At 39.2% G+C, this 144,179-nt stretch overlaps 1 protein-coding gene and 1 pseudogene across 1 annotated transcript; one reads left to right on the top strand and one right to left on the bottom strand.

The window, feature by feature from the left end:
• Positions 1-23,327: 23,327 nt before the first annotated feature.
• ABCC2 (ATP binding cassette subfamily C member 2) lies at positions 23,328-134,881 on the bottom strand. Its single transcript, XM_077125723.1, has 33 exons — positions 134,713-134,881; positions 128,342-128,515; positions 96,160-96,285; positions 94,476-94,610; positions 94,152-94,259; positions 93,680-93,735; positions 92,238-92,472; positions 90,295-90,458; positions 89,345-89,522; positions 82,044-82,298; positions 80,899-80,964; positions 75,469-75,606; positions 74,287-74,433; positions 72,598-72,682; positions 71,849-71,915; positions 70,311-70,437; positions 68,695-68,871; positions 67,492-67,659; positions 65,436-65,616; positions 59,645-59,765; positions 59,243-59,375; positions 58,384-58,603; positions 58,078-58,232; positions 37,966-38,121; positions 36,261-36,460; positions 35,407-35,533; positions 33,684-33,785; positions 33,116-33,259; positions 32,130-32,288; positions 30,917-31,083; positions 28,109-28,303; positions 25,694-27,611; positions 23,328-24,197 (listed from the first exon to the last, which is right to left on the bottom strand). Exons 1-32 carry the CDS (start codon positions 134,743-134,745, stop codon positions 27,482-27,484), a joined length of 4,629 nt encoding a protein of 1,542 aa, XP_076981838.1. The 5' UTR covers positions 134,746-134,881; the 3' UTR covers positions 23,328-24,197; positions 25,694-27,481.
• LOC143654139 (GTP-binding nuclear protein Ran-like) lies at positions 78,556-79,210 on the top strand (annotated as a pseudogene).
• Positions 134,882-144,179: the final 9,298 nt, after the last annotated feature.

Genomic DNA, 144,179 nt, shown 5'->3' with positions numbered 1-144,179 from the left:
GAAACCATCTAATCAAAAGTTACCACCCACAATTGAGTGGGTCACATCTCCATGGAAGTAATAAAAAAGATCCCACCTAGTGATACTGAATAAGGATTAAAGGACATGCTTTTCTGGGGTACACAATAGCTTCAAACTGACACAACATCTTAACATGAAAAAATCAGAACAGGCACTGCCTTAAGATCCCTATAGCTTGAGAGAAGAATCACAGGAGAAGGAGTAGTTATAACAGAGAAAGTAGGATTTAGCAAACGAATATGACTACTTAATCACTATCTTGATATTTCCTCTAGCCTCCAGTGTTTTGGAGAAGCTAAAAGAAAAAATCTGAAATGTGGAATGGTAATCCACAACAAACTCTGAAACTGAACTATTTGTTGATGGGTACTTACAAATTATTGCTTTTTCTTTCTTTTCCTTGTATGTATGTTATATTTCACAATAAAAATGATTTTAAAAAGCCACAGGTAACACAGAACATGAACATAGCTGTTTTCCAATAAAATTCTTATTTACCAAAACAAGTAACAGCTCAAAAACCCAATTAAGAAAAGGGTAGGGGGGTAGAAATAAGTGTTGGAGAGGATGTGGAGAAACAGGACTCCCCAAACATTGTCAGTAAGTGTGTAAAATTCTGCAGCTACTAGGGGAAACAGTTGGCAGTTTCTCAAAAAGTTACACATACAATTACCATATAACCTAGCAATTTTACTTGTAGGTATATACCCCAAAGAATTGAAAACAGGAACTTGAAGAGATTGTTGCTTGTAACAATGTTCATAGCAACATTATTCATAACCAAAAGGTAGAAGTAATCTTAATAAATAAATGTATAAAGAAAATGTGTTATATACATACAATGAAATATTCAGCTGTAAAAAAGAATGAAGTGCTATTACATGCATCAACATGGATGAATCTTGAAATTGTTACATTGAATGAAGTAAGCCAACCCTGGACAAATGTTGTATGATTCTTCTTATATGAAGTATCTAAAATAAGCAAATTCAGGGACAGAATTTATAGCTTTCCCAGGCCAGGGATAAGGAGAAATGGGGAGTGGGAGTTTTTGCTTAATGAGTACAGAGTTGCCGTTTGGGGGATGGAAACGTCTTGTTAATGGTTGGTGGTGAGAGTAGCACAACATTAAGAATATAATTAATACCACTCAAAATGGTTAAAATGGGAACTTTTGTGTTAGATATATGTGTTAGTTTGCAAGCTGCTGGAATGCAACATACCAGAACTAGAAGAGCTTTTAAAAAGGGGAATTTAATAAGTTACAAATTTACAGTTCTAAGGAAGTGAAAGTATCTAAATTAAGTCACCAAAATAGGTTAATGTCATGGTCAGGTTCGTGTGTCAACTTGGCCAGGTGGTGATACCTGTTTGGTTGGGCAAGTGCTGGCCTGTCTGTTGCAATGAGGACATTTCATAGAATTAAATCATGAGCACGTCAGCTGCATCCACAGCTGATTCCATTTGTAATCAGTCAAGGGGAGTGTTCTCTGCAATGGGTGATGCTCAATCTAATCACTGGGGGCCTTTTAAGGAGGATTCAGAAGAAACAGGCTCTCTTCCTGCTTCAGCTGGTGAGCCTCTCCTGTGGAGTTGGTCCAGACCCTCCATCAAAATCGTCGGCTTCACAGCCTGCCCTGCAGATTTTGGACTCTGTGCTCCTACATTCACATGAGACACTTTAATAAATTTTATTAAATTTATTAAATTAATCAACAGTGTTCCCTGTTGATTCTGTTTCTCTAGAGAACCCTAACTAACACATCTTGGTACCAGGAGTGGTTCTTAAGAAACAGAATCTTAAAAATGCATTTTTATGAATGGTTTTCTGCTCTGACTGGACTCAAAAGCACTAAGGACTCTGATTCCCATAATCAGAATGACACTTCCAATCCATGAAGTCAGTTGGCAAAAGAGATAGTCAAAATATCACCATTTGATTCTCCTAATGCTTCACTTGTACAAAGTCATGCTCTGGGGGATAATATTTTTGACACCTTTACAGAGTTTTGTGGAAATAAGAGGTATAGAGATGTTGGCTGGTTGTTGTTAGATACACTGGCTACATTAAAGACTGAAAGGGAAGGGCTTAAGGCTTCAAATGAGGAGCTTAAGCACTGTCTGACAGATATAGAAATTTCTGTGAGTATCCTGAAGGAAAATCTTATCTCCTGTAGCCGTAGACTTGAGATCTCTGAAAATCAGACTCAGAAACTTATTGTTAGAGTAGCAACTTTACAAAGTAAACTGAAATCTCAACATTGCATTGTGTCTGCCATTAAAGTGAGGGCATTGATTGGAAAGGAGTGGGACCCTGAAAAATGGGATGGTGAAATGTAGATTGATAATGATGTCAGAGTTGAGGTCGAAACCCTAGGTCATGCTGTCTTCTCTATATAACACTGTAATAGTCTGCCCTAAGGACATAACCACCCTACCTCCAGCCTGCCTTGAGGAGTTGGCCACCCAACCTCCTCTGAAGTAATTAGCCCTAGAGTGATTAATCCTGTTTCACGAGATGAAACTGCAAATGAGGGCCCTGAAGCAAATGGCTTGGAAGATATTTCTAATTCTTATCATGACCCACCCCCACCACCCCTCATTTCTTCCAAACCTATAACTAGACTAAAGTCCCAATAGGCCCCTAAAGGTGAGGTACAAAGTATCATACATGAGGAGGTATGTTATAATCCCAAAGAACTGTGTGAGTTTTCCAATTTATATAGACAGAAATCAGGGGAATATGTGTGGCAATGGATTTTAAGAGTGTGGGATAATGGTGGGAGGAATATAAGGCTGGATCAGGCTGAATTTATTGATATGTGCCCACTAAACATAGATTCTGCATTCAAAGTTATAGCTCAAACAGTTAGAAAAGGTATTAACAGTTTGCTTGGATGGTTGGTTGAAACATGGATCAAAAGGTGGCTGACACTGAGGTTGAAATGCCAGAACTGCCCTAGTATAATGTAGATGAGGGGATCTTGAGGCTTAGAGAGATTGGCATGTTAGAGAGGATTTATCATGGAAAGCCTGCTCTTACACCCCAGGAATGTCCGGAGGATGCACCTTTTACCAGAACAGTGAGAAATAAGTTTGTGAGACTAGCACCATCATCCCTGAATAGCTCTGTAGTTGCACTTCTGTAGAAGTCAGATATTACTGTAGGAACTGCTGTCACTGAGCTGGAATCCTTAAACACAATGGGGATGATGGGATCTCCGAGTTGGCAGAAGTCAGGTGACACACTTAATCGTCAAAGACAAGGTAGACGTGGCTATTATAATAGACAGCAAACTCAAAGCAGGAATCAAAATGATATAACTTGCAGAGATTTGTAGCATTGGCTAGTAAATCATGGGGTACCTAGAAATACAATAGAAGGGCAGTCTACTAAATTCTTGTTCGAGCTGTATAAACAAAAGAGTTCTAGGTCAAGTGAACAGAAGTCTAACCTGAATTACAAAAACACAGAGTCACGGCCCCTTAATCAGTTTCCAGACTTAAAACAATTTACAGACCCACAGTCTCTTGAATAAAGGGGAAGTCAGGTCCCTTTGGGGGAGAACCCTGTTACACTGCCACAAATCTATTACTGTTAATCTTCCTCCAAGCCTTCCCCAAGGAGACTGATGGTCTTTTACCAGGGTAACTGTGCATTGGGGAAAAAGAAATGATCAGATATTTCAGGGATTATTAGGCACTGGTTCAGAAGTGACATTAATTCCAGGGGACCCAAAACGTCACTCTGATCCACCAGTCAGAGTGGGGGCTTATGGAGGCCAGGTGATCAATGGAGTTTTAGCTCAGGTCCATCTCACAGTGGGTCCACTGGGCCCCCAGACCCATCCTATAGTTATTTCCCCAGTTCCAGAATGTATAATTGGTATAGACATACTGAGCAAATGGCAGAACCCCCACGTTGGCTCTCTGACTCATGCAGTGAGGACTGTCATGGTGGGAAAGGTGAAGTGGAAGCCACTAGAGCTGCTCCTATGGGGTAAAATAGTAAATCAGAAGTAATACCAGAATCCTGGAGGGATTGCAGAGATTACTGCCACTCTTAAAGACTTGAAAGATGCAGGGGTGGTGATTCCCACCACATCCCCATTCAACTCTCCTATTTGGCCTGTGCAGAAAACAGATGGGTCTTGGAGGATGACAGTGGATTATTGTAAGCTCAACCAGGTGGTAACTCCAATTGCAGCTGCTGTTCCAGATGTGGTATCATTGCTTGAGAAAATCAATGCATCCCCTGGTACCTGGTATGCAGCTATTGATCTGGCAAATGCTTTTTTCTCAATAGCTATTAGTAAGGACCACCAGAAACAGTTTGCTTTCAGCTGGTAAGGTCAGCAGTATACTTTCACTGTCCTACCTCAGGGGTATATCAATTCTCCAACCCTATGTCATAATCTTGTCCATAGGCACCTTGATCATTTCTCCCTCCCACAAGACATCACGCTGGTCCATTATATTGATGATGTCATGTTGATTGGACCTAGTGAGCAAGAAGTAGCAGCTACTTTAGACTTACTGGTAAGGCATTTGCATGTCAGAGGATGGGCAATAAACCCAACAAAAATACAGAGGCCTTCCACCTCAGTGAAATTTCTAGGTGTCCAGTGTGGTGGGGCATGTCAAAATATCTATTCTAAGGTGAAGGATAAGTTGCTTCATCTGGCCCCTCCTATGACCAAAAAAAGAGGCACAACACCTAGTTAGTCTGTTTGGATTTTGGCAACAACATATTCCTCATTTGGGTGTGCTACTCCAGCCCATTTATCGAGTGAACAGAAAAGCTGCTAATTTTGAGTGGGGACCTGAACAAGAGGAGGCTCTGAAACAGGTCTGGGCTGCTGTACAAGCTGCTCTGCCACTTGAGCCATATGATACAGCAGATCCAATGGTGCTGGAAGTGTCAGTGGCAAATAGAGATGCTGGCTGGAGCCTTTGGCCTTCCCCTGTAGGAGAATCACAATGCAGGCCCTTCGAATTTTGGAGCAAAGCCTTACCATCTGCTGCAGATAACTACTCTCCTTTTGAGAAACAGCTTTTGGCCTGCTACTGGGCCTTAGTAGAGGCTGAACGCTTAACCATGGGCCACCAAGTTACCATAAGACCTGAGTTGCCTATCATGAGTTGAGTGTTGTCTGACCCACCAAGCCATAAAGTTGGGCATGTGCAGCAGCATTCTATTGTAAAATGGAAATGGTATATACGAGATAGGGCCAGAGCAGGTCCTGAAGGCACAAGTGAGTTACATGAGTGTGGCATAATTTTATTCTTGGCCTGGTAGCTTAGTCTCTTTCTCTCCCTCCCTCACCATTTTGGCACGTCCGGTTCTTCTAAGCCTCTGAATTACAAGCCTCACCAGCGACTAGTGATGATGCAGTCTTGTCTCTTTAACCCTATTGGTCTTCTCCTTAGTCCTCCACCTGCCCAACATCCACTGCTACAAGTACACTCAGGAACAGCATCTCTATGGTCACAGTCACTCATCCGTCCTCCCTGTGTGATTGGCTACCCTCCCCTGGAGGCCACGCCCTAACTCCGCCTCTCCTCAAACTGTATATAATCCAGGGCTCGCCGAGCCTCGTGGTCTTTAGCTACTGGCGGCCCTGGCATAAGCGTCTACCAACAATAAAGCTACCTCGCTTTATGCCTTAATTGGCTCGGCCTCCAGTCCTTTAGACCCGCAGTGAGGTCTCCTGCACGCGCCCCTTGGACCCAGACCCCCAGCTCAAGCCCCTTTTCTGTGTGCGGCAGTGTCGTCTAGCAAGCAGTGAGAAGCTGAGGAGTAGAGGTTCCCCGATAGCTTAGCGGTTGGGCAAACCGCAAGTGGCGCCCAATGTGGGGCTCCTCTCTCCTCACCCGGCGAACTCCCACGGCACCCTAGGACCTCGTCCAAGGTAAGCGCCCTCGGCACTAGCCACCCAAATAAACTCCAAAGGAAGTCCTAGGCCCTAACCGGAGTAGCTAGTTGTCTCCATAAATTTTGGTTAACATGGGTAGCAGAATTACTCGGCAGCAGGCACCACAGGTCCGTGCCCTAGCGGCACTTTTAGACACTTATAAGTGTAAAGTCTCTGTTAAGCAGCTGCAGGTTTATTGGGATCTCCTGCTTCCTTTTAACCCGTGGCTAGTTACTTGCCACCTGTGGAGTACAGATACTTATGATCGGCTAATTGCTGGAGTAATGGACAAAATGGAGCACGAGGGTAAGCGTTTCCCTCCGGGGTTGCTCCCCACTCTCATTGCCATTCGCTACTGCCTTCAGGGCTCCTCGCCGCCGACAGACGGCCACCCAGCCCGAGCGATGGCTGCGGAGACTGACGGCTCCGATTCTGAGTCAGACTCGGTCGCCGAGTCGCTGCTCGCTCAGCTTAATAATCGGCTAGAGGTAGATCCTCCGAGGGATACAAATGGCGGCCTTCCGGCTTCTTCCTCGAGTAAAGAACAAAGCAACAGGAAGAACCTCTACCCCGCCCTCCCGAAAGGGAGTGGCCAGGAGCCATCTTGTAACTCACTCCCTCCCAACCCACTTCCGCCTCCTCCGGAGTTAAAAAAGCGGAACGACACTTCCTCGGCCCCTCCTCTCACAGGGGAGGAGACTGGTCCGCCATCTTATGCCCCTCCTCTGCCATTTTCTAAGGGGGAGGAGCCTAATCCACCATTTTGTGAGACCCGTCCATCATTTTGTGACTCCGGGGCCACAACCGCCGGCCCAGTCTGGCCTGGTAGCCCACCTGTTCGGTCTGCTCCAGCGGCATGGCCTACTGAGCCCCAGCGGCCCCTCCCGCCACCCGTGGTTGGATGCTTCCCTATGAATCTCCAGCCGACGCAGCAGCGCCCACTTGCTTGGTATCCTCACAGTGCAGAGGCAATCAAGCAACTGCGCAAAGCGGTCAAGGAAGACGGGTTTGCGAGTCCATACGCGACCCACCTGCTAGAGGAAATGTCCACGCAGCTTAACACACCTCATGACTGGACAACTCTAGCCAGAGCTATTCTCACCTCAGCCCAGTATGTTGATTGGAAGGCGCACTTCAACTCAGAGGCCGGGCTGCTCGACAAATAAATTACCCAGGAGGGCCCCCGGGCCTCGGCATCCCTCTCGAGTCTTTCCTCAGGAGCGGTCGGTACTTGACCCAGCGGTCTATGCCGATGCCCCGTATGGGTTTTGGGTTCAGTTACGAGAAGTAGCCATGCGGGCCTTCCGTAATTGTTCAGCCTCCAGACCAGAACAAATTACCAAGTTAATTCAGAAAACAGACGAGGATTTCGCCTCCTTTGTCTCTAGGGTACAAGCGGCTTGCAAAAACAAAATACACGATTATCAGGGGCAAAATGCGCTGGCTAAGGAACTCATATTTGAGGGAGCCCGTCCCATCTTCAGACAAGTGCTGGCAGGCGTTAGAGAGAAGTCCATCTCTGATTGGGTACTTGCTTGTTCCAACATTAACCATTCCGCAAGAGATCTTGCTGACTCCCTAGCACTCGCACTTAGAGCTACTAATGAATGTTATCGGTGCAGTGAGTCTGGACATTTTGCCTGGGAGTGTCCTAAGCAACCTGACCCGAGAGACACGGGGGCCAAGCCACCGGAAGGAAAATGCTGGCAAGAGAGAAAGCCCAAAACCCCTTGCCCAAAGTGTAACAATGGCTATCACTGGGCACGCAATTGCCACGCACCTAACCCACCTTTAAACTTCCAAAGGGGCAGGTCTCAGCCCCATCCCCAAGAGACCCGGGGTGTCAGCAGGAACACCCCCAAACCATAATGTGGACCATTCCTATAACCCCGAACAAACCCACCCGTAAACTAAAAATCGGAGCCGATTGGCTTCTAGGTATGGTGGACTCGGGAGCAGAAATTTCATGCCTTCCTGAAAAAGGGAAGAATCTGTGCCCAACTACCTCAGGGCCCACAGTAATTGGTGCCACGGGCTCTGCCCCCTCAGCGAGAGCCGCCATTCCCCTTACATGGGAGGATGAAGAAGGCCACCAAGGTGATGTTAGCAAGTCCTCAAATTCTTGTGATTGGCATAGTGGCCTAGGACTTACCCTCCCTGAAGTATCGGGTAGGGGCACTTGCATTGGCATGCCACCGGCAGGCTTCCAGGGACTTTGTAGTAGAAATGCATCCAATGAGTTCAATTCCTCAGGAAACACTTACCTAATTCCTTCGCCAGGACTTAAATGGGCATGTAGCACGGGTCTAACACCCTGTGTCAGTACTAGTGTTTTCAACAACTCACAGTTTTGCATCCTAGTACAGGTTTTGCCGAGAGTTATCTACCAGTCAGCCGATGATTTTGAGGAAGTCATGGAAATGAAGCACCGACACAAAAGAGAAGTAGTCTCTGTAACCTTAGCAGTACTGTTAGCTGCCGGAGTGATGGCTGGGGTGGGCACAGGCACTGCAGCCATAGTCCAGGGGAATCAACAGATGGCTCTTTTAGAGTCTGCTGTTAATGAGGACCTAGCGTCTATAAAGCAAGCCAGGGAGGCTCTGGAGAAATCTTTAACATCCTTGTCAGAAGTTGTGCTTCAAAATAGAAGGGGCCTTGACTTGTTGTTTTTAAAGGAAGGAGGGCTGTGTGCAGCCTTAAAGGAAGAGTGCTGTTTTTATGCAGATCACACAGGGGTAGTCAGAGATTCCATGAGGAAATTGGGAGAGAGATTAGAAGCTAGGGAAAAAAGATTAAGAGAACACCAAAGCTGGTTTGAAAATTTGTTTGCCCAGTCGCCATGGCTAACCACCTTAATCTCTACTATAGCAGGGCCTTTGCTGGTGCTTTTGTTGGTATTAACCTTTGGGCCATGCATTTTATCCAGAGTAATAGAATTTATGAAGCAGCAGATACGCAGAGTGGATAGGGAGATTGCTCACATTCATTACATGCGTTTAAAAAGGGAACTCGTTTGAACCCCCCGTGATTGCATAAAATAAGTTCTCCTTTTAAGTCTTGTTTCTAGGAATCCTGTAACAACTTGCCCAGTGCGACACGTAGCCCATCGCCACCGGCAGCTGGTACTGTTGCCGCCGTGACCTTCACTCAAGCCTCTGTCACTGCGGAGACTCTCCTCAACGTGACCCAAACGACCTCTCAAGCTTTGGAGACGCAAAAAAATATCAACCATCTGATGCATAGCGCTGTGTTCAATTTACAACAGCAAAGAGACTTAATTGTTCTAAATGTAAAAGCTGCTTGTAAACTTGCCTCCTCTGTTTGCAATGGACGGTACCCCTTCACTAAAATCTGTGTTACTCCTATCCCGGCTAACCATTCGATACCCCGTCTCACCTTGCGAGACTAAATCTTCACCGCATACCTAAAAACTTCTTGCTCTAGTAACTCTAAACCCTTTCTCTTATGCAGACAACCGGCAGCAAGTGCAGGTATAGTTAGCTAGTGTTACTCGCCCTCGCAACTTATAGCACTACCTTTCCTATAAAATTCTCATTATTGCTCCTCAACATTTCTCGTTTCTAGGCTGCTCATTCTCTGTCGCCGGTCTCGAGCTGAGGCCCAGTTTTGGCTGCTGTTATGCTCAGCCTACTCGCCCGGACTGTTCTATGGAGGAACGCAGACAAGCCCAGGTTTGACTCGCAGGCCTAGCCTGGCCTGAGGACTGATCACCCTCGGGTCAGGGACAGTGGAGGACTAGTCTCTCCTGCTTCCCCTAGGCTATAACAGTCATCGCCTGCCCACATTCCTCACACTCCCCCACGGGGGCTGCATGTTGCCAGAGTACGTGCATCTGGGTCCACCAGATGGACACCGCTGGGTGCGACGCAAGAATCACAGAAGAGGGTCACTCTAACAGACCTCCTCTGGCTCTTCTGGGGCACATGAGATTTGCATAAGGGTCGGCTCAGCACATACCCTTCCCCTGAAACCCTGAGCCTTGCACACAAGGGGAATCTTATCACTGCCCCTCCCAGCAAAGGTTCATGCCCGCCACTTGTCACACAAGTGTGTTCTTTAAAAAAAGAAAAACAGAGGAATTGTGGCATAATTTTATTCTTGGCCTGGTAGCTTAGTCTCTTTCTCTCCCTCCCTCGCCATTTTGGCACGTCCGGTTCTTCTAAGCCTCTGAATTACAAGCCTCACCAGCGACTAGTGATGATGCAGTCTTGTCTCTTTAACTCTATTGGTCTTCTCCTTAGTCCTCCACCTGCCCAACATCCACTGCTACAAGTACACTCAGGAACAGCATCTCTATGGTCACAGTCACTCATCCGTCCTCCCTGTGTGATTGGCTACCCTCCCCTGGAGGCCACGCCCTAACTCCGCCTCTCCTCAAACTGTATATAATCCAGGGCTCACCGAGCCTCGTGGTCTTTAGCTACTGGCGGTCCTGGCATAAGCGTCTACCAACAATAAAGCTACCTCACTTTATGCCTTAATTGGCTCGGCCTCCAGTCCTTTAGACCCGCAGCGAGGTCTCCTGCACGCGCCCCTTGGACCCAGACCCCTGGCTCAAGCCCCTTTTCTGTGTGCGGCAGTGTCGTCTAGCAAGCAGTGAGAAGCTGAGGAGTAGAGGTTCCCCGATAGCTTAGCGGTTGGGCAAACCGCACATGAGAAAGTGGCCCAAATGCCCATGGTCTCCACTCCTGCTACATTACCTTCTCTTTCCCAGACCAGAGCTATGGCCTCTTGGGGAGTTCCTTACAGTGAATTGATGGAGGAAGAGAAAACTCAGGCTTGGTGTGGTAGTTAGATTCAGTTGTCAGCTTGGCCAGGTGAAGGTGGCTAGTTCTGTTGCTGTGGCCATGAGCCAATGGTACTTGAACCTCATCTGTTGCTAATTTACATCTGCAATCAGTTAGGAGGCGTGCCTGCTACAATGAAGGATGTTTGACTTAATTGGCTGGTGTGGCATATTTCTCAGGGATTGGAGCCTAGTCATACTTAAAAAATTTTTTAATCATTTCTACCTTCTCTCCCTGCCTCTCAAGTCTGTAGCCTAACTCACTGCTCTCCCTTCCCCCTCTCGTCGTGAGCCGCCCATCTCAGTAGCTTATCTCAAAACCTCAGGCCTTCCTGTTATTCTGTTCTTGCCTCTAGCCCTCTTCTGCCGCCCTTGCCTAGCAACTACCTTTTAGCTTGTGTAATTGGGTCTCTGAACCCCCTACCCTCTCCCCTACTCCTCCCCCTGTGTGACTGTATATAACCTGAGCTCCCTGGAGCCTCGTGATCTTTTGTGCACTTGAGCTCCCTCAGTACTTATAGCTTATACCATGTAACAATAAAGAAGCTTTGTGCTGATTAATTGGCCTCTGGCTCAAGTCCTTCAGTCCCCTAGCTGAGACGGCTAGGCTCTGCTTACCCAGGTTTATTTCCTGCGAGCTCGCCCCCTAACTCACCCAGTGGGCAGGCCGCGAAGCAGCCCGGCTGAAGCTATCCCGGCAGGCTGGTGCTTAAATGAGAGACCGCAATGTCACACAGCCCAAGCAGCTTAGCATTCTTCATCTCAGCCCTCGCAGCTCAGCCCAGGCCTTTGGAGGTGCAGAAAGAAATCACCCCGGGGAAAGTTGTCAGAACCCAGAGGCCTGGAGAGAAGGCCAACAGAGACCATCCTGTGCCTTCCCATGTAAGAAAGAACCTCAGTGGAAAGTTAGCTGCCTTTCCTCTGAAGAACTAACAAAATACCCCCTCTTTTATTAAAAGCCAATCCATCTCTTGTGTGTTGCATTCTGGCAGCTAGCAAACTAGAACACTTGGTTTACAAATGGTTCAGCACGATATGCAGGTACCACCCAGAAATGAACAGCTGCAGCACTACAACCCCGTTCTGGGGTGTCCTTGAAGGACAGTGGTGAAGGGAAATCCTCCCAGTGAACAGAACTTTGAGCAGTGCGCCTGGCTGTTCATTTTGCTTGGAAGGAAAACTGGTCAGAGGCGCGTTTGTATACTGACTCATTTGGCTAGATGGTCAGGGACTTGGAAAGACCATCATTGGAAAATTGGTGACAAAAGAGGTCTGGGGAAGAAGTATGTGGATAGACCTTTCTGAGTGGGCTAAAAACATGAACATATTTGTGTCCTATGTGAATGCGCACCAGAGGGTGACTTCAGCAGAGGAAGGTTTTAATAATCAAGTGGATAAGATGACCTGTTCTGTGGATACCAGTCAGCTTTTTTCTCCAGAAACTCCTGTCATTGCCCAATGGGCTCATGAACAAAGTGGTCATGGTGGTAGGGATGGAGGTTATGCATGGGCTCAGCAAATCAGTGGATTTCCACTCAGCAAGGCTGAGTTGGCTACAGCCACTGCTGAGTGCCCAATCTGCCAGCATCAGAGACCCACACTCAGCCCCTGATATGTCACCATTCCCCGAGGTGACTAGCCAGCTACATGGTGGCAGGTTGATTACATTGGACCACTCACTTCATGGAAGGGGCAGTGATTTGTTCTAACTGGAATGGACGCATACTCTGGATATGGGTTTGCTTTCCCTGCATGCAATGCTTCTGCCAAAATTATCATCTGTGGACTTACAGAATGCCTTATCCATCATCATGGTGTTCCACATAGCATTGCTTCTGATCAAGGAACCCACTTCACAGCAAATGAAGTACAGGAATTGGCACAGGCTCATGGAATTCTCTGGTCTTACCATATTCCCCATCATTCAGAAGCAGCTGGATTGATAGAACGGTGGAATGGCCTTTTGAAAACTCAATTACAGTGCCAACTAGGTGTCAATACCTTGAAAGGTTGGGGTAATGTTCTCTAGGACGCTGTATATGCTCTGAATCAGTGTCCAATGTATGGTGCTATTTATCCCATAGCCAGGATCCATGAGTCCAGGAACCAAGGGGTGGAAATGGGAGTGGAACCACTCACTATTACCCCTAGTGATCCACTAGGAAAATTTTTGCTCCCTGTCCCTGTGACCCTGAGCTCTGCTGGTCTCCAGGTTTTAGTTCCAAAATGGGGAGTGCTTCCACCAGGAGAAACAACAATGATTCCATTGAACTGGAATCTAAGACTGCCACCTGCTCACTTTGGGCTACTCATGCCCCTGGATCAACAAGCCAAGAAGGGGATTGCATTATTGTCTAGGGTGATTGACCCTGACTATCAGGGGGAAATAGGACTGCAACTACATAATGGAGGTAAAGAAGAGTTTTCTTGGAATATAGGAAATTCCCTAGGGCATCTCTTAGTACTACCATGCCCTGTGATTAAAATCAATGGCCCAATCCAGGCAGGACTACCAATGGATCTGAAACTTCAGGAATGAAGGTTTGAGTCACCACACCAGGCAAAGAACCACAGCCAGCTGAAGTGCTTGCTGAGAGTAAAGGGAACATGGAATGAGTAGTGAAAGAAGGTAGTGATAAATATGAAGTTTGACCATGTGATCAGTTACAGAAACGAGGACTGTAATGCTGTTTTGTTCCTGTTATACTATTTAAGTTGTAAGATATCAACTTTAAGAATGAATATTACCCAAGGACTTGCACCCTATTCTGGAGAGAGTTAATGTGTTTCCAGTTTATGCAGAACAGTTGAGTATTGTTAGGTGAAAGAAAAAAATGTGTGTTTCATTGTTTTTTATTTAGAAATTAGGTATGGTGCCCAAAAGGTGATATATATATAGCTGCCAAGTGGACAAGGGGTAGACTGTCATGGTCAGGTTCATATATCAACTTGGCCACGTGGTGGTACCTGTTTTTCTGGTTGGGCAAGTGCTGGCCTGTCTGTTGCAATGAGGACATTTCATAGAATTAGATCATGATCACATCAGCTGTATCCAGAGCTGATTCCATTTGTAATCAGCCAAGGGGAGTGTCTTCTGCAATGAGTGATGCTCAGTCTAATCATTGGAAGCCTTTTAAGGAGGATTCAGAAGAGACAGGCTCTCCTCCTGCTTTGGCTGGCGAGCCTCTCCTGTGGAATTTGTCCAGACCCTCCATTGGAATTGTTGGCTTCACAGCCTGCCCTGCGGATTTTGGACTCTGCGTTCCCACGTTCACGTGAGACACTTTTATAAATTTTATACTTGTGAGTGTTCCCTGTTGATTCGGTTTCTCTAGAGAACCCTAACTAATACAGTTACCTTTACTCAAGAAGGGCTGATAGGTCAGGAACACCTCTGTCAGCTGGGTAGTCATGTGGCTGGCATCTGCTGGTCCCTCGGTCTTGGGCTCTGTTGCTTTTAGCTTCTGTTCCTGTAGGGGTTCCTCACTTTACGTTTTCAGGGCTGGCTTTCATCTCTTGGCTTCCCTTGGCTCTCTCCAGGTTCTGGCTTGCTTAACATCTCATGGCAATGTCTGCTGGATTCCAAGCATCTCCAAACATTTGTATCTCTGTTCTCCATGTGTGTCCCTCTGCTGTGAAGTTTCTGTCAGCTCTGAGGCTTCTGTTTGTTTTCTCAAAATGTTTCCTCTTTTAAAGTCTCTAATAATCAAGACCCACCTGGAATGGATGTAGTCAGATCTCCATCTAATCAAAAGTCATGCCCAAAATTCGGCATGTCGCATCTCCACAGAGAAAATCTAACCAAAAGTTTCCCATCTATAGTACTGAACCAGGATTAAAAGAAATGGCTGCCTCTGCAAGATTGAATCAGGATTAAGACATGGCTTTACTAGGGTACATAATACTTTCAAACCAGCACAATATATGTTAGACCTTCCTCCCATTCTCCTCCCCACCCGACCCCTGCCAAAAGCAGGTAGCAAGCCATAATTGACTTTTTAAAAAAAATATATAGTTATATTGATAAACCTTAACATACAAACATTCCATACACAGTGTACAGTCAATGGCTCATGATAGCATCACATAGCTGTTTATTCATCACCATGATAATTTTTTAGAATATTTGTATCACTCCAAGAAAAAAAAAACAAAAAGAGAAACTCATACATACATACCTCTTATCCTCCCTCTCATTGACCATTATAGTACTTCCATCTACAGAATTTATTTTAACCTTTGTCCCCTCATTATTTGTCTATTTTTTAATCCATATTTTTTACTTATCTGTCCATACCCCAGATAAAAGGAGTATCAATGTCACAATTACATTGTCACATTGTAAAAGCTTATATTGTTATACAATTATCTTCAAGAATCAAGGTTACTAGAACACAGCTCAACAGTTTCAGGTACTTCCCTCTAGCCACTCCAATAACCATAAACTAAAAAGGGATATAATGCATAAGAATAACCTCCAGGATAACGTCTCAATTCTGTTTGAAATCTCTCAGCCACTGAAACTTTATTTTGTCTCATTTCTCTCTTCCCCCATTTGGTCAAGAAGTTTTTCTTGATCCCTTGATGCTGGGTCCCAGCTCATGCTGGGATTTCTCTCCCATATAGTCAGGGAGATTTACACCCCTGGGAGTCATGTCCCATGTAGTCAGGGAGAGCAGTGGGTTCCCTTGCTGTGTCAGCTTAGAGAGAGAGACCACATCTGAGCAACAAAAGAAGTTCTCTGGGGGTGACTCTTGGGCCTAATTTTAAGTTGGCTTAGCCTTATCCTTTGAAGGAATAAGTTTCATAGGGGCAAACCCCAAAATCAGGGGCTCAGCCTATTGATATGGTTGTCCCCACAGCTTGCAAGAGTATCAGAAATTCTCCAAATGGGGAAGTTGAATCTTTCCCCCTTTTCCCCCATTCCCCTAAGGGGACTTCACAAATACTTCTTTATTCACTGTCCAAAGCACTCTGGAATTTATTGGAACATCACACTAACCTGGACAAATCAACAAAATTTCATGCCCTATTCAAGATTCCCTGTACTTATGGTGTTCAACTAAACTGACTATACAAATTTAATTAGGAAATGCACTACCAAAAATATAAATTTTTCACCAAATAAACATCTCTCCCTTTGTTCAAACACAGAAGTTGAAGTTTTAAGATATGGGTGATATCATCCTTTACCCGGTCTTCTGATTTACTTTAGTCCTTTCCAGATCAGTTTCATTCATATGTCTACTCGATGTCTGATTACTTTTTCAACTTTTTAAACAGTTCCTGTACAGAGTACTGCTGACTTTCATAGCTTCAGAGCTCCAACTCTGAGTCTCAGGTGTCACATAAATACCTGAAGTTTCTGGAAAAAACCATGTTATGACATTTAATTCAACATACGGCTCTTAAGGTTCATTCATATAGTTGCATGCCTCACAACTTCATTCCTTCTTGTAGCACAGTAGCCTACTGTATATAAACAACACTGTTCCCCTTTCCATTCCTCGGTCATTGTACCCTTTGGCCACCTCCTTTCATTGTGGATCACAAACATTACCCCCAGAAACACCAGTGTGCAAATGTCCATTCATGTCCCCATGCTCAGTTCCTCCAGGTATATACTGAGTATGGAATTTCAGGATCATATGGCAAATCCACCCCACACTGCTCTCCAATGGCCTCTGGTGTTATTGATTTCCAACTTCATTCCATTATGATCCAAGAAAGTGTTTTGTATGGTTTCTATCCTTTTAAATTTATTGAGACTTGCTTTGTGACCCACCATATGGACTATCCCTAAGAGTGATCCATGAGCACTTGAGAAAAATATGTATCCTACTGTTATGGGATGTAGTGTTCTGTAAATGTCTGTTAAGTCTTGCTCATCTATTGTATTATTAAAATTATATGTTTCTTTTCTGATCCTCTGTCTCAATATTCTATCCACTGATGAGAGTGTGGCCCCCAGCTATTATGGTAGAGGTGTCTATTTCTCCCTTCAGTTTTGTCAGTGATTGCCTCATGTATTTTGGAGCACTCTGGCTCAGTACATAAATATTTATGATTGCTATATCTTTTTGTTGAGTGGTTCCTTTTATTAATATATAGTGTCCTTCTCTGTCTCTTTTAATTGTATTACATTTGAAGCCTAATTTGTTGGATATTTGTATAGCTACTCCTGCTCTTTTCTGATAGTTGTTTGCATGAAATATCTTTCCCCAACCTTTAACTTTCAACCAACTTTTGTCTTTGGGTCCAAGATGAGTCTCCTGTAGATGGCATATTGATGTGTCCTGTTTTTTAAATCCAATCTGTCAGTTTATGTCTTTTGATTGGGGAGTTTAATCCATTAACATTTAGTGTTATCACTGTAAAAGCAGTAGTTTCTTCTACCATTTTGCCTTTTGGATTTTATATATTGTGCTGATTTGAATTTGTGGACCCCAGAAAACTCATTTTGGCTGGCATCTAGGCATTTGATTTCCTTAATGTTTTTTAATCCTCATTCAGTATTGTTGGGTGGGAGTTTTTAAATTATCCATGGAGATGTGACCTATCCAATTGTGGGTGGTAACTTTTGATTAGATGATTTCCATGTAGGTGTGTCTCCACCCATTCAAGATGGGGTTGCTTACTGGAGCCCTTTAAAAGGAAACCATTTTGGAAAAAGCTACAGAGCTCATGCATCCAGAAAGCTTGGAAGATGAAGGAAAATGCCCCCAGCAGAGGGTCATGGAACAAGAAGCCTGGAGTGAAAGCTAGCATATGTCACCATGTTTGCCATGTGCTTTTCCAGTTGAGAGAGAAACCCTGAACATCATCAGCCTTCTTGAACCAAGGTATCTTTTCCTGGATGCCCTAGATTGGACATTTCTATAGCCTTGCTTTAATTGGGACATTTTAACAGCCTTAGAACTGTGGACTTGCAAAATTCCCCCTTTTATAAGCTGTTCTGTTTCTGGTATATTGCATTCCAGTAACTAGCAAACTAAAACATATGTCATATCTAGGTTTTTTTTCTCTTTTTACCTTTATTGGTAGTCTTCATTTCTACACTGTTCTTCAGACCTCTCTAATCTGCCTTTTCCTATCTGCCTGTAAATTAGTATTTCTTGCAGAGCCGGTCTCTTTCACAAATGCTGTCAGTGATTGTCTGAAAATATTTTAATCTCCCCCATCATTTTTGAAGGACAATTTTGCTGGATACAGAATACTATGTTGGCAACTTTTCTCTTTTAGTATCTGAAATATATCATACCACTGCCTTCTCACCTCCATGGTTTCTGCTGAGAAATCCATACATAGTCTTATTGAGCTTCTCTTGTATGTGATAGATTGCTTTTCTCTTGCTGCTTTCAAAATTCTCTCTTTCTCTTTTACATCTGACAATCTAATTAGTAAGTGTCTTGGAGTATGCCATTTTGAATCTACTCTATTTGGGGTATGCTGTACTTCTTGGATCTGTATGTTTATGTTTTTCATAAGAGATGGGAAATTTTCTGTGATAATTTCCTCCATTAGTCTTTCTCTTCCTTTTCCCTTCTCTTCTCCTTCTGGGACACCCACAACATGTATATTTGTGTGCTTTGGGTTGTGATTCAGTTCCCTGAGACCCTGCTCATATTTTCCCATTCTTTTCCTTATATTTTCTTTTGTGTGTCGGATTTCAGATGTCCAGTCCTCTAGTTCACTAACCCTTTCTTTGCCACTTCAAACCTATTTTTGTAGGTTTCCATTGTTTTTCATCTCTTCTATTGTGCCTTTCATTTCCATAAGTTCTGTGGTTTTTTTTAAACTTTTGATTTCTTCTTTTTGTTTACTCAGTGTCTTCTTTATATCCTCCCTCAACTCATTGATTTGATTTTTGATGACATTTTCCCTGTCTGTTCGAGCATCCTGAATTAGTGTTTCAACTCATTTGCATTGTTGGTTTGTTCCTTTGACAGGGCTGTATCTTTGATTTTCCTAGTCTGACTAATTTTGGCTGGTATCTAGACATTTGATTTCCTTAATTAATTTGTTCTGGAGATTGTTTTCACTCTTTTACCTAGGATTTTCTTGCTGGATGGCTTTGTTCTCTATCTGTTCTTTACCATTCAGTTTGACTGTTCTAGACTTCTGGTATAGGTTCTGTTCAACTGATCAGAATTTTTCAGTACTTATTTTTCTTTTAGTTGTCCTGCCTATATGGAGCTTTTTTTTTTTTTGGTTTTTTATTTGAGGAGTGTCTCCAGATATCAGAGACCTCTGTCATATTTTTCCAGACTGGACTAGCCCATGTCTCAGGAGGAAAGAGTCACCAGCATTAATTTTCTCTGAAGGTGAGACCCATCAGGTTGTCAGACTTTCCTAAGAAGCTTCTAGACTCTGTGCTTTTCCTATCCTGCTTAGCATATGATGCTTGTCTGCCTGTGGCTTCCCACCAGCCTAAAATGATGCGATGCCTTTAATTTCAGCAGTCTCTCCCTGCTGGGCATGGTTGAGACAGGTGAGGTTGTAGGATGATATTAATTGCTTCAGTTTTACAGTCCCTGGGGTCTGAATTCCTTGAAGGAGGAATTCCATTTGTACGGGGCCCCACCTTTCTCTTGGGGCAGATATAACCTTTAGGAAATTAACTCCTTCCACCTGACTAGTTACTTCATCTCTCAGACAAGCTTAATTTTGCCCTTGCCTGGGGCACTGGTGGAGCCTGAAAAGGCTTCCAGTTCTATCTAATGAGCTGTGAAGGAGTAGAAAAGAAAAAAAAGAGCCTTTTCAGAGCAGGACCAGTGCTCCTCAATTTGTCAATCAAAAGCTTAAGTTGGTACATGGCTCTATGTATCTCCAGGCTCGATGTCCTCTTTTCTTGGGATCCAGCCCTTTGGCAGTATTTTATGCTGTCCAACTCAAGAAGTTTCACTTTTTCTTCTTTTTTTTTTAACCTTCAGGCCCCCCGCCCCCACCCCAATCTCTGCCAGGGCAAAAACTCCTAATAACCTAGTACTAATTCCAGGTTTATCTGGGCTGAGGCCTGTTTTCAGTGGTCAGAATTTGTTAATTAATTCCACAAGTGGAGCTTGGTTGAGATAAGCCCTTGCTGCTAGTAAAGTATGTTTCCTTTCCCCTCAGGGAATCAGTTTGCCATACCCATTGGGAGAGGTGCCAGCCTCTGTGGCTTGGGGAATTTACAGTTCTGTGTGAGATCTTAGCCCGTTCACCTGGTCCAGACAGGTGTACTCTGTGTGTCTGGTCACTGATGTAGCCCCAGGAGTTGTTCTGTACTGTTCCTGGCTATTTACTAGCTGCTCTGGAGGACGAACTAAATCCCACGCCTCACTAAGCTGCCATCTTGCCCCTCTCTTCCATAATTGACTCTTGAGCCATAGTTTGCCAATCTCTAGTTGAGGTCTGGTGAAAATAAAAGGATTCCACACAGCCATTAATATTGGAATCAAGTATGAGAAAAACTAGACATTTTTGTGGAGAAAAAAAAAGCTAGCAAAAGTGTAATTGGTTTACATATTAGAGCCATTAAATGTGCCATCTCAGCAGGTATTTATTTGTCTAGGAGCATCATTATGATGCCAGAATGCAAATCTGGATAAACTGGACCACAATTTATCTGCAGATGGGCACTAAAAGGAGCCACCCGGTCTTAAGAAAGACATTTGTGATTAGAATTAGTAGCACCACCAGTGGACAACTTAACAACTTCTCTACAGCTGGAACTGACAAAATTGCTTTCTAGAAAAGAATTTGTGTGTTTCCTTATGCAACAATTAAATGTTTCAAAGACTGTGCTGTGACCCATTCACAAGATAAGAAATGGAACAAATGGATCTGAAACAGTGATAGCAATTATCAGGCAAAATATCCAGATGGATATCATGGTGAGGACTCAGATGACTTTTCAAGAGATTACCAAGATGAATCCACAGCCCCCTCCAACATGAAAAAGCTAGAACTGGTATAGTCCAAACACCCCTACAGAGTGGGAGAAAGATGGTGATGATGGAGTTATACAGAGTAGGTAGAGTTTAACGAATGAGTATGATTTCTAAATCACTGTATTGATATTTCTTATAATCCCCAGTGTCTGGGAGCCACTAGTACTGAAAACTAAAATTGTGGAATTGTAACCCATACCAAACTCTGAAATCGGTTCTACAGCTAATTGTTGTGATGTGCTTTGAAATTTATTGCTTTTTTTGTACATATGTTTGTGCCGATTTGAAAGAATTATGTACCCTAGCAAAGCCATGTTTTAATACTGATCCATCTTGTGGATGCAGCCGTTTCTTTTAATCCCTATTCAGTATTGTAGTATTGTTATCGCCATGGAAATGTGACTCACCCAATTGTAGATATTAACCTTTGATTAGAAGGAGATGTGCCTCTACCCATTCTAGGTAGTTCTTGATTAGTTTACCAGAATCCTTTAGAAGAGGAAACTTTTTGGAGAAAGGAGGACAGCCATGAGAACCACCAGAGCTCTCCAGAGACCTTTGGAGATGAAGAAAGAATATGACCCCAGGAGAGATTCATGAACTAAGAAGCCAGGAGAGAAAGCTAGCAGATGTCACCATGTTCGCCATGTGCCTTTCCAGTTGAGAGAGAAACTCTGAACTACAACAACCTTTCTTGAATCAAAGTAACCTCTTGTTGGTGCCTTAATTTGGACATTTTTATAGACTTGCTTTAATTGGGACATTTTCATGGCCTTAGAGCTGTAAATTTGCAACTTAATAAATTCTCCCTTTTAAAAGTTAAAAAAAGAAAGAAAAAAAGAGATTACCAAGATAGCAATTGAAGCCTTGATTATTAGATTTGAAGAAGGGGGCGCAATTCTTTTTTTAATTCAGTGACAACCATACTAACCTTAAGTATTTTTTTAATCTTTTCTTCTTAAAGCTATTTTATGCTTTTTTTTAAACCTAAGAGTAATATTTCCTCATATTCCTTTTTCCTTGCTTTTTAAATAGTTGCTAAATAGTTGTAAGTTAAATTCCACACCATAACCAAAAATTCGCATGTGAAATAAAAAGGAATATTATGAAAATGGAGTGCTGTTACAGCCATCTTTTATGCTCTTTACAGTCCTCAATTCATATTATTTGCAAACAACATGAGGCCTTTTAAAAACAGTTTAATGTGTATCTATAGGAAGACTAAACTCATGCTTATAGCTGTAACTTTGCTAAAATTAAATTAAAAACACATCAGTATAGAGACTTAACTATCAATGTACAACATCGTTTGCTAATTTATAAATAAAGTCATGATCAGTGTGCATTTGTGATTAAATGTATTCTCATTTATTACCTAAACAGAGCAGATTTCTCCAGAGGGTGTTTTGAAAGGCGCTTATACAAAATTAACCTGAGGAGGGGGTGTCAGCCGGCTGGTGATACCATCTCTGAGGGTGCATGATGAAACTGGTTCTGTGAACTGCAAAATGCAATTAATGCTGCTCCTCATCTAAACTGCTGCTGCAGAGGTGAGAAATGTTACTAGAGTGATCCTTACAAGAGCAGAAGCAAATAGAAAGGAACTTTGTCCCTGCCTTATCCAGCCTTGTGGGCTCCCTCTAGTACCCTGTATTGGAGAAACCTTATAGAAAGCAGCTGGCAAAGCAGAAATGTTGCTTGTAAAAGTTGCAGCCCCAGGCATCACAAAGCAGAATGGAGATGGGTGAACTTGAAACTGAGAGACAATCACTTAATAATGGGCACCGTCTCCTTCCCTTCTAAAGCACTATGCTTCCATGAACCCAGAGGAATCATGAAGAAAGTAGTGATGATACAGTAGAAATTTTCTTGGACTGTATAATTCTGGATAGTTATCTAAAATTGTTCCTGAAGTTTATTAAGTGAAATAAGCTTTATGAAAGGAATTTTAACTTAGGCCAGAATAAAATGTGATATTTGTTTAGTCAATTTTAAATTGTCTTTAACAGAAAATTAGCACAGCATCAAACAACAAATGCTAAATGAATGGTGATGGTTGTTAGTCTGCTGACAAAGATACAGAGATCAGCATGGACCATTGTGTTTGGGAAACAAATTGAAAAATGAAGTATCAGGCGTCTTCTCCATGAGTTTCACTTTTATCCCTGGGGCTTTATCTGTTTTTTGTTTTTTTTTTACAGTTAGCTCTCAGCAGATAAACTGTCCCTCTGTTTTCCAGAGGTCCCCGTGGACTGTCCAAATACTACATGTCTAGAAACATGTTTTAAGGAGCAAATTGGAAAGTTTATGTTTATGGGATGGGCTTGCGAAAGAATCACTGAACCAAAAAAAAGGAGGAAGCACTGTTATTTGAAATTCTAATGTGTAGAATTGTGAAATAGTTGTAAATAAATATATAATGATAGATTGTGAAAATAGTACTTACTTGGCAATGAAAAAGAAAATAGAGTTGATAAAAGGAGAAGAGGATGACAATGACAGTGCTGCTGATGATATCAGATTAAAAAGAGCATTGGTTTGGGGTAATGGAAAAGTTTTGGTAAATGGATGACGGTGATGGTAGCATGGCATTGTGAGTGTAATCAACACCACTGAACTGTGTACTTGAAGGTGGTTAAAATAGGAAAATTTAATTTACACAATAAAATATTTTTAAAAAAGAACAATAGAGAGAGGCTGGGAAAATCAGGAAAAAAAGAAGCAACAACCAATAGCAGAAATAAAAGGTATGACAGTTCTTACAGTGCTTTACAGTTACTATATCATATTAATCCTAAAGCGTCCATTTGTTGGGTTGGTTTGTTGTTGTTGTTTCACAAATGGGCTGCATCTTACAACCACGGCATGTCAGAGTTTAATTGACAGTATTCTTTCTTGGTGATACATAACATAATGAGCATTTTACAATTGATGGCACCTTAGATTTGATGAAATATGGGATACAGTAATAAGCAGTTTAAAAGAGCTAAGTTCTATGTAGCTAAGTAGGTATGAATTTCAAAAGGTAACTTCGAAAAAAAATTTTTCATCCAGCAAAACAGCCAATATTTATAGAATACTCACAGCATACCAGATCTAGTTTACATGAATTAGGAAGGGGATTCTCCATGAATAGCCACTAGTCAACACTTGAATATTTATACAACTTTGTTGATCATCATTCATGCTGGTCCAAACCCTAATTCACAAGGGCCAGGTATAGGAGGACCGCAATTTTATTGTCCAAACTAGACATTTTTAAGCATGAAAGGGAGAGCTAGTAATAATTGTGCAACCAGAACTGTCCAGGGCAAACAGGACGTATGGTCTCTCTAGCTATATATTCTTTCTTTAGAGAATGTAAGTATTCTGAGCATCTTTCTTAACAAACAGATAAATGATGGATAAATCACAATTGTTTATTACTACATCATTGATGAAATGAAGTAATGCTGAACTCAAAGCGACACATAAAGCTCTGGAGAGTACGGAAGGACCAAGGTTTAAGCTTACTTCTGAAACCTGGATATCTTTTTTTTTTTTTTTTTTCTTTCTTTTTTTTTTTTTATTAATTAAAAAAATTAACTAACACAACAATAGAAATCAATCCATTCTACATATGCAATCAGTAATTCTTAATATCATCACATAGGTGTATGGTCATCATTTCTCAGTACATATGCATCGATTTAGAGAAAGAAATAGCACTACAACAGAAAAAGAAATAAAGTGATAACACAGAGAGAAAACACAAATAAAAATAAAAAGTACAAAAGTATATAAGAGAAAAAAAAAAACAAAACAAACAAAAAAAAAACTATAGATCAGATGCAGCTTCATTCAGCGTTCCAAGATAATTACATTACAATTAGGCAGTATTGTGCTGACCATTTTTTTTTTTTTTTAGACGTCATACCATTCTACATATGCAATCAGTAATTCTTAACATCATCACATAGATGCATGATCATCATTTCTTAGTACATTTGCATCGGTTTAGAAGAACTAGCATTATAACAGAAAAAGATATAGAATGTTAATATAGAGAAAAAAAATAAAAGTAATAATAATAAGAACAAAACAAACAAAACAAAACAAAACAAAAACCTATAGCTCGGATGCAGCTTCGTTCAGTATTTTAACATGATTACTTTACAATTAGGTATTATTGTGCTGTCCATTTTTGAGTTTTTGTATCTAGTCCTGTTGCACAGTCTGTATCCCATCAGCTCCGATTACCCATTATCTTACCCTGTTTCTAACTCCTGCTGAACTCTGTTACCAATGACATATTCCAAGTTTATTCTCGAGTGTCGATTCACATCATTGGGACCATACAGTATTTGTCTTTTAGCTTTTGGCTAGACTCACTCAGCATAATGTTTTCTAGGTCCATCCATGTTATTACATGCTTCATAAGTTTATCCTGTCTTAACGCTGCATAATATTCCATCGTACGTATATACCACAGTTTGTTTAGCCACTCGTCTGTTGATGGACATTTTGGCTGTTTCCATCTCTTTGCAATTGTAAATAACGCTGCTATAAACATTGGTGTGCAAATGTCCGTTTGTGTCTTTGCCCTTAAGTCCTTTGAGTAGATACCCAGCAATGGTATTGCTGGGTTGTATGGCAATTCTATATTCAGCTTTTTGAGGAACCGCCAAACTGCCTTCCACAGTGGTTGCACCATTTGACATTCCCACCAACAGTGGATAAGTGTGCCTCTTTCTCCGCATCCTCTCCAGCACTTGTCATTTTCTGTTTTGTTGATAATGGCCATTCTGGTGGGTGTGAGATGATATCTCATTGTGGTTTTGATTTGCATTTCTCTAATGGCCAGGGACATTGAGCATCTCTTCATGTGTCTTTTGGCCATTTGTATTTCCTCCTCTGAGAGGTGTCTATTCAAGTCTTTTTCCCATTTTGTAATTGGGTTGGCTATCTTTTTGTTGTTGAGTTGAACAATCTCATTATAAATTCTGGGTACTAGACCTTTATCTGATATGTCGTGAAACCTGGATATCTTGAATGCCGATTTTATTTGACTATACAGGATGCCAGGGCACAAGATACAAAGTCTGCCAAAGTGGAGAACATAACCAGAGACCCTCTCATAAACCTGGGGCCCCAAAGGGCTATACATGCAATGTACGGTAATTGAAGAATAAACCCACCAAGCAGAAAGAGTCAACAAGGAAACCTGCCTATTTCCAACCTGACAATAAGTCACAAGAAGGGCTGGTTCAGACCTGGTTCCTGTGCAGAACTGTGATCTGGACAATTTGAAAACCCTTAGTGACAAATTTAATTTAAAGAAGTTCTTGGTAATGCCACCAGGCAACAGGCTGACATTTTTACAGGCCCTCTTAGGAAGAACTCAGGTTCAAACCAGGTCTCAAAGAACGTCCACAAATGAGGGTCTAAGGAGAGTAAACATCTTATAGTAAAAATATCATAAGGCATATGTACTGGCTTGGAGCTATGTACCCCAGAAAAACATGTTTTTTGTAAATAAGATCTCTTCAAAATGTAATGTCAGTTAAGGTGTGACCCAAATCAATTAGGATGGGTCTTAACCTTATTACTGGAGTCCTTTGTAAGCATAATAAAATTCAGACAGAGAAAGAAGCCAAGGAAAACAAGAAGCTGAAGGTCGACAGAACCTGGAAAAGGAAGGAGAGGCTGCGGTGTGCACGGCCGTGTGACAGAGGAGCCCAGAATGAGGATCTCTGGCAGTCAGTCCCAGAACTCCAGTCTTTGGGAAGAAACCACCACCTTGATGATGCCTTGATTTGGACTTTTTCCTGGCCTCAAAACCATGAGCTAATAAATTCCCAACCCATTACATGGTATTTGCTTGAGCAGCCAAGGAAAAACAGCATACAATGAAATAAAGCACCAATAAGAACTAGCACAAATAACAGGTGGTAAAGAATTCAGATTTCAGAATTATCAAAGAATACTTAGGAAATTCAAATATCCTAGAAACATAGGAAAAGATAACCTCAATAGTAATCAAGACAATGCAAATTAAACCTCAATGAGGTATCAGTTCATACTTATCAGATTGGCAAAAATGTTTAAAATGTTTTCAAATGTTTTGCATGTGAAGATGTACATACCCTCCATTACTAAATTACACCCTACAGAGACTCTTGCACATGTCCAAATCTTGCATTTATATATCTAAATCTAGATATATGCTAGAATGTTCATAGTGGTATTGATTATAATATGAAAAAAATAGAAATAACCCTAATGCTCACCAAAATTAAAATGAGTAAACTGTGGTGTATTTGTACAATGACACACTATACAGCAATGAAAATAAATGAAGCCCAGTTATGCTCAACAATGTAAATGAACCTCAAATATAATACTGAACAAAAGAATCAAGTCATGGAAGACTACATGGAGTATGGGTCTATTTATATAAGTTAAAAAAATAGTACACATTATTTAAGGTTACATGCAAAGGCAGAAAAATTACAATGAGGAATTTATCACAAAATTTATCATAAAAAAGGCAAGGGAATTTATCACAAAATTCAAGGTAGCAGTTATCTCTGGGAGAGTTGGATAGTATTGAGGTATGATCAAAATGGGCAATCAGGGGGTTTCTAATACACCTAATAATATTCATTTTCTTAACTTGGTTAGTGGGTACATGGATGTTCATTAAAATGGTCTTTAGAATGTACATTTTATATATACTTTTGTATGTATGATATATTTCACAAAAAAATAAAAAATAAAATAAGCAATGATCCTTTTAGTCATTCTCTAACCCTTAGGGCCTCCTACTAGAGTGCTGTGTTATTCACATTTTCAATGCCAGCTTCCTTGGCCATAAAATAGAAAGGGCCAGGTTTTTTCAGCAGTTCTTCAGGGCTGTCAAACTCTACAATCTTCCCACTGTCAAGGACCATTACCCTGGAACAAGGAACAAAGAAAGAAAAGTCTTAGAAAGTAGAATCTCAAATCTTGGCCTTTACATGAATAACTGGGAAGGCCCTATAGCCCCTGGTCAAAAAAGGGAGGCTATCATTTCTAAAAAGTTTTCTTAAGTTACTGACACCCCCATTTTAAATGGTACTATGTTGAAGCTGGAAGGAAAACAAAACTTTTAGTATACTGGGGAAGCTCTATGAGTAGCATCTGCCACTCGTGGCTTGGGCCCCCACCTCCCTATAACTCAGTTAATATGTATGTAATTCCTATTTCACCCTCAAAGTAGTTCGCTTAATCTTGTTGGCTTTCATTTACTTGTATAACTCTGGGCAAATTACAAGAAATCTCTAGGTCTCAATTTCTTCATCAGTAAAGCCACGGTAGTTAAACCTTCGCTGTAAGGTATCCCATAGCTGATACTATTACCGTTGACACAGGGTTAAGACATATCCATCAAGCTCTGCCCACCCTCTACTCACCTGTCACTGTCCATGACGGTGTGCAGCCTGTGGGCAATGGTGATGACTGTGCAGTGGGAGAACTCATTTTGGATGGTTGTCTGAATGAGATGATCTGTTTCTAGATCTACTGCAGCAGTGGCTTCATCCATGATCAGAATCTTGGATTTCCGAAGCAGAGCCCTGCTCAGGCACAATAGCTGCCTCTGCCCAATGCTGCGGCCAATGGAAGAAATCAAGCATTAGCTTCTAAGAATAAAGGAATAACTTGGGCTTGAGGATGGGACAGTTTGCATGTTCCAGATCAGATTTTCAAAACTCCCACTCCTAAATTCCCCTAGAATGCCTTAGCTTCTACAATTAGCTGTTCATTTTTGTCATGGGTAATACTTTCCAAATTTGCCCAATTAGAAGACTTGAAACAGATCTTAAATAAAAATTCATTTTTCTGGGTACCACTCTAATCAGAATGGGGAGGAGTCTAGGAATGTGTATTTTTAATGAATACGCCAGGCAATTTTCATGTTCAAATAAGTTTAGAAAACACTGGCTCAGGAATTGTTCTTTGCATTATAGCTACACTGATATCCAGCACATCGACAACTCTAGAACAATGCTACCAAGTTAACTTGAGCAGTGTTTGACCTAACACCATTAATATAGGGTGATACCACACCAGAATGCCCCAGTGGCATTTCTTAGTGACCTTAGCAAATCCATTCATTATTTTAATGTGTAGTTCTAATCTCAAGTCTAATTATTTGTTTAAGGTCTTCTGCTTTGATTAGAGATGAAGCGATCTAATGAACGTAATGTCTCGGTGTGAGATGCAATGTATGTGAAATTCAAATATGCTTGTAAAATGCAAATAGCTTTAATTTGCTAAAAGCCTGTAATGAAGGCTGGACCTCTTACATAAAGAAGCTTTGGGAAATGATGTGAAGGAAATATTCAGGAATTTGCTAATTGCTCTTTCCTGCTGTGGCCATTAGAGAACATATTAAACAGAGGGTGGCTAGACTAAAGTTGTGTAATTCTCCGTAAGAAAAATGCTGCAGATGAGAAGTCACCCAAGATGAACTTCTAGTTGTTTTCTGTAATGTAGGAATAGAGATGCTGCAAAACTACTTACTTAACTTGTACCAAACTCCTACCTTGGTCAACTGAACTTTATACTAATAGGCTGTGGTGAGGCCTATTTCAGCTGCTTTCTCTTTCTTCAAGCTGATTGATGCATCACTCAAATTTAAGTTTCACCTCTCCTCCCCCAAACCAGATCTGAAACCCAGGTCTGAAATCAAGGCACTATAAATACTATTTAAAAAGTGGCTTCCAGTTGTATAAGAGAAGTATGATATGATTTTTGTTCTTCCAAACCAGAAGTGTCAAGGAACCCATATCACAAATGGCCACAGCATCCCCCATCTATCCACTCTCCTCCCGCCATCTCTTCTGTAGCATTTATTTGCACCATTACTAGATAAATGCTATGGGTCAGGGATGTGTCTCTGTTGTGTGGCTCTGTATTTACTGTGCCTGGCACACAGTAGGTGCTTAATAAATATTGGTTGGCTGAATGTTTAAAAGGTCTCTTTTTCATAGGCCTAAAGACTTCCTTAAGCCTTGTTAGTTCCTACATATGTTGCTGAGGGAAAACAAAAATGATGGCATTATACCATGGCTTCCAAATGCTCACATGGGCCCCTGAGTCAATGGATCTAGGGTGCAGCCTGGGTATTGGGATTTTTTTTAAGCTTCCCAGGTGATTCTTGTGTGCAGCCTAGTTAAGGATCAATGCTCTGAGCAGTGCTTCTCATGCTGAAATGCAATGTGCTACAATGCAGATTTTAATTAATAGGTCTAAGGCCTGAGATTCTACATTTATAACAAGCTCCCAGGTGAAGCCAAAGCTGCTGTCCATTAAATGAATTATTGTGCACTCCCCTTTTCCTGAGTTTCAACTACTTATGGTCCTTCCCTTGCCCCCCACTGCTTAAAGGCACCTGGGACTGGAGCAAAAGCTTTCCCTGAACAGTGGACTTTGGTAGAGGGCTGAACTGCAATGTGTAGGTGAAATCAAATAGCTATAGAGAAAAATGTCAGATTAACTTAGGTAAACACATAGTGAAGGCCAGAAATGTGAAGTGCCACACACATATAAAAACACTGTGAATATGCAATGTCAACATCTCTGGGAAATATCTGTCTCACCTCCAGGGGCATTGAAAGAAATTAATTAAAAATATATGTGAACACAATTTGGTGGGGAGCAGGGGACAGCTTTGTAAAGAGGTTAGAACAATGAAGCTGAGTCACAGCACTAATTTAACTTGTTTCAAGACTGTCCAAGCACTTTGCATACACTACATTCCCCCCATCTCCACATGCCCTTTAGATTAGTGATTCTCATATTGGGATGCCTGCAACAATCCCTAGGGGGTTCTTTTAAAAATCCCCATGTCCAGGCCACACCTCATACCAAATCAGGTTCGCTGGGTCTGGACCAGGCATCAAGATTATTTCAATCCAAATTCCAGTGTGCAGCCGAGTTGAGAATCACTGCTTTATATGATTCTCCACTGCAATATGATCTGCAGACTTCTATTGTATAACGTCACATGTAGGGTACAGTTAATAAAAAAGGTTGCAAGGTTTTGAAAACACTTTCGCATCTATTGTATCATTTGATCTTCACAACTGTTTCATTTTACGCATTGGGCATTAGACCTGGATAGCCAAAATTCTATCATACTAGATACCACCTGCCACAGGGAATATGAGAGCAGGTCCTCTCACTGAGTGTGGAGGAAGTGCAGTATTTAAGCTTACCTGAGATTGTCACCACCCTCTGTCACTTCATAGGTCAACCCAAGTTGCAGGCCTTCTACAAAGGATTTTAGGTGAGCCAGCTCCAGGGCCTTCCAAATCTCCTCATCTGGGTAGCGGTTGAAAGGGTCTAGATTCATCCTGAGGCTTCCAGAGAACAGGATGGGGTCCTGCAAGTCAAGGGACAAGGGGGCCATTGAGGCTGTGTCAGAAAAGAACGTGGTAGTTCTTGTGACCAGGAGTAACAGTGCACAGGACTGGTTTGTTATGGAAAGCTGGATCATGGCCAAGTTTCTGCAAAGTTTCCCTGCTGAAGGCTTGGAGTGGCTGCCCTGCCAGGGAGAAAAGCACAGGACTAAAAGGAGTCCTTGTTTTTTTTTCTCATTCTGAAATTTATTTATGGATTTCCAAACTTGGCATAGCATCTCTTAAGGGAATGAGAGGAAGGTCCTACACCCGCTTATGAAAAGTCATGTGTTGAAGGTGTGAAGATCAGGGGAGCGGTGGGAAGGGAGAGTGCAGCCACATGAGAGGAATCTTTTATGGTTTTGAAGAGGCTGGAGAAAAGAGTATCAAATTAAGCCAGCACCAGAGAAACCAAAACTACCCCCAGAGAGGCTTGGCTTTAGGGGTTGGAGGAGGCTTGGCTCTAATGAGGAATCACAAACCACCCAAGAAGGGAGGAAAGGGACCAATGACGGTGAGGGTAAGAACAGAGGAACCTCCACTGCAATCCTTATTCGGTAGGGTCCAGAGCTGAAGTTAAAAGAAAGTCTTTCTTGCTGATGCACTAAGTGTTCCGCTTGCTGGAAGGAACCTGCAGCCAATTCCCTCCCCTTTCTTTTAACCATATCAAATGAAGGTTATAAAGCTTAATGGCTTCAAGCTTCACTGGCAAAACTGCTAATATTGATAGTACAGGTCTTGCAGAAATGGGCTGTAGAAATGCTAAATAATCATCTGTTCTATTTGACTTCTGTTATGTTGCTACCACCTAGTGGCTAGATCCGGGCAGTCACAAAGCACATAATACAAATGCAAAACTTACTTTTTTTGGACATTGAAGAAATAATGCCTCTTAGGAAACTAGCTGCAGTATCCTGGACAGACAGCAGTAATGACAGTGCTGACTGAATATACATCAAGAAGAAGACGCATTTGTTTCCTGCAGAACAAGTCCCCCACAGCATGTGCCAGAATGAAGTCTGGAGCTTACCTGGGGGATGATGGTCAGTCTCTCTCGAAGGTCATGGAGCCCAATGGAGGCAATATCTACTCCATCAATGGTGATCTGGCCTCCTGCACCCTCTAGGATCCTGAAGAGGCAGTTGGTAAGGGATGACTTCCCAGCTCCTGTCCTGCCTACCACGCCAATCTGTAAATATAGTTCCTTTGCATGTTAGTTCAATATGAACTTCCTGAAATAAAATTATTCAGCCTGGAGCATTCATAATCATAAACAATTTGAGGCAGTGATTCATCTCTAAGATATTAAACTCATGTTGGGATCGGTGAAAAGAGGTGCCCAGATGTCAGAAAAAGATGGCCCTTCCAACCTACCTCCTATACTGTTGCTTGTTGAGAGCTCTAGAGACTGTAGGAAATGGGTGCAGTCCTCTCAGCAGTGGTTGTCATAATTATTATTGGAAATGATAGATTTTTTAAATTCTTGTTTAGAAGTGAGGCTAAGGGAAGGATTGTGTTTGCCATAGGTAGGGTCTGACCGAGAACTCAGCATCCTTGCCTAGTCTTTCTTTGGTCCTATATCAGACCCCGATTCCCCAGAGAACAAAATGTCATTGGAGCATAGGGAAATTTACAGACCAGGAGAACTGCCCTTTCTCCCTCAAGGGGACAATGCTCTACCTTCCAGTCCTCAAAAGAGCCCCTCCCCAGTCCCAGGACCCTTACAGGAAGTGACAGCTGGCCAGCCGCAGGAGAAAGAGGATTGCCTTAGCAGGCAGGCAGGGACAGGCAGAACGTAAAGCTCCCTAGAGCTGTATAGGTCTCTCAGTTTGATCCCTCCTCATGATCCAGCTCTCTGGTGGTGCCATGTCCTTACTGCTCTTGAGAGTAGAGAAAATATCCTGCCCCCCTACTCCAGCTCACAAATGGATGCCCTGCATTGGGCTGCATCTGTATCCAACTGGGTCCTCTGATCAAATTCACATGGACTCACACTCAGGCCTTTGCTCCACCTACCTTCTCCATGCTCCTGATGTCACAAGTGATCCCTTTCAGTACCAGATCCAGCTCAGGCCGATACCGCACTTGGTAGTTGCTAAATTGGATCTCCCCTTTGCTGGGCCATCCTGCAGGAGGTCTCTTATCAGTCACCCAGGGTGCCTGGCAAGGAAGACAGGAGAAGTGCAGCAATTCATGCTTCGCATGGTGGTAACTCCACTGAACAACAATCCCCACAGGACTGGCTCACAGCGCAGAAAAAGACAGCAGGATCCCAGGAGCTCTGGATGAATTTCTACCTTGAAGGGTTCTACCTTGTTCAATTAAAGAAACCCTATTCCACCAGGTTGCTCTTTGGATCCCTAGAATAAAGCTAACAATTACCTTTGTGCATTCCAAAACTTGGATTCCCCCAAATCATTTCTTACTCTAAGTTAGAAGAAATCAGGGTCTTTGAGTCAGAGCAAAGGAAACTATTAGGAGGGCCTTTCATTACCCCATATGAAATAGAGAGACTAGTGAAAATGCCCTGTCCAAGGAGCTACTCCTTTTTTGACCTGTTCTTGGGCTCACTAACTTCTCTCACCTCATTCTCCACCTTTATGTACTCAGTTATTCGTTCAGCAGCCACAATGTTGGTCTCTACATCTGATGTCATCCTCACTAACCAATTCAGAGTTTGTGTGACCTGTGGAAAAAACAGAAGACTGAAGATCACCTTGGGCTCAGAAACCAATTCAACTAGCCCCCTGTGCTGGGCTCCACGAGAGACTAAGGAAAAGTATAAGACAATCTTTGTCTCCTTGGGGGAAGAAATGGTACTAGTTATTCAAGTGTTCAAGTATATGATGCTCACATGAAGGGCAATATGAGCTTGGAGTGGTTTGGAGGTAAAATTAAGGTTAGGAGAGACTCGTAATAGGTAGAGTGGGACAAGAGCTTGGATTTCCCGCCTCTAAGCATGGCTCTATCTGGAAGGGGGCAAGGGTGAGTAGTAGATGGTATTTATAAGTGGAGGAGAGCATGAGGAAAAACACAGGGTAGGAGAAAGCATTCCAAAAATCTGTCTCCCCTCTCAGATCTTACTTTCCAGCAGCTCGATTGATAACTGAGTTATCAGAGTGGGGACACGAACCCTTTTCCTCCTTTGTCCCCTTTAACTCCCAGTGCCTCTCTGCCAGGATAGCAATGCATCTAACCACCAGTAAAACGGCTGTCACAATTTGGGCCAGTCTAGACATGGGAGAATCTGTGGATCACTAAGATGCAAACTTCATTCAGGCAGAGACTTGGCCTCTGACACACATGATCAGTCAGTAGTTACCAAACAAAAGTCGTCCATAGAGAGTGAGAGCAGGGACGTCAGAGGACAAAATTGTAGGGACTCAGAGTAGCCACTTTTTATAGGTTGAACCATAAATAATTGCTGATTTTTTAATGTGTTTGTTTTGGCTCAATCTAATAGTTCCCTGGCTCTTTGCCTTAGCTGTCATGAGTCAATAAATGTAGAAGGGAGGGCAGAGGGGAGAGGAATGAAGCAAAGGGGCAGTGGTATAAAGAGCTGAGTTCTCTGATGAATAATAGAGTCCTTTTGGTATCCTGGCATGGTCACACTGGGCATTATTAACTCCAACAGAAGACAGGACCATCCAAAGCCCACTTGTAGCTATGCAAACCTCCAACATGGTTATCTTCAAAGATACCATGAAAGATGGCCAAATGATCCATTACTACTCTTTCATTGAACAAATATTTACTGAATAATTACTGTTGAGCTGGCACTGTCTTGGGTGCTAGGAAATAATGTCTAACATTAATCCCCTAGCCATGCTAAGTATGCTGCACTGAGGTACATTATATAGTTTTTTCCAGATGCTATTGGAATTAGCTCCAATTTATTCTGTAGCCTAAGAAAAACAAATGTAGAAGTTATTTGTTCAAGAGCCTTTCTGGTTACTGCTATCTTTTGGAGAAGAAACTTTTTTATTCTCTCTTTTGACTTGTCCTAGGCAGAGTCAAAGAGACAGGGAACTATTAAATTGAATCACATGAAATTGCCTTCTTAAGCCCTAAGGGCAACAAAACTTACATCCACTTTCCAAATAATGCTGGTGCTTACATATAAAGGTTAAACAATGTGTTGGAAGGTGACACAATTAGTAAGAGTTGGAGCAGGGGTTTAAACCCCAGTCTCCCCCAGCTCTCTGGATCTAGAAAGGAATTGAAAACATGAACTCCACTGTATACTTCAAACTCACTTTAAGAATAAACGCATTAATTTCAACCAGACTTCCAAACTTCAAACTCACATTTAGTGCATTGGACAGAACAAAGCCCACAGTGTCCCCGCTTAGGGTATTTCTATAAATAACCATCAACAGGGATGAAGAGAAGACGATCAAGTTCCCAACCAGCTCCAGGCGAATTGCAAGCCACCTGAAGGGGAACAGAGTAAGAGAGAGAGAGGTGTCATTGGTCTCCACTTCCTCACCTTCATCAGCAACCTAGGCATTCAGAGAACTTTCTCCAAGGGCTCCGTTGGTAGGGCTGCACGCTTAGGAGATGCCTCAAGCTGCCTAAGCCATGTGTTTTGAAAGTCTTTTAAAATGGATTTTTAGAAAATAAATTACATTTTAAAGGTAGAGTTTAAAGGTAGAGATCAAAGAGGTTTTAAAGGCATTTTAAAGAAGAGTTTGTTAAACTAAGGGAATCTTATGGTGCAATGCCTCCCAAATTTACCAAATCATAGGAAACAGCTGATCTATTTGGTTTTACCCCAAAACTGTCACAAGTGTCCTCCCTCTAACCTCTGCTTCTTTCACTTTAAAAAGAATATCGTTCCTATGGAGAATCTCACATCCATTCACAGGGAAGCAGGTAGAGAATATCTAGCCCACTCTATACTTGTATAACACTTGGGTTACAAAATGCTGACAAATCTTATTTCACTTCCACAAAACTCCTATTTGATAGAGCTGGCACAGGAAGCCAGGTCTCTGACCCCAAAGTTATACTTTCTTCTCCCTCCTTACATGGCATGACAGGAGTGGGTAGCCAAATTCAATTTCACACCCACTGGCCCCACCTGCCCAGCCAGGGCTAATGTAAAAGCATACAGACCCCCAAAGCATACAGTTGGGTAAAAGCCCAGAGGCAGCCTCACCTGTTGGAGATGATTGAGGAAAAGACACATTTCTGATTGGTGTCAATCCCCATCTCATTGTGTTTTAGAAATCGCTGCTGGTGCTCAAAGGCGCGAATGACAGGCAAACCTGACACAGTCTCACTGAAGTGAGAGTAGATTGGGGACCTGGTGACTGAGTCCAGTCGTCTCAGCTGGCGGGAAGTAGCCACATAAAATATCTGAATACAAAAAATAGTCAGTCACACAATCACATTGCATGTAAAAAGTTGTAAAAGTTTCGCAACCGCAGCTCTCCCTCTTCCTGACCATGACCCAATCTTCTTCACCTCAGTGGTTACAGCGCACATACTATCAGGACAGAAGCCTCCAGTCTCATCTCCGAGGAATAATGAGAGAGGCCCAGAGGAGAAAGGTAATGGGAAGACCTGGAGTCGGTTGGAGCAGAGGAGGATGAAAATGAGGAGACTTTGTTACAGCCTTAGAGGTCTGAATTTCCAACCAGGGCTATATCAGCCTAATCTGTATTCTGCCCAAGAATCTGCATCTATTGTACATAGAGTACAATATGAGAGTTTCTGTATTGGTTAGAGAAGTGGTCTCCAAAAGGATTCTGTACAAGCAGCTGTGACCAGAGGAGTGTGGAAAGTGAGCTAGGTAGGAAACGTACAGAGCAAGGTATGCTGAGGTTTGAGTAAAAATGGAATAACAGAGTCACATTTAAATGACCCAAACTGTGCCTTAATGGTATGTGAAGATAAAGATAGTTTTAGAGGTGTATGGAATGTTGAGGATCTAAAAGCTCATATAATAGAGAGTATAGGCAGAATCTTTCAGGTGTGAGGTACAGTGGAATGGGTTAGTGGTGCTATAACATTTTCTGAGGATTTGCTGAAACCAGAGAAGAGCTGGGCATTTGAGTGTTATACCTAGAAATTTCCTAAATGTCCTGCTTCTTATTTGTTTGTTATTACTGGCTGTTACCAAGATGACAATGTACCCGATGGACTCAAGACCAGGGGGTGCCATCTTACCACAGGCTACAAGACTGCCCAAATGACCACAGGGTCTTTGAATTATTTCTCTCTGGCAAACAGTGTATCCTAAAGGCAACTAGTGGGACAAGAGAGTTTTCCTCCCTTCAACAATTTCTATTATGGGTGTGGAGCCCCTTCCAATGACTCCAGCTTTCCTGTGAGGCTTGTCTCTCAAACTACTTGTGCCCTCAAGAATACATTGGATTTGAACCTAAAGCAATCCACAGACACCCCTATGAGACTAGAACTCCCTTGAATTGAGAAAAAGAGACACCTCCCAGCAGATACGCCTACTTCAAAGCCAACCAAGGAAGCAGCCATAGCACAGCGCTTCTAGAAGTGGCCAAAGACCTAATCATTGTGGGAGGTCTTAGGGAGCTTCACGGCCTTGTCCAGACCCAACCTCAAAGCAGTCTCAGGTCCAGACATAAATTTGTCCCACTTGTAAGGTCTCAGGCTTCTGGGGAGAAGCACTGATGTGGAGGTTTCCTGTGAAGCAGACACAGTCAGTATTGACACTCCAGCTTCCGAGAATGACCTGTGGGCTCCTGGATATATCCACATGTGGTTAGATGGCAAAATGTAGAAGAATCACGAGGGACTAGTGATATGCTGAAGACTCTCAGGGAAGTACCCGGACTTTTATAAGGTGAAAGGGGAGAAGGTCTAGCCATTTCCAAACCACCTACCTGAACAGAAACATAAATGATGAAGAGAGGAATGACGACGATGACGAAGACTGGCACTGCCATGCAGATCATGATAAGGGTGCTGATTATTCCCAGAAAGCACATAACCCAGGAGCGCAAGGATACAGGGAGGGTGTCATCTACTGTAGAAATGTCCTAGGAATGCACAGTTAGGAGAGGTGTTATACCAATGAATTTCTAAGACATTTTACACCTTCCTAATTCCTGCAGGTCATTCTTTGTTCCCAGTGACTCCTTTATTCAATAACTTCAAGATATTATTTGTACTAGGCTCTACCACTCACCCCAATAACCAATAGCATTTCTGTTATTTTGTCATCTTTCTAAATCCCTCCAAGCAGATAAGGCAGTCTTCCTTCACTTTTCTCAATAGACTTGGCAGTTTTCACTCTTCTCAATGAATTTCCATTTGCCAAGCTTATTAAACCATTTACAACCACCATAAGCTAATATACCCTTACAAGTAAATCCTTTCCCATCTCTAAGCCAGTTCTGTTTTTCCAACTTAACACAAATACTAATTTTATTGAGTACCTGGCACAGATCCTGGTATATAACAGGCATTCAATAACCATTTGTTTCGAGGGTACAGTAAACAATCCCTGTGATCTACCCTTGCCTATACAGCGATCCTGTACCTGGTAAGTTTTGCCATCTGCCAAGCATAGAGTTTTAAGGGAAAAAGGATGTGGGAGTTGAATGTGTTCCCTGCTTGGCCAACATTCTAACCAAGGAACCCAGAGGTAACAGACAGGTCTTATTACCATAGTGCCTTTATGTCATGTTGAATAAATGATCAAATGTTCAGATGGATGGATGGAGGGAGGGAGGGAGGAAAGGAGGGAGGGATGGATGGGTGGGAACATGCTCAGGATGCCTGGTTTATATTTTGGGTTGAGTTTACCTAGATTTCAGAGGATTTTAGGATTATGTTGGTTCTAGGACTAATAATATGTGGGTTTGAAAGTGAGTCCAAATTATTGCCAGTTTGTCCCAAACTGGGTCAAAGATAGCACAGTCATCATGGATGACTCCTATATCTAAACTGCACTTCCCAAAGTCATATCAGAATGCAAATACAAGGGCAGTGGGAAGGGTGGGGGTGGAAGTTCCAGGAATCAGTTTCTCTATCAAAAACAACTATTAAACCAGCAGGAAAAAACTCAATCAACTATTTCAAACTCTGAAGTCTAGCAGAAAACTGCACAGCATTCAGGGAAGAGTAGGAAGAAGAGGCTGGTAAATTACAGTAAATTGTTCTCTCTGTGTAGCTGATAAATTACCATAGCCCATCTCCCAATTTCACATCAGCAGCAGTGGGGTCTGGCCCCTGGCATAGCTTGCTTGTGCCAGAGAGGTGCATAAAAATCCACTTCTCCACTATTTGAGACGATGGTGCTCTCAGACCACCAATCATAGCTTTTGATTTGCAACTTCAAATTACTGAAGCCCAGTTCTGAGGGCAGCCGTTATTCCAACATGCCCTAGACAAAGGTGACAGAAGAGACTTAAAGACAGTATACAAACCCAGAGCAGTTTGGAGCAGTCTGGAGCCAGCTAGTGCTCCCTTTCTAGCTTGTCCCACCTCTCAGATTTGTCCTCAAGGCAAAAGCACCTTGAGACAAAGAAACAACTGAGACAGATGGCCTGGGGCAAAGGTTTACCAGTTTTAAGTCCTGCAGCGGAACACCAGAAGAGGGAGGAGTTCTGTTTCCTGAAATGGAGAGGGGGATTCAAAAAGGCCTGTTATCAGAACTCCTAAGGGCATTAGCAAGCACAAGCCTAGGTCAAGGCACAGGCCCAGAAAAGACTGGGAGGATGCTGTACTTTGCCTTTGCTTTGGGCTGACCTTCCTAAGAGGGCTGAACTCTGACAGAGAGCACCAGCCAATGCAAAGCCAACTTGCAAAGACAGTGAAAAGTGTTCTTTGCTCAGATTTGCTTGGTTTGCTTCTGACACTCAAGAAAATCTCTGTGATATCACCAGCTGGTTACAAATTCAAGAAACAGACATCTCAAGGAATAAATCCCAGAGTTAGCATTTAAAAATGTTAAATTGTACAGTGTGCAACAAAAGATTACAAGACAAACAAAGAAATGAGAAATTACATCCTGTCCAAAGGAAGAGGATGAAAATCCAGGAAACATCAATGAAGAAGACCAGACCATGGGCATACCAGAAAAAGACATAAAATCAATAATCGTCAATATGCTGAAGGACATGAAGGAAAATACAGAGAAAGATCTACAGGACATCAGGAAAATAACGCATGAGCAATATGAGAGCCTCAATAAAGAGACAGAAGTTTTAAAAAGGAACCAAACAAAAATACTGGAGTAAAAGCCATAGTAACCGAAATGAAAAATTTCTACGAGGGTTTCAACAGTAGATTGGAGTTGGCAGAAGAAAGAATCAGAGAACTCTTAAACAAGACAATTGAAATGAGTCAGGCTGAGAACAGAAAGAAAAAGAATTATAAAAGATGAAAATAGCCTAAGAAACTCTGGGACACCATCAAGCATACCAATACATGTCATATTAGCTAGGGTTCTCTAGAGAAACAGAAGCAGGAAATATCTGTAGATATAAAATTTATAAAAGTGTCTCATGTAACCATGGGAATGTCGAGGCCTAAATCTGTAGGGCAGACTGTGAAGCTGATGACTCCTATGGAGGGTCTGGTCAATCCCATAGGAAAGGCTCGCTGGCCAAAGCAGGAAGAGAGAACTGTCTCTTCTGAATCCTCCTTAAAAGCCATCTAGTGATTAGATTAAATGTCGCTCATTGCAGAAGACACTCCCCTTGGCTGAACTACGGATGTAGCCGAGGAGATCATGATTTAATTCTACTAAATGTCCTCATAGCACCAGGCCAGCATTTGCCCAGCCAGACAAATGGGCACCTGGCCAAGTTGAACCTGACCAAGGTACATGCATTATGGGAGCCCCAGAAAGAGAAGAAAGACAGAAAGGGCAGAAAGAATAATTGAAGAAATAATCACAGAAAACTTCCCAAACTTATCAAAAGACATGAGTATTCATATCCAATAAGTCCACAGAACACCAAACAAGATAAACTTGAAGAAAAATTTGTCCTGTCTCATATTAATGAAACTGTCAAATGCAAAAGACAAGGAGAGAATTCTGAAAACTGCAAGAGAAATGTGCTATGTGCAAGTCCCAATTAGATTAAGTGCCAATTTCTCTTAAGAAACCACAGAGGCAAAAAGGAAATGGGTTGAAATATCTAAATTCCTGAAAGAAAACAACAGCCAGCCAAGAATTTTATATCCAGTGAGATTACTTTTAAAAATTAGGAAGATTAGGACATTCCCATATATAATAGCTGAGGGAGTTCATCACCAATAGACCTGCCTTACAAGCAATCATAAAGGGAGTTCTTCAGATAGAATAGTAAACTAGACAGTGGTTCAAAGAGGCATAAGTACATAAAGACCTCCAACAAAGGTAGCCATTTGGGTAACTGTAAATGCCAGTACTATTGTATTGTATTATTTGGTATGTAACTCCACTTCTCACTTTCTACAATGTAAAAATGTAAACGCATAAAAAGTAATGATAAATCTATGTTTTTGGATATACAATGTACAAAGATATAATTTGTAATAAGTACCAAAAAAGGTGGGGGTGGGGGGACAGGTATAGGAACACTGCATGTGTATGCTATTAAAGTCAAGTTGGCATCAAATCAAGTGTGATTGCTATATATTTAGGATGTTAAATTTTAACCCCATGGTAATAAGCACAAGGAAAATAGATGAAAGATATATGCAGATAGAAATGAGAAAAGACTCAATATAATACAATACAAAAAATTCAAATAAATATGAAAGTAGGCATTAACGGAAGAATTGAGGGGCAAAAATGGCATAAGACTTACAAAGGCTAAATAGCAAAATGGCAGAAGAAAATCCTGCATTACTGATCCCTATTAATAATGGGACTTTAAATATAAATAGATTAAATTCTACAGTCAAAGGGCAGAGATCGGCAAAATATATTTTTAAAAAAGCATGGACCAACTATATCCTGTTTGTTTATAAGAGACTCACAGCAAATTCAAAGACATATGTAGGTTGAAAGTGAAAGGATAGAAAAAATATATACCATGCATATAGTAACCAAAAGAGAGCTGAGCTAGTTCTATTAATATCAGATTAAATACACTTTTAAAAAATTTTTTCTATTTTTTTAAAAAATATAACAACAAACACAAACATTCTTAACATATGATCATTCCATTCTACATATATATAATCTGTAATTCACAATATCATCAAATAGTTGCATAGTCCTCATCATGATCATTTCTTAGAACATTTGCATTGATTCAGAAAAAGAAATAAAAAGACAACAGAAAAAATCATACACACCATACCCCTTACCCCTTCCTTTCATTGATCACTAGCATTTCAATCTACTAAATTTATTTTAACATTTGTTCCCCCTATTATTTATTTTTATTCCACATGTTTTACTTGTCTGTTGATAAGGTAGTAAAAGGAGCATCAGACACCAGGTTTTCACAATCACACAGTCACATTGCAAAAGCTATATCATCATTCAATCATCTTCAAGAAACATGGCTACTGGACACAGCTCTACATTTTCAGGCAGTCCCCTCCAGCCTGTCCATTACATCTTGACTAACAAGGTGATATCTATTTAATGCATAAGAATAACCTCCAGGATAACCTCTAGACTCTGTTTGGAATCTCTCAGCCATTGACACTATTTTGTCTCATTTCGCTCTTCCCCCTTTTGGTCGAGAAGGTTTTCACAATCCCTTGGTGCTGAATCCCAGCTCATTCTGGGATTTCTGTCCCATGTTGCCAGAAATGTCCACACCCCTGGGAGTCATGTCCCATGTAGGCAGGGGGAGGGCAGTGAGTTTGCTTGTTGTGTTGGCTGGAGAGAGAGGCCACATCTGAGCAACAAAAGAGGCTCTCGTGGGGGTGGCTCTTAGGCCTAATTTTAAGTAGGCTCGACCCGTCCTTTGTGGGGTTAAGTTTCATATGAACAAACCCCAAGATTGGGGGCTCAACCTATAGCTTTGGTTGCCCCCACTGCTTGTGAGAATATCAAGAATTCTCCACTTGGGGAAATTGAATTTTCCCCTTTTCTCACTATTCCCCCAAGGGGACTCTGCAAATACTTTTTTACTCACTGTTCAAATCACTCTGGGATTTATTTGGGCATCACTCTGGACAAACCTACAAAATCTCATGCCCTACTCAAGGTTCCATGTAGTTATGGTGCTCAATTAAGCTGTCTACATAAGTTTTATTAGGAAATGCACTAGTCAAAATATAAATTTTGTACCAAATAAACATTTTTTGCTTTAGTCTCACACATAAGTTGAAATTTTATAGTATTAATTACCATCTATTTTCAGCACCCTGCACTAATGACATTCCTATGTTCTTCCTCAACATGATACCAGATAAAATACACTTTAAGTAAAAGCTATTAGGAGAAGTTGGAAAAATTGAGCAATTAACTGCTTACCTGGAGGAGCTAGAGAAAGAACAGAAAACAAACCCCCAAAGCAAACAGAAGGAAATAAATAACAAAGATTGGAGCAGAAATAAATGAAATTAAGAACATGATACCAGTTGAGAGAATCAGCAGAACCAGAATCTGGGTCTTTGAGAAAATCAGTAAATTGATAGACCCCTAGCTAGGCTGACAAAGAAAAAAGAAAGAGGAAACAAATAAAATCAGAAATGGGAAAAGTGATATAGCTACTGAACCACAGGAAAAAAAAAGAAGATAATGAGAGGATATCATGGGCAACTGTATGCTAACAAACTAGGCAATTTAGACAAAATGGACAACTTCCTAGAAAAGCGTTGTGCTGGCTTGAAAGGATATATGTACCCTAGAAAAGCGATATTTTAATCTTAATCCCATTTTGTAAAGGCAACCATTTCTTCTAATCCCTATTCCGTACTGTATATGTGAAACTGTAATTAGATAATCTCCCTGGAGATGTGACTCAATCAAGAATGGTTGTTAACCTGGATTAGGTAGAGACATGTCTCCACCCATTCAGGTGAGTCTTGATTAGTTTACTGGAATCCTATAAAAGAGGATGATAAGAGAGAAAGCCAGGAAATTCTGAGAGATCAGAATGATGTAGCCACGAGAAGCAGAGAGCCCACCAGCCAGTGATCTTTGGAGATGAAGAAGGAAAATGCCTCCCGGGTAGCTTCCTGAAACAGAAAGCCAGGAGAGAAAGCTAGCAGATGATGCCATGTTTGCCATGTGTCTTTCCAGATGAGAGAGAAGCCCTGACTGTGTTCACCATGTGCCTTCTCACTTGAGAGAGAAACCCTGAACTTCATCGGCCTTCTTGAACAATGGTATCTTTCCCTGAATGCCTTTGATTGGACATTTCTATAGACTTGTTTTAGTTGGGACATTTTCACAGCCTTAGAACTGTAAACTAGCAACTTATTAAATTCCCCTTTTAAAAGCCATTCTGTTTCTGGTATATTGCATTCCAGCAGCTAGCAAACTAGGACAAGCATGAACAACCACCATTGACTTGAGAAGAAATAGAGGACCTCAACAAGCCCATTTAGGTAAAGAGACTGAATCAGTCATCAAAAAACTCCCAAAAAAGAAAATTCCAAGACCAGATGGCTTCACAAGGGAATTCTACCAAACATTCAAGAAACAATTAGTATCAATCCTGCTCAAACTCTTCAAAAAAATTGAAGAGGAGAGAAAGATATCTAACTCATTCTATGAAGCCAACATCATGCTAATACCAAGCCAGACAAATATATTACAAAAAAAGAAAATTACAGACCCATCTCTTTAATGAATATAGACACAAAAATTCTCAACAAAATACTTGCAAATCAAATCCAGCAGCACATTAAAATAATTATATGCCATGACCAAGTGGATTTCATTCCAGGTATGCAAGGTGCTTCAACACAAGATAATCAATTAATGTAATACATCACATTAATAAATCAAAGGAGAAAAACCACATGATCATCATGATTGATGCAGAGAAAGCATTTGACAAAATTCAACATCCTTTCTTCATAAAAACACTTTATAGCACAGGAATAGAAGGAAACTTCCTTAACATGATAAAGGGAATATATGAAAAAACAGCAGCTAGCATACTCAATGATGAGAGACTGAAAGCTTTCCCTCTAAGATGAGGAGGAAGGCAAAGATGCCCACTGTCACCATTGTAATTCAGTATTGTGCTGGAAGTTCTACTAGAGCAATTAGGCAAGAAAAAGAAATAAAAGTTATCCAAATTGGAAAGGAAGAAGTAAAATGCTCACTATTTGCAGATGACATGATCCTATAGAAAGAAAATACTGAAAAATCTACAGCAAAGCTAGCATAGATAATAAATGAGTATAGCAAAGTGGTAGGATACAAGCTCAACACCCCCAAATCAGGAGTGTTTCTATACACTAGTAATGAGCAATCTGAAGATGAAATCAAGAAAAAAAAATCTATTTACAATAGCAACCAAAAGAATCAAATAGTTAGGAATAAATTTAACCAAGGACACAAAAGATCGATGCACAGAAAACTAAAAAATACTGCAAAAAGAAATCACAGAAGACCTAAATAAATGGAAGGACATGCCATGCCTATGGATTGGAAGACTAATATAGTAGGATGTCAATCCTACTCAAATTGATTTATAGATTCAATCCAAATACCAATTAAAATCCAAACAATATACTTTGCAAAGGAATAGAAAAGCCAATAATAAAATTTATTTGAAAGGGGAGGATGCTCCAAATAGCTAAAAATATCTTGAAAAAAGAAAAAATGAAATGAGAAGTCTCACACTACGTGACTTTAAACCATATTACAAAGCTACAGTGGTCAAAAGATCATGGTACTGGGCGGGCCGCGGTGGCTCAGCGGGCAAGAGTGCTTGCCTGCCATGCCGGAGGACCCCGGTTCGATTCCCGGCCCCAGCCCATGTAAAAAAACAAACAAACAAACAAACAAACAAAATATAATAAAAACAAGAAAATGTTTAAAGATGTTTCCCTTCCTTCTATCCTTCCTTCCTTCTCTGTCTTTCCTTCCTTTCCTCCCTTTAAAAAAAAAAAAAAGATCATGGTACTAACATAAAGATAGATATACTGACCAATGGTTTCAAATGGAATGTTCAGAAATAGACTCTCAAATCTATGGACAATTGCACTGTGATAAGGTGGTCAAGTCAAACTAACTAGGACAGAGCATCCTCTTCAACAAATGGTGCTTGGAGAACTGGATATCCATATCCAGAAAAATTAAAGAGGACCCCTACCTCATGCCTATACAAAAACTAGCTCAAAATGGATCAAAGACCTAAACATTAGAGCTAAGATCATAAAACATTTAGAAGAAAACGTAAGAAAATATCTTATAGATCTAGTGATAGAAAGTGGTTTCCTAGATCATATATATGCAAAGCACAAACAATGAAAGAAATATATAAATGGAATCAATCAAATTGAATAATTTTGCAAATCAAAGGACTTTGTCAGGAAAGTAAAAAAGACAGCCTATGCAATGGGAGACAATATTTGGAAATCACATTTAGGATAAGGGCTTAATATCCAAAATATATAAAGAGATCCTACAATTCAATGAGAAAAAGAGAAGCCATCCAATTTAAAAATGGGCAACAGACATGGATAGACACTTTTTCAAAGTTAAAATATAAACAGCTCAAGAGCATATGAAGGGTGCATGGGTGGTTCAGTGGTAGAATGCTTGCCTGCCATGTAGGAGACCCAGCTTTGATTCCCAGCCCATGTACCTCCACCTCACTCCCCCCAAAAACATATGAAAACATTCTTACCTTCACTGGTTATTAGAGAAATGCAAATCAAAACAACAAGATATCATCTCACATTTACTATAATGGCCATTATAAACAAACAAACAACGAAAAACAGAAGACTACAGTGCTGAAGAGGATGTAGAGAAATAAGTACACTTACTCACTATTGGTGGAAATGTAAAATGGTGCAGCCACTCTGGAAGGCAGTCTGGCAGTTCCTTAGGAAGCTAAGTGGAGAATTGCCATATGATCCAGCAATCCCATTTCTAGGTATATATTCAAAAGAACTGAAAGCAGGGACATGGGCAGAAATTTGCAAACTGATAGGTATAGCAGTGTGCTGTTTGAAGCTCTTATGTTCTCCATATGTTCTCTTAATCCATCTCTGTGGGGGCAGACCTATTGTTGGGTGGGAACTTTTGATTAGGTTGTTTCCATGGAGATGTGACCCAGCCCATTCAAGGCGGGTCTTAATCTTCTTGCTGGGGTCTTTTATGAGAGGATAAAAGATAGAAACACAGAGGAAAAAATGTCCAGAGATATTTGGAGAGAACCGTTGAAACCAGAACCAGGAGAGAAGGACTAGGAGACATCACTATGTGCCTTTCTACATGACAGAGGAATCCTGGATGCCACCTACCTTTCCTCAGAGAAGATATCTTCATCTTGATGCCTTAATTTGTACATTTTCATGGCCTTAGAACTTAAATGTGTAGCCTAATATATCTTCATTGAAAAAACCAATCCATTCCTGATATATGGCATTCTGGCAACTTTAGCAAACTGAAACAAGTAGCATTATTTATGATTGCCCAGAGATGGAAACAGTCCAAATGTCCATGAATGTACGATGGATAAACAAACTGTGGTATATACATACGATAGAGGATTACACAGCTGTAAGATGGAATAAAGTCATGATGCATACAACAACATGGATGAACCTTGAGAACATTATGTTGAGCAAATACTGTAAGGTCCCCCTAAAATGAACTAACTATAATAAGCAAACACTGAAGTTAAAGGTGAGAACACAAGTTATCAGGATATAGGAAGAGTGGAGATTAGGCATTTGATGCTGAAAGAGTACAGAATGTTCAACAAGATTGATTGTAAAGATTCAGAAATGGATAGCACAATACTGTGTGATAGTAGCACAATATTGCAAATATAATGAACAAAGCTGAGTGTGAGTATGGTCGGAAGTGGAAGGCTAGGGGCATGTATGACACCAGACGGAAGGACAGAAGATAAAACTGGGACTGTATAACTTAGTGAAACCTACAGTGGACCAGATGGTACTTAAATATACAAATACAAGAAATTATTTTTTTATAAATTATTACATGAGGGAGAACAAATGAATGTCACCATTGCAAGGTGCTAAAAATGGTATATGGAAAAATACAAGTAATGCAAACTAGGGTCTATGGTTAACTGTAACATAATATTCTTTCATTAATAGTAACAAAGGCAATATACCAAAGCTAAATGTCAGTAAGAAGCGGATCTAAGGAGGGGTATGGGATTCTTGTTGTTGTTATTTCTCCTTTTGCTTTCTTTCTTCTCCTTTCTTTGTGGAAGAAGTGAAAATGTTCTCATATAGACTGTGGTGGTGATTGCATAATTATGTGATTATACCAGGAGTCATTGATTGTACACTTAGGATAGACTGTATGGTATATGAATAAAATTGTTAAAAAAAAAATAAACAGAAACATATAAGTGCTAGGGAAGATGTGGAGAGAGAGATACATAATTATTCACTATTGGTAGGGAATTATAATGGTGCAGCTCCTCTGGAGAGCAGTGTGGTGGTTCTACAGAAGGCTAAGCATAGGGTTGCTGTATGATCATGCAACCCTGTTATTAAATATATATATGGAAGAACTGAAAGGAGAGTCACAAATAGACATTTGCACACTGGTATTTATGGTGGTATATTTTCGATTTGATATGGGTGGAGGTGGCCTAAGGGTACATCAACTGATGAACAGAAGGGTGAACTGTGGTTTATATACGACAGAATGTTAAGCGGCTGCAGGAAGAAATGAGGTTGTGAAACATGCAACTAGGTGAATGAAACTTGAAGACAGTATGTTGAACAAAATAAACCAGAAACAAAAGGGCAAATATTGTATGGTTTCATTAATATAAACTAACTCTAATGAGCAAACTCTGAGAATTGAATTCGAGAGCATAAGTTATCAGGGAATAGAAGTGGGCAGAAATTGGACAATCAATGATTAAGGAGTTCAGGATGCTCTCTAAGGCTCAATGTAAAAGTTCCTAGATTGCAACTATTATAATAATTCATCTATTCCTCAGTGTTAACTGTTATTTTTAAATTCTGAGATGCTGGTCTCTTTATAACTGGTAGTTTCATGGAAATTTGGTATGCTGGTTTGAAATTGTTATGTATCCTAGAAAAGCCATATTTTTCTAATCCAATCTTGTGGGTGGGACTTCTTGATTAGGTTGTTTTCATGGAGATGTGATCCACCCAATTCAAGGCAGATCTTAATTCTTTTACTAGAGTCCCCTATGAAGAGAATAAAAGGCAGAAAATGTAGAAAAAGCTCAGAGCCAACACAGAGAGCAGAGATGAAACCCAGTGAAGAATGCTTGGAGACAGAAAATGCCGCTGGAGAGACTAAGCTAAGAGATGAGATCCAGTGTTTGCCCCAGAGAAGGTCAGAAAGGACCCTCAGGAGCTGAGAGAGCCATTTTGGAAACACCAAACCAGGAGAGAAGGGCCTGTAGATATTACCATGTGCCATCCCATGTGACAGAGAAACCCTGGACATGATCAGCCTTTCCTGACCTGAAAGTATCCTCTTGCTGATGCCTTAATTTGAACATTTTCATGGCCTTAGAACTATAAATTTGTAACTTAACAAATCCCCTTTGTAAAAATCAATCCATTTCTGGTATATTACATTCTGGCAGCCTTAGCAAACCAAAACATTTGGATATCTGTGCGACACTTGAGACTCAGAGCTAGAGTTCTGAAGCTCTGAAAGTCAGTATTACCCCATACAGTAACTGATAAAGAAGCTGAAAAAGATATCAGACTTCAATTAGAGATATGAATGAAATGGACTTCGTTAGGACTGAGGTAAATCAGAATGTAAGACAAAAAATGATATTGTCTACATTTTAAGATCTCAACTTCTGTGTGAGACCAAAATAAGAGATGTTTATTTGGCCTAAAATTTAAGTTTTCTGTAATACACTATCTAATTTAACCTGTCTGGTCAGTTTATTTAAGCAGCATAATTACATGGAATCTAGAATAGGAAATAAGATCTTGTTATTCTGTATAGGCTAATGTAATACCCTGATTCATTCCAGAGTATTTGGGGGCAGAAAGTAAAAAAGTATTTGCAAAGTCCCCTTGAGGGACTGTGGAGAAATATGGAACTATTAAACTTCCCCAAGTGGGGAATTCCTGATATTCTCTAAAGCATTAGGGACTCCAATTTAATAAGCAAAGCTCTGAATCTTGAGGCTTGTCCTTATGAAATTTATCTCTGCAACAGCGAAGTTAAGCCTACTTATAATTATACCTAAGAGCCACTCCTAGAAAACCTCTTTTGTTACTTAGATGTGGCCTCTCTCTCTCTCTAATCAACTCTGCAAATAAACTCACTACCCACCCACCCCCATGTGGGGCATGACTCCCATGGGTGTAAGTCTCCCTGGCAATGTAAGACATGACTCCAGGGATGAGCCTGACCCTGGCATCATGGGGTTAAGAATACCTACTTGGAACCCCAGAAAAGCCAAATTCTTTAATCCTCATTCCGTATTGCTGGGTGGTAGCTTTTTTATTGTTTCCATGGAGATGCAACCCACCCAATGTGGGTGGTGACTTTTGATTAGATAGTTTCCACATGGAGTTGTGTCTCTACCCATTCAAGGTGGGGTTGCTAGTGGAGCTCTTTAAGAGGGAACCATTTTGAAAAAAGCTCTAGAGCCACAAGAGCCATGAGAGTCCAAGCAGCCAGAGACCTTTGGAGGTGAAGAAGGAAAACTTCCTCAGAGGAGCTTCATGAAACAAGAAGCCTGGGGAGAAAGCTAGCAACTTCGCCATGTGCCCTTCCAGCTGAGAGAGAAACCCTGAACTTCATTGGCCTTTCTTGAGTGAAGGTAACCTCTTGTTATTGCCTTAATTTGGATATTTTCATAACCTTGCCTTAATTTGGACATTTTCACAGCCTTAGAACTGTAACCTTGCAACTTAATAAATTACCCTTTTTAAAAGCCATTCTGTTTCTGGTACATCATGTTCCAGCAGTTTGCAAACTAGAACACTGACCATAAGGGTGAAAATAATTGTAACAAAATAAGGTATCAGTGGCTCAGAAAGTTTAAATAGACTTGAGAGGATATTCTGAATTCTAGAGTTGAGAGGATATACTCTTATGCAAGCTTCAGCTAGATATTGCCATTTACCATGTTTGCCAAACCTCAACCAAAACCATTCCTGCCAACCCTAAAGAACACTTAGTGCTCTATCTGAAATTCTACAAAGGTTCCATACACGATGATTACTTTCCAGAAATCTAAAACTTCCAGATGGGTTCCTAGGCCAGATAAGTCCTGAAACCCAGAGGGACCAGCCTCTTGAGAACATCAACTAGTTCCACCCCCATACCATATTATTGACAGCCGTTTTCAATATGAAAAAGTTGGAATAGGCATAGTCCAAATACTCCTAAAGATTGGGAGAAAGATCAAAGGAGAAAGTGGAGTTATAACAGAGAAATAGGTTTTAACAGATGAGTATGATTGCTGAATCATTATATTGATATTTCTTTTACTCTCCAGTGTCTTGGAGCACCTAAAAGGAAAAACCTGAGGTTGTAGAACTGTAACCCATATCAAACTCTGAAATCTGTTCTATAACCAATTGTTGTGGCGTGCTTTGAAGTTTATTCTTTTTTTGTATATATGTTATTCTTCACAATAAAAAAGAAATAAATTTTTAAAACACACACACACACAAAGAATACCTACTTGACCAAAAGGGAGAAAAGAAATGAAACAAAATAAAGGTTCAGTGGCTAAGAGATATCAAATAGAATCGAGAGGTTATTCCACGCGTGACTCTTACATCTTCAGCCAGATATTGCTAAATCGTTACAGTATGCCAAGCCCCAACCAACGGTATTCCTGAAAAGCCTAAAGAATACCCTGGGCTCTACCTAATAAGACTCCATAAAAATTTTTCTTAGTTAGTTTATTTTTTCCGAAACTTAAGGCCTTCAGATTGTTCCTATTCCAGATAAGACCTGAAACCCAGAGGTTATAGTCTTTCTGAGAATATCAACCAGTTTCACTCTTCTACCCCATAAGGTTAACATCCTTTTCCAGCATGAAGAAGTTAAAATGGTCATTGTCCAAATATCCCTGAAGATTAAGAAAAACGATCAAATTAGAGGGAGGAGCTGTAAGTAAGAAGTTAGGATTTAACAAATGATTATGATTAGTGAACCAATATATATTTATATACTAGATATTTATTTTTAGTTTCTAGTGTATTAGAATAGCTGGAAGGAAATACCTGAAATTCTTGAACTGTAATCCAGTAGCTTTGATCTTGGATAATGATTGTGTGACTATATAGATTTTATTGTGTGACCATGTGATTGTAAAACCTTGTGACTGACACTCCTTTTATTTATATAGTATATAGACAGATGAGTAATAAAATAAAGATTAAAAAATTAATAATAACAGTGGGGGATAAGGGTATGGAATGTTTGGGGGGTTATTTTTAATTTTTATTTCTTTTTTTGGAGTAATGCAAATATTTTAAAATTGAATGTGGTGATAAATGCATAACTATATGATGCTACTGTGAGCCACTGATTGTAATCTTTGGATGGATTTTATGGTGCATATATAAAAGTAAAATTGCATTGAAAGATTAAAAAATGATAAAAAAACTGTTAGGAGGGACAAAGATGGTATTATATAGTGATAAAGGGGGCTATATATTATATTATATTATATTATATTATATTATATTATATTATATTATATTATATTATATATGTATATATACACACATAACTAACAGCAAAACCCCAAAATATATGAAGTAAATACCGACAGATTTGATGGAAGTAATCGATGGTTCTACATTAATAGTTGGAGGTTTTAACACATTTTCAATAATGGATAGAACATCTACACAGAAGATCAATAAAGAAATAGAACACTTGAATGATACTCTAAATCAACTAGACCTAACAGACATATATACAACAATCACCCAAAAACAACAGAATACATATTCTTCTCAAGTGCACGTGGATCACTCACTCTCTGGGAGAGACCATATATCAGATCACAAAACAAATCTCAAAAATTAAAAAACATTGAAATCATACAATGTTTCTTCTTTGACCACAGTGGAATGAAGCTAGGAATCAATTACAGAGAAAGGAAAGCAAGCAGAAGGAAGGAAATAACAAAGATTGGAATAGTAATAAATTAAATAGAGAATTAAAAGCTATGGAAAGTATCAACAAAACCAAAAAGTTGGTTCTTTGAAAAAAAATTTTAATTGATACACCCTCAGCTAATCTAATGAAGGAAAAAGAGAGAGAACACAAATAACTAAAATCAGAAATGAAAAAGGGGACATTATTACTGGCTCCACTGAAATAAAAAGAACTGTAAGAGGATATTATGAACAACTGTAAGCCAACAAATTAGATAACCTAGATGATATTGACAAATTCCTAAAATCACACAAACTACTTAGACTGCCTCAAGAAGAAATAGAAGATCTCAACAAACTAATTATTAGTAAGAGATTGAATCAGTAATAAAAAATCTCCTAATATAGAAAATCCCAGGACCAGATGGCTTCACAAGGGAATTTTGCCAAACAGTCCAAGAAGAAATGAACATGAATTCTGCTCAAATTTTTCTGAAACAATGAAGAGAGGGAACCCTTCTAATTCATTCTATTAGGCCAACACCACCCTCATACCAAAGCCAGACAAGGATACCACAAAAGTGGAAAATGATAGACTAATCTCTCCTATGAATATAGAGGTAAAAATCCTCAATAAATACTTAGAAACAGAACTCAATAGCCCATTAAAAGAATTATACACCATTTTGAAGTGGGATTTATCCCAGGTACACAAGTATGGTTCAACATAAGAAAATCAATTAAAGTAATACAGCACAGTAGCAGAATGAAGGACAAAACCCACATGATCATCTCAATTGATGCAGAAAAAGGCATTTGACAAAATCCACCCCCCCCCCCCGATAAAAACACTTAGAAAACTGGAATAGAGGGAAAACTTCTTCAACATTATAAAGGGCATGTAAGAAAAATCTTCAGCTAACATCGCATTTAATGGTGAAAAAAATGAAACCATTCCCTCTTAAGATTAGGAACAGAACAAGGACCCACTGTGACCACTGTCATTCAACATTATACTGAAAGTACCAGCAAGAGCAATTAGGCAAGGAAAATAAACAAAAGGCATCCAAATTAGAAAGGAGAAAGTAAAATTTGCCCTATTTGCAGATGACATGATATTATATACAGAAAACAGTCTGCACAAAGCTCCTAGCGCTCCTAGAGCTAGTAAATGCATTCAAAAAAGTGGTGGTACAAGAGCAATACCCCAAAGTCAGTAGTGTTTCTATTCACTAACAATAAACAATCTGAGGAAGAAATCAAGAAAACTTTCCATTTATAATAGGAACTAAAAGAATCAAATATCTAGGAATAAATCTAACAAAGGATGTAAAGTACTTGTACACAGAAAACTATAAAACATTGCTAAAGGACAACAAAGAAGACCTAAAAATATGAAAGAACATTCTGTGTTCATGGATTGGGAAAATAAATATTAAGATGTCATTCCTACTCAAGGCAACTTACAGATTCAACACAGTCTCAATAAAAATTCCAACAACCTTCTTTGCAGAAATGAAGAAGCCAATCATCAAATTTATATAGAAGGGTAAGGGGCCCCGAATAGCCAAAGCCATCTTGAAAAAGAAGAATGAAGTTAGAGGGCTCACACTTTCTGACCTTAAAAATTATTACAAAGCCACAGTAATCAAGGCCTTTATGAGGATAGATCAATGGAATCAAATAGAGAATTCAGAAATCAATCCTCATATTTATGGCCAAATGATTTTTTACAAAGGACTAAGGACACTCAGTTGGGAAAGAACAGTCTCATCAACAAATGGTGATAGGAAAACCAGATCTCCATTTGCAAAAAATGAGGTGGACCCCTACCTCACACCATACATAAAAATAAACTCAAAATAGATCAAAGATTTAAATATAAAAAACAGAACTATAAAACTCCTAGGAGAAAATGTAGGGAAACAACTTCAGGATCTTGTGACAGGCAATGGTTTCTTAGACTTTATACCAAAGCACAAACATCAAAAGAAAAAATAGATAAATGAGATCTCATCAAAATTAAAATCTTCTGTGCATCAGAGGACTTTATCATGAAAGTAAAATGACAGTCTACACAATGTGGGAAATATTTGGAAGCCACATATCTAATAAGGGTCTAATATTTAGAATATATGAAGATATCCTTCAACCTAACAACAAAAAGACAAATAACCCAATTAAAAATGGGCAGAGGACTTGAGTAAACATTTCTCCAAAGAAGATATACAAATGGTTGAAAGTACATGAAAAGATGCTCAGCATCATTAGCCATCAGGAAATGCAAATCAAAACCATAATGAGATACCATTTCATACCCACTAGAAATGGCTACTATTAGAAATATAGAAATTTACAAATGTTGGAGAGGATGTGGAGAAATCAGAACACTCGTTAATTGCTGGTGGGAATGTAAACTGGTACAACTGCTGTGGAAGATAATTTGGAGGGTCCTCAAAAAGTACAGAGTTACCATATAACTCAGCAATCCTACTTACTAGGTATATACCCCAAAGAATTTAAAGCAGGGACTCGAACAGATATTTGTACACCAATGTTCATAGCGTCATTATTCACAATTGCCAAAAGATGGCAGCTACATATGTCCATCAACCAATGAATGGATAAACAAAATGTGGTATACACATACAATGGAATATTATTCTGTCATAAAAGGGACTGAAGTCATATATATATGACCACATGGATGAACCCAAGATGTGTTTTGTGAAATAACCATACACTAAAGGAACAAACTGTATGATCTCATATCAAAATAATTAGAATAAGCAAACTCATTTAGTCAGAATCTGGCATATAGGTTACCAGGGGATGGGATGGAAGTAGGTAACAGGGAGTTAAGGCCTAAAATATACAGTTTCTATTTGAGATGATGGAAAATTTCTGGATATGGAGGTGGTGATATAACACAGCACTGTGAATGTAACTAGCAGCACTGTTATATATTTGAATGTGGTTAAAGGGAGAATTTTTAGGTTGTCTATATGTTACTAGAATACATTTAAAAAAAAATCCATGGAACTGCACAACATAAACAGTGAAACCTAAGTTAAACCACTGACTGTAGTAGAATGCAAATACATGTAAGCACTGTATTACAGAAAAAAGAAATCCTTATCAGCTACCAGTTCTATGCAGATAAATTTTAATCTTTGCTTGGCACAGATTCTCCCTCTTTCTTTCCTCCACCTCTTCCTCAATCTACTTTTAAGGGCCAAACACTGGTTCTAGAAGACCCTAGATCAAACTCTTCTTTGTAGGCTTGGGCCATATCCCACACCAAGACTCACTATATAATTAAAGACAGTTTCCTTTTTCACGGGATACAAAGGCAATTAGCAAATTATTACTGTTGTCCATCTTCCTAAGTAACTCACAGAAGACCTCTTGTGTTCAATTTTCCAGAAGATTAATTAATTATATGTATGAAGGGTTGAAAAGGGAAGAATCTTCCATGTCTACCTTTGTAACTTTGTGATCAGAGGTTGTTTATGCACATTCCTTCTTGGAGAATCAGTTCTTCTCCCAGAAGGGGAGATAAAGATGTTTAGATTCTAAGAAATATCCTTGGGAGCCTAGTCACCTCCCTGGGATTGAGTACTGGAGAACAGTCACATAGGACATTGGCAATTGGCCACCCTTGTTCCAAAATAGTATTTAAGCCCCTGAGCATGAAATAGAAATTAGAATCTCATCTGAGAGAAGGACATTTTGCTCAGGACTTTCCCAGTTGGACCCTGAATGCTATCTCCAGGATTCCCCGGTGCTCCTCTTTGAGTGTTAGTGCTGTCCTGCCTGGTGATGTAACTATGCCTTATTTCTAACAATCTTTTTATTACTTTCTTAATAAATTCTGTTTTTATGTCACTGAAGTCTGTGTTGTCCATGTTTTCAAGCCTCTAAATTAAGTGGCCACAAGTATAATGTTGCTTTTTGTGCAGCAATTATTACAACATGGAAAAAGATTGCAATCTTTGCAAAAGTCCTTTGAGAGACAGCCCCATCCAAAATTGTGTGCTATTAAATTGCTGAGAGTACATTTGAACTCGCCTGCAATGACATCATAGTACATCACTTCTGCCTCAGTGGAAGATGATAAATGGGGACCAGTCACTTACCTTCTTTTGAAGCAATTATTATGCCTCCAGAACCTGATTTCAGGCTAGCCTTTCTGTCTTCCCCAAGCCCAAAGAAATAAGGGTTGAGAACTGCTCAGACATTTTTAAAAATGTGACTCCTCCCTCCATGCAAAGGGCTGAAAACTGCCAATATAAGTTGAGTATTGCTCAGAATCATCTGTCTTTGCCTCTGTTCCTGAAACTTCCATCTCAAATGCTTTAAGAGTCGATGAGTTAGGTGTGGCCCTTAGAAGAGGGCCATCTATGTTTTTAACATTTATTATGTACCCCTGCATCTAGTATAGTACTTGGCTCATAGACGGTGCATAATAAATGTTGAATGAATGCCAAGGTTTCCAGAAACTGCAGTGGATGCAAAGTTTTAGAACCTTTTACCATATTCTATCATAACCCTTCATGTCCTTAGCTGTCTTCCTTACAAGACTGTCAGCTCCTTGAAAGGGAAAGCTGTTCATCCCTATATCTCCCAGGACCTCACAGGAAATACCTCAAAATATTTGCTTGCCGAGTGGACAAAAGAACTGGAACCATACAGTTTTACCTAGGGTGTGATGAGAATTCCTTCCCTGTCAGAAATAGAAAGATTCTCAGCCCATAAATACACCAAATTATAGCCTTTGGGATACTTACACCAGAAAACCTGTTCACAATCCGTCCTATGGGTGTTGTATCAAAAAATCTCATGGGTGCTCGAAGGATATTGTTCAGCAGTTTTCTGTGCAGGATATCTGCTGCATGGAGGGTACCACGGGCAGAGAGGAGATTTGCTATGAACACAGATAAACCTAGAAATGGAATCAATTCTGTCAGTACCATGCACAGGGATACTTGAAGATTTGGGTTAAGGACATAATGGCAAATGTTTGCCCATGTCCAGGTAAAGTCCAGGGCCCAGACAGAGTACATAGAGGTGGCTGTTGTAGCCATCAGGTATACCTTGTGCTAATCCCAGAGCTCCGTAGACTCCGATTCTCATGTCCCTCTGAGAGGTTGGATAGTTGGTGCCATTGAAAGTCTTAGAGTCACTGGTCCAAGCACTGAGCCAGAGGTTGGATCCAATAAAAAACACAGAATTCATCATGTAGGCAAAGATGATGGCAAATATTGAACACCATCCTATTGCTTGTAGGTACTTCAGATAGATGGAGAACTTGACCTGCAAAGCCCCACCTCAAGATTAGTGGAACTCTTACAAGATTTTTGTGAGGAATTTCCTAGAACATCAATCAGAAGGGGAAGTACAAGTCTTCTGGAAAACTAGACAACAAAATTTGGTTGTCTGTGGTCACCATTTCTGCACTGGGTCAGGATAATAGATCAGTGTTAGAGTACAATCAGGTAAATAGCCATCAAGTAAGCAGTGGGCTTCTAGAGGAAATTAAGAAAGGGGAAGATAAAGAAACAGAGTGGGGCAGAAGGGATATATAGCAGAACTTGGAATTTGTGGTTTAAATCTTCTTAATTTGAATTATGTGCCCTGAGACTGATATAATCAGGTTCCCTAACTCTCAGAAATATTTATCAAAGCAGTTTTGTTGTTCTTCATATCAGAATGGGGTCAAACACTTGTCAAGTATGGAGTGAGGATATTTATGGGAAACGTAGTTTTTCATGGAAATATGATTTGATAAAAGCTCAGAGCATCTACTGACATTCCAATGATGAATTTGAAGATTTGCAAAGGATATAGGACATATCCCTCCTGTACAGAGTATTCAGGTTTCATCTAAATTTACATTTTCAGATCCCAAGCCCTATATCACCTCTAGCATTAGCTTTTTACTGTGATGTTCACCTTTCCAGTTTCCATGAATTCCGACTTAATTAATTTTTGTCCCTTCACTAGTTCTCCCTCCTCTTGCAGCTTTGGCCTCACACTTCGAGTTTTCAAGGAGTTTTTCAGGGACTTCGGATGCCTGCTGTTGGACCTAGAACCGAGAGATGGAGAGGAAAAAAATCCTTCCTGAGCATGCAGATGCTTTCTAAGGTCTCCTCATAGGCAGATGTCACAACCACTCTGCTTATATCAAAGTGTATTTCAGAGCAGATGGGGAAAACCGACACCCGCACAAGGAAACAAAGGAAGAGCTGACAAGATCCATGGCATCCACCCCTCAGGAAAAGCCCATGCCGAAAAGAGAAAGATCAGGTGGAAATATGTAAGTGATGAGTGCTGTCAGCTGAGTAGGTGACCAACCTGTGACTGAGTGTTCGTTGAAGACTGTTTTCTCTTCTCATGTTCAAGGAGGTCACATCATCAGGGATTTCCTCCACACTGGGCATTAGCCCATAGTCATCTTCTTCACTGTCATCATTGACTAGGGAAACACATTAGAGATTAGGAAAATCACTGCACTGAGTTCTCACAGACCTATAAACAAGGAGAGGGACGCCTTCTCTGATATTTCTGACTTTAGCAAGGAATATCAAATATACACTAGACTTGCCTCTAACTCAAGAAATGCTAGTTATTAGTACATCTTTTGTTGAGATACACCAGGATAAATGAGAGATGGGTGAATATTCTGCCAGAAGAAAAAATAATCAAAATGGAAAAAAATACTCCAAGGGACTTCAGTCAGTGTCCTACTCAATTGCTTTTGGAGTAGGAAAGAACTTTTAAAGGTTATGGTAGACAATCAGAAGGGTCACCATTCCCAGGGTTGACTAAATGAGTGTACGTTGAAAATACTCTTCTTGAAATTCAAATAATTTTGACAAACTTTTATGAATTTAAAGCACTTGAAAGCATACCCTGAACATAAAATGTAAAATGCAGCTTGGATATCAGTGGGAATGGTGGAATAAGACTCCCAAAAATCTGTTCCTCCATGAAAGCAATGAGACCACTCTCAAAGATTATCAAAATCAACTTCTTAAGAACTTGGAAATTATCAAAGGCTTGCAACGATCCAGGAAGCATTTGTTCAAGAAAATGCCTAAATTCTGGTAAGAAAGTACACTTTGCTTACCCTATTCACACCCCTGTCCGCCCTTTCCCCAGCTCTGCAGTAGCCTGGAAAACCAATAACCTCACAATCATGGTCACTATGAAAACCAGCAGCCTAGTAGCTAACTTGAGGGGAACACTCCTAAGAATCCCATCCCTGGAGAATTATTATGATTTGACCTGTCTGGAAGTTCCCTAGAGACCCCCATTCAAAGGGCCTGTCTTTATTTGACCTGATTAAGAGATCACACACTGCTAACAGCCTTTCCCTCTGGGCATTTATCAAAAATAAGCAGCAGTTGTTCAACATCATAGCTGTTTAAGGTAGTTATAAAAGTTGGGGCAAATAAGAAGCTGACCAAAATACTTAAAAGGAGAGTCTGGGGAATGTGTCCATAGTGGGCTTTGGTAATCTGCAACATATTCCTGGTGATCTAAAATGCCACACACTTGTACAGGACTGTGCATAAGGCTAGGAAGGACTTGAAAAAGCCCTAATCCTTCCCTTCTGGCGATCTTATAGCTCTGTGCGAGCAGAAGTGGAGGCCAAGGCCCTTTCAGAGTAGTAAATTGCATACAGAGCCTCCCAGCAAAGACTGAGAAATTTATTGGTTCAAGGCATTTAATGAAATCTCTGTTTAATCATTAGTTGACCACTAAGCTAACTAAGCAGAGAATCCAGTGACCACACATAGAAAAGAATATATACTTAACAGAATTAGCTCAGGAAACTAAACCAACAAACACCAACAATAACAACAACCTAAAACCCTGGGGAGGGGAGAAGGGGAATCATTTTCTAGAGTTGTTATATTATTTAAAATGTCCAGTTTTCAATGAAAAATTTTGAAACATTGTGATGGTCTCAATGACACCAGCTACGATGTTAAATAATTGTTAAACATGGGTCAACTTGGCCAGGTGGCCTACCTGTTGCTGTGAGGACATTTCATGGACTCAAACCATGAGCACATTGGCTATATCCATGGCTGATAACATCTGCAGTCAGCTAAGGGGAGTGTGTCTTCTGCAATGAGCAACACTTAATCTAATCACCCAAAAGCTTTTAAGGAGGATTCAGAAGAGACTATCTCTCTTTCCACTACAACCATCCAGCCTCTCCTGGGAGTTCATTAAGGATCTTCACTGGAGCTGCCAACCCATGGCCTGCCCTACAGACTCTTACACCCCCACGGTTTATTGGGATACTTTTATAAATCTCATATTTATAGATATATCATATTGGTTCTGTTTCTCAAGAGAATCCTGACTAATACAGACATGCAAACATGCAGAAAAGTATGGGCCCATATACAGGAAATAGGCAATCAACAGTAACAATCCTTGAGGAATTGCAGACATGGTACTTACTAGACAAATACTTTAAATGAGCTATTATAAGTATGTTCAAAGACCCACGTACTTCTCCTTCCCCATTTCTACTGACACTTGCAGAAGACTAACTTAGTAAGTCCTAGGCCCCTCTGCCACTCTCATTCTCCCCTCTCCCCCTCCAGGCCCTTTGATCTAATGAAACTGTCCTTTCATGCATTCTCAGTTGTCTGGCTATCTATTTGCAATTTTATGATCTGAAGAACTTACACATAACATCCAAAGTATATCTGTTACGGGACTCACATACAGAGAGTGGGAGTGACTATTGATGTGTATGGGATTTATTTTGGGGTGACGAAAAACTATGGCATTACATAGTATATGGAATTATATAGTGGTGATAATTGCACAGTTTCGTGAATATACTAAAAACCACTGAATTGAAATATTTAAAAGGGTGATTTTTATCTCAACAAACCTAGCAATTCATAGCCTGATGCAAAAAATGATGACCCAATCCTACACACAGTAGACAACAAATTATTTGTGGATGAATTAATAGGTAAATGAATCTAAGTATATGCATGACTGTGTATGTGATAAAGATATATTGAATGTTCACTAGCAGTAGGTACCAAGGCAAACTATCTGGAAAATAACCTCAAAGAACCAGGATACAACTCTCTTTATTCTCCTGCACTTCTCTGCATTTCACAATCCTTTGGTCTGTATCCTCAGTCCCAGAACCAACACAACAGCATACCATACATAACTGCATATCAATTGCCTATTAATATTCACTAGATCAAGAGCTTACTGGACTGTTTTGTAAACTATCCTCTGTACATAAAAGATAGGTTCTTCAAAGAGGGCTGTCCACACACAGGTGGTTATAACCGAATCCAGAAACTCTGATCCAGGCAAATCAGAAAAATATGTTTACAATAAACATTTAAAAAATCTGCTCATACTGATGAGATCGACAGAACAGTAACTCACAAGGATCTGGCATCAGACACTGCCCTTTGCTTGGGAGCATCACGTCCCACTCTGACAGGTGCTTTTGTTTTCCCCAGGCCAATACCTCTAGTCATAAAGGTTGAAGAAAAGGGCTCTCTTTTTCCTTCCTTCCTCCCTCTTTCCCTCCTACCCTCTCTCCCTCTCTCTTTCACACTCTTCCTTTTTCTTTCCTTCCATCCTTCCTTTTTCTTCCTCTCTTTTTTTTTTATTGTAGTAACATATGCGTATATCATAAAATTGCCATTTCAACCATTTAAGTGTACAATTCAGTGGCATTAATTACATTTCAATGTTGTGCTACATCAATATTGTCCATTTACAAAACTTTTTCATCACCTCAAACAGAAATGCTTCACCGTTAAAAAATAACTTACCATTCCTCCATCTCCAGTCCCTGGTAAGCTTTAATCTACTTTCTGTCTCCATAAATTTGCTTATTCTAGCAAATTGGTCTGGGTTCAGACCAAAGGATGGTGAAATGCAGAGAAGTACAGGAGAACAAAGAAAGTTATATCCTGGCTCTGTGAGGTTATTTTCCAGATAGTTTCTGGAAAATATCTTATTCTAGATTTTTATAAAAATGGAATCATGCAATATATGTGCTTTTGTGTCTGGCTTATTTCATTGAGCATAGTATTTTCAAGGTTCATTCATGTTGTAGATGCATCTGATTTTCATTCTTTTTTATGGCTTAATAGTATTCCATTGAATGCATGTGCTACATTTTAGTTATCCATTCCCCTATTGATGGACACTTGGGTTGTTCTCATCTTTTGGTTATTATGAATAATGCTGTTATGAACATTGGTATACAAACACCTGTTGGAATCCCTGCTTTCATTTCTTTGAGTGGAATTGCTGGGTCACATGGTAATTCTAAGTTTAACCTTTGAGGAACTATCAATCCGCCACAGCAGTTGAACCATTTTATATTCCCACCAGCAATGCACTCGAGTCCCCATTTCTCTGCATCCTTACTAAAACTTATTTCCCTTTTTACTTTTAATGATAACCATCCTAGCAGATATGAAGTGGTATTTCACTGCAGTTTCAATATGTATTTTCCTAATTGCTAACCAACTCCTTCCTTTTTGTTGGTGCCCCCTGGCCTGGTTTCCAATCCTTGTCACCTATACCTTCCTGTTCTTTCTTCCTTCTCTGTCCCGCCCATGTTTATAGACTTTCTGGATTAGGATTTTTCTTTCAGCCTCTTGTATTCCACAGGGTGGTTTTTAAAACCATCACAAATTCTGAATTCACAGCCTGAATATGTTGCCTCTTGTAGATGCTGCAGCTACTCCCTGTAATTCCCTTGCACCTTCCAGATTTTGCTTTCTCAGTCCTGACCTCCTGTTGGTGACCACAACCTGAAGCTGACACCCAGAACTGTTCACACAGGACTACTGTCAGCAGGTTTCTAAGAAAGGTCACAGTAAACAGGGTTCCTTTGCTGTTTGGAGCTAGTTAAGGAATATAATATAATGGTATTAGGTAATTTTCCTTTGATATACTGGAAGACTTTGTAGCTACCATGATTTTTCTAGTTCAGAACATCCAAGGGTTTTTGGAGTACTAATCAAGATCCCATTGTTAGAGAATATCAAGAATTTAGCAGTACACTGTTAGTGCCAACCTATGAATCTGTGCAGGACATGTTTTTAATGGATTTGGGGAGGTGAGGTAGGGTGGTAGCTTGAATCAAGAGAAGCAGGGCACTTTATGATGAAACAAATTCTTGAGAAGACTGGCCCAGGAACCTATGTCAGGATGAGCTAAATGAATTATGCTTGCTACAGTTAGAATAATTAACCTGATAGGTAGAATTTATCCATATTAAAATATTTAATTAGGAAAAAAAAAAAAAAAAAAAGAGAAGCAGGGCATCTTTAAAAAAACACCCTTCTTGCCACTAGTATTCCTTCTGCAAGATTTACTCACCCCCTATGCAGGTTTTGAATCTGTTATGTACCCCAGAAAAGCCTATGTTATTTTAAACCAATCTTTGGGGCAGATCTATTGTTGGGTAGACCTTTCGATTAGGTTGTTTCAATGGAGATGTGACCCCATCCATTCAAGGTGGGTCTTAATCTTTTCCTGGAGCCCTTTATGAGAGAGCCAAGATAAGCTCAGAAATAACATACCCTAGGAAGAAGCAAGAAGGACCCACAGAGCTGAGAGAGCCATTTGCAACCAGAAAGTGGGACAGAAGGACAGCAGATGCTGCCATGTGCCTTCCCATGTGACAGAAGAAACTCAGATGCCAGCTGCCTTTCCTCCCAGAAGGTATCCTCTTGTTAGTGTTAATTTGGACATTTTCACATCCTTAGAATTGTAACTTGTAACTTAATAAATCCCTTTGTAAAAACCAAACCATTTCTGGTCTTTTGCATTCTGGCAGCTTTAGCAAACCGAAACATCCCTAAACCTCCAGTCATACCCTTCTAAAGAGGGTCCTTTGCATGTCAGAAACGAGAAGAACTGGCTGAGCTACCAGTTTGACCTAGTTTTCTATGTCTGTGCTCCTTTAGAGAGATACAGAACACAGGAAAAGCTGAGCTTGCATCTCTGGGTAATTCACTTACAAATTCAATTCACTGGATACTAAACACTTCAGGGGGTAGTCCACCATTCTTTCTCCTTCCCATGTTCCAGGTTCTATTCTGTTCCGATCCACATTACATACCTGTGGCCTCCCCTTCAGGACCATTCTGCTTTGCGTATGTCTTCAGATTCTTAGCAAACACTCCTTTCTTTGCCAGCAGAGCACTGTAGGACCCCTTCTCCAACACGGTGCCATTCCCCAGAACCACAATCTCATCCACTTGGGGAAGAAAGTGAATGCTATGTGTAACTAAGAGTCGAGTCTGTAAAAATAACAGTAAGTTGTGTTGAATACCTTATTGAATACACTATGTCCACCATCTTTCCTGGCTTATGCTAAAAAGGGAAAAAGCATACCTCAATTCATTCTAAGGCTTTGCTTCAAAATGTGGCCCTGACCACCTGACTTTTTATTTTTTATATTTAGTTTTGACTTTCTTTTTCCTTCCCAGTACTTCATTTTAAGAACCCAACCTATGTGTAAGGTGAGACTCCTGTCATCGTGGACATACTCACAGTTGTGTTTCTCTATTGACAATGAGGCTTTCACTATACACATTCTCCTACAATTCCCTGGGTAGTCAAAGGTTGGGCTTCAAAATGTCACTTGAGATCAAGGCCTATCAATATAACCAATGCATATGAAATCCGCTAGTTAACTGTTCCTTTCACTAGCCAACTAACCAAGTGAACTAACAAGAAGTGCCCAGATTTTTTCAGCATGTAAGAAATATTGTAGGGCAAGAAACTTTATCTTTAGACTAGGTTTTCCCTGGTGCAGGAGACTTGGTGTCCCTTGTGTTCCTGTTTATTTTTGAGCCATATTGGCTCCTGAGACAAGAACTCCATTCAAAGAAAAACACCCATGGGCTGGTAATGAGTTTCAGATAGTGGGTATAAAATTGAGTTGGGCCACTGGAGAGATAACCTAAATCTACTGCCTCTGCCATCTAATTCATAGTTCCACAGAGACTAGGTACCACTTATCTGGAATTCCCAGGAGATACTCATCTTTCATGTTTTAGTTCAAAGCCAGTTTTTCTAGGAGACTTTCCTGATGCCCCAAGCAAAACTCATGTATTCCTACAATGTCTCCATTATATATTTTATAGACTGTCATTAAATCAATTCTTATTTATCATCATTTGATTTTCAGCATGTCTTTCCATTAGATTGCAATTTACTTGAGAGCAGGGAACAGATCTTTTTATCTGTACATGCCCAGTCTTTGAAGCAAACCCAGTATAAGTTAGGTATTCAGTTCATGAATGAATGGAGCCAAGAAGGCTTTAAGGAGAGAAACCAGGACCAGGAATAGGTGGAAGAGTGAGTTCCAGTAGACCCACTGATCCACAAGAGAGACAGAGGGCCTCAGTGGGACAGCAGTCCAGGTCTTATCCTATGACTGACAGCATTCAAGAAATCTTGAAAGAAACATGTGAAATACAATTCGAGTTTTACTATCCAATGTGAAGGAAGATGCTACTATCAACAGCCCTACTCTTGCTTCTGGTGAAGGGTATGTTCAAACTCTAGAGAGGCTCTGTCAGCCCATCATGTCAGGACAAATGGGCAAACTTGCCCATGGTGAGGAAAGCCTAGTCTCTTATGACCAGCCCTAGTGACTTGCTTTGGCCACTTTATCGATACTATCTCAGAGGGCATTGAATGAATCAAATGAGACAATGCATATAAAATGTTTAGTACAGGCCAGGGACACAGTGAACACTCAATAAATGTCAGGGATTATTTCTATTTTCAGGTTGAGCAATCCTTTCCGAGCACTGTGTTCTCACACCCTGCAAGAGTTGCAAGCTCTACCTGCAGGATGATCTTTGTTGATCAGCAAGGTGAGTTGTTGGATCCCAAAGTACTTTTTATCATAATCAATCATCCTAAGAGGCTCAATGTAGGAACCACAGAACAAGGCTTAAATTTGTGACTTCTGGCATAAGGCAGAGCCTCAAGATAGGAGCCTCTATGATCTGGACAGTCACCTGGGAGACCAATCTGACATTATCTCCTCAGAAGCCTAGGGTGCAGGTAAATAAGGAAACTTGCTCTAGGGTAACAGCTCTCTTAGGAGATGTGTTTCCCCTCATCCCCCCATGTCTTCTTCACTTTAAATAATTTCTCACCTTGCCTTTCAATAGGCCACTGGGGCCCAAGACCTTATTGAAAATATGTTTTCCTACATGAGCATCCACGGCTGACAGGGGGTCATCCAGAATATAGATGTCTGAATTTTGATACGTAGCTCTGGCCAGGCTGATCCGCTGCTTCTGACCCCCACTGAGATTTATACCCTGAAGAAGAAAATAATTTTCATTAAGCCCTACTTCCTAGCCCACCTCTACAGAGGATAATAAAAGAGGGTAAGGAAGAAATTCGCCTCAATAGGGTATCCAGGGTTTAAGAACCCTCCAGGTTCCTTTATACAAATAAATAACTTTAAGCCCAATAATTAAGATTGTTCCAAACTTACCATTTTCTATAATTAGATTTGGTTACTTATTATATTTGTTGTCCCTTAACCCCACCTCAGAGAATTTAGAGCTGCATCAGGGCAGAGACTTTCTCTACATTATTTATGGAGGTAAACCTACACTTAAAATAGTGCCTAGTACACAGTAGGTGCTCAATAAATATGGGTTGAATTAGTGAACAAAATCAGTCAAGAGCTGTATCTTTACTAGTCTTCAAATATCTTAAGTTTCTTGTCCCTAAATGACTGCTATATTCATTTTTAGTAATGGGAAAAGAGGATGAAAACATGAGATGTATAACATCTCATGTGATCAGAGACTTCTAAACAAACTATGCCATACCCACATAATGGAATACAACATAGCCATTAAAATCTATTTTTAAGAAAACTATTTAATAACATGAGAAAACAGTTTACAACAATTTTCAAAATGATCAAAGCAGGGTGGGCCACGGTGGCTCAGCAGGTAGAGTTCTTGCCTGCCATGCTGGAGACCCGGGTTTGATTCCCGGTGCATGCCCATGCAAAAAAAATAAGATTGAAGCAGATCACTAGAACCCACTACTGCTCCTTGACATGTGAAGTCAAGGTTGGGCCAGTCACAGGTAACTTACCCTCTCTGGTCCTTAACCTTATCACCTTTAATTTAGAATGTATCATTTCTATATTCACTTCCAAGTACAAAGCTTAAAATATCTAAGTGATTTGTACAAAATATTGTGGCCAATTAGTGCAAACATACGCTCTGGTATTTGTTTCAAACATAACTACTAAAATTGGTCAATTACTTTACTCCCATATGCTTTTTCACCATCCTTACTTTTTCTTCAATATTTCTTCACCCTTCAAATACCTTCTCTCCAATCTCAGACAGGTCTCTTCCAGGCAGTATGTCCAAGTCTGGGAGGAGGGCACAGGCCTCCAGAACTTGCTGGTACTTCTTTTCATCGTACTCTGATCCAAAAAGGATGTTGTCCTTGATGGTGCCATTCTGGATCCAGGACTGCTGTGGGACGTACGCGATTGTGCCCTAGATGGGAAAGAATTAGACCACATGACGGGAGCACCTCCAGACATACAGTTCGAAGAATGAGGTGGCAGGAGGGAGGAGGACCAAAAGGAGTTTAGATTTGAAGCAAGTATGTCCAGCTGCCTGAACATCTGGTATTTATAAATGTACTTATTGTTACTGACTAGGAGGAATGATTCAGTAGCCTATTCACCATTTGACATCTCCCTTTTATTTACTATACCGTTCTAGCCATGATCCTGAAGATAAGAGGATAAATGCAACGGCTATTTCTAGACCTGGGTTTTATAGACCTGGGTTTTAGCCAAGCCCCAATGAGTATACTAGGATCAACAGAATGCTAAAACTAACAGGAGAAATGGTATAAGTGGCATCCTAGGAAACAACTGAGAGGTTGGGGAATTAGAATGCCAGAATGATGCACAAAGCAGATCATGCCCAAAGAGAGATGGAGCCCAATCAATGACTGAGGAAGAATTCAATTATGAATTAGCAAGAAGAAGCTTCTGAAAAGGAACAGGGAAACAGATCTTTAGAAACTGCTCTGCTATAGTGCCTGTTTATTTAAAGCAAATTAGCTCTTCATTGATTATTAAATTAAAGAATGATGTTAATATAATGTGGAAGAAGAGTTCTTAAAAATTTTCCAAGCATGTTAATGTTTTAAAGCAATAAGAGGCAAACTTGCATCATAATTAAAGAGAAAGCTTTTGTAAAATACAAAGACATTAAGAAAAAACTTTATTTGGTACAATAAAATTTGGATTAATGATTCAATGTATCTATAATTTCTCAAAAGTTTCATTCTCTGAGAGTGCTAATAAAAATGTGATTAAAACTTTTTTCTCTGTATTAAAAAAATAATTGATGAAGTCTACACCTTGTATCAGACTTTTATATTGGAAGCAAATGCCTTCAATGACCTAGCTTTCCAGGGAGGAGAGGGCCCTAGGCTAATAGTGATGCTGGGTGCAAATGCCAGTGAGGATTTTACAGTGATCATGTTTTATTGTTACTGTTCTTGTTTTTGTAACTCTAGTTACGAAGTTATATAAGTTTGAAGTGCTCTAGTCCAACTCTTCTCAGATCCAATTTTTCAGAACCTGAGGTTTTCAGAAACACATATAGTTATAGCAGAAATGCCTACACTTTGAAGGAAGACATTTCTAGTTAAGTTTGCAAACTTTAGTAGCAATGAGAATCACCTGGGTAGCTCATTAAAAGTGTAAAGTCACAGACTCTACCCCCAGAGTCTGGTTCTATAAGCCTGAGATGGCACATGGAATCTAGTCTATTAGATTTTTCTGAGATTTCACTTAGAGAAACACTGTGGCAGGGATTATCAAATTCTGGTTCTCAGGGCACTGTTCCAAATAAGAAGCAGCACTGTGGCCCACATTTGAGTATCAAAAGTCTTCTTTATTTGCATTCCCGCTCACCTTGATAATGATGTGCCCGTGGATATTTTCCATTTCCCCCAGCATGGCTGACATCAAGGAGGATTTCCCAGAGCCCACAGTGCCCACCACAGCCACCAACTGGCCTGGCATTATGTCCAGGGACACACTAAAAGAAAGGTATTTGGAAGAGATGTGGCATTATTCAAGAGTAGATCAAGCTACTTCTCAGACTTGATGCGAAATCTAGTACTGAAAGATTTTTCCCTCAGTATTAGAAAATTTGCCTTGGATATACAAGGCCCTAAAGGTCTCCTTTGATTAATCTTTAGCTCAAGAGGATAGAGAGTGGGCCTTAATTTATCCAACTCATCTATAAGTTTGTGTGCTAAATGTGGGCTTCATCTGGAAACATTCTCCTGGAGCCACCATGGTCCCATTGAACAAGCACCTAGATGGGAGTCTGGAGACGTGTTCAAGTCCCAACTCTGCCGCTGCCCAGCTGCGTAATCTTGGAATGTTTCCCAGACAATGCTTCCAAATTTGGCTATTCCATGAGTCACTTGGAATACTTGCTAAAAGCAGATTCACTGGCCCTTTCTTTGGAGACTTGATTGTATCTGGCTGGGGAGAGGTCTGCAGAGGGTTAGACTCCTGGGAACTCTTTGCTTCAGGACTATTATTTGAACCCTCAGCATTAGGAACATTGGGAATTGGTCATAGTTTTTCAGACCCTTCCCACTGAGCTCTCGACTTGTACCAGGAAAGCAGGAGCTGTGTGAAGTTTCATATCTACAGAGGGAAGTTTTCAGGTTGGAAGCGTTCAGGGCAGGCGATCCTGTCTTTACTTATTTCTGAGAGGGTACTACGGTCCATATTAAAGACCACAGGAATAGGTGAGAAGAGTGGGGAATCAAGAGTGTAGCAGGGAGATGATAAAGTGTATTCAGCAGGAGAGAGAGAAAGATGTGGGACTGCTCAGGCTCCTGGTATACTCTGAGAATACGCCATGCTCAGTGATGAATTGTATGTCCTTAAAGGACAGGTTACATGCAATTGGGCAAGAAGGGCTTGGCTTAGGGTAGTAGCACCTGTGTGGCAGAAGAGGCATCCTACAGAATGCAGTGTGGGAATAGCTTATTTTGATGTAAAACTCCAGATCTGAAGTTGAATCTTAAGGCGGCAGCTCCCACTATGCATCTTTTCCTATTTGTAAATGAATGAACGAATTAAATTGGGTTCAGATTCTTGTGTGTATGCTCTACTATACTCAGAGACCAGAATTCCCTGTGAGCCCTGCACTACCTCCGTCCACTGTGGAGAACAAACATCTTCCTGGCTCTTCTTCTAGATGTGCCAAGTCCCATAATAGGAAATCAGGGTGACAAATGCAGTTATAGAAAAGAGGCTCAGGGTCTTTACTGTGAGAGCATCCCTCCAGGCTTTAGCCTGTGCTGTTAGCAAACTAAACACATGCATATAACTCTTTCCCCCATGTGCTCTAGTACATGGAAATTTCCATCAGCAGAACTGGCAAGGAGAACTCTAAGGAACAGCAGGATGGAAGAGGGGTGACTCACTCTCGGATTGCAGCTTCCAAATCCTGGTCCCAGGTAAAGGAGGCCTCAAAAAACTGCACAGCTTTGTCTGTTGAGAAAAAACCACCTCTTTTCATTAGATTTAAGTCCCCACATGTCAATCTGCCCTTCTCAGCCCTCATTTGCCCCTCTTGGCTTTCTCCAGCAGACCCTGAGATCACCTCTGGTTTCTATACTAACAGAAGGCAAAGGAAAGGTCCTGGGATGGGCCTTTTGATTCAGGAGCTCCCAAGCCCAGATCCTGACCTTCAGATTATCTGGGTACATTCCCCATCCCTTTATCGCTCCTAGTCTCCTTGTATGAATTCCACTTCCTTCTATAAATCTAGCCACTCCTCGTCCTGGACTCTAGACCCACAGCTGGTTCTGACCATAGATGCTCCCCAGTCCTTGAAATCTCCAGGACTTTTGCACTGTTTTATTCTAGACTACCTGCTCAATTCCACACACTCAGCTCCATCCTAGCTATTGCTTTCTGGACCCTTTGCTGCACTACCTGTTTAACCTCAGAAGAGCCAACCCAGCTTTGCTTAGCCATCTAGCTAAGCAATCTGCTCTAAATGAAAACATAAGTTAAGTAAAAACTGTGTTTTTTCTTTTTATGAAAACCTATGTTCAAGATCAGTCCTCTAGCTCTTCCATCTAATTAGTTTCTAATTAATAAGCCCTTGTTTATCATAATTCTGGTGCCACCACTGTAAGTGTGGGAAGCAACTTCCTAATTCATTTACCAAAATTGGAGTCATGTCGAATGGCAGATGTGTCCAAGTCATCCCCTCCCAAGTACTTCTCTAGCCGTTCTGTGGAAACACTAGCCTAGAAAAGGACATAAAGGATCTGAAGAATGAAACATCCAATAACAAGGGCAAGCAGGGAAAAGATTTTTGACTTTGTGTCATCAGTCATGGATGTGGAAGTAGGTAGTTAACCTGACAGGCTTCTTGCCCATGAACTTGCCATTTGTCACAGATGGAATCCCCATGGCAGCCTCAGTCATGCCTCAGACCTTGGAGCCACCCTGACCCAGACTGAAAGAAATTAAGATGTTCCACTTCAGTCCCTCAGAAAACAGCAGGTTCAACTCTGCTACAATCTCTCTCTGATCTTCAGCTCCAGTTCCAGAAACTACTGCCTGCCTTCTAAGACAAAACCATAACTTCTATGTAATTCTGGGATTTGGACTTGTTCTTTAACTGAGTCAGTGCCTTGAGGGCCCATCCACCATCCTAACTAATTCACTACTGTGACCCTCTCTAGGGTACTGGCTTTGCCTTGGTGCCTTGGCAACCTTACACAGCTCCATATGAGCCACGACTGCAAAGGTTGAATTGCAGTTGACTTAAGTATTAACAGAATATGCTATGGTTCTCCTAGCATATGAGAACTTGGGAGAATTTTGAGAAAATTCTATAAGGATGTTTCTCTCCTGCCTCTATCTTCCAAGGAGGCTGTCATGAGATAGTTTCTCATTGCCACCTGGGTTCTAATGAAATATTAGGCTTTCTGCTTTGCCTCCTCCTTAAGAGTATTACTACAGGCTATAAAACTGTTTAGATGCATCACGGAATGAGTTCTTGAGAAACCAAGTACTCTCCTGTCCATGTTGCATTCTTATCTGGCCCCTTTTGTTTCAGTATGATCCTGTGGGATAAGGAATGTGGGGAGCTGTCACCATTGGTCTTGTTCTTTTGTTATCTTTATAAGTAATAAACCATCTGAATCTGAAAGGACTTGTTTCTTGACGGGCCAAATATGTCAGACTTGCTTGACACCCTCCAGGAGAGGGATGGTTTCTAAGCCCCAGTCCTTCCTATAACCCAAGCTATCAAAAGCTAGTCACTTCTGGGATCCATGCATATCTCCTACTCTTGATCTTTCTTAATGATTATGCACAATTTTCAGAATCCAGACATTACCTCTCAGGACCCAGTTCATTCCCTGGACTCCAAACTCATTTTCTGACCTGTTGAGGCTCCCAAATTGCATTTGGTTTTACTATCACATGGCATCATGCAGAGAGAGGGTCTTTTTTCTCCCTTTGTGCCATATTCACCTATTGCTATATAAATATCTCAAGAGCCTTGGAAAAATGTGGGAGAAACCACATTGGGTAAAGGGTTTAGAAAAAGAAGTGTTACTGGTACCAGGGCTCATAATAGTAATCTCACTAAAATGCTTTCACCCACATTGTCTCCCTGTGAGATAGAGGAGATTTGTATGATTATTCTCATTTTATAGTCAGATAAATTGGGGCTCAGAGAGCTCATGATTTTACTAAGGTCAAACCATTGGTCTCCAGAGACTGAACAGGTCTCTCTCACTGAAAGTTCACCAGATGAGGCTAGAAATGGGATATGGTAGGCCAGTCATTCTAGAATCTAAGCATAGATGAGCATTTATCAGTGCGAGTTCCCACCTACCTGGAGTATAGAGGAGATCACCATGGGGAGCATGCCCAGGGGAAAGCGCAGCATATTGAAAAGGGTGATGGAAGTGAAAGCCTTTTCTGCATCCAAAATATTGTTGCTATCCACCAGGACGTAAACTGAAAATGTGATCACAGACACCTGGAAGGAGCAAAGTTGCAAATAATTTATTTATAAAAGGGCCCAAGAAGCCTTGTGGTAAATTTCAGGTACGTTGTATGTCAGAGCTGAAGAGGCCTTAGAGATTATACTAACCTCATATTAATTAGATTAAAAAACTGAATCCGGGAGAGGTGGGGATATTTTACAAGGTCATAAAGTCAGGTATTACTAGGACCAGAGCTGAGGTCTTTTGGCTCCTGTATCAGTGTTCCTGCCACTAGAGACTCACATTGCCTCCCCAAGAAGACAAGAAGCCCAATTATGCAAATCATTCTTGGATGCCACATTCACGGTGAATATGCTGAGAACTTGCTCCAGGATGCCAGGCAACCAGTCAGTGCACAAGGTAAAACTTGAGTTGGTGGGGCACCAGGTAGGAATAGCAGCCTGGGCAGTAGGGAGGGGGCTGAATTCCCTGGATTTCTAGGGCAAGCCTAGGTTTGCTGGGCAGTCTGTCAAGAACAAACCTTCCTCTCCAAGAAGCTGACCCACATACAAAAGCATACCCATGTACAAATGTTATATATCGGTGTTTTTAATCTTTGACAATGCAATATTACAAAGAATGTCAAGTTTGATCACCATCACATCATTAATAGCCTATTGTGTTTCACTTTCCTCTATGTTCTCATTTTTCTTGGAATGCTTTCATTTCTCTTGAAGTGATAATAATTTTATTACTGATTTCTAAGGGCTCATTTACGATAAACGATGTTAGTCTTTGATTTTCATTCATTGAACATGAAACACCATGTTTGTTTGTTTTTTACCACTAATTCATTCTGTTTTGGTTTTGATTGTATGGAAGTTATGTATTCCTATATAATCATTTTGTGTTGCATGACCTTTGAGTTTTGTATACTTAAAAACATTTACATCAGCTACACACATCTGTCTGTATTGTATTTTTTGTCATTTCTTTATGTGTAAGTCATTACTTTGGTTCTAAAGCATTAAGTCTTCAAACTAAAGAAGAAAAAGGATACCCAGCCCACCCTCTCCTCTCCCACTCACCAGGACCGGAGTTAAGTACAAGAGGAATATGATCACAGACTGCAGATAAGCAAAGTTCAGCAGGTTCTTAATCTCTTTCTTCCGAAGGTTGTTGACTTGTTCTTTGAAGGAAGGTTCCCAGGCAAAATATTTTAGGATCTAATGGTTAGAAAAAAAACACTGCTGCACTGTTGCCCTGACCACCAGGTGTATCTCATCCACCCTGCTTTAGAATACTATGACAGTTTGAAGTTGTATGCACCCCAGAAAAGGTCATGTTATTTTAATCCATTCCTATGGGTGCAGATCTATTATAGGTGGGACCTTTTGATTAGCTTATTTCAGTTGAGATGTAATCCATGTCATTCAAGGTGGGCATTCATCCTCTTACTGGAATACCTTGTAAGAGAATAAAAGAAAGAAAGATAGAAGCTAAAAGAGATTATTTTAAGAGAAGCCTACAGCAACAACCTCAGAGAAGCGGAGAGGAAGCTATGAAGCATGAAGCTGGATGCAACTTAACCCAGGAGAGGACCAGCAGATTTCACCATGTGCCTTGCTATCTGACAGAGCAGCCCAAGTTTGCCAGTAACCTGTCTTCAAAGAAGATATTGTCCTATGATGCCTTAAGTTGGACATTTTCACAGCCTTAGAATTGTAAACTTGTAAGCCAATAAATCTCCATTTTAAAAGCTATCCCTTTCTGGTATATTGCATTTTGTCAGCTTTCACAAACCAAAACAAATAACTCACCGAACTTTGGGGTGGGGGTGGGCGTAGAAGTCCAGATTATGAAGTGTGATTACCGAAAGGTAGCTTGTATTTGTTGATAACCAAACATTTTATATATAGCCTCTTACTTAATAACAACCTTAGTGTGACCAATTGCCCCAGTTTGCTCTGGACTAATTGGTGTGGGGCTTTTAGTCCTAACACCTGGAAAGTTCTGGAGCATAAAGAGCAATTTGGTCACTCTAAGTAAAATTGTTGTTTCCATTTTACCAATACAGAAACAGGCTAGAAGAGGTTAATTAATTTGCCTAAGGTCACCAAGCTGGCAAGTGTTAGAACTTAGACTCAAAATTAGGTCTAGCTTTTTTTTAAGGTGTATAGTCCGGGAATCGAACCCAGGTTTTCCGTATGGAAGGTGAGCATTCTACCACTGAACCACCCGCGCACCCTCAGGTCTAGCTTTTAATTTTGCCACATTGGCAGAAAAACATATCAGTGCTCCATGTGGAGAAATATCAGGGAGTTCAAAGTGGCATCTGTTTCATTCGTTTTCAAGACGTTTAGGTAATCTTATAATCCATGAATTCAAAACAATACTATAAAAAAAACCCTTATTGGTCACCTTTGGAGAAGGAAATGCACTATTTTCTAAGCTTATAAATAGAAAGAAGCAAGCAAGCATTTATACTGCCTGTCCTGTATAAACTTTATTTTGGGTAAAAAACTAGTTAATGAAAGATAATGCTTCTTGATAGAATTCCAGTTAGTCCATGGCAAAGACAGACAGAATTAGCAAAATACCATTTTGCAATCCCTAGTGAAATAAGGTACATAGGCAATGATTGTCAGTGGCTTCTCAAACTTTTATGGCAGTGGGTTTTAACTTCAGCTGTGTTAGAATCACCTAGGGAGCTTTTTTTTTTTTATTAATTAAAAAAAAATTAACACAACATTTAGAAATCATTCCATTCTACATATGCAATCAGTAATTCTTAATATCATCACATAGATGTATGATCATCATTTCTTAGTACATTTGCATCGATTTAGGAAAAGAACTAGCAAAACAACAGAAAAAAATATAGAATGATAATATAGAGAAAAAAATAAAAATAATAATAATAATAAAAAATAAAAAATATATATATATAAAAAAGGAAAAAGGAAAAAAACAAAAAACACAAACAAACAAACAAACAACAACAAAAAAAACTATAGCTCAGATGCAGCTTCATTCAGTGTTTTAACATAATTACATTACAATTAGGTAGTATTGTCCTGTCCATTTCTGAGTTTTTGTATCTAGTCCTGTTGCACAGTCTGTATCCCTTCAGCTCCAATTACCCATTATCTTACCCTGTTTCTAACTCCTGCTGGTCTCTGTTACCAATGACATATTCCAAGTTTATTCTCGAATGTCGGTTCACATCAGTGGGACCATACAGTATTTGTCCTTTAGTTTTTGGCTAGACTCACTCAGCATAATGTTCTCTAGGTCCATCCATGTTATTACATGCTTCATAAGTTTATTCTGTCTTAAAGCTGCATAATATTCCATTGTATGTATATACCACAGTTTGTTTAGCCACTCGTCTGTTGATGGACATTTTGGCTGTTTCCATCTCTTTGCAATTGTAAATAATGCTGCTATAAACATTGGTGTGCAAATGTCCGTTTGTGTCTTTGCCCTTAAGTCCTTTGAGTAGATACCTAGCAATGGTATTGCTGGGTCGTATGGCAATTCTATATTCAGTTTTTTGAGGAACCACCAAACTGCCTTCCTAGGGAGCTTTTAAAAAACTATTGGTGCCTGGGCTCAGCCCCAGAGAGCCTGAGTAGATTGGTTGGGGTAAGCTTCAGTGGTTTCTAAAAACTTCCCAGGTGATTCTAGTGTGCTTTTAGGGCCACAAGGCACTACTTTAGGTAAAAGAATGGCAGGAAACTCCATAATGGATAAATTACACTGATGGCACCTAGGGCCGCTATTCAGTTCTATCACCATTGACTTTGGAAGTATACTGTTCCACCTAAAGGTGTCCTTGCCAAAAAAGCAAAAAAAATACCAAAACAAATAAACTGAGCCTACATGTCACCAAGCCTCTAGGTTTAAGTACCAATTTATAGGAAATAAAGGAAACAAGACAAATAACTTGGCTTCTTCAATAAATAAAGGACAAACGAAAAAGAGGGGAAGGAGTTCGGGGACTGTTGTAGATTAAGCCCATTATCAACTAAACGACATTTGTGGACACATTTTGGACACTTATTCAAAAAAATTAAAAGGAGATAATTTGGAAATATTGAGGTATCAAAAAAAAAAAAAGACTGTCATTCAGTCAGACAGGGGACAGAAACACTTCTGGAAGAACCATCAAGATGTCTACTCAAGGAGCACCCCAGTTTCCGTTTAAACTTGTATTGGTGGGTGATAGTGATACTGGAAAAACTATGTTCATGAAACTTCATTTGACTGGTGAATTTCAGAAAAAGCATGCAGCCACCTTGGGCATTGATGTCTATCCCCTTTGTGTTCCATACCAACAGAGGACCTATTACATTCAATGTATGGGATACGGTCAGTTAGGAGAAATTTGGTGGTCTGAGAGATGGCTATTACATTCAAGCCCAGCGTGCCTTAGTAATGTTTGATGTAATATCAGGAGTAGTCACTTACAGGAACGTGCCTAACTGGCATCGAGATCTGGTACGAGTAAGTGAAAACATCCCCATCGTGTTGTGTGGTAACAAAGCGAATATCAAGGACAGGACAGTGAAGGCAAAATCCATTGACTTCCACTGAAAGAAGAATCTTCAGTACTATGACATTTCTGCGAAAAGTAACTAAAACTTTGAACAGCCCTTTCTTCAGCTTGCTAGAAAACTGATTGGCGACCCCAATTTGAAGTCTGTTGCCATGCCTGCTCTTGCCCCACCAGAGGTTGTCATCGACCCAGCTTTGGCAGCACAGTATGAACTTGACTTAGAGGCTGCTCAGACAACTGGTCTACTGGATAAGAATGACGACCTATGAGAAAATAAAGCTGGAGTATAGCATCAGAAGTCTAGTTTTACAGGCAACTGTCCTGTGATGTCAGTGGTGCAGCGTGTTTGCCACTTTATTATATCATTGAGCAGAACGTGTGCTTAATCTTTGGGCTGCTGAGGGAGATGAATGTGGCTTCGGAGTGAATGTGGCAGTCAAAAAAAAAAAAAAACCCGGGCGGGCCGCGGTGGCTCAGCGGGCAAAGTGCTTGCCTGCCATGCCGGAGGACCTCGGTTCGATTCCCGGCCCCAGCCCATGTAAAAAACAAACAAACAAACAAAATACAATAAAACAAGAAAATGTTTAAAGATGTTTCCCTTTCTTCCTTCCATCCTTCCTTCCTTCTCTCTGTCTTTCCTTCCCTTCCTCCCTCTCTCTTTAAAAAAAAAAAAAACCCTTCATTTTATGGCCCTGCATATTTAGCTGTTTTGGAACACAACTGTTTCCTTTTTGAGTTTCAAATATAAGACTGCTACGGTCACATCACAGTATTGAGTGGTGAGATCTTGTTATTGTCGTTCCCATTCCTTTTTGTTTAGAATCAGAATAAAGGTGTATTTCAAATTAAAAAAAAAGATTGTTAATTTTCTAGGCATGTTAATGGTATCGTGGTTATGTTAAAAAAGGAAGTCTTTCTTTAGAGATACATACAAAATACTGACGAATGAAATGACAGAATATCTGAGTTTTGTTTTAACATAGTCTAGCATGGCATGAGGTGGAGGTGGGGAAATAGATGAAACTAGGTAGTCCGTGCTGATAATTGCTGAAGCTTGGTGATGAGTCCTTGGGGTTCAGTTTATTATTCACCCTACTTTCGTGCACATTTGGAAATTTCTACAATAAAATGTAAAGAAATCTAAACAAACCACTGAGGGTTAATACATTGAAATTAAGTTTCAAAAAAGGACTTGACCCTTTGTTGTCGAGTAGGAGTTCCTTATATAGTCTGAATAGTCAACCTTTATCAGATAAATGATTTTCAAATATTTTCTCCCATTCTCTAAATTGTCTTTTCACTTTCTTGACAGTCCTTTGAGGCATAAATACTCTTAAGCCATAAAAGAATGAAGTTAACCTATTACTGCTCTAATAAAAAAAATGTTTTAAAAAGGACAGTCCCTGTCCCAAAAAAAGAATGAAATTCTGAAACATGCTATAATATAGATGAACCTTGAAAACATGCTGAGTGGAGTAAGCCAGGCACAAAAGGACAAATATTGTATGATTCTATTCATAAGAAATATCTAGAACAAGCAAATTCATGGAGACAGAAAGTGGATTAGAGGTTAGCAGGGACTGGAGGAAAGGGGGATGGGGAGTTATTGGTCAATGGGTAAAGAGTTTCTGTTTGGGGTGATGAAAAAGTTTTCATAATTGGAAGGTTATGATGGTAGTTTAACATTATAAAGGAAATACTACTGAATTATATGCTTAAAAGTGGTTAAAATGGGAAATTATACATTATATATGTCAACACAATTAAAAAGAAAAAGAGGGCCTGAGATCAGTAGTAGGATATGAAACAGGAAGCCTGTGAGTAGATCAATAAGGTATCATCTGTACTCAACAGGACCAGAAGCAGGAATCCACAACCTCTAACAAGAGTTTGTGAAGGCCAAGAAATCCACTGCCTGTCATTGCACCCAGAAGGTGGTCTACGTCCGGCTTCTCACCTTGATCCCATTGAGAATCTCATTCATCATCTTTAAACGTTTGTCTTTATTCTTCATATTTTTTACCTACCAGGAAAAAGTAAAACAACAAAACACACTTCCATAAGAGAAGGTCGAGTGTTGCTGAGATATCAGGTCTTGGGGGTAGCTGTGGCTGTCTTAAGATGTCCAATGATGGGGTTCATCTCTTCCCACATCCCCTTTGCCCGCTGTGCCCCTGCCAAGGTGATCCTTCTGATCCTTGAACATGTCAAGTTCATTTTCACTCTGCAGCCTCTGCCTGACTGCACCCTCTACCCAGCTTGTTCTTGTCCCACTCTTCCCAAAGCTTACTGTTTTACCATCAGGGTTGTATTTTTTTTTTCAGATTTCAGCTTCCTGCTTCCCCTCTTCATGAGGCCTGCCCTGACACCCTCCACCAATCTAAAATAACCACCCACTTACTTGCTATCCCAGAAACCTATTTAATTATTTGCACAGTACTTATTACGAACTGACATTTTTTTTGTGTAGTTGTTTTTGCTTATTATTGCCTCCACCCCCAAATAGAATGTAAATTCCACAGCAGCAGGAATATTGTCTATATAATTTGCTGCTGTATTCCCAGAATACTAGGATGTGAAATAAATATTGATAAAATAAATACCTGTAACTAAATGAATGAAAATGAATAAATGGATCACATGCTTACAGCATTAAGTCTACCCGCCCAAACTTCAATTCTGGCAGAGCCAAGGTCTATCTATATGGAGTTCTCCCAGCTGGTGGTAGCAGGAGTGACTGCCAGGCTTTAGGCTTAAAATTTGGATCACTCATGTGACTGCTTTACAGGGTTTGTTCCCATTGGTATAATAGACACACTGGGGCAAAAATCGCTGTTCTGAGGAGAGCTCAGCAGAGCAGGGTACAAGAGTTTTAGGCAGGGTCTCTGGTATAGCCCATTCCTCTCCAATCAGGCTCTTTCTTCTAACATAAATGAGGATAGAATATATAATCCCTAAGAGTGCTCAGAAGACTAAAAGGGAAGATAGACAAAACCAAGTTCATTTGGGATGGTGGGAAGTCTTCACCAAGAGTTAGCAGAGTAAGCAAGAGTTCAGATGTTGAAGAAGGAATATATGCCCAGAGTGACTCTGTTCCCTTACCTGGATAGTTCTATTCTTTGTAGCTATTATCCCATTAACTGGGATTAGGAGCACCATCACTCCAACTCCTGCAAAGACTGAGGGTCCCAACTCTCTCCACAGGAAGAAGATGGATAAAACAATCTGTAGAATAGTTGACCACAGCAATTGGATGTAGCTGGTCACATCCATGAGCTTCTGGGCATCCACAGACATCAGATTCACTGTTTCTCCAATGGTGTATTGCTTCCTGGCTGAGTTGGATATGGTTAGTGCCTAAAGATAAAGATTGAGATTGGGCTCTGTGTTAGTTTGAAACTGTAATGTACCCCCATAAAAGGCCATGTCGTTTTAATCCATTCCCATGGGTGCAGACTTGTTGCGAGTGGGACTTTTTGATTAGGCTTTTTCAACTGAGATGTGACCTACCCCATTCAAGATGGGTCTTAATTCCCTTACTGGAGTCCTTTAAAAGAGGATAAAGGACACACCATAAAAGCCCAAACAGCTTAGAGAAAAGCCCCAAAGAAGAAAAGAGAGGATCCATAGAAACCCAGAGAGGAAGCTACTGGAACCAGAAGCTAAAAGCAATGAAACCTGGAGTGAAGGACCAGCAGACACTAGCTATGTGTCTTCCTGTGTGACACAGGTGTTCCAGATGCCAGCAGCCTGTCTTCAGAGACCAGGTATCATCCTACTGGACATTTTATGGCCTAAGAACTGTAAATTGTAAGTTAATAAATCCCCATTATAAAAGCCCATGTATTTCTGGTATATTGCATTCCAGCAGCTCTAGCAAACTGAAGCAAGCCCCAGTGACAAAGCCAAGGACACTGTAGGGAGTAAGGGAGTCCAGGAAATGAGACTACAATGGGCTCCAAATGGACACAACTTCTCCAAGGAAACTATGTCTTCTTATCTCCAAATTATTGTGCACAGTATTCTGTCATTCTCGATCACTCATTTCTTGCTATTCTCATTCCCACCCCTACTTCTTTACCTGGAAAACTCCTATTTGTATTTTGGGTGTCAGCTTAAATGGCACTTCTTTTGAGAAGCCTTTCCTGACTCCCAAATTTGGGTTAGATATCCCTCCTGGGTACTGCCATAAAATCCCGGACTTACCTCTGTCATTACATTTATCACAGCATAAAGTAATTATTTCATTTTTCTAATTTCCATCAGATATAAACTTTCAGGACAGAAAATACAGTTGTCCATTTGTTTACTGTATCATGCGGCATACAGTAGAGAATCAAATATTATGGAAAGACAAAAGGACCAAAGGAAAGAAGGATGAAAGGGAGAGAGGGAAGGACAGGGAGGGGGAGAAGGAGGGAAGGAAGAAAGAAAACGAGCATATATTGAGTCTGGCCTTGGAGGCTTTTGATGTAGCATTGTTATTCAGAGCCACACTCTTGTGAGGAGGTTCCTATTTCCAATAAGGGCAGAGATCTTGGAATGGAGCAGGAAAGCTGTGCGTTCACCCATTTAAATTAAAATGACCTGTCTACTTTCAAGAATTTGGGGCAATATCTAGATGCCCAAATCTTGTTGTATGGACCTCCAGATTTAATATAAAGAGATCAGAAGACTGATACCTACAGGCCTGTCACTTAACATAATACCCTGTGCAAGTAGACCCAGCCATGGGACTTGGCAGACATGGAAACCAGCTTGCTCTGTGCTTACCACACCCAGCCACCACTTAGTGTGGGCCGCATTTTCCTGAAGGAAGGGAAGCCTTCTAATTCCTACAAAGACAGCATATGGGCTCAGAATAGCCCTTAATCTCCTTTTCTTTCTTAGAAGTGCTACAGTCATCCCCCAATGCATTCTTTGGAACATACCAGAATTCTTAGTTGTAGATTAAAAAGGTGGAAATTTACTAAAATGTTAGGTCATCATGGTTCTAAAAGAATCAGCTCTCTGCTATGCTTCCCCTTTGGTATGGAAAAGAAAAAAAAAGTACACAACATCTAATTATGCTTCAGGGTAATCATATACTTTTCTCAATAAATCTCAATAAAATAGAAAGATCATTGACTTAGTCCTCAGTAAACCTGGTCTGGGGGCAAGTCCTGGTTACATGATTGTAGGCATTGAAATAATCTAAGCTTTACTTATCTGTAAAACAGGGATAATGCACTTGTTTTGGTTTGCTAAAGCTATTGGAATGTAATATACCAGAAATGGAATGGTTTTTATAAAAGGAGTTTAATAAGTTACAAGTTTACAGTTCTAAGGCCATGAAAATGTACAAATTAAGGCATCAATAAGAGCTTACTATCACTCAAGAAAGGCTGATGCCATCTGGAATACCTCTGCAGGTTGGGAAGGCACCTGCTGGTCCCTTGCTTCTGGGTCCATCACTTTCAGCCTCTGTTTCCTGTGGGGGTTCCTCACTTGGCTCCTCCAGGACTGGGTTTCATCTCTCAGCTTCCCTTGGCTCTCTCCACATTCTTGCTTGCTTAGTATCGCATGGGAAGACACAAAGTGATGTCTGCTGGGCCCTGCATCTCCAAACGTCTGAGTCTTATGTTGGCTCTGTCAGCTCTGTCACTTCTGCTCCCTAAGCATCTGCATCTGAGGTTTCTCCAAAATGTTTCCACTTTTAAAGTATTCTACTAAGCTAATCAAGACCCACTTTGTTTTAGTCTGTTAAGGCTGCCAGCATGCATTACACCAGAGATGGATTGGTTTTTAATAAGGGGATTTATTTAGTTAAAAATTTATGTTTTTTCAGAGGAAAGGCAGTTAGCTTTCATTTGAGGTTCTCTGTTACATGAGAAGGCACATGGTGACATCTGCTAGCCTTCTTTCCTGGCTTCTGGGTTCCAACAATCTTCTCCAAGAGATTCCTTTCTGCATCTCCAAACATCTGGGCTGAGCTGCAAGTGCTGAGATGAGGTATGCTCAGCTGCTGAGTTCTCTTCTGACCTCTCTCTTTTAAGCCTCTGGCTACTTAAATTAAATCTCACTCATTGTGGGAGGCACTCTCCTTAGCAGACTGCAATCGTAATCAGCCATAGATGAATTTCACATGCTGATGATTTACGTCCACAGAAACAGAACAATGGGGCATCATCACCTGGCCAAGTTGACACCTGAACCTAGCTACCACATACCTTGAAAGGGTGGAGTCACAGTCCCATCTAATTAAAACACCATACCCACAATTGGGTGTGCCACGGAAACAATCCAATCAATGTTTCCCACTTTAAACAATATATCTGGCCCCACAAGATTGGGTCAGGATTAAAACATGGCTTTTCTGGGGTACATAATACTTTCATACTGGCATAGCACTTACTTCACAGGGTTGTGAAATAGATAATGGATATTGTGCTTAGGTTGAGGCTGTTATGTACCCCAGAAAAGCCATGTTCTTTATCCTAATCTAATCTCGTGGCAGTAGAACTATTATTTGGGTGGGATCTTTTTTATTAAATTGTTTCCATGGAGATGCGATCTACCCAATTGTGGGTGGTTAGGTGGTTTCCATGGAGATGTCTATCTGCCCATTCAAGGTGGGTCTTAATCTGTCCACTGGAGTCCTTTAAGAGGGAACCATTTTGGAGAATACTTCAGAGCCAACACAGACAAAAGTTTGGAGATGTAGAAAGAAAATACCCTCAGGGAATATTTGAAACCAGAAGTCAAAGGACCAGCAGACACCAACCAGCCATATGCCTTTCCAGCTGACAGAGATGGTCCACACTGTCAGCCTTTCTTGATTCAAGGTAAGTTTCTCTGAATGCTTTAGTTTGGATATTTTTATGGCCTTAGAACAGTAAACTTGTAACCCAATAAATCTCCTTTATAAAGTCAACCCATTTCTGGTATATTGCATTCCAGCAGCATTAGCAAATTAAAACAGATATTAAAAAAATGCTTAAAAAACAACAAAGCATTGTCTAATTATATGGAATTAGTCATTTTATTTTATTCTATCTTAATAGCAATATGTATTTAATAAAAGTCTTATTAAGGGCTCTAATTTACAAACTCTGTATTGATTTTAACAGTCAAACCCGGGAACATATTCATAATCAAAGTAGTGGGAATGAGTAGTCATAATTGTAAAGTGTACATTAACTGAATGACCGAGACAGCCTGGTCAAAGAACTTATCCAGGTTTCTGATCGAATTTGGATTACCTACTGGGTCCCTTGATGGGTCAATACTTAATTCAGGAAAGACAAAGATATACTAGTGTCTTCAAGAGAGGAAAGCAAAGGCAAAAACTAGAAACTATAATACAGAAGTCACTTTGATGAAACTTTCCAGTCGTGGGAGGAAAAAGAAGAAAAGACACCTGTTTGATGCTCTACTTATAAGCCCTATCTCCCCATAGATGAGTTTCCCCTCAAACTTGTAGTCACTGATTGTAACCACAGTTATTTTATTTCTTAGGGGACAAAGGAGACTTTGCCCTGATAACTAGGACATAAGGAAAATAATGTTGCCCCAAGAAAGTTAAACTTTAAAAACAATATGTCAGAGCAAAGATGGGCAAAATCATCTTAAGGAAGTGGAAAAGCTACCAAGTCTGCAGAACTCAGAAACCAGAGTAAATATATTCATGACTCTGAAAAAGGGCCCAGGCAGAGGAGGGGCTGGTCAGCTGCTGAAGATTAGAAAAAGAAGCTATTAGGCTAAAGCTGTTTTGGGGGGAAAGGAGCCTTGGCAAGATTGTTTTTATTTTGAGATGGATATACAGGTCACTGTAGCTTGGTTTCATTAAGTATTGGGTTTAAATGTTGTGGTTTTAAGAACTCAATCCTTGAACAGTTTTCATTTTTTTGGTTTTTTTTCTTACTTTACATTCTTTCCCAAGGTGTTCTTCCCTTGTTGAGAGAGGTTGGAAGGAGGAATAGGCTGAAAGGCAGAACCTGGGCAGAACAGTTTGCCAGCTTTTCCTGGAGTGCATTTCACCCCCCACTTATGTCTGTGAACACACTTTTCATGTTTTAATTTCCAAAAAAATATCTACAGGAGGCTACATGGTTAGTTATAATCAAACATCAAGGTCAATTATCATTTACATCAAATTTTTAACAATCTTGGAATATGGATGTGTTGGTTTGAAAAGATTTATGTACCCTAGAAAAGCCATGTTTTAATCCTAATCAATCTTGTGGGAGTAACGGTTTCTTCTAATCCCTATTCAGCACTACAGGTTGGAAACCCTGATTGAGGGATTTGACTCAATCAATTGTAGGTATTAAAATTGAATAGATGGAGACGTGTCTCCACCCATTCTACATAGGTCTTGATTAGTTTGCTGGACTCCTGTAAAAGAGGAGACATTTTGGAAAGAGTGCCCTTTTGAAAACAAGGAGAGAGCCACAGAACCATGACAAAATGACAAAAGAACCACAGAGTCCACCAGCCAGTGACCTTTGGAGATGAACAACAACACCACTGAGGAGCTTCATGAAGCAGGAGGCCTGTATAGAGGAGGCTAGCAGACAACACCAGGTTTGCCACGTGCCTTTCCAGATGAGAGAGGAACCCTGACATGCTTTTTCTGCTTCAGAGAGAAACCTTGAATTTCATCAGCCTTGTTGAATCAAGTTATCTTTCCCTGGATGTCTTAGACTGGACATTTCTATGGACCTGCTTTATTTGGGACATTTTCATGGTCTTAGAACTATAACTTGTAATTTATTAAATTCCCCTTTTTAAAAGCCAGTCCATTTCTGGTATATTGCATGCTGGCAGCTAGCAAACTAGAACAACAGACATACCTTATTTTAATTTTCTTCATTTCACTACACTTCACAGATATTGCATTTTTTGCAAATTGAAGGTTTGTGTCAATCCTGTGTGGAGCAAGACTATTGGCACCATTTTTCCAACAGTATGTGTTCACTTCATGTCTCTGTGTCATATTTTAATTAAGGTATGTACATTGATTTTTTTAAGATATAATGCTATTGCTCACTTAATAGACTACTGTATAGTGTAAAGATAACTCTTAATTGTACTGGGAAATCAAAAAATTTTGTTACATTGTGATATTCACTTTATTGCAGTGGTCTGGAGCCAAACCTGAGGTATATCTGTACAGTCGATCCTCATTATTTTGGATTCTGTATTTGCAAATTCATCTACTTGCTAAAATTTATTTGTAACCCTAAAATCAATACTTGTGGTGCGTCTGTGGTCATTCTGACATGTCTGCAGAGAGGTGAAAACTTTGATTTGCATTATGTGTGTGATTCCAACTGAGGTCGAACAAAAGTGGTGCTCTGCCTTCTTGTTTCAGCTCTTACACTGTAAACAAGTGCTTGCGATATGCCTTATAGAGAAAATTGTGTATTGGATAAACTTCATTCAGACGTGAGTTTTAGTGCTGTTGGCCCTGAGTTAAATTTTAATGAATCAACAGTTATATATTAAAGAAGGTGCCTTTAAACAGAACACACATAAAACAATGCTATATATTAATCAGTTACAAAAATGCTGTGACCAGAGGATCTGTTCTAGTTTGCTAGCTGTAGGAATGCAATATACCAGAAACAGAATGGATTTTAAAAAGGGGAATTTAATAAGTTGCTAGTTTACAGTTCTAAGGCCAAGAAAATGTCCCAATTACAACAAGTCTATAGAAATGTCCAATCAAAGGCATCCAGGGAAGGATACCTTGGTTCAAGAAGGCCGATGAAATTCAGGGTTTCTCTCTCAAGTGAGAATGTGCATGGTGAACACAGTCAGGGTTCCTCTGTCATCTGGAAGGACACATGGCGAACATGGCATCATCTGCTAGCTTCTTCTCCTGGCTTCCTGTTTCATGAAGCTCCCCGGGAGACATTTTCCTTCTTCATCTCCAAAGGTTGCCGGCTGGTGGACTCTGCTTCTTGTGGCTATATCATTCTGCTCTGCTCTCTCTGAATCTCTCTCAGTCTCTGAAATGTTTCCTCTTTTATAGGACTCCAGAAACTTATCAAGATCTGCCCAAATGGGTGGAGACATGTCGTCACCTAATCCATCTTAACAACCACTCTTGATTAAATCACATCTCCAGGGAGATGATCTGATTACAGTTTCAAACATACAGTATTGAATAGGGATTATTCTGCCTTTACAAAATAGGAATTTGATTAAAACAAGGCTTTTCTAGGGGACATACATCCTTTCAAACCAGCACAGGCTCATAACCTATTATCCCTTAGAGCAATGGTTCAGTATTTGCTAATTCAGTGTTTGTAGCAACTTTATAGATGGTAACTACCATGAATAATGTGAATTGACTGGAATGTCTTCCTACTTAATAAATGGATTTTCTTTGAAGATATCTGATATATTTTGCTTACCTTCCTGTATACAGCAGCCATAACAGTTGTCCGTACGCTAACACCCAGCATGAAGCACATTTGAAAATACCACTGCAGACAAGCAGATTGGAGGAGAGCCACCAAAAAGAAGAGGACTGAATAGAGATATCCAGTCCACACATACATTTCACGGTCATTTGCAAAGGAGATTAGTAACCTGCCAGAGAAAAAATAAGTAAGTGACTCCCATCCGGCCTCTAGGGATCACCTTCCTTGTGAGCAGCCACCTATCCTAAATCTACCTGAAGTAACAGAAGTGACCAGAATTGCCAAGCACCTTTAGAAAACCTAAGCTCCACAGGCTCCTTTTAACTGGAAATGAACAGCAAGTGCTTAGAGTGGATGGCCATAGTTAAGAGAATGGATAATGAAAGAAATGTTCCACATAACTACTACAGCAATGCTTTGACTTTTCCTCCACCTACTCCTCATATAAGAGGTTGTATGGGACAAGCTTAATTGTTCCTGAAAAATGCAAGCCTAAAAAAGGAATTAGAATGTGGCTCTACTATGAGTTAGAAGGACTTTCCCTGGAGAAGATCCCAACCGATTGCAAAGTCTTATTATTAACTTGAACCCTTCCATGGAAGGCTGTGACTGTGGAGACATGAGGTTACAGAATCTAGGTAGAAGGTCTTGGGCATGGCTTAGCTCCTCACAGTTCCATTAACAGTTAAGAGTCCCTAAAAAATATTTGGCTTCCTATGGGGGGAGGGGAGTGGAAATGAGGGAGGCTAAAGTGTTCATCACCTTAGATCTTAAAAACTGGCTTGCACTTTTCATGAACATAATGCTATAAGACAGGGGTTTATCATGAACATTTTAAAAAATGAGAATTTAATAATAAGCTCCTGCTTGCATACACAAGGGGCAAAAAGGAGGGTGTCAGAGAAAGCCCTGAAAAAACAACCCAAGGCTTGGAAACTTACTTCAGCAGCTGAGGATTCAGAAACACAAGGACATCATACACTAACTTCAGTAGGAATGATTTTAGAAGATTGCTGCAGAAAGTTTTGAAGAGGGTCTTGACCAACCAGGCCTTTGGCAAGTCTTTTGTGATCCCAGACTCTTTTTTTTTATTTTTAGCTTCTTCCTAAGTACACAACCAAACGACAACAACATCCATGGAATTATGTAGTGTAAAACATTGCCTGCATCAAATGGTTCCAGAAATGTTAAGCCCCAGAATGTTTTTGTCTTCTTTTTTTTTGTAACATGGGCAGGCACTGGGAATCGAACCTGGGTCCTCTGGCATGGCAGGCGAGCATTCTTGCCTGATGAACCACCGTGACCCGCCCTGTTTTTGCCTTCTTTGCACAAGTTTTGATTTTCTCTACATTGCCTGGTTGTCAGACCATCCTTCTAGCTGCCATTGCCATTCCTTTCTCCCCCTCCTAATTGATACTTATAATTTACCTTGGATTGGAAAACCAGGCAAGTCAACTGATGAGGATACTGAGTAGAAAAAAAGAACAGACTCTGAGTAAGGATCTAAGAGACAATCCTGACAGCGAAAGGCACAGGCATGATAATATATATTTTTGTTGCCTTGTTTATATTTTTCTTCTTGTGGTTGTTGTGGGATATTACCACTTATTCACCAGTCTTTTTTTTTTCCTATGTTTTGGCCTCTTCATTATATTCTCCAGAGTTTTATCATGCCCCCAAATTCTAGCTTCTCAGCCTCAGTTTTCACATTTTTCTATCAGTGATATCCTCTCCTAATTTCTTTCACTGAGGTCCTCTCTGGTCAGTCTCTCTTCACTGGACAACTTCTCCTCTCTCCCAGCTTGTGTTCTTGACCACCAAAGATCTATTCTCCAGACAGCAGCTCAAGTTAGCTTTTAAAAGTATAAATCAAATTGCATTTCTACTCTGCTTAAAACCTTCCACTTAAATTGGGTAGATGGGAATTCTAGTAGTAAAGGAGAGGGAGGGTAAGGGGTATGGTATGTATGAGTGCTTTCTTTTAATTTCTTTTTCTGGGCTGATGCAAATGTTCTGAAAAATGATCACAGTCATGAATACGCAACTATGTGATGATATTGTGAGCCATTGATTGTATACCATGTATGAAATGTCTGTGTGTTAAGAATGTTTGTATGTTGTTGTTTTTAAATTTTTTTATTGTATAATATAACATATATTGTATGTTTAAAAAATATTTTAAAAAAATACAAACAGGGTGGGCCATGGTGGCTCAGCAGGCAAGAATGCTTGCCTGCCATGCCAGAGGACCCGGGTTCGATTCCTGGTGCCTGCCCATGTAAAAAAAAAAAGACTTAAAAAAAGAATACAAACAAACCAACAAAATCCTTCCACTGGCCTTCCATCGGACTTAAAGTAAAATCTAGACTTCTTACCATGGTGTATAGGGGTCCACACAGTTTGGTCCTCATCTACCTCTCTGAGCTCCTATCGCCCTATGCTCAGCCTCTCTCACAAATCTCCCGGGCCTTCTTTCAGTCCCCTGAACAAATCCCTCTCAGCACTCCACCCCCAACACATTAGCATGTTTCATTTTAAAAATATTATTTATTACACCTAAAGAGTAACTTAGGTCTCCATTTATGAGCTGCTAATACTAAATTCCACCAAGGTGCAATTCCTAGTAATGCTAAAGTACTCTTTCTTTTTATTTTTTAAAACATTTTATTATGGGAAATTTCAGATATACCCAAAAGGAGAGAGAATAGTACAATGTATCTCATGTACCCTAAGGTAGTATTAATATTGCCAATACTAATAATAGTATAAAATGTTCTGAGAAGAATAAAGTGCTATAAAATTGTAAGGACATGGTCACGATCCCAATGCTCTTTTGTCTGAAACATATAAACACATTTACACAGGTATTCGTGGGAAAGTTTACCAGGACAAGGACATCTTGGCTTGGACTCTGGTTCTTGTTCAAGCCATGCAGGTTGGCTTCTCGGTTCCGCTGGGAGTTCTTCTGTCGCCGTCTCTGGAGTGCCCGCCTGGCCTTCTGCAGCTCTCCTGCCATATACGTTTCAAACTTGCTGACCAGCGCATCGGTTTTAATGGCTTCATCCACATCCCAGATGTCTTCGAGAGTCAGAGCTCTCTTGTAACCTTTCAGAACAACGCTGGAACAAGCATGACCCACAGGTTGGGACCCGACAGGCTAGGTCAGAGGCCTATCTCATTGCTGCCTCTATCAGAACCTACCTCCCAGTTCTGGAATGGAGAAACAAGAGGCATAGGACTTCTATCTCGCCCCACTACCCCCATCGCCTGTCCCTTTGAATTTGCGACAGGAGAAAAGGAAGTAGGTGGAGGCAACAGAAGGGGTAAAAGGCAAGGGGAAAAAGAAGAGGCAAGGTGCTACCAAATTCAGAGCCAAAAGAGCATCACCGCCCCCACCTCCCCTTCCTTCCTTCTCAAATATTGGCTGCCTCTCTGCTGTTTTGGCATTGCCAAGGGGGGCCTCCACAATGGCCTTAAGAAATTGAGCAGACCTGAGCCACCTGCACACTGTCTCTCTAGATCAGGGCTTCTTAATCTGGGGTTTGAGCACCTGATTGGAAAATAAATTACATCTTTATTTTCAATAATTTCTAACTGAAATTCAACCTTTCTTTCCAATATGGGTGTAGGCAACCAATTCCAGTTGTAAAAGAAGTACCTGCACCTAAATTACCAGGACAAATCACAGATGCTTTCATGGCTCTTTTATGTCCATCACGACTTTGAAACAATGGTTATTATTAGTCCTACCACTAAGTCTTGTTAAGTGATGCATTTATAAAGAAGCACATGTATTACTATCTCACAAACTTAAAAAAAAATTTGATAACAATATGTTAATATAGTCGTTTTCATTTATAATCCTGTATCTCTTATGTTATGCATTTAAAACATTACTCTGAAAAAGGATCTGTAGGCTTCACCAGCCTGTCTAAGGGGTCCATGGTTCCACAAAAGGCCATGGACCCTTCTTCCAGATCTTCTGGTAGCCTGGACCAGCTATTTCATCTCTTCTCCTCCAAATCTGTGCCACACTGCCTGTTTACAAACTTCCCTTTTCCCATCCTGCTGCCTCCTTCTTTTTCTCCTGTGGAACCCTCAGACTACCAAAAGCAAATCCATCTTCATTCCCCTCCCCCACCATCCCAGTCTGCCCAACAACGTGACTGAACTAAATGGCCTCTATGTTCTAACATTGTCTGATTCTGACTAAGTTGAGGTGAAATAGAGGCCACCGATGGTATTTTTGAAAATGAAGCTTTCCATCACTTTCAGAAGAATGAGGGGGTAGGGATACAGAAAACCCGTACTCCAGGCATTTCCTACCTGTCATACCAACTAAATGTAATTCTACTCAGAAATGAAGCCGTGGTTGATGGATTCTGCAAGACACACAAAAAAATCAGAAAGTAAATAAATTGGAAGTGGGAACTCTGTAGGACTCTAAAATACGAAACTGAGTTTGCTGGTTAATGAAGTTGTGCTTAGAAACTAGATATGCTATTGAAACCAGTTGGTCAACATATGCTTATTTGGAGACCCTAAGGTCATTAGTGGAGTGATAATCAGATTTGCTGGCATAGATACATTAATTGCCTTTGCTGAAGGTTAGGAGGCGAACAAAAAAGTCAATGTTTCAATACTTTAGTCACCTTCTGTTTCCTTATGTCATAAAATGGTCTTTACTACCTTATTCCGAGGCTTGTAGGGCCTCTTTCATGAGTCCTAGACATCTCAAAGTTATATTTGTCACCTTCGAATTAAACAATATATTAGGAGGGAAAATTAAGAGTCTCACATTTAATGGGGCATTTTTTTCTGAAAATGCTGCAAGGATGAGGTTTAGAATCTGTAATGCATAGGAGATGAAGAACAGACAGGAGTAGGCCAAATTAGAATCGTTGCCCTATGGAAGAAAAAAAAAAGAGAGAAAATGAGCCTTTTATTCAAATTAAAAAAAAATATATATATATATATGTATATCAATGCTTGTGATTAAAGCCTGTCATCAAATACCCTCAATACAAATCCACCCTGGAGCTCAATTTGCCTCATACCATTTCCTCAGACTTAGAAGTTGCCCAGCAGTAGTTTCTCCTGTCACCCTCTCCCTTCTCCTCACCTGTAATAGTGTCCGGATCAGAGTCTGAAACTGGAAAGTGCCACAGAGTATTGAAAGAATCCAGAATATGGATAGGAACCAAGAATTCTTCTGCACACACCACTGCCTGCTGTGTTGGAGCAGCAAAACCAGAAGCTGGGGAGAAATTCACACGAAGTTTTGAACAATACTGTAACTAACAAAAGCTGGGATGTGAGAAGGATATTAAACGACATGGGAATGAATGGGGTCTCAAGAAGAAGATCGTTGTAACGAATAAGGTCAGTCACAAAGCACACAAATGCCAAATTGTAGATTCCTCTCTGATACCACCCGTCTTTCCCTTTCAGTGCCTCAGTGCTCTTCCTGGGATCCCTTTCCCCACCCTGTCTCTATTCACCATACACAGGTGGGGAGTTAGCGAAGAAAGCCAAGAAAGGATCTCGATTTGCATTTTAATGGAATCACTTTGGGAACCAGAAAAGCTTTTCAAGACCCAAGGAAATGAATGTCAGGAGCTAGACAGGTGGGGGAGGCAGATTCTGATGGCTAGACGCAATGTCTGTGTAGCTTGGTTTTCTAATATTAGACTGAGCAATTACAAATGAAAACCTTGCCTTGTATCACCTCACTTAACTATAGATAATTAAATGCTGGTTGATTTCCACCACAGTTTACTAACGGTGGCTAGTAAACTGGCTCTTTGAGAAAGCTGTAATCTGTAGCATTTGCCAATTTCACGATATAAATACTCCCGCTGCCGCAGATTCCAAACTCCACTGTAATGTAACTGAATGCAGGGTTAGGAAGAGATGTACACAATCAGCTTCTTGTGAGCTAGTTCTGGCACTTCCTTGTTTGGTCTATAACGTAGTAGCCAACATAATGACTACAAGGGCCAGTCAGGTAATGTTACTGAGTGAAGCAGGCCGGGTAGAATCTGTGCTAAGTATACAATTGGTCTGAAGAGAGCAGCTGATCGTTGCTCCATGGTTGTTAGATGTTCTGATTTTTCATGAAAACTTGTAAATTCAGATTTTATGTGGCATCTTCTTCTTTTAAATGATGGCAATTAATTTCAGTTTTTTGTTAACACTGTGTAGCCCTTAGAAAATCATGCCTTAGAGATTTCAGTTTCTGATATCAGGTTTACAAAAACAATTCTAGACTCAGTAATCCATTGATTAGGGTCACCAGTCAATCAATCAGAAAATAATATTTACAGCATTTAAAAATTGTTTTACATCAAGAATCTTAGATCTCATCTACGATCTTTAGATGGCAAGATATGAGGATACATTAATGGTTACAGCTAATACCCAGGGGAAAGTTCCTATATAAAGTAGGGCTGATAAAATGAAAAGCTAAACTGTATACTGTTCAGTTTCATTCTACTCTAAACAAACTTTGCCTCACTATTAGCTCCCTTGAAAGGGATAAGGGAATATCAGGGTATAGTAGAAAGAACAATAGATCAAGAATTGGAAGACTGTATTTTAGACCCAGCTCTGCCATCAATTAACTATATACATTGGGCAAGTCACTTAACCTTTCTTAGGCTTCAGATTCTTAATCTATAAAGTGAGAAGGTGATACTAGATGGTCCCTTCTACTTCTAAAATTCTTTAGATGAATTTGGATGGAATTTCATACCAAAAGAATAAGTAGAAAATAAACGGGACAGGAAAATGGTGATAGGTCTTACCCATGTGCCCAGATAGAGGCTTGGATTAGTATATCTAATGGGAGGAGCTGTGGCTTTTCCAGAGTATTCTGCGAGTACAAGGGCCAACTCTATGACTGCTAAAATAAGAAGAAATCCAACGAGCACCTGAGAAGAGAATAAGATCATTGTTAGGAGGAAATCAATCTCTACCATTCTCTTAAAACAGAATGATCCCCAGTCATAGACAGTAAAAATGACATACAGAGGTTCAGATGACACATTCAATAAATACATGTGGAATGAATAGATATATATATAGTTCAAACAATAGATTAAGGCTCAAGGTATGCCCTAAGTGTTTTTGAGGAATACTGAGTGTGATGGTTTAAAAATAGGTCCACAAATTCTTTGCCACTTCTCCCTTCAAAAGGTAGAGCTTAGTTTTTCACCTTTTTGAGTATGAGCTGGACTTAGAGACTCAATTCTACTACATAGAATATGGCAGAAGTGACATTGTACGATTTCTAAGACTAGGCCATAAAAAGCATTATGGTTTACCCCTTGTCCTCTCTCTTGGATTGCTCACTTTGTGGACAGCTATGAGTTTTGTCATGAGGATACTTGACTAGCCCTATAGAGATATCCACTTAGTGAGGAATTGAGACTGTATGCCAACAGCCACTGAAAAACAACTAAGGTCTCTTACCAATGCCACGCGAGTGAACCATCTTAGCCGTGGATCCTCCAGCCTCAAAATTAAGCCTTTAGAAGACTGGTTCCCCCAGCTAGCATATCAACTCTAGCTAGCATATCAACTCTAACTCGTGAGGGCTCCTGATCCAGAAAAACTGCTCCCAAATATCTAAACCATAGATACTGTGAGGAGATAAAAATATTTATTTTTTAAAGCTGGTAAATTTGGAGCTAATTTGTTATGCAGCTTAAAAATCAATACAGGCTTAAAGTGGAATCCCCACTGCAACTGCAGTGGCAGTATTCTCTTCTCTTGGTCATTGTCCTCAACCTTTTTTTTTTTTTTTTACAGTTTTTGTTTTATTAATTAAAAAAAGAAGTAACAAAACAATTAGAAATCATTCCATTCTACATGCACAATCAGTAATTCTTAATAACATCACATAGTTGCATATTCATCATTTCTTAGTACATTTGCATCGATTTAGAAAAAGAAATAAAAAGACAACAGAATAAGAATTAAAACAATAATAGAAAGAAAAAAAAAACCTATACCTCACATGCAGCTTCATTCAGTGTTTTAACATAATTGCATTACAATTGGGTAGTATTGTGCTGTCCATTTCTGAGTTTTTATATCCAGTACCGTTGTACAGTCTGTATCCCTTCAGCTCCAATTACCCCTTCTCTTTTTTTTTTTTTAATTAACGGAAAAAAAGAAATTAACCCAACATTTAGAAATCATACCATTCTACATATGCAATCAGTAATTCTTAACATCCTCACATAGATGCATGATCATCATTTCTTAGTACATTTGCATCGGTTTAGAAGGACTAGAAACACAACAGAAAAAGATATAGAATGCTAATATAGAGAAAAAAAATAAAAGTAATAATAATAGTAAAAAAAAAAGACAAACAAACAACCAGACAGACAAAAACAAAACAAACAAACAAACAACAACAAAAAAAACCCTATAGCTCAGATGCAGCTTCATTCAGTGTTTTAACATGATTACTTTACAATTAGGTATTATTGTGCTGTCCATTTTTGAGTTTTTGTATCTAGTCCTGTTACACCGTCTGTATCCCTTCAAATCCAATTGCCCATTATCTTACCCTGTTTCTACCTCCTGCTGGACTCTGTTACCAATGACATATTCCAAATTTATTCTCGAATGTCTGTTCACATCAGTGGGACCATACAGTATTTGTCCTTTAGTTTTTGGCTAGACTCACTCAGCATAATGTTCTCTAGGTCCATCCATGTTATTATATGCTTCATAAGTTTAGTCTGTCTTAAGGCTGCATAGTATTCCATCGTATGTATATACCACAGTTTGTTTAGCCACTCTTCTGTTGAAGGAGATTTCGGCTGTTTCCATCTCTTTGCAATTGTAAATAACGCTGCTATAAACATTGGTGTGCAAATGTCCGTTTGTGTCTTTGCCCTTAAGTCCTTTGAGTAGATACCCAGCAATGGTATTGCTGGGTCGTATGGCAATTCTATATTCAGCTTTTTGAGGAACCACCAAACTGCCTTCCACAGTGGTTGCACCATTTGATATTCCCACCAACAGTGGATAAGTGTGCCTCTTTCTCCGCATCCTCTCCAGTACTTGTCATTTTCTGTTTTGTTGATAATGGCCATTCTGGTGGGTGTGAGATGATATCTCATTGTGGTTTTGATTTGCATTTCTCTAATGGCCAGGGACATTGAGCATCTCTTCATGTGCCTTTTGGCCATTTGTATTTCCTCTTCTGAGAGGTGTCTGTTCAAGTCTTTTTCCCATTTTGTAATTGGGTTGGCTGTCTTTTTGTTGTTGAGATGAACAATCTCTTTTTAAATTCTGGATACTAGACCTTTATCTGATATCTCATTTCCAAATATTGTCTCCCATTGTGTAGGCTGTCTTTCTACTTTCTTGACGAAGTTCTCTGATGCACAAAAGTGTTTAATTTTGAGGAGCTCCCATTTATTTATTTCCTTCTTCAGTGTTCTTGCTTTAGGTTTAAGGTCCATAAAACCGCCTCCAGTTGTAAGATCCATAAGATATCTCCCAACATTTTCCTCTAACTGTTTTATGGTCTTAGACCTAATGTTTAGATCTTTGATCCATTTTGAGTTAACTTTTGTATAGGGTGTGAGAGATGGGTCTTCTTTCATTCTTTTGCATATGGATATCCAGTTCTCTAGGCACCATTTATTGAAGAGACTGTTCTGTCCCAGGTGAGTTGGCTTGACTGCCTTATCAAAGATCAAATGTCCATAGATGAGAGGGTCTATATCTGAGCACTCTATTCGATTCCATTGGTCAATATATCTATCTTTATGCCAATACCATGCTGTTTTGACCACTGTGGCTTCATAATATGCCTTAAAGTCAGGCAGCGCGAGACCTCCAGCTTCGTTTTTTTCCCTCAAGATGTTTTTAGCAATTCGGGGCACCCTGCCCTTCCAGATAAATTTGCTTTTTGGTTTTTCTATTTCTGAAAAATACGTTGTTGGGATTTTGATTGGTATTGCATTGAATCTGTAAATCAATTTAGGTAGGATTGACATCTTAACTATATTTAGTCTTCCAATCCATGAACACAGTATGCCCTTCCATCTATTTAGGTCTTCTGTGATTTCTTTTAACAGTTTTTTGTAGTTTTCTTTATATAGGTTTTTTGTCTCTTTAGTTAAATTTATTCCTAGGTATTTTATTCTTTTAGTTGCAATTGTAAATGGGATTCGTTTCTTGATTTCCCCCTCAGCTTGTTCATTACTAGTGTATAGAAATGCTACAGATTTTTGAATGTTGATCTTGTAACCTGCTACTTTGCTGTACTCATTTATTAGCTCTAGTAGTTTTGTTGTGGATTTTTCCGGGTTTTCGACGTATAGTATCATATCGTCTGCAAACAGTGATAGTTTTACTTCTTCCTTTCCAATTTTGATGCCTTGTATTTCTTTTTCTTGTCTAATTGCTCTGGCTAGAACCTCCAACACAATGTTGAATAATAGTGGTGATAGTGGACATCCTTGTCTTGTTCCTGATCTTAGGGGGAAAGTTTTCAATTTTTCCCCATTGAGGATGATATTAGCTGTGGGTTTTTCATATATTCCCTCTATCATTTTAAGGAAGTTCCCTTGTATTCCTATCTTTTGAAGTGTTTTCAACAGGAAAGGATGTTGAATCTTGTCGAATGCCTTCTCTGCATCAATTGAGATGATCATGTGATTTTTCTGCTTTGATTTGTTGATATGGTGTATTACATTAATTGATTTTCTTATGTTGAACCATCCTTGCATACCTGAGATGAATCCTACTTGGTCATGATGTATAATTCTTTTAATATGTTGCTGGATTCAATTTGCTAGAATTTTGTTGAGGATTTTTGCATCTATATTCATTAGAGAGATTGGTCTGTAGTTTTCTTTTTTTTGTAATATCTTTGCCTGGTTTTGGTATGAGGGTGATGTTGGCTTCATAGAATGAATTAGGTAGCTTTCCCTCCACTTCGATTTTTTTGAAGAGTTTGAGGAGAATTGGTACTAATTCTTTCTGGAACGTTTGGTAGAATTCACATGTGAAGCCATCTGGTCCTGGACTTTTCTTTTTAGGAAGCTTTTGAATGACTAATTCAATTTCTTTACTTGTGATTGGTTTGTTGAGGTCATCTATGTCTTCTTGAGTCAAACTTGGTTGTTCATGTCTTTCCAGGAACCCATCCATTTCATCTAAATTGCTGTATTTATTAGCGTAAAGTTGTTCATAGTATCCTGTTATTACCTCCTTTATTTCTGTGAGGTCAGTAGTTATGTCTCCTCTTCCATTTCTGATCTTATTTATTTGCATCCTCTCTCTTCTTCTTTTCGTCAATCTTGATAAGGGCCCATCAATCTTATTGATTTTCTCATAGAACCAACTTCTGGTCTTATTGATTTTCTCTATTGTTTTCATGTTTTCAATTTCATTTATTTCTGCTCTGATCTTTGTTATTTCTTTCCTTTTGCTTGCTTTGGGATTAGTTTGCTGTTCTTTCTTCAGTTCTTCCAAGTGAACAGTTATTTCCTGCATTTTTGCCTTTTCTTCTTTTCTGATATAGGCATTTAGGGCAATAAATTTCCCTCTTAGCACTGCCTTTGCTGCATCCCATAAGTTTTGATATGTTGTGTTTTCATTTTCATTTGCCTCAAGGTATTTACTAATTTCTCTTGCAATTTCTTCTTTGACCCACTCGTTGTTTAAGAGTGTGTTGTTGAGCCTCCACGTATTTGTGAATTTTCTGGCATTCCGCCTATTATTGATTTCCAACTTCATTCCTTTATGATCCGAGAAAGTGTTGTGTATGATTTCAATCTTTTTAAATTTGTTAAGACTTGCTTTGTGACCCAGCATATGGTCTATCTTTGAGAATGATCCATGAGCACTTGAGAAAAAGGTGTATCCTGCTGTTGTGGGATTTAATGTCCTATAAATGTCTGTTAAGTCTAGCTCCTTTATACTAATATTCAGATTCTCTATTTCTTTATTGATCCTCTGTCTAGATGTTCTGTCCATTGGTGAGAGTGGGGAATTGAAGTCTCCAACTATTATGGTATTTGTGTCTATTTCCCTTTTCAGTGTTTGCAGTGTATTCCTCACGTATTTTGGGGCATTCTGGTTCGGTGCGTAAATATTTATGATTGTTATGTCTTCTTGTTTAATTGTTCCTTTTATTAGTATATAGTGTCCTTCTTTGTCTCTTTTAACTGTTTTACATTTGAAGTCTAACTTGTTGGATATTAGTATAGCCACTCCTGCTATTTTCTGGTTGTTATTTGCATGAAATATCTTTTCCCAACCTTTCACTTTCAACCTATGTTTATCTTTGGGTCTAAGATGTGTTTGCTGTAGACAGCATATAGAAGGATCCTGTTTTTTAATCCATTCTGCCAGTCTATGTCTTTTGATTGGGGAATTCAGTCCATTAACATTTAGTGTTATTACTGTTTGGATAATATTTTCCTCTACCATTTTGCCTTTTGTATTATATATATCATATCTGACTTTCCTTCTTTCTACACTCTTCTCCATACCTCTCTCTTCTGTCTTTTTGGTTCTGACTCTAGTGCTCCCTTTAGTATTTCTTGCAGAGCTGGTCTCTTGGTCACAAATTCTCTCAGTGACTTTTTGTCTGAGAATGTTTTAATTTCTCCCTCACTTTTGAAGGACAATTTTGCTGGATATAGGAGTCTTGGTTGGCAGTTTTTCTCTTTTAGTAATTTAAATATATCATCCCACTGTCTTCTAGCCTCCCTGGTTTCTGCTGAGAAATCTACACATAGTCTTATTGGGTTTCCCTTATATGTGATGGATTGTTTTTCTCTTGCTGCTTTCAAGATCCTCTCTTTCTCTTTGACCTCTGACATTCTAACTAGTAAGTGTCTTGGAGAATGCCTATTTGGGTCTAATCTCTTTGGGGTGCGCTGCACTTCTTGGATCTGTAATTTTAGGTCTTTCATAAGAGTTGGGAAATTTTCATTGAAAATTTCTTCCATTAGTTTTCTCCTCCTTTTCCCTTCTCTTCTCCTTCTGGGACACCCACGACACGTATATTTGTGTGCTTCATATTGTCCTTGAGTTCCCTGATACCCTGTTCAAATTTTTCCATTCTTTTCCTGATAGTTTCTGTTTGTTTTTGGAATTCAGATGTTCCATCCTCCGAATCACTAATTCTATCTTCTGTCTCTTTGAATCTATCATTGTAGGTATCCATTGTTTTTTCTATCTTTTCTACTTTGTCCTTCACTTCCATAAGTTCTGTGATTTGTTTTTTCAGTTTTTCTATTTCTTCTTTATGTTCAGCCCATGTCTTCTTCATGTCCTCCCTCAATTTATCGATTTCGTTTTTGAAGAGGTTTTCCATTTCTGTTCGTATATTCAGCATTAGTTGTCTCAGCTCCTGTATCTCATTTGAACTATTGGTTTGTTCCTTTGACTGGGCCATGTTTTCAATTATTTGAGCGTGATCCGTTATCTTCTGTTGGCGTCTGCGCATTTAGACAGATTTCCCTGGGTATTGGATCCAAAAGTTTGGAAGATTTTTCTGTGAAATCTCTGGGTTCTGTTTTTCTTATCCTGCCCAGTAGGTGGCGCTCGTGGCACACATTTGTCTGCGGGTCCCACCAGTAAAAGGTGCTGTGGGACCTTTAACTTTGGAAAACTCTCGCCGTCTGGGAGGTTCGCTAGCCGAAGCGGCTTGGAAGAGTGCGAGCTGGCCCGGGGTCCGAACGCGGGGAGGGTTGCTGGCCGCCGCAGCCCGGGAAAGCGCCCGTCCAAATTTCCTAGTCGGCCCTGGGCGACAAGCGTGGCGGGAGGGCGCCAGCGGCAGCGGCCCGCCCGGGAGAGTGCATGTTCCTGGGGAGTCACGGGTTTGGAAGGGGCGTCCCCCACCTGTCACCATTCTCCGCGGCCTGGGGATTTCCGATCCAATTCTCTCAGTTGGTCCGGGGGGCCACGTGTGGTGTGGGCGCCAGCCGCCACGGTTTCAGGGGACCGCCTCTCCAATTCTCCCAGCCGGCCCGGGAAGGGGGAAGGGAGTGACTCCGGCCACTTACCGCCCCGCCCAGTGAAGCCCGCGCGTCTTGGTGATCTCACCCGAGCGGCTTCTCTCAGCCAGCCAGCCATTCCAGGATGGGGTACGCTGTCTTTTTTTTCTCTGTTGTGGCTTTGGGAGCTGTTCTGTATCGTTTCTACTCCCCTAGTAGCTGTCCTGGAGAAGAAACTAAGATCCGCACATCTTACTAAGCCGCCATCTTCTCCGGAAGTCTGTCCTCAACCTTGACTGCATATGGTCTTTGCAACTGATGTTCCAGGAGACTGAGACTGTGTGACCTGAGAATGATTCCAAGCCAGCCAGTATTTGTTCTATGAATTCATGAAACCTGAAACACATTGTACTGTTCTAAAGGACCAACCTTTCCCAAGAGGAGGGAAAATTACTACCTCCACTGAAGACCTCCATCAGCATCCTAGTTCCCAAAATGAAGATCTTTATCGTAAATCATCTCCTCGACCCCCTTTCCTTCCTGTTTCCATCCATCTGCCTCTAATCATTCCTGTAAGAGTCATTCATTCAGAATGACTTAGACAGAGATATAGGGACCCTTTGTAAAGAAAACCAGCCAGAAAGAGAGATGAATGCAGATTTAACAAATAGGGCCAGTGCTATTATTTAACAAGGAGTAGAATCAAAGACATATTAATAAGGGGAATGCATTTTTCTCAAGTATATAATACACTGTATTTTGTTTCCCTCATACCAGACTTTGGTCTTTGGAAAATCATAATAGCTTTTGAAACGGTCAAGTATGTTTAAAGAAAATTAAGAAGCAAAATAGAGAAACAACTGGTACTAGAACACATCCCCCGCAGCCTTGAGGATGAAGTAAAGAAAATACTAACCAGTAAATTACCCTCCAGTCCAAGGAAAAGGAGGAGGCCCTGCCACAGGCTTAAATATATTGTATTGGTATATGCCACAGGCTTACCAATTTTCTTAAAGAACTCCTTACAAAGCAAATTTTTTTTAAAAAAAAAGGACTAACAATCTAATGGGGAAAAAATGGGCATAGTCTATAAATAGATAATTTAAAGAAAAAGAAACACAAATAACTCAAACGTATGAGATCTTCACCTCACTCATAATGAGGAACTGCAATTTAAAATTATAATGACATACCATTTTCTATACTTAACTGATTATCAAATATCAAAAAGTTTGATAATAAAAATTTGGCGAGACTAAGAGCAATTTGCACTATTTATAAAAAATTTTGCATCCACAAAACCTTAACCCGATTATTTCATTTCTAGGAATTTATCCTACAGACACACTCACATGTACAAAGCTATTTATTGCAGAGTTACCTATGATGACAAAAGATTAGAAAAATTTCTATCATGGGCACATAAATTATGGCACACACAAATAATAGAACCTCAAGTAGTCATTAAAAAGAAAAAAAGCAGATCTTTTTGTGCTAAAATGGAAGGCCCTCCAAGTCACAAAGGATTGTACATAGAACACTAACTTGTATAAAAAAAATACATACATATATGGATTACCTCTGGAAGAATACATAAGGATTGGTATCAATGGTTGCCAACTGAGAAACGAATGAGGGGCTAGAATATTGTATATCTGTTTGTACCTTTTGAAGTTTAAAAACATCTCTGAATTACTCATTCAAATGATTAAAAGTTAAATATACTAATGCTTCCATTTTTAAAAATAAGCAAGTGGTATAAATGGGCAATTCACAAATGAAGAAATATACTTATGAAAAAAATCAATTGCATTAGTCACAGATAGTAATGTAAAGTAAAACAATGAGATGCCATTTTGCATACAAAATTAGCAAAAAAAAAAAAATTAGCAAAAATAGCGTGCACAGGTGGTTCAGTGGTAGAATGCTCACCTTCCATGCAGGAGACCTAGGTTTGATTCCCGGACTATGCAACCCCCTCAAAAAAAAAAAAAAATTGGCAAAGATAGAAATATGATACCCAATGCCGACAAAGGTACAGAAGTATATGCTTTAATACACTTTTCATAAGAATATAAGTTGGCAAAAATCTCAGACTATAAAATTTTCCCATTATGTTTCAGATGCCTTCAACTGTTCATATATATTGACATAGTAATTCTACTTATAGGAATCTATTCTAAGGAAATGGGAAGTGACTGCTTAATGGATATAAAGTTTCTTTTTAGAGTGATGAAAATGTTCTGAAATTAGTAGTGATGGTCACACAATTCTGGAAATATACCAAAATCCAATGAATTGTACACTTTAAACAGATGAGTTTTATGGTATATTGATTATTCCTCAATAAAGCTGGTTTTAAAAGTGAAGTATAGGGGCACTTGGCCTCTGAACACTGACTTGAGGGTATGATAACTGGAGCTTCTGCAGACATTCTGCAGTCATGTGCTAGCTTGGTAACCGGTTTGATATGCCAAGATTATCAGAAGAAAGATGAGAATAACTAGCTGCTTGTTGATGTTGTCAAGCTACTGAATTAATGAATCCTGGAGCTGCATTACCTCTAGACTTCTTGTTCAAAAGATAACAGATTCCTTATTGTTTAAGCTAACAAGTATTATTTGCAGGTGAGAGAGTCTTAACTGATACAAATCTGTTCTTGTGTAGCCAGCCTCGGCAAGGCGTAACACTGGGAAATGAGACAGAAATCAGAATTGTAATTGAAGTTCTGTGTTGGTCACCTCTTTTCCTTCTTCCTCCACTCTATCATGGCAAATCCATTTTCAACTGTATTTATCTCCTCCATCCCCAACCCACGCTGAAACAGAAGAAACTATTCTCAAAAGAGATTGAATGCTTTTCCTGAGGAAGGCAAGATGGGGAGTGTGGAATTGGTGCCCCAAAGTATATTCACCTTGATTTGGGTACAAATTTGGGGTAGAGAAGGAGTCCAGGCTCCAGCTTCGGGGGAAGCCAATAAATCCACATGCTGGTCCAATTCTTGGGGTTTATAGCAGTCTCCACCAGGGAGAGGCCTCCTGGGAAAGTCAACTTATATAATGACAAAGGAACCTACTCCAGCTACCTATGTTAATTAGCTTAGTTCTTTATTTACAAATACAAACTGAACACTAATAATCACCAGTGTAACCAAGAAGTTAGGATTTAAGGAGTGATTATGATTAGTGAATCGTTATATAGATATTCCTTCTTTACTTTCTGGTATATTAGATAGACATAGGGAAATACCTGAAATCTCTGAACTGAAATTCAGCTGCCTTGATCTCTGATAACAATTGTATAGCATTTATCCTGTGCCCTTGTGATTGAAAAAACCTGTGACTGACCTTCACTTGTACCTATTTCATCCAGTTTTTCAACTTTAGAGTCTTATGATCACTAAGACAGCCCCTAATGTTTATTAATGAAGGGTCTTAGGTCAACCTAAAACTAACCCACCCCAATTCCAAAGTTATCTTGATAGCCTAACCAAAACGGACCTGTCTGACATGTGCTGTAGCTTAGACTTTAACCTATAAGTGACCTATATCTCATTGTAATACTAAAAATCATGCTCATCATCATATTAAGTCCACCATTTTCTTAAATGTGTTCTGTGACTAAGCACGTAATCAACCTGTGCATGCTCAGTAATTAGATCCCCACTAATTACACCTTCTAGAGTTATTGTGCTCATTATGCTATAACCTTCCCATCTTTTGATATGATAAAACTATCAGAGTTATTGCAGTTTGGGAGGCAGATTTTTAGACTGATAGGTCATCTGATCTCTTTGCTCCACATGGGTTGCTCTTTGAAAACCTGGTGTCTCAGGAATTGTTCATTTGAGCACATCAGGCTCAGAACTCACCACCTTTATCCAGTATCCCCAGAGTTGAGAAAAACCAATACTACCAAAGAAGACAACCAAGATAATGGGCAACAGGTCCTGGGATGAAATAGATAGAAATTATTAAGTGAACAGAAGATATTTTAAATTATTTTCAAATTAATGTCCTAAGTGAAATTTGAAAAGATATATTGCATCCATTAACAGGGTGTCATTTAAAAAAATGAATATTCAGAAATTAAGAAAATTTTTTGGAAATTAAACCCATGATTGCCAAAATCTTCTAGGAATACTGGAAGAAAAAAATGGGGAAATCTTCAGAATATAGGGGGGAAAAAGAAAAAGAAATAGAAACAGAAGAAGAGGAATTGAGAAAGATCAGTTCAGGGGTCCAACATCCATCTAAAAGAAGTTCTGGAAAGAAAGAATTTCAAAACTGAAGGAAAGGAAATGAAAGGGTTACTGTATGTTAATTTTTCAGAGATATAGACTTGAGTCTTTAGGTTGAAAGTGCAGAGCCCACTGAATGAAAAAAGACCCATCTACACAGACTCACATGAAATTTTAGAACATTAGAATAAAGAGCTTAGAAGCTTCCCAGAGAGGATAACTAGGAATGAGAATTCTCATCAATAGCAGAGGATGCTGGGGAATAATGTAGCGACATCTTCAGAGGTTTTCAAGAAAAAAATGTTTTGAACCTAGCATTCTATATTCAGATAAACTTTTTCAGAGAGAAATGACTTGAATTTTACTTACTGTTATCCTTTCTGAAAGTTATATTTGAGGCTGTTCTCCCGCAAAGGAATTCAAGAAACTGTAGGTACTAATGCCTCCATATTAAATAACATCTAAGCATCAAAGCACTGAAGATGTACGTCTAAAATTGATGACTGGTTATTTTTAAGTGTAAAGGTAATCAACAGAAGAACTGAAAATAGTCATATATAATTTTTAGGGAAAAAACGGAAGGAAAGGGAAGCTAGAGGGTAGGGTTAACGAGCTAATGCCTTTCTTAGAGGACAGAAATAAATCTATTTTTAAAATGATAGCTTAAGAAATACAGATATAAACATTATTTGCAGATACAGAGGTGACCATCAAAATAATTAAAAATGAAACCCTCTAGAGAACAGGACTGCAGGTATAGGTGAGGAAGAGGCTTCTTTTCATGTTGTACTCTTTTGGACAGATTTTTTTAAAGGGAAAATGGAAGGAATTATAACAAAAATTTTAATAGGACTTTATTATGGTGAAACAATTATTGATGGATTTAATTTTCTTCCCACTTCCTTAGAGTCTCCAACATTTCTATAATAACCATGCATTATTTTTATAATCAGAAACAAACACATCCTTTTATTAGTTAATACCAGGAAACTACTGTAGTTGTTTAATGATTACCCTTAATACTCTTTGCCCTTGCACTCTGATTTATTTGAAGAAGTTTCAAGCAGAAACTTACTAAACTCAACTTCTTTAGGAAGTACAATCTCGCTGGTATTTAAAAAGAAAAGAGTGTGAAGGCCATATTTAATACCTTTCCATCTCTGCAAAGTCCCTCTTTTCCCAGTGCTATATGAATGATAAGACTCTGGTTGACTCTTTTACCATTATAGAGGGTATTTACTTCTACTATGTCTCTGGCAGATTAATATTTAACTCCACTTGAATAATTCCAGTGACTTTATTCCCCAGCTGCTTATTCTATTATCAGACAGCTACTGTTATTGGAAAGTTCTTCTCTGTATTTAGCCAAAATCTACCTCCCTGGAACAACCTCTACCCACTTATCTTGGTCATGGTCTGTGAAACTTTTCAGAACAAGGTGAGGAAATCTTATACATGATACATCTGCAAATACTTAAAGATAATTCCCACATCTTAATGGCTTACCATTGCTCCATTTTTGCTGTGCCTTTTGTTCTGATCTCAGCTTTTCCACAGTCTCCGAAACCAAATTCCTCCTTAGTTTCCCCAGGACTAAATATGAACTAATTCATTCCTTCCTTCTTTTTTTTCTTTGTTAGAGAAGTTGTGGACTTACAGAATAATCACACATAAAATACAGGATTCCCAAATACCACCCCACCATAACATCTTGCATTGGGGTTAAGCATTTGTTACAAATAATGACAGCACAGTTTGAAAATTGCACTATTAATTGAAGTCAATAGTTTAACTTAGGGTTCACCATTTGTGTAGTTTCCTTCCATGGATTTAAAAAAAAATTTATTGTTATTATATACACAACCTAACATTTCCCCTTTTGATCATATTCAGATATATATCTCCATGCCATTAATTGCATTCACAGTGTTGTGCTACCATTGCCATCATCCAATTAGCAAAACATTTCCATCATTCCAAATAGGAACCTTGTACATTTTAAACCTTAATGTGCCATTCACCTATCTTTACCCCATCCCCTGGTAACCTATATTCTGGATTCTGACTCTATAAGTTTGCTTATTCTAATTAATTCAAATCAGTGAGATCATACTATAGTTGTCCTTTTGACTTATTTCACTCAACACGATATCGTCAAGGTTCATTCATGTTGACATATATTAGGACTTCATTCCTTTTTATGGCTAAATAATAATCCAATGATGTATATACTACATTTTATTTATCCATTCATTGGTTGATAGAAACTTGGGTTGCTTCCATCTTTTGGCAATTGTGAATAATGACACTAGGAACATTGGTGTGCAAGTGTATGTCTGAGTTCCTGCTTTCAGTTCCTTGGGGTACATACCTGGTAGTGGGATTGCCAGGTCGATTTGTAGTTCTATACTTAGCTTTTTGAGGAATTGTCAAACTGTATTCTACTGTGGCTGCGCCATTTTACATTGTCATCAGCAATGAATGAATGGTCCTATTTTTCCACATTCTCTCCAACACTTGGTGATTTCCATCTTTTTTTTTTTTTTACATGGGCTGGCACTGGGAAATGAACCCAGGTCCTCTGGCATGGCAGGCAAGCATTCTTGCCTGCTGAGCCACCATGGCCCACCCCCGTCTTTTTTTAATAGCAGCCACGCTAATGGATGTGAAATGGTATCTTGTTGTGGTTTGATTTGCATTTCCCTAATGGCTAATCATGTTGAACATCTTTTTATGTGCTTTTCACCATGTGTATACCTTCTTTGGAGAGATTTCTGTTCAAGTCTTTTGCCCATTTTTAAATTGGTTTGTCTTCTAGTTGCTAAGTTGAAGGATTTCTTTGGAAATTCTGGATATTAAACCTTTATCAGATGTGGTTTCCAAATATTTTCTCTCATTATGTAGGTTGTCCTTTGACTTTAATGATAAAGTCATTTGATGCACAAAACGTTTAAATTTTGATGGTGTTCCATTTATCTTTTTTTCCTTTGTTCTTGTGCTTTGGGTATAAAGTCCAAAAAATCATGGCTTAACACAAGGTCCTGAAGATGCTTCCCTATGTTTTCTTCTAGGAGTTTGATAGTTCTAGTTCTTACATTAAGGTTTTTAAATCCATTTTAAGTTTATTTTTGTACATCATTTGAGGTAAGAGTCCTCCCTTTTTTTTTTTTCCCCCGCAAATGGAGATCCAGTTTTCCCTACAGAGGGAAGAGACAATCATATTGTTGAAGAGACTATTCTTCCTTATAGAGTGGTCTTTGCCACCTTCTCAAAAATCAGTTGGCCATAATTGTGAAGGTTGATTTCTCAGTTCTCAATTCTATTCCATTGGTCTATATGCCTGTCCTTGTGCCATTAACATGCTGTTTTTTTTTTTCTCATATACTTACTTTTTATTGTATTTGTTAATGTTACAGAGTTCCTGTACTACCCAAACCATGCCTGAGAATTCAAAGAAAGAAATGCTACAATAGACAGCCTCATCTACCCATCATACAGTATGTTAAAACTTGATTCATGGGTGAGCCATGGTGGCCAAGCAGGCAGAGTTTTCACCTGTCGTGCTGGAGACCCAGGTTCAACTCCTGGTGCCTACCCATGTGAAAACAAACAAACAAACAAAAAACTTGATTCATGTACATTTTTTATAATTTCACAATATTTTTAAAAGTTTGTAACAAAAATTGGAATTTTAAGTCTGCTGCAAGTCTTCAGATTTCTAGTACAGTGTTCCATTAAATAACATTTCGACATATTCATCTAAGTTCATTCCTCAAAAACATAACACCTAACAAGAAATTGCTGGAAAAGATGCATACTTCTCAGAGAAAATATATTGCTCAATGTCCAAAAGATGATTTAAGGTTTTGGTTCCCAAATGAAGTCTTCAGTTTAACCAAGAATCCTTTGTGTCTCTTTTAATCATCCAACCTCTCCTTGACTCAGCTACTTTCCTGAATAGCTCAGAAAGCAGGCATTCTTCCTGCCACCTCAAATAAAGTCAAAATTATTGCCCAGAAGTAGTTGGCAGGTCCTGTCAGGAGACATCATAACCCTCCTAGGAGTCCAATTCCTGCACTGACACTTCAATCAAGACTGAACCACTACAAGAAAATGCCCCCACATCGAGATAGTTTTATTCACTGTTTACTTCACTCTTACCAGTAGTAAGTCTGCAACTCCTGCATTTGGCAAAGGGATTTATTATAAAGAGACTCAGATTCTGCATCAAGTGGTCACATACCATTTTGAAATAGTTCTATTGAACCAGAGACAAAACTAGAAAATTGCCAGAATGTCTCATTAGATGGAAAGAAACTTCAGTAACTCTGGGTAGTTCTTCAAGTCCCCTTTTAAGTACTAAAACTCACTGGATAGTTTAAGCTATAATTATTACAAACACAAGTGCTACATCACCTGTTTTTTGCCCCTGACTCCCCAAATGAACAATATAAAAACACAACAAACGGTGGATAATAGAGTTAGCTGGGACAATCACTGCATCTATAGAACCTCTAATACCTTTAAAATGTGGGTACAAGTATGTTATCTGATATTTTTGTGAAAGATCACACAAGATCAATGAAACTTAAAGAGGATTTTAGGTAAGGTTCTGCTCATTTCAAATTTGACAGGTCAATGAATCCTTTAGTCTGAGCAAAACCTGCTAGATACTATTTCCACTGCCAGTTAGTATAAAATTTGGACCTGATTAGTAATTTCAAAGATTACTCTTATGAAATCAGATGATGCCCCGTGTCAGAATATTCCATAGGAATCATGATACCTGCATTTGAGGCATTCAGCAGAAGGTTTAAATATCCCTTGAAGTGTTTTAATAAGAAAGGGTATTGAATTTTGTCACATGCCTTTTCTGCATCAATTGAGATGATTATGTGGTTTTTACACTTTGACTTATTAATAGGGTGCATTACATTAATTGATTTTCTTGTGTTGAACCAGGCTTGCATACCTGGAATAAATCCCATTTGAACATAGTGTATAACTCTTTTAATTTGCTGTTGGATTCGATTTGCAAGTATTTTCTTGAGCATTTTTGTATCTATATTCACTAAAGAGATTTGTCTGTAATTTTCTCTCCTTGCAGCATCTTTGTCTGGCTTTGGTATTAGGATTAGTAATTTCAAAGATTACTCTTATGAAATCAGATGATGCCCCGTGTCAGAATATTCCATAGGAATCATGATAGAATGAGTTAGGTAGCTTTCCCTCCTCTTCAATGTTTTTTGAAGAATTTAAGCTAAGATTGGTACTAATTCTTTCTTGAATGCTGGGTAGAATTCACATGTGAAGCTATCTGGTCCTGAACTTGTCTTTTTGGGGAGCTTCCTGGTGACTGATTTAATCTCTTTACTTCTGATTGGTTTGTTGAGATCATCTCTTTCTTCTTGAGTCAATATTGGTTGTTCATGCCTTTCTAGGAAGTTGTCCATTTCATCTACATTGACTAGTTTATTAGCATATAGTTGTTCACAGTATCCACTTATCACCTCCTTTATTTTTGCAGGGTCTGTAGTTATGTCCCCTCTTCCATTTCTGATTTAATTTATTTGCATCTTCTCACTCATTCTCTCTCTCTCTCTCTTTTTTTTGTCAACCCAGACAATGGTCCATCGATTTTATTTATTTTCCCAATTAACCAATTTCTGGTTTTGTTGATTTTCTCAATTGTTTCGTATTCTCAATTTCATTGATTTCTGCTCTGATCTTTATCATTTCTTTTCTTTTGTTTGTTTGGGGTTAGTTTTCTGTTCTTTCTCTAGTTCTTTAGTTAATTCCGTGATTGTTGCTCTTTCTTTTTTTTTTTAAATTAAGTATTTAAGGCAATGTATTTCTCTCTCAGCACTGCCTTTGCTGCATCCCCCCAATTTTTATTTGTTGTGTTTTCATTTGCCTAGATATATTTGCTGATTTCTCTTGTAATTTCTTCCTTCCACCCACTGGTTGTTTAAGAGTGTGTTGTTTGTGAATTTTCTGACCCTCTGCCTGTTAATAATTTCCAACTTCATTCCATTCTGATCTGAGAAAGAGTTTTGTATGATTTCAATCTCTTAAAATTTATTAAGGTTGGCTTTGAGAACCAGCATATCATCTATCCTTGAGAATGATTCAGGAGTACTTGAGAAAAATGTGTAGCCTACGGTTGTGGGATATGATGTCCTATAAATGTCTATTAAGTGTAGTTCATTTATTGTATTATTTAAAATCTCTGTTTCCTTATTGATCCTCTCTCTAGATGTTCTATCTATTGATGAGAGTGGAGAATTGAAGTCTCCAACTATTACAGCAGAGGTGTCTACTTCTCCCTTAAGTGTTGTCAGTGTTTGGCTCATGTATTTTGGAGCACTCTAGCTTGGTGCATAAATATTTATGATTGTTATGTCTTCTTGTTGAATTATTCCTTTTATCAATACAGTGTCCTTATTTATCTCTTTTAATTGTTTTATAGTTGAAATCTAATTTGTCAGACATTAATATAGCTACCCCTGCTCTTTTCTGGTTATTGTTTAAATGAAATGTCTTTTCCCAACCTTTCACTTTCAACCCATGATCTTTCTTGGGTCTAAAGTGAATTTCCTGTAGACAGCATATAGATGGGTCTTGTTTTTCAATCCATTCTGCCAATCTATCTTTTGATTGGGAAGTTTTATCCATTAAAATTTAATGTTATTACTGTAAAGATAGTATTTTCTTCTACCATTTTGTGCTTTGGATTTTATATGTCATATTTAATTGTTTTTCTCTTTTTACTTTTACTGATAGTCTTCATTTCTACACTATTCTCCAGATCTCTCTCTCCTACCTTTTCCTATCTACCTGCAGTGCTCCCTTGGTATTTCTTGTAGAGCCAGTTTCTTAGCCACAAATTCTCTCAGTGATTATTCATCTGAAAATATTTTAATGTCTCCCTCATTTTTGAAGGACAGTTTTGCTGGGTATACAATTCCTTGTTTGCAGTTTTTCTCATTCAGAATCTCAAATATATCATACCATTGCCTTCTCACCTCCATGGTTTCTGCTAAGACATCTACCAGAAGTCTTACCATGCTTCCCTTTCATGTGATGGATTGCTTTTCTCTTGCTGCTTCTAAAATTCTCTCTGTCTTTGACATTTGACAGTCTGATTAGTAAGTGTCTTGTAGTATGTCCATTTGTATCTATTCTGTTTGGGGTATGCTGCATTTCTTGAATCTGTAATTTTATGTCTTTCCTAGGAACTTGGAAATTTTCAGTGATTATTTCCTCTTTCTTCTCCTTTTCCCTTCTCTTCTCCTTATGGTACACCAACAACATGGATATTTGTGTGCTTTCTGTTATCATTCAACTCCCTGAGACCCTGCTCATATTTTTCCATTCTTTTCCCTAAATTTTCTTTTGTATGTCAGATTTCAAATGTATAGTCTTCTAGTTCACTAATCCTTTTTTCTCCCTCTTCAAATCTATTGTTGTTTTGATTGTTTATTTTTTCATTTCTTCTATTGTGATTTTCATTGCCATAAGTTCTGCAATATGTTTTTTTCAAACTTTCAAGTTCTTCTTTATGTTTGCTCAATGTCTTCTTTATATTCTCCATCAACTTGTTGATTTGATTTTTTAATAAGATTTTGCATGTCTGTTTGAACATCCTGAATCAGTTGTTTCAACTTCTGTATCTCATCTGAAGTGTTGATTTGTTCCTTTGGGCCATATCTTCAATTTTCCTAGTATGACTCATTTTTTTGCTGGCATCTAGGCATTTGATTTCCTTAACTAGTTTATTCTGGGAGTTGTTTTCACTCTTTTATCTAGGGTTTTCTTGCTGGATGACTTTGTTCTCTATCTGTTCTTTGACATTCAGTTCAGCTTAATCTAGACCTCTAGCATAGGTTCTGCTTAACTGATCAGAATTTTTCAGTTCTTGTTTTTCTGTATCTTGCCCTGCCTATATGGAGCCTTTTTTTTTTCTTTTGAGGAAGGCCTCCTCAGATATTATAGACCCCACTCAGATAGGCCCATGTTTCAGGAGGAGAGAGTAGCCCCATCACTTTTTCCTGAAGATGAGACCCAGCAGTTTTAGACTTTCCTATGAAGTCTCTAGACCCTATGCTTCTCCTATCCTACTCAGCTTGTGGTGCCTGTCTGCCCGTGTCTTCCCACCAGCCTAAAGTGATGTGGTACTTTAATTATATCAGACTCTCCCTGCCAGGGGCATGGTTGAGATAGAGGCTGAGATAGTAGGTGGGATTTCATTGCTTCTGTTTTCCAGTCCTTGAGGCCTGAAATCTTAAAGGAGGGATTCCACTTTCCCTGCTTCTCTTTTCTTGTGGAAGGCAAGTCACTTAGGGAATTAACCCCTTTCACCTGACTAATTGCTTTGACTCTCAGACATCCCCTAGTTCCACCCTTGATGGGGCAGTGCTGGAGCCTGAGAGTGCCTGCAGTTCAGTCGCATGAGATGTTAAGAAGTTTTTAAAAAGAAGAAAAAAAAGACTTTTCAAAGCTGGACCCCCACTCTCAGGTTCACCAATCAAGAACTTGAGTTGGCACATGACTTCATGGATCTCCAGTCTCTATGTGCCTCCTTTTCTTGGGATTCAGCCCTTTTCCAGTATTTTGTGCTGTCCAACTCAAAAAGTCTCCAAGATTTGTTTTGTTTCTTTTTCCATCAGCCCCACCCCCTCTCTGCCAGGGCAAAAACTCTTAGTTCTGCTAGTGCTTATTGCAGGTTTATCTGTGCTGGGAGCCTGTTTTCAGTAGCCAGAATTTTTAATTAATTCCACAATTTGGAGCTTGGTTGAGCTATGTCCTTGCTATTGGTAAAGTCTGTTTCATTTTCCCTTGGGGAACCAGACTGTTGTGCTCTTGGGGCAGGGGCACTGGTGTCTGTGACTTAGAGGACTGACAGTTCTGTGTGGGGTCTCAGCTGTTCCACCTGGCCCTAACTGGTGTACATTGTGTGCCCAGTCACTAATGTTCCCCCCGGAGTTGATCTGTACAATTCATGGCTATTTACTAGTTGCTCTGGAGGACAAACTAAATCCCACACCTCACTATGCCACCATCTTGCCCCCTACCATGCTATTCTAATTTGTTTTAAGTTTTAAGATCAGGAAGTGTGAGTTCTCCAATTTCATTCTTCTTTTTCAAGATGACTTTAGCTATTCAGGGCCCCCTTACCCTTCCATATAAATTTCATGTTTAGCTTTTCCATTTCTGCAAAGGTTGCTGGAATTTTGATTGAGGTTATATTTCATTTATAAATTGCTTTGTGTAGTATTGACATTTTCATGAACACAGAGTGTCCTTCCATTTATTAGGTCTTCTTTAATCTCTTCTAGCATTGCTTTACAATTTTCTGCATATGAGTACTTTACATATATATACATGGTTAAATTTATTCCTAGATACTTGATTCTTTTATTTGCTATTGTAAAAGGATTTTTTCACTTGATTTCTTCTTCAGATTGTTCATTGCTTGTGTATAGAAATGCTACTAATTTTGGGGTGTTGATCTTGTACCTTGCTACTTGCTGACTCCATTTATCAGCTCTAGGAACTTTATTGTGTATTTTCAGGATTTTTTGTAATATAGGATCAAGTCATCTGCAAATAGGGGAAGTTTTACTTCTTCCTTTACAATTTGGATGCCAATCATTTCTTTTTCTTCTCTAATTGTTCTGGCAAGAATTTCCAGCATAATACTGAATAACAGTGGTGACAGTGGACATCCTTGTCTTGTTCCTATCTTAGAGGGAAAGCTTCCAGTCTTTCAGCATTAAATAGGATGTCAGCTGTTGTCTTTTCATATGTGCCCTTTATCATGTTGAGGAAGTTTCCTTCTGTTTCTAGTTTTCTAAGTGTTTTTTTTTTCATGATAGGTTGCTGTTTTATAAATATAAGAATGTACTTCCTTGAACTAGAATGAGTGTATGCCACTATTACAAGGTGTTAACAATAGGGTGGTATATGGAAAAATAATACCTAATGTAAACTATGAACTATAGTTAACAGTAATATTATAATATACTTCCATCAGTTGTAACAAAGGTGCCAGAACAACGCTATGTGTCAATAATAGGAAGATTATAAAGGGTATGGGTTTTTTCTTTTTGGAGCAATGAAAATGTTGTAAAATTGATTGTGGAGATGAATGCACAACTCTGTGATTATACTGAGAGCTATTGATTGTACCCGTTGGATGGATTGAACACTATATGACTAAAATAGCAATTAATAAATACTAAAATAAATTAATTCTAAAAAGGGATACTGTTTTTTGACAAATATCTTTTTTGCATCAATTGAAATGATCATTTTTTTCCTTTGTTCCATTAATATTGTGTATTTCATTAATTGATTTTCTTATGTTGAACCATCCTCAAACACCAGGAATAAATCCCACTTTTCATGGTGTATAGTTTTTTTAATGTGCTGTTGGATTCAGCTTGCTAGTATTGTGTTGAGGATGTTTGCCTCTTTGTCCATAAATAAGATGTTGGTTGTAGTTTTCCTTCCTTGTACTATCTTAATCTAGCTTAGTTATGAGGGTGGTGTTTGCCTCATAGAATGAATTAGGCAGAATTTCCTCCTCTTCAATTTTTTTTGGAAGGGTTTGAGCAGCACTGGAATTAATTCTTCTTGGAATGTTTGGTACAATTCCCCTGTGCAAAGCTGTATGGTCCTGGGCTTTTCTTTATTGGGAGATTTTTTGATTACTGATTCAATCACTTTACTAGTAATTGGTTTGTTGAGATCTTCTGTTTCTTCTTGAATAAATGTAGGTAGTTTGTTTCTAAGAATTTGTCCACATCATCTAAGTTATCTAATTTATTAGCACACAGTCATTCATAATATTCTTTTACGATATTTTTATTTCAGTAGTCAGTAGCAATGTGCTCCTTTCCATTTTTTTGTTGTTATTTGTATCCTCTCCCTTTTTTCTTTGTCAGTCTTACTATAAATATTTATGATTGTTATGTCTTCTTGTTTAATTGTTCCTTTTATTAGTATATAGTGCCCTTCTTTGTCTCTTTTAACTGTTTTACATTTGAAGTCTAACTTGTTGGATATTAGTATAGCCACTCCTGCTCTTTTCTGGTTGTTATTTGCATGAAATATCTTTTCCCAACCTTTCACTTTCAACCTATGTTTATCTTTGGGTCTAAGATGTGTTTCCTGTAGACAGCATATAGAAGGATCCTGTTTTTTAATCCATTCTGCCAGTCTATGTCTTTTGATTGGGGAATTCAGTCCATTAACATTTAGTGTTATTACTGTTTGGATAATATTTTTCTCTACCATTTTTCCTTTTGTATTATATATATCATATCTGACTTTCCTTTTTTCTACACTCCTCTCCATACCTCTCTCTTCTGTCTTTTTGTTTCTGACTCTAGTGCTCCCTTTAGTATTTCTTGCAGAGCTGGTCTCTTGGTCACAAATTCTCTCAGTGACTTTTTGTCTGAGAATGTTTTAATTTCTCCCTCATTTTTGAAGGACAATTTTGCTGGATATAGGAGTCTTGGTTGGCAGTTTTTCTCTTTTAGTAATTTGAATATATCATCCCACTGTCTTCTAGCCTCCATGGTTTCTGTTGAGAAATCTACACATAGTCTTATTGGGTTTCCCTTGTATGTGATGGATTGTTTTTCTCTTGCTGCTTTCAAGATCCTCTCTTTCTCTTTGACCTCTGACATTCTAACTAGTAAGTGTCTTGGAGAATGCCTATTTGGGTCTAATCTCTTTGGGGTGCGCTGCACTTCTCGGATCTGTAATTTTAGGTCTTTCATAAGAGTTGGGAAATTTTCAGTGATAATTTCTTCCATTAGTTTTTCTCCTCCTTTTCCCTTCTCTTCTCCTTCTGGGACACCCACAACACGTATATTTGTGTGCTTCATATTATCCTTGAGTTCCTTGATACCCTGTTCAAATTTTTCCATTCTTTTCCCGATAGTTTCTGTTTCTTTTTGGAATTCAGATGTTCCATCCTCCAAATCACTAATTCTATCTTCTGTCTCTTTGAATCTATCATTGTAGGTATCCATTGTTTTTTCCATCTTTTCTACTTTGTCCTTCACTTCCATAAGTTCTGTGATTTGTTTTTTCAGTTTTTCTATTTCTTCTTTATGTTCAGCCCATGTCTTCTTCATGTCCTCCCTCAATTTATCGATTTCGTTTTTGAAGAGGTTTTCCATTTCTGTTCGTATATTCAGCATTAGTTGTCTCAGCTCCTGTATCTCATTTGAACTATTGGTTTGTTCCTTTGACTGGGCCATGTTTTCAATTATTTGAGCATGATCCGTTATCTTCTGTTGGCGTCTGCACATTTAGACAGATTTCCCTGGGTATTGGATCCAAAAGTTTGGAAGATTTTTCTGTGAAATCTCTGGGTTCTGTTTTTCTTATCTTGCCCAGTAGGTGGCGCTCGTGGCACACGTTTGTCTGCGGGTCCCACCAGTAAAAGGTGCTGTGGGTCCTTTAACTTTGGAAAACTCTCACCATCCAGGAGGTTCGCTAGCCGAAGCGGCTTGGAAGAGTACCAGCCAGCCCGGGGTCCGAATGCGGGGAGGGTCGCTGGCCGCCGCAGCCCGGGAAAGCACCCGTTCGAATTTCCTAGTCGGCCCGGGGCACCAAGCATGGCGGGAGGGCGCCAGCCACAGCGGCCCGCCTGGAAGAGTGCACCATTCCCGGGGAGTCACGGGTTTAGAAGGGACCCCCCCCGTCACCATTCTCCGCGGCCTGGGGATTTCCAATCCAATTCTCTCAGTTGGTCCGTGGGGCCGCACGTGGTGTGGGCACCAGCCGCCGTGGTTTGAGGGGACCGCCTGTCCAATTCTCCCAGCCGGCCCGGGAAGGGGGAAGGGAGTGACTCCGGCCACTTGCCGCCCCGCCCGGTGAAGCCCGCGCCCCTTGGCGATCTCACCAGAGCAGGTTCTCTCAGCCAGCCAGCCGTTCCAGGATGGGGTACGCTGTCTTTTTTATCTCTGTCGTGGCTTTGGGAGCTGTTCTGTATCGTTTCTACTCCCCTAGTAGCTGTTCTGGAGGAGAAACTAAGATCCGTGCATCTTACTAAGCCGCCATCTTCTCCAGAAGTCTCTGTCAGTCTTACTATAGCTTTGTCAATTTTATTGATATTTTAAGGACCAATTTTTGGTTTTGTTGATTCTATTTTTTTCTCTATTTCATTGATTTCTGCTCTAATCTTTAAAGTTACTTCCTTCTGCTTGCTTTGGGCCTAGTTTTCTCTTCTTTTTCTACTTCTTCTGGTTTGTAGGCTAGGTTTCTGATTTGAAGTTTTTCTTCTTTTTCAATGTAAGCATTTATAGCTATAAATTTCCCTCCCAGCACTGCCTTCACTGCATCCCATAAGTTTTAGTATATTGCGTTTTCATTTTCAAATTCACCTCAAGATATTTCCTAATTTTGATTTTTATTTCCTATGTAATCCATCGATTGTTTAAGAACATGTTGTTTAATTCCCACATATTTGTGAATTTTCCATTTCTCCCTCTGTTATTGATTTCTAGTTTCATTCCATTATGGTCAGAAAATACACATGATATGACTTAGATATTTTTTAATTTATTGAGAATTGCTTTGTGACCCAACTTGTGTCTTTTCCTGGAGAATGATCCATGTGCATTTGAGAAGAATGTGTTCTATTTTTGTTGGGTGCAGAGTTTTATATATGTCTGTTAGGTCTAGTTGGTTTAGAGTATCATTCAAGTTTTCTATTTCCTTATTGATCTTCTGATCAGATGTTCTATCCAACTTTTAGAGTTGTATGTTAAAATCTCCTACTATGTAAAACTGTCCATTTCTTCCTTCAAATCTATCAGTATTTGCTTCATATATTTTTGCATTCTGCTGCTAAGTGAGTATATATTTATAATTGCTACACCTTCCTGTTGGATTGTCCCCTTTATCAGTATATTATGACCATCTTTGACCCTCATAACAGTTCTTGACTTAAAGTCTATTTTTTCTGGGATTAGTCTGTCCACTCCAGCTCTCTTTTTGTTACTACTTGCATGGTGTCATGGTGAGGTTCATGTGTCAATTTGGCCAGGCAGTGGTGCCCAGTTGCCTGCTTGGACAAGTACTGGCCTGGCCTATCTGTTTCTATGAGGACATTTTATGGACTTAAATCATGTCTACATTGGCAGCATCCACAGTTGATTTGCAATCAGTAAGGGGAGTGTCTTCTGCAAAGAGTGATGCTTAATCTAATCACTGGAAGGCTTTTAAGGCGGACTCAGAAGAGACAATCATGCTTCCTGCATCCAGTCAGCCTCTCCTGAGAGTTCACTGAGGACCTTCATCAAAGCTGCCAGCTTGTAGCCTGCCCTACAGACCTTGGACTGTACATCCTCATGGTTACATGAGACACTTTTATAAATTTTGTATTTACAGATATCTCCTGCTGATTCTGTTTCTCTAGAGAACCCTAGCCAGTACACATGGTGTGCTGGTTTGAAAAGATGTATGTCCCCTAGAAAAGCCACATTTTAATCAAAATCCCATTTCATAAAGGTTGAATAATCCCTATTCAATACTGTATGTTTGAAACTGCAATCAAATCATCTCCCTGGATGATATGATTTAGTCAAGAGTGGTTAAACTGGATTAGGTGATGACATATCTCCACCCATTTGGGTGGGTCTTAATAAGTTTCTGGAGTCCTATAAAAGAGGAAACATTTTGGAGAATGAAGGAGATTCAGAGAGCAGAGAATGCTGCAGCACCATGAAGCAGAGAATCCACCAGCCATCACTTTGGAGATGAAGAAGGAAAATGCCTCCCAGGGAGCTTCATGAAACAGGAAGCCAAGAGAGAAAGCTAGCAGATGATGCCATGTTCACCATGTGCCCTTCCAGCTAAGAGAGAAACCATGACTGTGTTCACCATTTGCCTTCTCACTTGAGAGAGAAACCCTGAACTTCATTGGCCTTCTTGAACCAAGGTATCTTTCCCTGGATGCCTTTGATTGGACATTTCTATAGACTTGTTGTAATTGGGACATTTTCTTGGCCTTAGAACTGTAACCTAGTAACTTATTAAATTCCCATTTTTAAAAGCCATTCTGTTTCTCGTGTATCGCATTCTGGCAGCTAGTTAACTAGAACATATGGTATATATTTTTTGATCCTATAATCCTCAGCCTCTTTGTATCTTTGAATTTAAAGTAAGTCTCTTGCTGACAGCATATAGCTTGATCATGCTTTTTAACCCATTCTGCCATCTCTGACTTTTGACTGAAGAGTTTAACCCATTTACATTAAAAGTCACTACTGATAATACAGGACTTTCTTTTGTCATTTTTCTAAGACTTTATAGGTCCCATATCTTTTTGTCCCTCACATCTGTTAATGCCCACTTTTATATTTATTTGCTTTTGTGTGTTGTACCATATTGAATGCCTTCTCATTTCTATCTGAATATATTTTTCATCTATTTTCCTTGTGGCTACCATGGGGTTAAATTTTTTCTTTTTATACATGGGCAGGCACCGGGAATTGAACCCGGGTCCTCTAGCATTCCAGGCAAGCGTTCTTGCCTGCTGAGCCACCGTGGCCCACCCGTTAAATTTTTTTAAATATATATATTTTAAAAAAATTTATTGTAAACTACAAATATTCTTGACATACAAATATTCTTGACATGGTTACAATCAATGGCTCACAGTATCATCACATAGTTGTGTATTCATCACCACGATCATTTCTTTGAACATTTGCATCTCTCCAGCAAAAGAAAATTAAAAAAAAACTCATGCATGCCATATTACTTACCCTTCCCTCTCATTGACCACTAGTATTTCAATCTACTCAATTTATTTTAACCTTTGTTCTCCCTATTATTTGTTTATTTTTTATCCATATTTTTTACCCATCTGTCCACACCACAGATAAAAGGAGCATCAGACACAAGGTTTTCACAATCACACAGTCACATTGCAAAAGCTATATCATTGTACTATCATCTTCAAGAAATATGGCCACTGGAACACATCTCTACAGTTTCAGGTACTTCCCTCAGGGTTAAAATTTAACATTCTATGTTTTGTGTTTTGTTTTTCATTTTTATTTTTATATGTATTTTTTTTTGGAGTAATGAAAATGTTCAAAATTTATTGCGGTGATGAATGCATAGCTATACGATGATATTGTGAACCACTGATTGCACATTTTGGATGATTATACGGTATGTGAATATATCTCAACAAAATTACATTAAAAATTTAACATCCTAAATACATAATATCTTATTTGGTTTGATACCAACTTAACTTCAATAGTATGCACATATACTTTTCCTATGCCCCTTTATTCCCTCACCATTTTTTGTACTTATTACCACTCATATCTTTGTACATTGTATATTCAAAAACATAGATTTATCATTACTTTTTATGTATTTGCATTTCAGCACCTATAGGAAGTAAGAAATGGAGTTACATACCAAACAGTATAATACAATAATACAGGCATTTATCATTACATAAATGGTTACCTTTACCACATGTGTTTATTTCTTTATGCTGACTGGAACCACTATCTAGTATCTCCCCCTTCAAATCTGAAGATCTCCCTTTAGCATTGCTCATAGGGCAGATCTAGTGGTGAAGAACTCCTTCAGCTTTTGTTTATCTGGGGATGTCTTAACCTCTCCATTTTTTTTTAAAAGTGTCACTGGATATAAAATTCTTAGCTGGCAGTGTTTTTCTTTCACCACGTACAGTATTTCACCCACTGCTTTTTTGCCTCCCTGGCTTTTTATGAGAAATTGGGACTTAATCTAATTGGAAGTCCCTTGTATATAACAGGTTTCTTTTCTCCTGCAGTTTTCAGAACTCTTTCCTTGTGCTTTGCATTTGACAGTTTGATTAATATGACAGGGCATATTTTTCTTCAATTTTATCCTTTTCAGTGTTCCATGGACTTATTGAATATGCATATTCATGTCTTTTGCTAAGTTTGGGAGGTTTTCTGTCATTATTTCATTGAATATTCCTTCTGCCCCTTTCAGTCTTTCTTCTCCTTCTGGGGCTCCCATAATGCATATATATTGGTGGACTTGATGGTATCCCAGAGGTGTCTTACGCTATTTTCACTTTTAATATTTCTTTTTGCTTCTCAGACTGACTTATTTTAACTGTCTTGTCTTCAAGTTCATAGATTCTTCTGCCAGCTCCAATCTGATGTTGAAACCCTTCTGGGAATTTTCATTTCAGTTATTGTGGTCTTCAGCTCCAGTAGTTTTGTTTAATTCCTTTTAAAAATTTCTATCTCTTTACTTAAATTCTCTTTTTGTTTATTCTTTATTTTCCTGATATCCCTTAGTTCTTTCTCTGTATTTTCCTTCATCATCTTCAGCATTTTAAAGATTTTTTTTAAGACTTTGTTTGTTAGCTCCACATTCTCATCTTCTTTGTTGGTGCTTTCTGCATTTTTTCATCTTCTGCATTTGGATGGTCCGTCATTTCCTCGTTGTTCATCTCGGTCTCTTGTTGTATACTATATACTTTAGTATTTTAAATATTAACTCTGGTTTTATTCCTTGAGGTGTCTGTTTCTTGGCTTTGTAAACATCTGGCATGACAGAGGTTTTCTTGAGTTTCAGTCCCTCTGTCAGGAAGGTCTGTCCAAGGAGAATTCAGTGTGTAAGGTTTTCCCTGTCTTTCCAGACCTATGTCTTGTCCTGGGCTTTTTCTTGCTAGCTGTTTTGAAACTCCTCTGTGGAAGTTTTCTTGTCCCCTCTGTTTCCAGAAGACAGACTTCCTTCTCCTGGGTGACAGGCCTTTGTACCATACCATCCACTTGTATAGTTTTTTTACACTCTTTTTCTTGTCTCAGCTGCTTTTACCTGGAGGGAAAATTCTGGGAGGAAGAGCATCCTAGAGATTTTCCCAAGTCGGTCTTTCTCAGCCAAAACATGGCCAGAAAGCCACGAGTTGAGTGTAAACTGCCTCCAAAATGCCCTGGGGAGGGGACTAGGAAGGGTGCCAAGATCTTCTCCAAAGGCTCCCCAAAGCTGAGATTTCCTGACCTGCAACCCCTCAGCTAACTTTACCCTGCAGCCCTGAGAAAGCACCAAGTCTAAATCTCCACTGCCTCCACTCCTTTCTGGGGTAGAATGAAACAATAGCTGCTCTCACAGTCATCCAAATTTGCTAATCAAAAGCCAAGATCAGTGATCAGCCATGTCCACCATGTTCTTGGGGAAGAGGATTTTTACATCCCTTTCTGTCACTAGTGTGCTAGCCAAGAACTGGACCCCATGTCCAGTGGTAGACCAGACTGGTCTACCATGAGAGTGGGGGATGGTACGAGGATCCACTATGCAAAGAGAGCCATTTACTCTTCTTTTCTGTAATTTATCAGCCTCTTCCTCCCACTCTTCTCTAGATGCTATACAATGTTCTTCTGGCCCCTGGGGCTTCACAATAGTTGTTTAGATAGTTTCTGCCTGTTTAATAGTTGTTTTGGTGGAAGTTCTGAGTCCTAGTTCATTACTCCTCCATCTTCCTTGGAAGCAGCATTCCCCCCACTCCATTTCCTTCATTTTAAAATTCAATTCATACAATTACCTCCTGGTGTTGGGTTCTTCAATAAGGATGTCCTTTAAATAAACAAACAAACCTGTGGAGTCACTTGCTAGCACAGTCAAACCAATTGAGTAAGTCCAGAAGAGGCCAACATTGCACTTATGATTAAACAACAATGGCAATAATGACAATTTAAGGGAAACAGAGAGGAAAAAATAATTGAAATATTTCAAAGATGTATAGAAAAGGAAGCCATGAAACAAAACCAAGGTGAACAGTTAAAAGAGAGAAGGTTCTTATAGCAGAAGTAGGGTTATGCTTTATAGGATTATACCTTCAACTGTTACAGATTATGGAACCAATTATTTTGAAAATCTTAAGGAGAAGCTAATCAGTGCCTATCACCCTCAAGGTATAGGACAAAAAGTAAAATATACATTTTAAATGGAACTTCTGACACTAGGAGTAAGCGTTAGTGGATTACTTGCTACAGAAAAATAAAAGCTAATATATTGCTTTTTTTTTCTGCTCTATGGAGATTTATATTTATAAAAGTTAAAACAAAAAACAAAATTGGTATATCCATACAATGGAATATTATCTGGCCATACAGAGAAATGAAGTATCAATGCATACTCAATCTGGAAGAATCTTGATAACATTATGCTAGGTGAAAGTAGACAATCATGAAAGACTATATAATCTATGATTCTGTTCATATGAGATGTACAGAATATAAAAAATCTATAGAGATAGAAAGATCAGTGGTTGCATAGAGCCTTAGAGGATGGGAGTGGGTGTGTAGGAGGGTGACAGCTAAAGGGTATAGGGTTTCTTCTTAAGGTGATGAAAATGTTTTAAAATTGACTGTGGTGGTGCCTGCACATATCCAGGAATATACCAAAAGGCCATTGGATTGTACATTTTAAATGACTGGATTACATTGTATATGAATTACATAACAATTTAAAAAGTTAATGAATAGCTTTATTAGGATGCAATAGTGGTTTGCTCATTAACCAGCCTCTTCTTGTAGGCTCTAGAAACTATCTAACTTGACTGACTCAGGTTCTGACTCATCCCCAATGACACTGAAACATATTCAATGTTTAGGAAAAGTTGAACATATTCTTGACTCAATCTCCAGTCCTAAGATACACTTAACACAAACAGTCAACAAATACTGAGTGCCTGATCAGTACCAGGCCCTAAGTATTCAGGGATATATGGCAGACTGTGACACTGCCCCTAGTTCTCAGCAACTGTTCTTTTCCTATCCAAAGTTCAAGAAAACCACCACAAGTCTCCACCTCAGAGCACCCCTGTGAATCCCACTTTCTCTGGCCAAGCACTTTCCTCTCTTTTTGGTTCCATGTAACTTGAGGTCATCAGTATTTGTTGGTCATAGAACACAGAAACCTAATTTGGTGTTCTAAAACCTGCTTAAAGATCAGAACAGGTAGAAAAATCCTAGTGGAAGGAAGCAGACTGTGGACTTCTGTGGTAGTTTTACAGACTGGAATGAAGATATTTCAGTTCACAAACCACCCCCACCTCCTGAGTTAATTAGGGCAGCTAGCTGAGGAACTCCTTCCCTCATTTCTCCTGGGCACATTGCTGCAGCCACCCCTTCTCCTTTCCATTCTTTTCCTACTTGGTCATGTTACTGAACACTTGGTCTTCCTCCTTCCACCGTGAAGGATCTTCCACACACATGAAAGACTTTGGGAAAATAAAAACGCTATCTGAGATCTAAACTTTGGTTCATGAGCAATGGTTGAAATGCCCAAATGTTGCAGAGAACACTTTATTTGGTTCCTTTTTACTCCATGGTTGGTGCCAACTGAATTACAATCTCCTGATTTGTTAGAACAATTTAAGAGCAGGCGATCTAGCGTTCTCTTTTCAAATATTGAAAATTGTGGTAATATTTTGACTGGTGGATTACCTATTATTGGTGTTTATGGAGCTCAATATCCATAAAATTTGAGTCACTCCTCTAATGCACACATCAAAATCACTTTAACCAAGAAATAAGGCAAGAGACCAATGAGGCATGGGATGGGCAAAGAGAGGGACACTCAGATCATTGCTCTACCCAAGTGAGCAGCAACTGGGAAAGTCAGTTAAAGACATGGAAGAGGGCCCTTTAATGGTCAAGAAAATGTTTCTATTGTGCACCAAGGATTTGGAGTTAGAAAATAGTGAGTTTACTGTACCTGCTTGGCAAGGTAGAGTTTGGTTATGGAAGATGTGTTGGTCCTCGATTTATATGCATGGAGAAACTGCCAAGGCGCCAGGAGCCAAAGGAAGCCCAGAGGAATCCACACCAGAACAGTTTGCTCAAAACAAAGTGGCAGATCAGCCTCCGGGCTATCTAAGAATGAGGAATTCTGTGGAATCAAAAATGAATATTGGATGCATGCATTTTTGAAGACAGGACCACCCCCCCCAGCACATCCCACAAGCTTACAAAGCAAACCATTTTAACTCCATCTGTATACATAAGCAACCCTTCTCTTTAACTACCTGTATTATCCTATTCACTACCTATTGATGCAAATTAATGACATTTAGTGAATTCTGTGGCCAACCCAGCCTTTAAAAACCTATCTTCTTGTGATCCTAAAACTGGACTCTGAATTTCTCTGTCAGCTATTCTGAGTCAACATTCCCACTGCATTTGCCAAGTTGTAAGAATAGAGGGACTATTCCTTAGTTCAAAGGAGAGAATAGTTCTTTGGGATAAAAAAATGCTTATTTTCATTCCATTCTTTAGCATTGATTGAACTCACTGGCAGATGTTCAACGCAGGGATCAGATAGGCAGAATGCTTCATCTTACTAAGAGATTTAGCCTCCTAGATTCCATAGGGTTCTTATCGGAACCCCTGGTTTGCATTGCTGGGAGTAGCAAAAGCACTGTGAGAGGGAAGGCTTACTCCCAGCAAGTTTTGTACCATTCTTTGTGTTCTGCAATAACTAAAGTGTCTTATAGGGTGAGGATAGGGAGCAGGAGGCCCCAGTTCCTTATATAGTATCTGAGTCATGTGAGGGTAGATTTTCTTTTCCAATAAATACTTTTAAATTGTTTCATACAGCAGTTTTCACAGACTCTTGAAAAAAGGTTGAGGTACCCTGACCAAGATACTCTGTCAGATAATTCTCAGAACTCTCCAGAGATGGTCTGGTGAGATACTGGGGCCAGTTTTGCCTCACATTCCTGTAGTAATCATGTCCTGGTTTTGAGGGCCTCAGTGGCCCAGGTCCTTTCTAAGACAGAAAGTGCTGCTAACTCATTCCTGTTCCTATCATCTTTGCCCTCAGAAAAGAGAAGAACTTTGGGGAACTTTTTAAATCTCCTTTTCATAGTAGAAATTGACATAGTCTGCTTAAGAATCAAAGGAGCCTCTTTGCAAGTTCTCTAATCATTCACTAGTTCTAGTCCCAAACTCATAGAACCAGTCCTGATCTGCCCAGCTGTAATTAGCAAAACCTCTACTTCCAGGATGACAACAACCACCACCTTAACAAGAGAAAGACCGTATACTGAGTGCTTGCCCTGTGTTACATTGTTCTAAGCACCTGACTTGTATTGACTCATTTAATCATCACTACAACCCAGAGAGGTAGATACTATAATTGTCTCCATTTTACAGATGAGGGAATTTAAGGATAAGATGGCTAAATATTTTGATTAAAGTCATAGAACCATAGTATCAATTTTTCTTCTAAAATGCTCCAGATAATAACATTTTGGGATATTGTGCAACAATTTGCACTTACTTTTTCACTTAATACTTACAATAAACTACTTGTATTCTCAGAAAGATTTCATATATGGAAAATTTTGTTTATATTCATTTTGCCCAAGATGCTCCCTCCTCTTTTCACATTTGTGTTGGATGTCTCCTGCACTATACATTCCTTAGAGTCAGGGACTGAATATAATTTTCCTTTATATCCAAAGCCCCTACCATGATTGTCACACAGATATACTCAGAAGTGTATTGAAATATGGAGCACAAAAAGAGAGTCTACTGCCTTACCCACTAAAACACATCAATTAAAAAAAAACAAACACCAATCTTTGAAGAACAACAACAACAAAAAAAAACATCAAGTTAACCTGGGAGCTTTAATCAGAGGCTTTCCAAAATGTCTAATCAAGAGATCACACCCTGGAAGAAAAGGTAACGTCTACATTCTTAGGTTGGATTGTATGATGTGTGAATAAAACTGTTCAAAAATGAACAGAGGGCAGTGCAATGGTGGCTCAGTGGCAGAATTCTCGCCTCCCATGCCGGAGTTCTATTCCTGGTGCCTGCCCTTGCAAAAAAAAAAAAAAGAGCAGAGAGAAATAAGTGCTAGAGAAAATGTGGATAAAGATATGTACCTGTTCACTGTCAGTAGGGAAACTGAGAGATGCATCCCCAAGGGCAGTGTGGTGGTTCCAAAGGAGGCTAGGGGTGGGGTTGCCATAAGATCCTGAAACCCCATTGCTCAGTATATACCTGGAGGAACTGAGTGTGGGGACACAAATGGGCATTACAGTATTTGAAATCCACAGTGGATGGAGGCAGCCTAAGGATACAATGACTGAGGAATGGAAGCAGGAACTATGGTGTATGCATACAATGGAATACTGAGTGGCAGCAAGAAGAAATGAAGTGAGATATGCAACTAAATGAATGAAACTTAAGGACTGTATGTTGAACAAAATGTCAGTAACAAAAAACAAATATTATCATGCCTCACTCATATGGACTAACTACAATAAAAAACTCAATAAATGAAGTCAAGAGCATGGCTTATCAGGTTGGGCCTATTGTAAGGGTTCCTAGATTTTAAGCCCTTATAGCAGTCACATATATTCACGAAGTATAACTGTTATTTCTAAATTCTGAGATACTGAGCTGTTTGTTTATAACCTGGTCTTTCTCAGAAACTTCAGGTATTTATATGACACCTGAGACTCAGAGTTAGAGCTCTGAAGCTATGAAAGTTAGCAGTACCCCACATAGGAACTGTTTAAGAAGGAAAAGTGATCAGACTTCAAGTAGAGGCATGAATGAAGCTTATCTGGATAGGACTAAGGTAAATCAGAGTACAGAGTAAAGGATGCTATCAACCATATTTTAAAACTTTAACTTCTGTGTGAGACCAAAGGGAGAGATGTTTATTTGGTGCAAAACTTATATTTTGGGTAGTGCATTTCCTAATTAAACTTGTATGGTCGGTTTAGTTGAATACCATAAGCATATGGAATCTTGAATAGAGTGTGAGACTTTGTTGGTTTGTCCAGGTTAGTCAGATGCCCTGATATATCCCAGAGTAATTTGGGCAGTGAATGAAGAAGTATTTTCAAGGTCCCCTTGGGGCACTTGGGAGAAAGGAGGAAATATTCAACTTCTCCATTTGGAAAATTTCTGATATTCTCACAAGCAGTGGAGACAAACAAATCAATAGGTTGAGACTTCAATCTTGGGGTTTGCCCCTAAGAAACCTATTCCTGAAAAGAGAGGCTAAGCCTCCTTAAAAAGGCCTAAGAGTCACTCTTAGTGAATCTCTTTTGTTGCTCAGATGTGGGCCCTCTCTCTCTAAGCAGACAGGTTTGAAAGGTTTGAAAGGATTTATGAACCCTAGAAAAGTCATGTTTTAACTCTAATCAATCTTGTTGGAGCAACCGTTTCTCTTAATCCCGATTCAGTACTATAGAAGAAAACTTGATTGGGTTATCTCCATGGAGATGTGACTCAATCAATTGTGAGTATTAAACTTGATCAGATGGAGGTGTGACTCTATCCATTCAGGTGGGTCTTGATTAGCTTACTGGAATTCTATAAAAGAGGAAACATTTTGGAGAAAACTGGAGATTCTGAGAGAGCAGAGAAGGATGACAGAATGATAAGAGCCAGGAGGAGAACCCACACAGCCAGAGACCTTTGGAGATGAAGAAGAAAAACACCCCTGGGGGAGCCTCATGAAACAAGAAACCAAAAGAGAAAGCTAGCAGACATTGCCATGTGCCCTTCCAACTGAGAGAGAAACCCTGAATGTAATCACCCTTCTTGCACCAAGGTATCTTTACCTGGATGCCTTAGACTAGACATTTCTATAGACTTTCTTTAATTGGTCTAAGAACTGTAAACTTGCAACTTATTAAATTCCCCTTTTGAAAAGCCATTCTGTTTCTGGTATATTGTATCATTTCTCTCTTCTCTCTTTTGGTCAAGATGACTTTCTCATCCCCATGAGGCTGGGATGAGCTGGGACCCAGCATCATAGGAATGAGAAAGACTTCTTGACCAAAAGAGAGAAGAGAAATGAGACAGAATAAAGTTTCAGTGGCTGAGAGATTTCAAATAGACTTGAGAGGTTATCCTGGAGGTTATTTTTATGCATTACATAGATATCCCTTTTTAGTTTGTGGTGTATTGAAGTGGCTGGAGTGAAGTACCTGAAACAGTTGAGCTGTGTTCCAGTAGCTATGTTTCTTGGTGATTGTATAATGATATAGCTTTCATAATATGACTGTGTGGTTGTGAATACCTTGTGTCTGATATTCCTTTTATCTAGGGTATGAACAGATGAGTAAAAAAAAATATGGATAAAAAAATAATAGGGAGGATAAAGGTTAAAATTAATTGGGTAGATGGAAACACTACTGGTCAATGAGAGGGAGAAGTAATGGGTATGGTATGTATGAGTTTTTTCTTTTTCCTTTTTAATTTCTTCTTCTGGAGTGATGCAGATGTTCTAAAAAAATTATTGTGGTGATGAATATGCAACTATGTGGTAGTATTGTGAGCCACTGATTGTACACCATTTATGGATTGTTTATATGGTAAAATTTATCAATAAAAATACTTTTTTAAATAAAAGAGCTCACAGCCTGAAGATGGAGAGCTACAGTAAGTAGGTTTACACTGGGAAGAGAATGGTAAGTTACCATTTGGCAAGCTTCTCTCAAATGTCAAATGTCTTACAGACACACTCACCAAATAGTAGATATGTGAAAGCTCCTCCATTCCTTTTAAGCCCCATCCCATAGTCCTGTATCTACCCCCTCACATTCGTTGCTTAACTAGGTATTCCAAAATGAAATCTATTTTACTGAGATATTATGATCATTTATTGAATTCTTTACCTCAATCTTACCTCTACACCAATGTTTTCAGACTTTAACATATCAGAATAACTGGAGGGCTTATTAAACACAGATGGGGTGGGGCACTCCAGAGTTTCTGGTTGAGTAAGACTGAGTTAAGACCTCAGAATTTGCATTTCTAACAAGTTCCTAGATGATGCTGATGTTGCCAGTCTGGGGGCCACACAGAGAACCACCAAGGAACACTCACTTTCTACACCATTTTTAAAGTTGATGTCTTTTCTTCTACCCTTAACTTCACCCCCTTCATCTTTTCTGGGATCTGATTCTATTACTTAATTCATCCTGACAGAATCTTTATTCTCTTCTTCTTCACTTGGGTTTCCTCCACTCAAAAACATACACAGAATCTCCTACCCTACTAGAACCTTAATTTCACCTACTTTCCCTTCCTTAACCTGAGATTCAATTCCTCTCTGTATTCATTGCTAAACATCAATATAGTTATTTCCATTAACTCCTTTCTTCCCATCCCACTTTCCAATTTACTTTCATCCAGAATTATTGAAACTGTTTTTATAAATAAATAATTCTCAACTCTGCACATTGAAATCATAAAGGGTCTTTTAAAAAAAAACCCATTGCTGGAACCCATCCCTAATGATTTAAATTGAAATTTTTGCTTTGGACTCTAAAATAATGGTTATCAAACTTTGGAATTCAGAAGCATCTCCTAGGATATTTAAATTATTTTAACAAACACATCAGGTCATTCTGATGCTAGGAATTTGCAGATCACACTTTGTGAGAAAGTTTTAAGTCATTACTTTTTTGAGAATCATTAAGTCTAAGTGATTTTTCCATACTATATTCCACTAAATCTTTGGTACAGTTGATCACCCTTTCTGTCTTGAAATTCTCTGCTCTTTATGACTCTATGATGTTATACCATTCTGATATACCTTCTAAATGCCTACCTCTCTTTCACTGGTGCCTCTTCTTTTTCATTGCTTCTAAAGACATTATTGCCCAATTCTAATGAATCAAAAATTATCTCCCGTGCTCATAATGCCCAATTTTACATCCCCAGCCTCAATTTCTAGTCTATATCAAACAGTGCCAGCTAGATAGTTCCTCTAGTTTCAACATCAGCATCTCACAAGACTCAGTCATGTATCCTCTCCTCTTTTTTCTACTTCAACTAACACATGCCTTCTCCTAACATTGATAAAATGGGAAGTCTTGCTTATGAGAAGGAATTTTACAGCTAGCTAGTCCAAGAAAAGAATCTGGGGTGAAATGAACATATGATAGAGAATCAATAGCTTAGTTGTCCCAGATGGTATACCCTCTAGAGAAACTGGTATTCTTTAAAAGTCAGAATTTAACACAACTGCACCTCCAATGCATCTGATTCTTACTGGTGCTCAATCTATGAGCCTGACAAGAGACAATAGTAAGGATAAATATAATTTCTTACCCAAAAAGTAGAGTTGCAGAAGTCTTCCAGCATGATTCCTGGAGTGTATCTGGAATGAAGACACTTCTATAACTGGGTTGTTTCTTATTGATTCTTTTCCTCAGAGAAGGTCGGAGGTGAATGGCAACGTGTTTATCTCTTGTTCTGATATTCTGGTATTCTGACGCTCCAACTAAAGGCAGATCTCCTGACCTTTCATCCCAACAATTTAATCATTAGCCTTGCCTGAAAACATATTTATATTATTCCAGTGGATTAACATGTGACAGAAGAGCCCCAGGAACAGATAGACTAGCCAGTTTCCAAGGTACCAGAAGCTGCTATAGGCCAGACATATAGAAAAGGAATTGCTAAAGCATATGCAGAGTTGACTGATAAATGAGGAATAGAGGAGGCTTCCATTTTCATGAGGACAAACAAAGAAAAGTATAGATGGAGAGGTGGTTTTACTTCTGTTTTAAAGATCTTAGAGTTTATAGAAATGTGCAATGTCCCACTCTTCTGGATTCTAAATTAAGAAAATGGAACCTAAAACATGGTGAAAAATAGTGTTGACTTTGTTTGAAAAAGTCAGATTATAAAATAGTATATGCAGTGTGAATCCAAATATGTAACTTATGCAACAAAAGGTTAACCTTAGCAATCTTTAGATGGTGGGATAGTGAGTGATTTTTTTTTTTTTGTATGCTTCATGGTGGGGTCACATTTCATTATTTTTCCATGTACGTATCCCATTATTGGAGCAACATTTGTTGAATTTTCATTTGTTTTTTGTTTGTTTTGCTTGTTTATTTTGTTTTGGGGGAAGTGCGTGGACCGGGAATCGAACCCAGGTCTCCTGCATGGCAGATGAGAATTCTCCCACTGAACTACCCTTGCATCCCCCCAATAGTGAGTAATTTATATTTTCCTTGTCCTTGTCTGTATTTTCTGATTTTTCCATAATTATTAGATATTACTTGTGTAACAATATTTTGAAAACAAAATTTTAAAATTTTATTTTTATTTATGTATAAAATTTTATTTTAAAATTAGGGCATCCTAAAATGTGGCAACAATCTAAGTGTCCACCAACAGATAACTGGATAAACAAAATAATATGATGGAATTTATTCAGCCATCTTCATTCTAAAAAGAATGAAGTTCTGATATGCTACATCATGAATGAACTTGAAAATATTATGCTACATTACATAAGTCAGATACAAAAGGACAAATATCATATGATTCTACTTTTATGAAATATCTAGAATAAGCAAATTCATATATACAGAAAATAGATTACCAAGCACCAGGAGGATGAGGAATTATTGCTTAATGGGTATAGAGTTCCTGTTTGGGATAATGAAAAAGTTTTGGAAAGAGGTGGTATTGATGGCATCACAACGTTGTGAATATAATTAAAATCACTGAAATTTACACTTATGATGGTTAAAATGGGAAATTTTGTATTACCACAATTGAAAGTTTTTACACATTAAAAATTAGAGCATCCTAAATTAACAGCAGCCAGACATGTTTGTCAAATACCATCATTTGGCATATCATAAGGAACCATTTTGGTTATTGTGATGGTTAGGTTCATGTGTCACCTTGGCAGGGTGATGGTGCCCAGTTGTTTGATGTTTTGTTTGCTAGCTGCTGGAATGCAACACACCAGAAACGGATTGACTTTTAATAAAAGGGGATTTGTTTTGTTAGTTCTTCAGAGGAAAGGCAGCTAACTTTCAACTGAGGTTCTTTCTTACGTGGGAAGGCACAGGCTGATCTCTGCTGGCCTTCTCTCCAGTCCTCTGGGTTCCAACAACTTTCCCCAGGGTGATTCCTTTCTGCATCTCCAAAGGCCTGGACTGAGCTGCGAGTGCTGAGTTGAGGTATGCTGAGCTGCTTGGGCTGTGCTACATTGCACTCTCTCATTTAAGCACCAGCCAATTAAATCAAACATCATTCATTGCAGTAGGCACACCTCCTAGCCGACTACAGATGTAATGAGCAACCGATGAGGTTCATGTACCATTGGCTTATGTCCACAGCAACAGAACAAGGTGCCTTCACCTGGCCAAGCTGACAACTGAATCTAACTACTACATCTGGTCAAGCAAGCACTGGACTAATCACTACTGCAAGGACATTTTGTGGCTGGTTTAATAAACCAGTCTTCTGGTTTATTGAATCATCAGTCATTTGATTCCATCTGTGGCTGATTACATCTACAGTCAACTAAGGGGATATCTTTCACAATGAGAAAATCTAATCAGTTGGACTTAATCCAATAAATTGAGAACTTTTAAGGGAGAAGAGAGAACTTTCACTTTTTTTTTCTTCAGCTAGCCAGCCTCTCCTGGAAAGTTCACTGAAGACCTTCATTGTAGTTTCCAGCTAGGGGCCTGTCCTGCAGAATTTGGACTTGTGCATCCCCACTGTTGGTTAAGACACTTTTATAACATCTCATATTTACAGATATCTCCTGTTGGTTCTGTTTCTCTAGAGAATCCATAACTAATACAGCCATTAACATAGCTCTGAAGTTCTGTGGCACAACTTATCTAAAAAGTCTCACCTAAATGACCCAGAATATATCAATTTGTTAATAGCATCATTAAAGCAACCACCTCCCCTCCCCCAAAAAAATTTTTGTGAGGAACTCATGGGGTACCAGAATATACAGGAAGAAATATGTTTAACTTCTAAACTTACCTAAGCACAATACTTTTTTTTTCATGACTCTACTAATAATATTAAATAGAACAATACCTGTTTGGGAAACACTAAATTAGAGTCTAGAAAGACAAAGTGTAAAAAATGTTAAGATGGATCAAGGACAGAGCTTGAATAATTTTGGAAAATGCTAGTGTCATGGTCAGGTTCATGTGTCAACTTGGCCAGGTGGTGGTACCTGGTTGTCTGGTCAGGCAAATACTGGCCTGTCTGTTGCTATGAGGATATTTCATGGACTTAAATCATGACCACGTTGGCAGCATCCACAGCTGATGACATCTGTAATCCACTAAGGGGAGTTCTTAATCTAATTGCTGGAAGGCTTTTAAGGTGGATTCAGAAGAGACAATCACTCTTCCTGCTTCAGCCAGCCAGCCCCTCCTGAGAGTTTGTTGAGAACCTTCACTGGAGCCACCAGCTCATGGCCTGCCCTACAGATCTTGGATTCTTGCATCCCCATGGTTGCCCAGCCAGCCTCTCCTGAGAGTTTGTTGAGCACCTTCATTGGAGCTGCCAGCTCACAGCCTACCCTACAGACATTGTACTCTACATCCTCACAGTTACATAAGATACTTTTATAAATTTTATATTTACGGTTATCTCCTGCTGATTCTCTTTCTCTGGAGAATCTTAGCTAATATACTAGGTGATAGAGGAATAATTTTATGACTTAATCCCAAAAGTCATTCTTAGAGAAAAGATCACCCTAATACACACTCAATTCAGTGCCATATTAAAAAGATGGAATGGGAGTGTCTATGGAAGCAAGACATTAATTTTCAGTTTTTATCTTTATTGAGATGGTAAAGATCCCAAAACTGATATCAGAAATTCAACTTTGGGTCCAAGATGGGTGAGTATGTCTGTGCCGGGGAAGAGGTGGGGAAAGGGATGGCAAGGTAGCCTCTCCTACCATTTTTCAAATTGTTTTCTTGATTCAGCATTGCCCATTCCCTGCATCTTTTAACTGTTTTCTGGAGTTTTGAGGAAGGTGGTTTTGCCAGTTTTTGCTAATTGTTCAAAGATTGTGTAGTGGAATGGAATCCTGAAGCATCTTACACCACCATGTTGGTTGACCAGAAGAGTCCAATATTGTTTTGGCTATTCAGGGTCCTTATAACTCCATATAAATTTGAAGATCAGCTTTTCCATTGCTGCAGAAAAGACCATTAGAATTTTAATAGAGATTGCACTTCATCTGAAGTTCATAAAGTTTAAGTTTTTCCATCTTAAAATATTGTCTTCCAATCCATGAACATAGGACATCTTTCCATTTAATTAGATATTCTTTTACTTCTCTCAGCAATGTTTTTATAGTTCTTAGTGAACAAGTCTTTTTTCCCTTGGTTAAATTTATTCCTCAGTATATTATCCTTTAGGATGGTATTGTAAATGGAATTATTTTTTAATTTCCTCTGTAGTACATTGAGTACATCGCTGGTGTCTAGAAACACAACTGGTCTTCTGTGTAGATCTTGTAACCTGTGATTTTGCTCAATTGGTTTATGAGCCATAATAGTGTTTTTCGGGGGATGTGTATTTCTATGGAATTTTATAGATAGTCATGTCATTCACATATTGTGCTGGTTTGAAAGAATTATGTGCCCTGGAAAAGCCATGTTTTAATCCTGATCCAGTCTTGTGGAGGCAGCTTCTTTTAATCTCTATTCAGCACTGTACGCTAGAAACTTGATTAGTTTATCTTCACAGAGATGTGATTTGCCCAATTGTGGATATTAACCTTCGATTAGAGGGAGATGTGATTCGACTCATTCCAGATGGGTTTTTTTTTTATATTTTTTTACATGGGCAGGCACCAGGAATCGAACCCAGGTCCTCTGGCATGGCAGGTGAACATTCTTGCCTGCTGGGCCACCATGGCCTGCCCTCCAGGTCAGTCTTGATTAGTTTACTGGAATCCTTTAAAACAGGAAGGATTTTGAAAAAGTCTTGAGATTCTGAGGGAGCAGAGCTGTGAGAGAGTCACAAGAACCACAGAGCATACAGCCAGAGATCTTTGGAGATGAAGAAGGAAATCTCCCCAGGGAGCTTCATGAAACAGGAAGCCAGGAGAGAAAGCTAACAGATGTTGCCATGTTTGCCATGTGCTTTTCTGGTTGAGAGAGAAACCCTGAACTTCATTGGCCTTTCTTGAGTGACAGCAACCTCTTGTTGGTGCCTTAATTTGGACATTTTTATAGACTTACATTAATTGGGACATTTTCATGGCCTTAGAACTCTAAACTTGCAACTTATTAAATTCCCCCTTATAAAAGCTGTTCTGTTTCTGGTATATTGCATTCTAGTAACTAGTAAGCTAGAACACATATAGCGATATTTTCACTTCTTTCTTTCCAGTTTAGTTCTTTTTGTTTTATTGTATGTATGTGTGTATGTATGTGTGCATTTGCCTAATTACACTGACTAGGACTTCCAGTGCAATGTTGAATATCAGTGGTGAAAGCAGGCTTCCTTGTCTTGTTTGTGATCTTATGGGAAAAACTTTTAATTTTTCATCATTGAGTATACTGTTAGCTGGTGGGTTTTTTGTAAATGGTTACTATCATGTTAAGGATTTCCCTTGTGTTTCCGGTATGCAAGTGTTTTTATCATGAAAGGGTGTTGAATTTTGTTAAATGCTTTTTCAGCCCCTATTGAGCTGTTATTGTGGTTTTTTTTTCCTTTGTTCAATTAATGTGCTGTGTTGCACTGATTGGTCTTCTTTTATTGAACCACCTGAGCATTCCTGGGATAAATACCACTTGGTCTTAGCTTATAATTCTATTAATGAATTATTAAGTTTGGTTTGCTAGTATTTTGTTGAGAATATTCATAAGGGATATTGATCTGAAGTTTTCTTTACTTGTTCTTTGTCTAGCTTTGGTATCGGGGTAATTATAGCATCACAGAATGTGAAGTGAAGTGATCCCTCCTCTTTCATTTGTGGAAAAGTTTGAGGAAGATTGTTGATAGCCCTTTTTTAAATGTTTGGCAGAATTCACCAGTGAAGCCATCTGGTTCTGGACTTTCCTCTGTTGGTTTTTAGTTTTTTCCCACAAAGACCAACTGTCTCAGTATCTATAAGTATCTATCTACCTATCTACCTATCTAATCTATCTAAGCAATCTAAACATTTACATATATATGTAAATATATATATATATATATACAATTTCTTTTTAAAAAGTACAAAACATGTTTTGGGATAAATACAAGATATAAAATGCAAAAGAAAACACACATACACACACAAAACCCACAGAAAATATAACTCCCAGAGAACTATAAATGGAAGGGATGGAAGAGGAAGGACCTTTGCTGCACTTTAATAAAGCAGAACTACCAATAGTATAGTTATTGAAAACCTGGAATAAACCCATGTGGCTCAGTGCTTAATCTAATGGCCAATTGCAATATGCAGAATGCAGCACTGGTAAATTGGTAGTTGAGGTTGAGCATCCCAACTCTAATTACCAGGAATTTTGGCAGTAGCATCCAGAACTGGAAATGCCAACCTTTAGACAGTAAAGAATTAAGTCAACTGATTTTTTTTTTAACCTATCAAGAGCCAGAGAAATACTTAATATTCTTAGTTGTGTTTCTGAAGCATTTAATAAGTTACACATTTTGTAAACTTTTACAATAATCCAATCCTTTCATAGCTTTTTATCTCCTTGTGGTCTTTAAAAAGCAGCCTTGCAAATTTGCCCAAGACAACCATCTCCCATTTTTTCCCTTTATAACATCTTCTTTCTCTATTTCTCAAAAATAGAATGAAGGAAATCTGCATTCCTTCCTGGACTCCTGGCCTAAGTTTTTCATCCACCACTGGAAAAGGAGCTATTTACAAGGCTGCTTTAAGGTTTGGCATGGTCTGGAAAAGGCCTCAATGAGACACACTGGCCTGCAGTTGTGTCTCAAATGTGCATTTGCTGACTTAGGGCAGGCATACTGGGGATAGTGCTAAGCCGTGAAAACTCATAGAGTTTTTGAGAACTGCAATCATCTACAATTTATGTAGTGAATTCTAAAAATTTAAAACACTAAAGAAGGCATTATCATTTCTGTAATTCATTAATGGATTCAAATCTGTAACATGTAAAATGGTTTATATGAATTCAGGAACTTCCCCTGTTACTAAGAACTCTGTTCTAAAGAAACAATTCAAAAATAAAAATTCTATCCCCCAGAAAACTCAAAACATTTCCACTAAATACTGATACAAACATGTAACAAAGAGTATAAAAAGCTATTTATTTAAATATATACAAATGCTAAAGACAAAATGAAAACAAAAAATAAAAAATAAACAAGAAAAACATAAAAACAAAAAGAAAAAAGAAAAAAATAAATATATACAAATGCTTTTAAATTCAAATGGTGTTTTAATTATACCAATGATATATGCAATGAGGAGGAGAGGTACATTGAAAGAGAATATATTGCAACAGCCTGTACAGTACTGTTAACTCTATTATACTACAAATTTTCTGTAACAAAATGTCTTTTTTCAATTCCAGTGTGGACAGGGATTCTCCTTATGGAACATTTGTGTCTATTTCTAGCTGAACTCATTCTTTCGGATTTAATGAAGGTCATGCCCCATGTGTCTGCATGCATGTATTTAAGGCAGCTTCAGGTTTCAAACAGTTTTGCACACTTTGCTCATTCTGTTAGACATGGCGCCATTGGATGCTTCATCATCAGGGCTGGGTTTGTTCCACTGCTGGTTATCTCCTCAATACCTGTTCCACATGGACACTGAATAAGGCTCCTTCAATTTGTGCACAATGAAGCAGTGCCTGCACAGCGAAACGAGAGGCGAGACGAGACACGGGTAGCACATTCCCAGCACTGGTAAGAGGAACCGTCAGATTTGTGCTGTAGGTTGCGTTCACGGAACTGCAGAAGATTTTTGGTGGTGAAGCCACACACAGAACATTCATGAACCTTAAAAACATTTATATAGGCCAGCCACAGTGGCTCAGAGTTCTGGCCTGCCATGCCAGAGAGTTGCCATAACAAATTTTTACTTAAAATCTCTTTTATCCAATATTAGTATGGCCAACCCAGCTTTCTTTTGGTTATTATTTGCAACAAATATTTTTGCCCATTCTTTCACCTTCAACTTATTTGTGTCTGTGGCCATCAAGTGAATCTCTTGTAATCAACATCTACTTAGATAAGGTTTTTTTTTTTTTATTAATCCATCCTGCCAATCTCTTTTAATTGAGTAGTTCAAACTACTTGTATTTAAAGTGATTACCAATAATGAACTATTTGCTATTTGTTTTCTATGTCATCTCCTTTTTGTTCCTTAATTCTTCCAAAACTACATTCATTTGTGTTTGGTTTGCACAATTTTTAAAATTTTTATTTAAGGAAACAAACAATACACCTAGTTATGGATATCTTAGTTAGCTTAACCATAGGCATATTTAAATGAAGTATCCATATAATCATTGTAAAACCTGGGTTTGCATAGTAAGTTTCATAAACCAATTTAAAATTAAGGCAACAAGGAAAAATCTTCAAATTCAGATAGCAAAGTTCTTAAATTCTAATTATTAAATACTAACTTAAATATCATTTGATCAACTGTTAAACCTGTGCTTGATTTTTAAAAAAATTAGTGTACCATTTTGATTACCTCATCATTTTCTATAAATTTTTTAGTTACTTTATTAGTGGTCATCATGAGGTTTACAGTTAGCATTCTGAATTTATAACAACCTTGAATTAATAACCAACTTAGCGTCAATGTAACTCTGCTCCTCTCCAGCGCCACCCTCCATTTGTTATTATCACAATTCATGTCATTATACATTATGTACCATTAACATTAATTTATTATTATTGTTTTATGCATTTGTCTTTAAAGTAAATAGGAAATAAAAAGAGGAGTTATATACAAAAAAAATGATATTTTTATATTCACCTATAGTTACTCCTTATCAGAGATCTTTATTTCTTCACATGACTTTGAATTGCCATCTAGGTTCCTTCCATTTCAGCCTGAAGAAATCCCAACACTTCATGTAGGTTGGTTGGGTTGATTAATAATAAACTCCTGTAGTTTTTGTTTATCTTGGAATGTCTTCATTTCTCTTTGATTTCTTTTTTTCTCTTTTTTGGCATGGGCAGGCTCTGGGAATCGAACTTGGGTCTCCAGCATGGCAGGCGAGAATTCTGCCACTGAGCCACTATTGCACTACACTCTCTTTGATTTTTTTAAAGGATGGTTTTACCAGATACAGAAATCTTGGTTGAGAGATTTTTTCTTTTAGTACTTCAAAATATATCATACAAACTGCCTTTGGCTACCAAGATTTTTTTTTATCATTTTTTTATTGTGAAATATATCAAATATACAAAAAAAAGAACAATAAATTTCCAAGTACATTTTAACAAGTAGTTATAGAATGGATTTTAAAGTTTGTTATGGGTTACAGTTCCACGAGTTTTCATTTTTTTCTTCTAGCTACTCCAAGACACTGGAGATGAACAGAAATATCAATATAATGATTCAGCAGTCATATCTATTTGTTAAATCCTGTCTTCTCTGTTATACTATATCAAGGATTTACTTTTTTTTTTTTACTTTTTATCATCACAATCAACTTTGTTTTCCTTTTTTTTTGTGAACAATAACATATATACAAAAAAGCTTTAAATTTCAAAGCACAGCACCATAATTAGTTGTAGAACATATTTCAGACTTTGACATGGGTTACAATTTCACAATTTTA

This window comes from Tamandua tetradactyla, chromosome 13 (assembly GCF_023851605.1).
Source record: "Tamandua tetradactyla isolate mTamTet1 chromosome 13, mTamTet1.pri, whole genome shotgun sequence".
In the NCBI taxonomy this organism is placed as follows: domain Eukaryota; kingdom Metazoa; phylum Chordata; class Mammalia; order Pilosa; family Myrmecophagidae; genus Tamandua; species Tamandua tetradactyla.
This window is presented reverse-complemented; position numbering and strand designations above follow the sequence as displayed.

Coding starts and splice junctions, on each gene's coding strand:
- ABCC2 (XM_077125723.1), bottom strand. CDS start 134,745: ATGCTGGAAGACTTCTGCAACTCTACTTTTTGG. Junction 92,473..93,679: donor ACATTTAGTTGGTATGACAG/GTAGGAAATGCC, acceptor TGCTTGTTCCAG/CGTTGTTCTGAAAGGTTACA. Junction 31,084..32,129: donor GACTGACCATCATCCCCCAG/GTAAGCTCCAGA, acceptor CTTGACTTGCAG/GACCCCATCCTGTTCTCTGG.